General features: G+C 37.9%; 1 protein-coding gene across 4 annotated transcripts; it reads left to right on the top strand.

Moving 5' to 3' along the window:
- Positions 1 to 12925: 12925 nt before the first annotated feature.
- CTSS (cathepsin S) lies at positions 12926 to 63924 on the top strand. Of its 4 annotated transcripts, none has more exons than XM_057500710.1 (9): positions 12926 to 13076; positions 14034 to 14160; positions 24480 to 24524; positions 30265 to 30387; positions 40294 to 40443; positions 41972 to 42199; positions 43228 to 43393; positions 44379 to 44481; positions 63475 to 63924. In XM_057500710.1, exons 1-9 carry the CDS (start codon positions 13051 to 13053, stop codon positions 63572 to 63574), a joined length of 1068 nt encoding a protein of 355 aa, XP_057356693.1. In that variant the 5' UTR covers positions 12926 to 13050; the 3' UTR covers positions 63575 to 63924. The 4 variants fall into 4 exon arrangements, with proteins under 4 accessions (XP_057356693.1, XP_036761131.2, XP_057356692.1 ...); XM_057500709.1 differs by having other exon boundaries at positions 12945 to 13085; XM_036905236.2 differs by lacking the exon at positions 24480 to 24524.
- The last annotated feature ends 43224 nt before the right edge of the window (positions 63925 to 107148 follow it).

Raw genomic sequence — 107148 nt, 5'->3', positions numbered from 1 at the left:
GCTGATGGACCTGCAGAGAAATATGCAAGAGCTAAGGGAGGAAGTCAGAGGGAGATAACACAAATGAAACAATCAATAGATGGACTTAAGAGCAGACTGGATGAGGTGCAAGAGACTTAATGGAATAGAAGTCAGAGAACAGTAATACAGAGAAACTGAGGCAGAGAGAAATAAAAGGATCTCTATGAATGAAAGAATATTAAGAGAACTGTGTGAACAATCCAAAAGGAACAATATTTGCATTATAAGAGTACCAGAAGGAGAAGAATAGAGAAAAAGGGATAAAAGTGTCTTTGAAGAAATCATTGCTGAAAACTTCCCAAAGCTGGGGAAGGAAATAGTCTCTCAGACCATGGAAACACACAGATCTCCCAACACAAGGGACCCAAGGAGGACAACACCAAGACATAGAATATTTAAAATGGCAAAGGTCAAAGATAAGGGCAGGGTATTAAAGGCAGCCAGAGAGAGAAAAAAGGTTACCTACAAAGGAAAACCCATCAGGCTATCATCAGACTTCTCAACAGAAACCTTACAGGTCAGAAGAAAATGGCATGATATATTTAATGCAATGAAAGAGAAAGGCCCTGAACCAAGAATACTGTATCCAGCAAAATTATCATTTAAATTTGAAGGAGGGATTAAGCAATTTCCAGATAAGCAAAATTTGAGGGAATTTGCCTCCCAAAAACCACCTCTACAGGGTATTTTAAAGGGACTGCTCTAGATGGAAGCTCTCCTAAGGCTAAATAGATGTCGCCAGAGAAAATCACAACAAAGAAAGCAGACCAACCAAATAATAACTAAAGGCAAAAAATAAAATCAACTATTCACAAAAGCAAAGGAAACACAAAAGAGTACAGAATAAAACACCTAACATATAAAGAATCATCAGACTGTGTTTATAATAGCATAATAAGAGAGTTAAGTTAGACGGTTAGATAGTAAAGAAGCTACCCTTGAACCTTTGGTAACCACGAATCTAAAGCATGCAATGGCAATAAGTACACATCTTTCAATAATCACCCTAAATATAAATGGACTGAATGCACCAATTAAAAGACACAGAGTAATAGAATGGATAAAAAAGCAAGACCCATCTATATCTGCTTACAAGAGACTCACCTCAAACCCAAAGATATACACGGACTAAAAGTGAAGGGATGGAAAAAGATATTTCAAACAAACAATAGAGAGAAAAAAGCAGGTGTTGCACTACTTGTATCAGACAAAATTGACTTCAAAACAAAGAAAGTAATGAGATAAAGAAGGACATTACATAATGATAAAGGGGTCAGTCCAACAAGAGGATATAACCATTGTAAATATCTATGAACCCAACACAGGAGCACCAACATATGAGAAACAAATACTAATAGAATTAAAGGAGGAAATAGAATGCAATGCATTCATTTTAGGAGACTTCAACACACCACTCACTCTAAAAGGCACATCAACCAGACAGAAAATAAGTAAGGACACAGAGGCACTGAACAACAACTGGAACACATGGACCTGAGAGACATCTACAGAACTCTACACCCAAAAGCAGCAGCACACACATTCTTCTCAAATACACATGGAACATTTTCCAGAATAGACCAGATACTAGGCCACAAAAAGAGCCTCAGTAGATTCAAAAAGATTCAAAGTGTACCAACCAACATCTCAGATCACAAAGGTATAAAACTGGAAATAAATTGTACAAAGAAAACAAAAAGGGTTGAGATGATCTAGAAGATGGTGGCGTGAGTAGTTCAGAGGAAATCTCCCCCCCAAAACATATATATTTATGAAAATACAATAACTACAACTCCTCCTAAAAGAGACACCAGTGGATGCAGTACAAAGGCCAGGATACATCTACATCTGTGAGAACTCAACATCACATGAAGGGGGTAAGATACAAGCCATGGCCAGGTGGGACCTGAACAATCCCCCACCCCAGAACCCGGCAGGAAGAAAGGAGTTGCAATGGGGAGAGAGTGAAAGCCAAGGACTGCTAAACAACCAGCTCTGGAAATCTGAACCCAGAGAAGAAACACAAGGTGCATGGGGTGCTGGATATTAGACAAATGGAAAAGCAAAACCTGTGGGCAGGTCCCTGCAACCGGCGCCCCTGAGACAAAAGAAAAGCGAGTGCTTTCTGCAAGTTTTAAAGAGACAGGGACCCCATAGTTGGACGAAGTCGCCCCGGCACACTTAGCCAGCAGCTGGGAATACTGGGGAACCTTAGGTGCCCTAAACCCCGGGGAGGCAGCTCAGCTCTGAAGCCCCTCATGACACTAAGGAGCCTGCCAGTCATTCCTCCAACTGGCGTGGACTCCGACACACTGGCCCAGTAGTGGGAGAGTGGCAGTACGCGCTGCAGGCGGTGTGCCAGAAGGGACCGGGAGCAGATCACGTGCGCCAACGGTGCCAGGGGGGACAAGGAAAGGCTTGTGCAAGCCCTCAGCAGTGGTGACCGAACAGCCCAGGTGAGGCTCACATGCACCAGTGGCAGTGGAACCAGAGGATGCAGGAGAGGTGCACGTGGGAGAGCCCTGCGCGCACCTGCAGTGGAGGCAGAAGGAGCAGGTGTGCTCCCAGCAGACAGCTGGAATCCCAGCCCAATGCACAGCCACCTGGGCCAGACCCAAAGGCCGCTGCTGGCACACAGCTTCCCAGCAGGGGTGCCGCTATCATGGAGGAGTGCACCTGGCATGCCTGCCACTCCCCACAGGGCTCCGCGCTGCTCTGACGGAGAGCCTGCCCACAGCAGCATAGGGGATTAACCCAGTGGCTGCTCCAGGAGTGCGGCTGACTGACACAGGCAGTGGAGAAAGGCAAGGCATCCAACAAGCAGGAAAGGACTTTCCTCTCCCAGCTGACACACCCACAACCTGCCTACAGCCACCACTATCACCTTGAAAAGGCAAAAAAATTTAGTCCAGTCCAAGATAGTTCAGACAACACCTGAGAGAGGATCTGCAGAGACAGACCTAACCAGTCTCCCTGAAAAAGAATTCAAAATAAAAATCATAAACATGCTGACAGAGCTGCAGAGAAATATGCAAGAGCTAAGGGATGACGTCTGGAGGTAGATTACAGATGTCCAGAGTGAGATTACAGAAGTGAAACAAACTCTGGAAGGATTTTTAAGCAGAATGGATAAGATGCAAGAAGCCATTGATGGAATAGAAACCAGAGAACAGGAACACATAGAAGCTGATGCAGAGAGAGATAAAAGAATCTCCAGAAATGAAAAAATATAAAGAGAACTGTGTAACCAATCCAAAAGGAACAATATCCGCATTATAGGGGTACCAGAAGAAGAAGAGAGAGAAAAAGGGATAGAAAGTGTCTTTGAAGAAATAATTGCTGAGAACTTCCCCAAACTGGGGGAGGAAATAGTTGCTCAGACTACGGAAGCACACAGAACTCCCGAGAGATGGGACCCAAAGAGGACACCACCAAGACACATAATTAAAATGGCAAAGATCAAGGACAAGGACAGAGTTCTAAAGGCAGTTAGAGAGAGGAAAAAGATCACCTACAAAGGAAAACCCATCAGGCTATCATCAGACTTCCCAACAGAAACTCTACAGGCCAGAAGAGAATGGCATGATATATTTAATGCAATGAAACAGAAGGGCCTTGAACCAAGGATACTATATCCAGCACGATTATCATTTATATATGAAGGAGGAATTAAACAATTCCCAGACAAGCAAAAGTTGAGGGAATTTGCCTCCCACAAACCACCTCTACAGGGAATCTTAGAGGGACTGCTTTAGATGGGAGCACCCCTAAAAAGAGCACAGAACAAAACACCCAACATATGAAGAATGGAGGAGGAGGAATAAGAGGGGAGAGAAACAATCATCAGACTGTTTTATAATAGCTCAATAAGCGAGTTAAGTTAGATAGTAGGTAGTAAACAAGCTAACCTTGAACCTTTGGTAACCACAAATCTAAAGCCTGAAATGGCAATAAGTACATATTTTTCAATAATCACCCTAAATGTAAATGGACTAAAATCACCAATCAAAAGACACAGAGTAATAGAATGGATAAAAAAAGCAAGACTCATCTATATGCTGCTTACAAGAGACAGACCTCAAACCCAAAGACATGCATAGATTAAAAGTCAAGGGATGGAAAAAGATATTTAATGCAAACAACAGAGAAAAAACAGCAGGTGTTGGAATACTAGTGTCAGACAAAATAGATTTCAAAATAAAGAAAGTAAGAAGAGATAAAGAAGGACATTACATAATGATAAAGGGCTCACTCCAACAAGAGGATATAACCATTATAAACATATATGCACCCAATACAGGAGCACCAGCATATGTGAAACCAATACTAACAAAATTTATGGAGGAAATAGAATGCAATGCATTCATATTGTGAGAATTCAACACACCACTTACTCAAAGGGCAGATCCATCAGACAGAAAATAAGTAAGGACACAGAGGCACTGAACAACACACTAGCACAGATGGACCTAATAGACATCTGTAGAACTCTACATCCAAAAGCAACAGGATACAAATTCTTCTCAAGTGCACATGGAATATTCTCCAGAATAGACCACATACTAGGCCACAAAAAGACCCTCAGCAAATTCCAAAAGATTGAATCCTACCAACCAATTTTTCAGACCAGAAAAGTATAAAAACTAGAAATAAATTGTACGAAGAAAGCAAAAAGGGTCGCAAACAAATGAAGGCTTAACAACATGCTCCTAAATAATCAATGGATCAACGACCAAATTAAAATGGAGATCCAGCAATATATGGAAACAAATGACAACAACAGCACAAAGTCTCAACTTCTGTGGGACGCAGCAAAACAGTCTTAAGAGGAAAGTATGTAGCAACCCAGGCATATTTAAAGAAGGAAGAACAATCCCAAATGAATAGTCTAATGTCACAATTATAGAAATTGGAAAAAGAAGAACAAATGAGGCCTAAGGTCAGCAGACGGAGGGATATAATAAAGATCAGAGAAGAAACAAATAAAATTGAGAGGAATAAAACAATAGAAAAAATCAGTGAAACCAAGAACTGGTTCTTTGAGAAAAAAAGAAAATAGATAAGCCTCTAGCCATACTTATTAAGAGAAAAAGAGAGTCAATACACATCAACAGAATCAGAAATGAGAAAGGAAAAATCACGATGGACCCCTCAGAAATACAAAGAATTATTAGAGAATACTGTGAAAACCTATATGCTAACAAGCTGGAAAACCTAGGAGAAATGGAAAACTTCCTAGAAAAATACAACCTTCCAAGACTGACCCAGAAAGAAACAGCAAATCTAAACAGACCACTTACCAGCAACGAAATTGAAGCTGTAATAAAAAAACTACCCAAGAACAAAATCCCTGGGCCAGATGGATTGACCTTGGAATTTTATCAGACATACAGAGAAGACATAATTCCCATTCTCCTTAAAGTTTTCCAAAAAATAGAAGAGGAGGGAATACTCCCAAACTCATTCTATGAAGCCAACATCACCCTAATACCAAAACCAGGCAAAGACCCCACCAAAAAAGAAAATTACAGACCAATATCCTTGATGAACGTAGATGCAAAAATACTCAACAAAATATTAGCAAACCGAATTCAAAAATACATCAAGAGGATCATACACCATGACCAAGTGGGATTCATCCCAGGGATGCAAGGATGGTACAACATTCAAAAATCCATCAACATCATCCACCACATCAACAAAAAGAAGGACAAAAACCATATGATTATCTCCATAGATGCTGAAAAAGCTTTCGACAAAATTCAACATCCATGTATAATAAAAACTCTCAACAAAATGGGCATAGAGGGCAAGAACCTCAACATAATAAAGGCCATATATGATAAACCCACAGCTAACATCATACTGAACAGTGAGAGGCTGAAAGCTTTTCAAGACAGGGCTGCCCACCCTCCCCAGTATTATTCAACATAGTACTGGAGTTCCTAGCCATAGCAATTAGACAAAACAAAGAAATACAAGGAATCCAGATTGGTAAAGAAGTCAGAGTGTCACTATTTGCAGATGACATGACATTGTACATAAAAAGCCCTAAATAATCCACTCCAAAACTACTAGGACTAATATTGGAATTCAGCAAAGTTGCAGGATACAAAATTAACACACGGAAATCTGTGGCTTCCCTATACACTAACAAGGAACCAATAGAAAGAGAAATCAGGAACACAATTCCATTCACAATAGCATTAAAAAGAATAAAATACCTAGGAATAAACCAAACCAAGGAAGTGAAAGACCTATACCCTGAAAACTACAAGACAATCTTAAGAGAAATTAAGAGGACACTAACAAATGGAAACTCGTCCCAAGCTCCTGGCTAGGAAGAATTAATATTGTCAAAGTGGCCATCCTTCCCAAAGCAATATACAGATTCATGCAAACCTTATCAAATTACCAACATCATTCTTCAATGGTAATTTGAACTGGAGCAAATAGTTCAAAATTCATATGGAACCACCAAAGATCCTGAATAGCCAAAGCAATCCTGAGAAAGAAGAATAAAGTGGGGGTGATCTCGCTCCCCAACTTCAAGCTCTACTACAAAGTCACAGTAATCAAGACAATTTGGTACTGGCACAAGAACAGAGCCACAGACCAGTGGAACAGAATAGAGATGCCAAACATTAACCCAAACATATATGGTCAATTAATATACGATAAAGGAGCCATTGACATACAATGGGGAAATGACAGTCTCTTCAACAGATGATGCTGACAAAACTGGACAGCTACATGTAAGAGAATGAAACTGGATCGCTGTCTAACCCATACACAAAAGTAAATTCGAAATGTATCAAAGACCTGAATGAAAGTCATAAAACTCTTAGAAAAAAACATAGGCAAAAATCTTATGGACATTAACATGAGTGACTTCTTCATGAACATATCTCCCTGGGCAAGGGAAACAAAGGCAAAAATGAACAGGTGGTGCTATATCAAGCTAAAAAGCTTCTGTACAGCAAAGGACACCATCAATAGAACAAAAAGGTATCCTACAGTATGGGAGAATATATTCATTAATGACAGATTCGATAAAGGGTTGACATCCAAAATATATAAAGAGCTCACACACCTCAACAAATAAAAAGCAAATAATCCAATTAAAGAATGGGCAGAGGAGCCGAATAGACAGTTTTCTAAAGAAGAAATTCAGATGCCCAACAGGCACATGAAAAGATCTCCACATCGCTAATCATCAGAGAAATGCAAATTAAAACCACAATGAGATATCACCTCACACCAGTAAGGATCGCCACCATCCAAAAGACCAACAACAACAAATGTTGGCAGGGTTGTGGAGAAAGGGGAACCCTCCTACACTGTTGGTGGGAATGTAAATTAGTTCAACCATTGTGGAAAGCAGTATGGAGGTTCCTCAAAATGCTTAAAATAAAAATACCGTTTGACCGAGGAATTCCACTTCTAGGAATTTACCCTTAGAATTCAGCACTCCAGTTTGAAATAGACAGATGCACCCCTATGTTTATTGCAGCACTATTTACAATAGCCAAGAAATGGAAGCAACCTAAGTGTCCATCAATAGGTGAATGGATAAAGAAGATGTGGCACATATACACAATGGAATATTATTCAGCCATAAGAAGAAAACAAATCCTACCATTTGCAACAACATGGATGGAGCTAGAGGGTATTATGCTCAGTGAAATAAGCTAGGTGGAAAAAGACAAGTACCAAATGATTCCACTCATATGTAGAGTATAAGAACAAAGTAAAACTGAAGGAACAAAACAGCAGCAGTATCACAGAACCCACGAATGGACTAACAGTTACCAAAGGGAAAGGGACTGGGGAGGATGGGTGGGAATGGACAGATAAGGGCAGGGAAAAAGAAAGGGGGCATTACAATTAACATGTATAATGTGGGGCTTGGGTATTGGGCAGGCTCTGCAACACAGAGAAGACAAGTAGTGATTTTACAGCATCTTACTACGCTGGTGGACAGTGACTGTGAAGGGGTATGTGGGGGGGACTTGGTGAAGGGGGGAACCTAGTAAACATAATGTTCTTTCTGTAATTGTAGATTAATGATACCGAAAAAAAATTTTTTTTAAAGTAAACTCAAAATGGATCAAAGACCTGAATGTAAATCATGAAACCATACAACTCTTTGAAGAAAACATAGGCAAACCTCTGTTGAATATAAACATGAGCAACTTTTTTCTGAACGCATCTCCTCAGGTAAGGAAAACAAAAGCAAAAATGTACAAATGGAACTACATCAAGCTAAGTACCTTCCGAACAGCAAAGGACACCATCATCAGAATAAAAGGCATCCTACAGTATGGGAGAATATATTTGTAAGTGACATATCCAACAAGGGGTTAACATCCAAAATATATAAAGAACTCACATGCCTCAACACCCAAAAAGGAAATAACCCTATTAAAAAGTGGGCAGAGCATTTGAACAGACACTTCTCCAAAGAAGAAATTCAGATGGCCAACAGGCACATGAAAAGATGCTCCACATCACTAATATATCACTTACATATCCGTATTTTGATAGGGATTGCATTGAATCTGTAGATTGCTTCAGGTAGGATGGCCATTTTGGCGATATTAATTCTTCCTATCCATGAGCACATAGTTCACACCAGTTAGGATGGCCAACATAGAAAAGTCTAGGAACAACAAATGCTGGTGAGGATGCTGAGAAAGGGGAACCTTCTACACTGATGGTGGGAATATAAACTAGTTGAGCCATTGTGGAAAGCGATATGGAAGTTCCTCAAAAACTAAAAGTAGAAATACCATTTGACCCAGGAATTCCATTCTTAGGTATTTACCCTAAGAAATCAAGATCTCAGATATAAAAAGACATATGTACCCATATGTTTATCGCAGCACTATTTCCAATAGCCAAGATATGGAAGCAACCTAAGTGTCCATCAGTAGACGAATGGATAAAGAAGAGGTGGTACATATACACAATGGAATATTATTCAGCCATATGAAGAAACAAATCCTACCATTTGCAACAACATGGATGAAGCTAGAGGGTATTATGCTCAGTGAAATAAGTCAGGTAGAGAAAGACAAATACCAAATGATTTCCCTCGTTTGTGGAGTATAACAACAACGCAAAACTGAAGGAACAAAATAGCAGCTGACTCACAGACGCTAAGAAAGGACTAGCAGTTACCAAAGAGGAGGGGTGAGGGAGGACGGGTGGGTAAGGAGGGAGAAGGGAATTGTTGGGTATCATGATTAGTGCACATGATGTGTGTGGGGTCCCGGGGAAGATAGTTTAACACAGAGAAGACAAGTAGGGACTCTGTGGCCTCTTACTACACTGAGGGCAGTGGCTACAATGGGGTATGGGGGTGACTCACTAATAAGGGTGAATGTAATAACCACATTGTTTTTCTTGTGAAACTTGTAAGGTATACTCTATTAAGGTATATCAATGATATCTTAATAAAAAAATAAATATATAAAAGTAAAAAAGGCACCCCCCCCAAATAATAATAAATAAATAAATTAGGAGAGTATATACTATTTTGGAGTTATTTTCAGAATTTAATTGCTAAGTATAGTTTCCAGAAAGTTGAGAACATGAGTCTTGTACAAATCTAAAATGAGCACATGTCAAAGATTTAATTCAACACATTAGTTAATAAGAGATCAGCTAAGATATTAAAACTTGCTCAAATAAGAATTTAAGTGACAACTTAATTCTCTACTCAGAATTATCTACTAGATAAAATTCATTTGCATTGCTATGTACAGGAATCATTTTACATTGTTATTTGTTTTTTTACAACTTAACTTTACCCCTACACAGTTGTAAAATAGCCTAGTCAATAGAAGCTCAATCATAGTTTCACACCCCTTAAAAATCAGATAATCCTACTTACCACATTGTCCACTAGACAATGCACATTTCCTTGAAAGGACATCTGATAATCTCTTTTGCCTATTTATAAGTACTGAAAAATTTTCTTATCACAATGTTAAGTGGGAAAAAAAACAAGATGGAGAATTGTTTTGTTATCTTTCAATTAAGAAAGAAAGGATACTTGTAAATGAATATTTACTTATTTTTAAAAATTGGAAGGTAAACCATGAATTGTTTAAATGGTTACCTGTCATCAGGGAGGAAAAGGAATAGTATAGAGAGGATAGAACTACAGGCCACACTTCTTTGAATATATAAATCATTTTGTTGATTTGGCTTTGGGCCCATATAAACATTTTACATAATTATAAAACAAAATTACATAAATTTTAAAAGCATCCCTAAATATCAGAAGTAAAATGAAACAAATGAGCCTAACTCTGTACACAACTAGTGGCAAAACCATACAGGGAACTATTTCAGGTGACTTTAAAATATAATGATTGACTTACATCCTTATTGGGACATGGACTAAGGGGGGAAAAATCTATCCCCCTTTATAATCTTAAAATCATTCTCAGTAATCATCTTATTGGTGGTAAGGCTTGGCACTGTTTTTCTGGAATATTGTGGGATATATTAAATGAGTACTTGAGTCAGTTTATTCAGCATGACTTTGAGAACTGAAATATTCAGCATGTTTGAAAGAGGTACAGATGTAAGATTGATGAAGTTACGTAAAAACTCCATAGTCTTGAATTTGAAGTATCAGTGTAAGCTTGGGGTTTATTTAATTTATTTATATATGTACATAATAATTATGTATATATATGTATATATATATATATACACATACATCTATACACACACACACACACATACATATATATAAAATTCCCTGGATCTGTCTATTGAAAGGCCTAGAAACAGGTCAATCTGTTATCAGTGACACTCCTGGTGCCTAGATTATGGTATTTAAACAGATCTCCTTGGAGAAATGGCTGATTCCAGGTCTGAGGCAGGAATTGTTCAAGACAAGCCTGCAATGGCTTATATTAGAAAGAAAAGAAGCTATTAAATAGTACAAATATTATGCCGAATATAGGGACTCAGGATTCAGGAGCCAATCTGAGTGAGTTTCCACTGACTAAAGATGGGTTAATATGAGCATCAAAGGATAACATTGCAATGGATTGAAACACATAAAATATGGTGAAATCCATGAATTCATGATAAAAAATAACTCAATGTTTCTCAGTGCATGGGCCTTATTTGGGTCTTAATTCAAATTATTTTTAAAAATATATAACATGGGGAAATGTAAACATTGACATGATGTTTGATGACATTAAGATATTATTTATTTTAGGTGTGATAATGGTATTATGGTTGAGTCTTTATCTTTTAGAGATGTACATTGGAGTGTTTACATATGAAATAATCTGAGGTCTAGGATTTACTTCAAAAATAATCTGGGTAGTGGGAAGTTAAATAAAATATGACTGGTTATACATTGATAACTGTTGAAGCGGGGTAATAGTTTAATGATGGCTCATTTTACTATTATCTCTACTTTTATATACATTTAAAATTTTCCTTAATAAAAATTTCTTAAAAACTATGTGGCCACAAACATGAAAACTGTCAACTACAGATGCAAGGATTCAGCATTGTAATGATATATATATGTAATTACGTATGTAGCAATTCAATTATATACGGTATTTCAGTATAAATATAAATGTATCAATTCAAATAAAAATTCTGACATAATTTTCTAGGAAACTTGATAAGCTGACTTAAAAAACTCACACAGAAAAGTTAATATGTACAAAACGCTAAAACAACTTTGAAAAAAGAGGGACAAACATAGGAGTGGCAGTGGTGTCTTGCCTTACTAGACATCAGCATATATATAAAGCTGTTCTAATTAAAACTGTGTGGTATTGACAATACAATAGATAAAAAGCAGAGATCTATGAGCTCAGAAACTGACCTATGTATATATGGGAATTTTATTTATAACAGGTTTTCCATCAAAAGGGGAAAACAAAATCACGTGATACACAAAACCAAATTCCACATGAAATAAAGACCCAAAGGCAACAATAACTAAAAACAAAAAACAAAAGAAACCCACACATACTCTAAAACTATGAGAATTAAATGAGTGTATCTTTAGTACATTGGGATAAAGAAAACTTAAATAAGACACAAAAAGCATAGGTTATAAGGTTAAAGTTGAATATATTTTTCTACATCAACATTTAAAGTTTTCATATAGAAAAGAGTCATTATAAGCAAGGGTGAAATAAAGATTAAAGCCTGAAAGAAGATACTTTTAGTATATGTAACTGTTAAAGATTAGTAACCAGAATATATTTTTAAAACACCAAAGTCACTAAGAAAAAGCAACAATACAAGAGAAAAATAAACAAAAGATATGAACAGGCATTTCACAGTAAATTTAAATGGTCGATAAATGTGTGAAAAGATGCTTGACTTCTTTAGTAATTAGGAAAATGCAAATTGTAAAAAATAATAGTGCATCTCCCCACCAACCCTGCCATCTCCACCCAGGTAACAATTCTAGCAATTAGATATATAAATGTGTATCTTTTTTCCATGAATATACTAGCATATATTACTATCAATAAAGATATTTTGAATTGATGAATCAAGGAATAGTTGGGTGAGAATCAGATAATAGTACATCATGCATGAGCTGTGTTCAAAGGAATAACATGGGTTTTACTAGGAAAGTATGGAGGAAGCTGGGATTTCCAGAGCTTACTCCTAATATCTTCATAACTAAATCTTTCCAGTTGAGAACTTGTGTTTTTAGGTAAATTATCAAAGTAATGAGGGATTAAAGGTAAGCTTTACTACTCTTATTTTGTTAAGTTTGTTCTGTTGATCAAACTGGGGCTCTTGTTGATGGTTTATTGTACCTGCTTTGTCTCCAAAACCATTGGGAGAGGGAGGTTGCTGATCTGGCTAGATTTTAAATGAAACTGAAATGAAAGTTCACTTCCTCGTTGTGGATACCTCATGTGACAAGTTCCAATTTCTTTTTAAAGTCAATTTAACTGAAGTATCTTTGCTGCCTTTGAAATCTTTGGAGAGAGCCCTCCTTCAAGCATTCTCAGTATGGGAACACCTGCTGGTTCTATCATGTATGTACTGTCTGTTTTTTTCCTTTAGTTTGGTCTTTAAACCCTCCATTTGTGTTTTTAACTTTCTTCATCTGCCAAGTTCTAAATCTTTGGTTTCAGGAAGTAAACTAAAAAATCATGTCGCTCGATTTACCTCTTCTTTTTTTGACTAGAAAGAATCTATTTTTGAAAAGTTAATGTCTGCTTTGGCTTTTAGCCTGAGGCTGAAACAAGGATTTCTTTGGAATATAACTTGGAGATTTACATGGTTAAAAAAAAATCTGTAGTTTGAATTAAAAAGAAATAGCAAAGAAACTACAGTCCAGTTTGAAGGAGCTAGTCACTGAATTTCTGTAAAAGTCTTTTGATATTAAATAGAGAAGTGGTGTTTTTAAAAATGATTCCTTCCTTTGAAATAGATGACACCTTGATTATTGGAAAAAAAGCTAAAAAAATAGAATGACCCTGAATTTGGCAATACAGGAATATATCTTTTAATTATCTGTAAATGTTGTGAATATTTAAATAGACAAGTTAAGAAGAGCTCATCTACTCAAAAATTATGAAGATAAACTGATTTTTCAAACGTTTGCCTTCTTAAGGGTTTTTTTTTTTAAAGGAAAAAGGATTTCTCTTGATTAGATTTGTCAGCAAATCCATAAAGTCCCTGCTTCCCTCCCCACTACACCCCTCCTTGGGTGTTCTATACTACCTTGGATGTAAGTTTGGTATACCAGATTGAGGGAAATTTCTGAAAATCACTTTTTAAAGTGGTACTAGGTATTGGAAATAGTATTACCGACATAAATTTGTAGTTACTCCTTGGACTATATTTCCCAGAAACTTTCCAGTATAATTCTGACTTGTGATATTTTGTCCCTTTGACAGACTGCGTTGGTTCTTTTTTGTTATGAAAAAATATGGTCACAATATATGAGGTCAATAGCTACTCTTTCTGTGTTACCTATCCTTCAACAGAATGCAGTGTCTGGCCTGGGTGCTTCTGCTGTGCTCCTCTGCAATGGCACAGCCACACAGAGATCCCGCTTTGGATCATCACTGGGATCTCTGGAAGAAAACTTACGGCAAACAATATGAGGAAAAAGTAGGTGCGATTGCCACTTGAGCAATTTGCTTGCAATCGATTACCCCATGCTTTCTCCCTCTCAAAATTATATTTTTACACTCAGTTTTTTCAATAAATGTTATGTACTCATTTCTTGCCGGATTCTGTTCTTGGTACTGGAGATACAGCAGGAAACAAAACAAAGTTCCTGTTTTTATGGAGCTTTTATCCTAGTAGTAGAGACAGAAGATAAGTAAATAAATAAGCAGATAGTATGCAAGGCAGTGATAAGTGCAGTGGGGAAAAATAAAGCAAGGCATGGGGAGGGAGGCAGGGGTCAGGGCGACAGCTGTGAGAGGCTGGGAGGGATTACCTAACACATATGGTAGAATGGTCAGGAAAGGCCACCCAGAGAGTGTGACACTTGAACAGAGAATTGATAGAAGCCAGGGAGCAAGCAAAGTAGATAACTGAAGTGGTTTCCAGGCCAAAGGGGACAAAGTACATTATTGAGAAACAAAAAGTCCTTTTTTTCGGTCACTGGCACACAGAAGAACTAACAGATGTTTCTTGACTCTCACTTCCCACTTCGCAATTTTGTTTTTATTTCAAAGCACAGTTATTGATCACTTTTATTTATTTATTTTTGATTTTGGTATCATATACAATTACATAAGCAACATTGTGATTACTAGATCCCCCCTTATCAAGTCCCTCCCACATACCCCATTACAGTCACTGTCCATCAGTGCAGTAAGATACTATGAAGCCACTACTTGTCTTCTCTGTGTTATACTGCCTTCCCCATGCACCACGCTATATTATGTGTCCTAATCGTAATGCCTCTTAGTCCCCTTACCCCTGCCTTCCTGCCAATCCTCCCCAGTTCCTTTCCCTTTGGTAACTCTTAGTCCATTTGTGGGTTCTGTGCATGTGCTGCTGTTTTGTTCCTTCACTCTTTCCTTGTTGTTATACTCCACAGATGAGTGGAATCATTTGGTACTTGTCTTTCTCCACCTGGCTTAATTCACTGAGCATAATACCCTCTAGTTCCATCCATGTTGTGGCAAATGGTAGGATTTGTTCTCCTCTTATGGCTGAATAATATTCCATTGTGTATATGTACCACATCTTCTTAATCCATTCATGCACTGATGGACTTACATTGCTTCCATATCTTGGCTATTGCAAATAATGCTGTGATAAATATAGGGATACATATTTCTTTTTGAAATTGGGCTCCTGCATTCTTAAGGTAAATTCCTGAGAGTGGAATTCCCGGGTAAAATGGTATTTTTATTTTTAGTTTTTTGAGGAAACTCCATATTGCTTTCCACAATGTTTGAACTAATTTACATTCCCACCAGCAGTGTAGGAGGGTTCCCCTTTCTCCACATCCTTGCCAACAGTTGTTATTTCTCTTTCGGATGTTGGCCATCCAAACTGATGTGAGGTGATATCTCATTGTGGTTTTAATTTGCATTTCTCTGATGATTAGCGATGTGGAGCATCTTTTCATATGCCTGGTGCTCATCTGAATTTCTTCTTTGAAGAAGTGTCTATGAAGATCCTCTGCCCATTTTTTAATTTGATTATTTGCTTTTTGTTTGTTGAGGTGTGTGAGTTCCTTATATATTTTGGATGTCAACCCCTTATTGGATATGTCATTTATGAATGTATTTCCCCATACTGTAGGATGCCTTTTTGTTCTATTGATGGTGTCATTTGCTGTACAGAGGCTTTTTAGTTTGATATAGTCCCACTTGTTCATTTTTGCTTTGTTTCCCTTACCCGGGGAGATATGTTCATGAAGAAGTTGCTCATGTTTATATTCAAGGGAGTTTTGCCTATGTTTTCTTCTAATAGTTTTATGGTTTCATGACTTACATTCAGGTCTTTGATCCATTTCGAGTTTACTTTTCAGTATGGAGTTAGACAGTAATCCAGTTTCAGTCTTTTACATGTAGCTGTCCACTTTTACCAACACCAGCTGTTGAAGAAGGTGTCATTTCCCCATTGTATATCCATTGCTCCTTTATCGTATATTAACTGATCATATATGCTTGGGTAAATATGTGGACTCTCTGTTCTGTTCCACTGGTCTATGGGTCTGTTCTTGTGCTGGTACCAAATTCTCTTGATTACTGTGGCTTTGTAGTAGACACTGAAGATAGGAAGCAAGATCCCTCCAGCTTTATTCTTCTTTCTCAGGATTGTTTTGACTACTTGGGATCATTTCTGGTTCCATTTGAATTTTAGGACAATTTGTTCCAGTTCGTTGAAGAAAGCTGTTGGTCAAATCCTCCCATTTTAAACAACATGGATGGAGCTAGAGGGTATTATTCTCAGTGAAATAAGCCAGGTAGAGAAAGACAAGTATCAAATGATTACACTCATATGTGGAGTATAAGAACAAAGAGAAAAACTGAAGTAACAAAATAGCAGCAGACTCATAGACCCCAAGAATGGACTAGCAGTTACCAAAGGGAAAGGGACTGGGGAGGATGGTTGGGAAGGGTGGTATAAGGGGGGAAAAGGGGCATTACAATTAGTGCACAAAATGTAGAGTGGGGGGAACACGGGGAAGGCAGTATAACACAGAGAAGACAAATAGTGACCCTATAACATCTTACTACTCTGATGGACAGTGACTGTAATGGGGAATGTGGTGGGAACTTGATAGTAGGGGGAGTCTAGTATCCCTAATGTAATTGTACATTAATGATACCAAAAAAAATGTGGAGAAAAAAGAAAGAGTTCTGTTGTTATTTTGATAGGGATTACATTGAATCTGTAGATTGCTTTAGGCAGGATGGCCATTTTGACAATATTAATTCTTCCTAGCCAAGAGGATGGGATGAATTTCCATTTGTTAGTATCCTCTTTAATTTCTCTTAGGAGTGTCTTGTACTTTTCAGGGTATAGGTCTTTCACTTCTTTGGTTAGGTTTATTCCTAGGTATTTTATTCTTTTTGAATATTGTGAATGTAATTGTTTTTCTGATTTTTCTTTCTGCTAGTTAATTGTTAGTATATAGGAGTGACACAGATGTCTGTGTATTAATTCTGTATACTGCAACTTTGCTGAATTCATATATTAGTTCTAGCAGTTTTGGAGAGGATCTTTTAGGGTTTTTTTAATGTACATTATCATTTCATCTGCAAACAGTGACAGTTTGGCTACTTCCTTACCAATCTGGATGCCTTTATTTCTTTCTGTTGTCTGATTGCCGTGGCTAGGATGTCCAAAACTATATTGAATAAAAGTGGGGAGAGTGGGCATCCTTGTCTTGTTCCTGATCTGAAAGGAAAAGCTTTCAGCTTCTTGCTTGTTAAGTATGGTGTTGGCTGTGGTTTTGTCATATATGGCCTTTATTATGTTGAGGTGCTTGCCCTCTATACCCATTTTGTTGAGAGTTTTTATCATGAATGGATGTTGAATTTTGTCGAATGTTTTTTCAGCATCAATGGAGATGATCATGTGGTTTCTGCCCTTCTTTTTGTTTATGTGGTGTATGATGTTGACGAATTTTCAAATGTTGTACCATCCTTTCATCCCTGAGATGAATCCCACTTGATCATGGTGTATAATACTATTGATGTATTTTTGAATTTGGTTTGCTAATATTTTGTTGAGTATTTTTGCATCTATGTTCATCTAGGATATTGGACTGTAATTTTCTTTTTTTGTGGTGTCTTTGCCTGGTTTGGTTATTAGAGTGATGCTGGCTTCATAGAATGAGTTTGGAAATATTTCCTCCTCTTCTATTTTTATGGAGAATGGATATTATGTCTTCTCTAAATGTCTGATAAAACTTATGGTGAATCCACCTGTTCCAGGGATTTTGTTCTTGGGTAGTTTTTTGATTACCGATTCAATTTCATTGCTGGTAATTGGTCTGTTTAGATTTTCTGTTTCTTCCTGGGTCAGTCTTGGAAGGTTGTATATTTCTAGAAAGTTGTCCGTTTCTTCTAGGTTATCCAGTTTGTTACCATATAGTTTTTCATAGTATTGTCTAATAATTCTTTGTATTACTGTGGTGTCTATCATGACTTTTCCTTTCACATTTCTGATTCTGTTTATGTGCATAGAGTCTCTTTTTCTCTTAATAAGTCTGGCTAGGAGTTTATCTATTTTGTTTATTTTCTCAAAGAACCAGCTCTTGGTTTCATTGATTTTTCCTATTGCTTTATTCATCTCAATTTTATTCATTCCTTCTCTGATGTTTATTATGTACCTCCTTCTACTGACTTTGGGCCTCATTTGTGCTTCTCTTTCCAGTTTCAATAATTGTGACTTTAGACTATTTATTTGGGATTGTTCTTCCTTCATTAAATTGGCCTGGATTGCTATATACTTCCCTCTTAGAACTGACTTTGCTGTGTCCCACAGAATTTGGGACTTTCTTCTGTTGTTTTCATTCATCTCCATATATTGCTTGATCTTTCTTTTATTTGGTCATTGGTCCATTGGTTATTTAGGAGCATATTGTTAAGTCCCCATGTGTTTGTAGGCCTTTTTGTTTTCTTTTTATTTTTCTTAATTTTTATTAAGATATGATTGATGTACACTCTTATGAAGGTTTCACATGAAAAATCAATGTGGTTACTACATTTACCCATATTATGAAGTCCCCACCCATACCCCAATGCAGTCAGTGTCCATCAGTGTAGTAAGAGGGCACAAATCTACTATGTGCATTCTCTGTGATACACTGTTCTCCCCGTGATCCCCCACACCACGTGTACTAAACATAATACCCCTCAAACCCTTCTCCCTCCCTCCCCACCCACACTCCCACACCCCTCCCCTTTGGTAACCACTAGTTCATTTTTGGAGTCCCTGAGTCTGCTGCTACTTTGTTCCTTCAGTTTTGCTTCATTATACTCCACAAATGAAGGAAATCATTTGGCATTTGTCTTTCTCCACCTGGCTTATTTCACTGAGTATAATGTCCTCCAGCTCCATCCATGGTGTTGCAAATGGTAGAATTTGTTTCTTTCTTTTGGCTGAATAGTATTCCATTGTGCATATATACCACCTCTTTGTTATCCATTCATCTACTGATGGACAATTAGGTTGCTTCCATAGCTTGGCTATTGTAAAAAGTGCAGTGATAAACATACAGGTGCATATGTCTTTTTGAATCTGATAAGTTGTATTCTTTGGGTAAATCTAAAAAGTGGGATTCCCAGGTCAAATGGTATTTCTATTTTTAGTTTTCTGAGGAACCTCCATATTGCTTTCCACAACGGTTGAACTAGGTTACATTCCCACCAGCAGTGTAGGAGGGTTCCCCTTTCTCTGCATCCTCGCCAGCATTTGTTGTTATTAGACTTTTCAATGCTGGCCATCCTAACTGGTGTGAGGTGATATCTCATTGTGGTTTTAATTTGCATTTCTCTGATAACTAGTGATGTGGAGCATCTTTTCATGTGTCTGTTGGCCATCTGAATTTCTTCTTTGGAGAACTGTCTCTTCATGTCTTCTGCCGATATTTTAATTGGGTTATTTGCTTTTTGGGTGTTGAGACATGTAAGTTCTTTATATATTTTGGATTTTAACACCTTGTCGGATATGTCATTTACAAATATATTCTCTCATACTGTAGGTTGCTTTTTGTTCTGTTGATGGTGTTCTTTGCCTTAGAGAAACTTTTTAGTTTGATGTAGTCTCATGAGTTCATTTTTTCTTTTGTTTCCCTTGCTTGAGGAGATGCATTGAGGAAGAAATTACTCATGTTTATATTCAAGAGATGTTTTCCTATGTTGTCTTCTAAGACTTTTGTGGTTTCGTGACTTACATACAAGTCTTTGATCCATTTCACGTTTACTTTTGTGTATGGGCTTAAACAATAATCCGATTTCATTCTCTTGCATGTAGCTGTCTAGTTTTGCCAACACCAGCTGTTGAAGAGGCTGTCATTTCCCCATTGTATATCCATTGCTCCTTTATCATATATTAATTGACCATAAATAGTTGGATTTATATCAGGGCTCTCTAGTCTGTTCCATTGGTCTGTGGGTCTGTTCTTGTGCCAGTACCAAATTGTCTTGATTACTGTAGCTTTGTAGTAGTGCTTGAAGTTGGGGAACGTAATGCCCAGCTTTATTCTTCCTTTTCAGAATTGTTTTGGCTATTCGAGGTCTTTTGTGCTTCCATATGAATTTTAGAACAATTTCCTCTAATTCATTGAAGAATGCTCTTGTTATTTTGATAGGAATTGAATTGAATGTATAGATTGCTTTAGGCAGGATGGCCATTTTGACAATATTAATTCTTCCTATCCAGGAGTATGGGATGTGTTTCCATTTATTGGTATCTCTTTAATTTCTCTTAAGAGTGTCTTGTAGTTTTCAGGGTAGGTATTTCACTTCCTTGGATAGGTTTATTCCTAGGTATTTTATTCTTTTTGATGCAATTGTGAATGGAATTGTTTTCCTGATTTCTCTCTCGGTTATTTCATTGTTAGTGTATGGGAATGCCACAGATTTCTGTGCATTAATTTTGTATCCTGCAACTTTTCTGAATTCAAATATTTGTTTTAGTGGTTTGGGAGTGGATTCCTTAGGGTTTTTTATGTACAATATCATATCATCTGCAAACAGGGACAGTTTAACTTCTTCCTTGCCAATCTGGATGCCTTTTATTTCTTTGTGTTGTCTGACTGCTGTGGCTAGGATCTCCATACTATGTTGAAGAGAAGTGGGGAAAGTGGGCATCCTTGTCTTGTTCCCAATCTTAAAGGAAAAGCTTTCAGCTTCTTGCTGTTAAGTATGATGTTGGCTGTGGGTTTGTCATATATGGCCTTTATTATGTTGAGGTACTTGTCCTCTATTCCCATTTTGTTGAGAGTTTTTATCATGAATGGGTGTTGAATTTGTCAAATGCTTTTTCAGCATCTATGAAGATGATCATGTGGTTTTTGTCCTTTTTGTTGCTGTGCTGGATGATGTTGATGGATTTTCGAATGCTGTACCATCCTTGCATCCCTGGAATAAATCCTACTTGATCATGATGGATGATCTTTTTGATGTATTTTTTAATTCGGTTTGCTAATATTTTGTTGAGTATTTTTGCATCTATGTTCAACAGGGATATTGGCCTGTAATTTTCTTTTTTTGTGGTGTCTTTGCCTGGTTTTGGTGTTAGAGTGATGCTGGCCCCACAGAATGAGTTTGGAGGTATTCCCTCTTCTTCTACTCTTTGGAAAACTTAAAGGAGGATGGGTATTAGGTCTTCCCTAAATGTTTGATAAATTTCAGTGATGAAGCCATCTGGTCCTGGGGTTTTGTTCTTAGGTAATTTTTTTTTTATTACCAGTTCGATTTCATTGCTGGTAATTGGTCTTTTCAGATTTTCTGTTTCTTTCTGGGTCAGCCTTGGAAAGTTGTATCTTTCTAAGAAGTCAATTTCTTCTAGGTTTTCCAGCTTGTTAGCATATAGATTTTCATAGTGTTCTCTAATAATTCTTTGTATTTCTGTGGGGTCTGTCATGATTTTTTCCTTTCTCATTTCTGATTCTATGTATGTGTATAGACTCTCTTTTTTTCTTGAAAAGTCTGTCTAGGGGTTTATCTATTTTGTTAATTTTCTTGAAGAATCAGCTCTTGCTTTCAATGATTCTTTCTACCATTTTATTCTTCTCGATTTTATTTATTTATGCTCTAATCTTTATTATGTCCCCTCCTTCTAATGACTTTGGGCCCCATTTGTTCTTCTTTTTCTAGTTTCATTAATTGTGAATTTAGGCTGCTTATATGGGATTGTTCTTCTTTCCTGAGGTAGACCTATGTTGCAATATACTTCCCTATTAGCACAGCCTTGGCTGCATCCCACAGATTTTGTGGTGTTGAATTATTATTGTCATTTGTCTCCATATATTGCTTGATCTCTGTTTTTATTTGGTCATTGATCCATTGGTTATTTAGGAGCATGTTGTGAAGCCTCCATGTGTTTGTGGGATTTTTTATTTCCTTGTGTAATTTATTTCTAGTTTCAAACCTTTGTGGACTGAGAAACTGGTTGGTACAATATCAATCTTTTTGAATTTCTGAGGCTCTTTTTTGTGTCCTAGTATATGATCTATTCTTGAAAATGTTCCACATGCACTTGAGAAGAATGTGTATTCTGCTGCGTTTGGGCGTAGAGTTCTGTAGATGTCTGTTAGGTCCATCTGTTGTAATGTGTTGTTCAGTGCCTCTGTGTCCTTACTTATTTTCTGTCTGGTTGATCTATACTTCAGAGTGAGTGTAGTGTTGAAGTCTCCTACAATGAGTGCATTGCATTCTATTTTCCCTTTTAATTCAGTTACTGTTTGTTTCACATATGCAGGTGCTCCTGTGTTGGGAGCATAGATATTTTTAATGGTTACATCTTGTTGGATTGACCCCTTTATCCTTATGTAATGTCCTTCTTTGTCTCTTGTGACTTTCTTTGTTTTGAAGTCTATTTTGTCTGATACAAGCACAGCAACTCCTGCTTTTTCTCCCTATTAGTTGCATGAAATATCTTTTTCCATCCCTTCACTTTTAGTCTGCATACGTCTTCGGGTTTAAAGTGAGTCTCTTATGGACAGCATATAGATGGCTCTTTTTTTTTTATCCATTCAGTGACTCTATGTCTTTTAATTGGTTCACTCAGTCAATTTACATTTAGGGTGATTATCGATAGGTATGTACTTATTGCCATCGCAGACTTTAGAGCCATGTTACCAACTGTTCAAGGTTAACATCCTTACTATCTAAGAGTCTAACTTAACTCACTTAATATTCTATTACAAACATTATCTAAAGGTTCTTTTCTTTTTCTCCTCCTTTTTATTCCTCCTCCATTCTTTATATATTAGGTATTATATTCTGTACTCTTTGTCTATCCCTTGATTGACTGTGTGGATAGTTAATTTAATTTTGCATTTGCTTAGTAATTAGCTGTTCTACTTTCTTTACAGTGGTTTTATTTCCTCTCATGAGAGCTATCAAACCTTAAGAACACTTCCATCTATAGAAGTCCCTCCAAAATACTCTGTAAAGATGGTTTGTGGGATGTAAATTCTCTCAGCTTTTGCTTATCTGGAAATTGTTTAATCCCTCCTTCAAATTTAAATGATAATCTTGCCAGATAAAGTAATCTTGGTTCCAGGACCTTCTGCTTCATTGCATTAAATACATCATGCCACTCCCTTCTGGCCTGTAAAGTTTCTGCTGAGAAGTCTGATGTTAGCCTGATGGGCCTTCCTTTGTATGTGATTTTATTTCTCTCTCTGGCTGCTTTTAATAGTCTGTCTTTATCCTTGATCTTTGCCATTTTAATTACTATATGTCTTGATGTTATCTTCCTTGGGTCCCTTGTGTTCAGAGATCTGTGGATCTCCATGGCCTGAGAGACTGTCTCCCTCCCCAGATTGGGGAAGTTTTCAGCAATTACTTCCTCAAAGACATTTTCTATCTTTTCTCTCTCTTCTTCTTCTGGTACCTCTTTAATGTGAATATTGTTCCATTTGGATTGGTCACACAGTTCTCTCAGTATTCTTTCATTCTTAGAGATCCTTTTTTCTCTTTGTGCCTCAGCTTCTTTGTATTCCTCTTCTCTGGTTTCTATTTCACTTATCATCTCCTCCACCGTATCCAACCTGCTTTTAATACCCTCTATTGTGCTCTTCAATGATTGGATCTCTGACCAGAATTCATTCCTGAGTTCTTGAATATTTTTCCGTACCTCCATTAGCATGTTAATGATTTTTATTTTGAACTCTCTTTCAGGAAAAGTCTTGAGGTCCACATCATTTAAATCTTTCTCAGGAGTTGTATTAATAATCTTACTCTGGACCAGGTTCCTTTGGCATTTCATATTTGTATATGGCACCCTCTAGTGTCCAGAAGCTCTACTCTCTGGAGCTTCTCAGTCCCTGAAGCACTGTTGGGGGTCACAGGCAAATGGTATTGGTGCCTGTGGGGAGGAGGAAAGGGCTGTTTCCTGCTTACCGGCTGCTATGCCTGTCTCCACTGCCTGAACCAGTGGACCGAACACACAGGTATAAGCTTTTGTCTCAGAGTAGCCGGATATGGATACCTGCTTTCCACAAGTGGCCAGAATCCAAGGCTCCCCAGGAACACCACCTATCCCAGCTTTCCAACCCTGTAATCACAAGAGTATGATGAAAGCACCATGAAATGTAGGTTTGTGCTCCCAGAACAGATCTCCAGAGCTAGGTATTCAGCAGTCCCAGGCCTCCATTCCCTCCCTGCTAAGTTTCTCTTCCTCCTGCCGGTGAGTTGGGGTGGGGGAAGGGCTTGGGTCCCACCGGGCCACAGCTTTGGTACGTTACCCTGTTCTGTGAGGTCTGCTCTTTTCTCCAGATCTATGCAGTCTGGTGCAGTCCTCTTTCCTGTTGCTTTCTCAGGGTGAGTTATATTAATTATATTTTCGTATTATAAGCAGTTTTAGGAGGAAGCCTCTGTCTCACCTGTCACACTGCCATCTTTAATCTCCAGGCCTTTTTGTTTTCTTAGTAAAATCTATTTCTAGTTTTATACCTTGTATCTGAGATGTTGGTTGGTTATGATTTCAATCTTTTTGCATTTACTGAGGCTCTTTTTGAGGCCTAGTATGTGGTCTTTTCTGGGAAATGGTCCATATGCACTTGAGAGGAATGTGTATCCTGCTGCTTTTGGGTGCAATGTTCTATAGATGTCTGTTAGGTCCATCCATCTGTTCTAATGTGTTGTTCAGTGCCTCTGTGTCCTAACTTACTCTGTGTCCTGTGGAGTGAGTGGTGTGTTGAAGTCTCCTAAAATGAATGCATTGCATTTTATTGTCCCTTTAGTTCTGTTAGTACTTGTTTCCCATATGTAGGTGCACCTGTTTTGGGTGATGAGATACTTATAATGTTTATATCCTCTTGTTGGACTGTCCCCTTTATCATTATGTAATGTTCTTCTTTGTCTCGTGACTTTCTTTGTTTTGAAATCTATTTTGTCTGATACAAGTATTGCAACACCTGATTTTTTCTCCCTTTTGTTTGCATGAAATATCTTTTTCCATCTCTTCACTTTTAGTCTGTGTATGTCTCTGGGTTTGAAGTGAGTCTCTTGTAGGCAGCATATAGATGGGTCTTGCTTCTTTATACATTGTTACTCTGTGTCTTTTGTTTGGTGCATTCATTCCATTTACATTTAGGGTAATTATTGATAGATATGTACTTATTGCCATTGCAGGCTTTAGACTCATGGTTACCAAAGGTTCAAGGGCAACTTCTTTACTTTTTAACCATCTAACTTAACTCACTTATTTTGCTATTATAAATACAGTCTGATGATTCTTTATTTCCCTCCCTTCTTATTCTTCCCCCTCCACTCTTTATATCTTAGGTGTTTTATTCTGTACTCTTTGTGTATCCCTTGAGTCACTTGGTGGATAGCTGGTTTTATTTTGTGTTTAGTTAATACTTAGTTGGTCTACTTCTTTTACTGTGGTTTTATTTTCTCTGGTTACAGCTATTTAGCCTTAGGATTTAGCTTCCATCTTGAGCAGTCCCTTTAAAATACACTGTAGAGATGTTTTGTGGGAGGTAAATTCCCTCAACTTTTGCTTCTCTGGGAATTGCTTAATCCCTCCTTCAAATTTAAATGATAAACTTGCTGAATAGAGTATTCTTGGTTCAAGGCCCTTCTGTTTCATTGCATTGGATGTATCATGCCACTCCCTTCTGGCCTGTAAGGTTTCTGTTGAGAAGTCTGATGATAGCCTAATGGGTTTTCCCTTATAGGTGATCTTTTTTCTCCCTGCTGCCTTTAATACCATGTCCTTGTCTTTGATCTTTGCCATTTTTAATTATTATATGTCTTGGTGTTTCCCTCCTTGGGACCCTTGTGTTGGGAGATCTGTGGACTTCCATAGTCTGAGAGACTATTCCCTTCCCCAGCATGGGGAAGTTTTCAGCAATTTTATTTCTTCAAAGACACTCTATCCCTTTTTCTCTCTCTTCTTCTTCTTCTGATACCCCTATTATGCAAATACTGTTCCATTTGGATTGATCACACAGTTCTCTTAATATCTTTCATTCCTAGAGATCCTTTTTTCTCTCTGTGTCTCAGCTTCTCTGTATTCCTGTTCTCTAATTTCTGTTCCATTAACAGTTTCTTCCACTTCATCCAGTGTGCTCTTAAATCCTTCCATTGTTTGTTTCATTTCTGTTATTTCCCTCCTGAATTCATTCCTTAGCTCTTGAATGTTTCTCTGTAGCTCCATCAGCATGCTTATGACTTTTATTTTGAATTTCTTCTCAGGAGGATTGGTGATTTCAGTCTCACCAAGCCCTCTTTATGGTGTTTGAGTGATTTTGGATTGAACAAGATTCTTCTACCTTTTCATGGTGATGGGAGTGGTCTCTGGCAAGTGGCACATGTGTCAGCTGGGAGAACAAAGTCCCTTCCTGCTTGCCAGTTGCCTTGCCTGTCTCCGCTGTGTGTGCCATTAACAGTGCATAGGGAGCAGCCTCTGGGTTAATCCCCTAGGCTGCCATGGGTGGTGTGGCCCTTGGGATGGCCTCGGGCAATGGCATGGTTCACAGGCCAGCAGCACATCTGTCTGCTGCAAGGACAAGGCCCCTTCGTGCCTCTCGGTCTCTGTGCCTGTCTCCTCTGTCTGTGCAGGTCAACCATGTGCAGGGAGCATCCTCTGGATTAATCTCCTAAGCTACCATGGGCGGGGTGGCCTTCGAGATGGCCTAGGGTAATGGCGGGGTTTGCAGGCCAGTAGCACATCTGCTGCCACAAAAGCAAAGTCCCTTCATGCCTCCCGGTCTCAGCATCCAGCTCCTCTATCTGTGCTAGTCAACTGCTCACAGGGAGCAGCCTCTGGATCTGGGCCAGTTAGCCATGAACAAGGAGAAGCCTCTGTGTTAGGCTGTGTAGTTGCTGTAGGTGGGGCTGCTCTCTGGCTGGTCTGCAGCAATGGCGGGGACAGCCAGTTTGGTTCCAAGTGCCAGTGGGGAAGAAGGAACAGCAGGCTGCTTATTGCCAAGTGGGGCCTTGGAGCTGCATTGCCAACTAGGGGGATAGGGCACCTGAAGTTCCTTAATGTTCCCAGCCTGCTGGGCTGAGTGTGCCAGGACGATTTTGTCCACCTGTTAAGACTTTTAAAGCACCTGCTTTTCTTTTGTCCCAGGGCAGCCAGTGTGGGAGCCTGTTTGCAGTCTTAGTCTCGGAGTTTGCTTTTCCGTTCCTCTTATATCCAAAGCACCATGCAATGTGTGTCTGTGCTCCTAGGGAAGATTACTAGGGCTGGTTATTTAGCAGTCCTGTGCTTCCACTCCCTCCCCACTCTGATTCTTTTCCTCCTGCCAGTTAGCTGGGGTGGGGAGAGTGCTCAGGTCCCACTGGGTCACAGCTTTGTATCTTACCCTTTTCCATGAGATATTCCACAGATATAGCCTGTCTGGTGTACTGTATCTTCTGGTCACTCTTTTAGGAATAGTTGTAATTGCTGTATTTTCAAAATATATATGGTTTTTGGAGGAGATTTCCATCACCCTACTCACGCTGCCATATTTTCCTCCTCTCGTTATTGATCACTTTTAAGACTTACACCCAGTGCTTCAAATAACTAGGTCCTAGAACTATATGATTATTTTTGAGTATGTAAGCAAGCATTATGTCTTTATTTTTTGGATGAATTATTTTTGTATTAAAATGATACATTTTTATAGGATGTGCACTCTGAATTTTCTTAGTGGTGACCAATTTCACCCTCACAGACTCCCCTTTAGAACCAGGCCTCTAGTTTCAACTTTAACTAGAGCTAGATGCATAATTGCACCACCATCAGGTTAAATGAATGCTATTTCTCTTTTTTTTTTTGTAGATAATTATTTTTTATTGAAGGGTAGCTGACACACAGTATTACATTACATTAGTTTCAGGTGTACAACACAGTGATTCAACATTTATATACATGATAATTCTAGGTACCAGCTATCACCCTACCAAGTTGTTACAATATTTTGACTATATTCCTTATGCTATACATTACATCCCGGTTACTTATTTATTTTACAATTGGAAGTGTGTACTTTTTTTTGTTGTTGTGAGGGCATCTCTCATATTTATTGATCAAATGGTTGTTAACAACAATAAAATTCTGTATAGGGGAGTCAATGCTCAATGCACAATCATTACTCCACCCCAAGCCTAATTTTTGTCAGTCTCCAATCTTCTGAAGCATAACAAACAAGTTCTTACATGGAGAACAAATACTTACATAGTGAGTAAGTTACATGGTGAACAGTACAAGGGCAGTCATCACAGAAACTTTCGGTTTTGCTCATGCATTATGAACTATAAACAGTCAGTTCAAATATGAATACTCATTTGATTTTTATACTTGATTTATATGTGGATACCACATTTCTCCCTTTATTATTATTATTTTTAATAAAATGCTGAAGTGGTAGGTAGATACAAGATAAAGGTAGAAAACATAGTTTAGTGTTGTAAGAGAGCAAATGTAGATGATCAGGTGTGTGCCTGTAGACTATGTGTTAATCCAAGCTAGACAAGGGCAATAAAACATCCACATATGCAGAAGATTTCTCTCAGAACAGGGGGGGTGAGGTTCTAAGCCTCACCTCTGTTGATCCCCAATTTCTCACCTGATGACCCCCCTGCGACTGTATTTCTCTTTTTAATAACTCCTGTCCCTCAAGAGGAATGAAAATGACTTTTGATTAGTATCCTACCTTTATAATTTATCTCAAAATTCACTTTTTTCCTTTCATGCATTTCATTAGATTTATTTTTCTCTATTCCATTTTTCCCCTCAAGTGGTGTAGAAGTATATCAGTATACCTCCATTACTAGGGTAGTAGCAAAATCTTGCTCCAAGGGAGAGGGGGCTACATTAAGACTTGCTATCTGGAATCAGGGTCTGGGCCTGGGATCTAGCACTCAATGAAATGAGGCAGGAAAGAGTTTTTGCTGACTTCTCATTGGGCTATAGTTTATTGGAAGCTATGGTCTTGGGATAGGGATAGGGTCAGCAGTTCCAGGAGGCACCATGTACATAGCATCCTATGTACATTGTATTTTATGTAAATGAAGCTCCTGGAGGACAACAGGATCAACAGTCAGTATATGGATTCACTCGGGATACAATTAAAATGATAGAATAAAAGATGATTTTAAAATAAAACTATATATTATGGAGCAACATCCATACAAATGAACAAGATATTGTGAAATAAAGTACAGTTAGAAATCTTGAAGATGAAAAATATAGTCATTGAAATGAGAACTCAGTAAAAGGGATAGATTCCAGACTGGAAAGAGTTGGCTAGAATCCTCAGTCTGGAAAGTAGTACTAAGGCATGCACCTAAAAGGAAGCACATGAAAGGAAAAAGAAAATGTAGGTAAAAGAGATCAAAGAGATTTTGAGACTCCAAAATACATCTGATAGGAGCTTCTGAGGAAGAAAATTAGATGAAATAGTGGGGATGCAATATTTGAAGATAGACTGGTTTAGAATTTTCCAGATATGAGAAGAAAAAAGTCCTGAGTCCTCCAATCAAAAGTACCTAGGAAAGGAAAATAAAGATACCGAGACTCAGACACATGTAATGAAGCTGCAAAATATCCAAGAGGGAGAGGAAATGAAAAGAGTTACTCAAGTTAAAAACAGAGGTACAATGAGACTGACAAACGACCTCTAATCTGCAATAATAGACACCAGAGGACAATGAAGAAATATCTTCAAATAGCTAAAGAAAAATAGCTCGATTTATAATCAGCTAAACTATTTTTCAAGAGTGAGGGGTAGAAAAGACATTTTTTAAAAGGCCTGGAAAATAGTTTACCACCTGCAAAGGTTATACTTCAATAAATAGCAGTTTCTGAAAAAACTTTTAAACATATTGAGGAAATTCATTATATGTATCAAAAAATAACATAAATGATCATCAAAGCAATTAAGAGCAAGAATTAAGATCAATATGCAATTTTTACCAGTTATATTGGATATAGTAATTTATTTGCATACTCTTGGACAGATGCACATTTAGTAGAATGCATCACAATATGTTTATTTTCATTATCGAGCACTTATTTGTTCAGGATTCAGTATAACTTTGTTCTTTTTCTTAATTTTAGAATGAGGAAGTAACACGGCGTCTTATCTGGGAAAAGAATCTGAAATTTGTGACTCTGCACAATCTGGAGCATTCAATGGGGATGCATTCATATGACCTAGGCATGAACCACCTGGGAGACATGGTATGTAAATTGAAAAGAATCCTACTTACAACTCAAGGTAAGCATAACTTCTGTCTCTTCAAAGGTGATTTGAAGGTAAACTACTAAGTATTATCTATATGTGTACAAAGTTAGAAAACAGTAGACTTTAAGGACATGACAATCTCTACAGGTTCCTTAATAAGTCCTACTGTGACCACTTTCCTCAACAAACTCCTTCTTTAGAGAAATATTTTAAACTCACAGACTACTATTTTATTTTTTATTAATTCTAGAAAGCATTGCCTAAAGATTACTCACAATCTTTTAAAGTAAATTACCATACTTGTGTAAGTCTAAATTGATAATTTAATGTGTTCCACCTGCTTTCTTAAATGGAGGAGTATGAGTATTTAATATCACAAATATCACCCATTAGTTTTTTGTTGTTTTTGTTTTTTTTAATTAAGGTATCATTGACATACAATCTTATGAGGCTTTCACATGAGCAACATTGTGGCTACTACATTCACCCATATTATCACGTCCCTCCCAAACTCCTTGCATTCATAGTCCATCGGTGTAGTGAGATGCTATAAACTCACCACTTGTCTTCTCTGTGCTATACTTCCTTCCCTGTGACTCCCCTATATTATGTGTGCTAATCATAATACCCCTTAATCACCTTATCCCTCCTTTCCCACCCACCCTCCCCAACCCCTTTACCTTTGGTAACCGCTAGTCCATTCCTAGGTTCTGTCAGTCGGTTGCTGTTTTGTTCCCTCATTTTTTGCTTTGTTGTTATACACCACAGATAGTGAAATCATTTAGTACTTGTCTTTTCCTGCCTGGCTTATTTCACTGAGCATAATACCCTCTAGCTCCATCCATGTTGTTGCAAATGGTAAGACTTTTTATCTTCTTATGGCTGAATAGTATTCCATTGTGTTTATGTACCACTTCTTTTCTATCCATTCATCTACTGGTGGAATTTAGCTCGCTTCAGTATCTTGGTTATTGTAAACAGGGCTGCGATAAACATACAGGTGCATATGTCTTTTTGAATCTGGGATCTTGTTTTCTTTGCATAAATGCCTAGGAGTGGATTCCAGGATTAACTGGTATTTCTATTTTTAGTTTTTTGAGGAACCTTCATTGCTTTCCACAGTGGTTGAACTATTTTACATTCCCACCAGCAGTGTAGGAGGGTTCCCCTTTCACCACATCCTTGCCAACATTTGTTGTTGTTTGTCCCTTGGATGTTGGCCATCCTAACTGGTGTGAGGTAATATCTCATTGTGGTTTTTAATTTGCATTTCCCTGATAATTAGCGATGTGGAGCATGTTGTCATGTGCCTGTTGGACATCTGAATTTCTTCTTTGGAGAAGTGTCTGTTCAGATCCCATGCCCACTTTTTAATCAGGTTGTTTCCTTTTTGGGAGTTAAGGTGTGTAAGTTCCTTATATATTTTGGATGTTAACCCCTTGTCGGAGATGTCATTTACAAATATATTCTCCCATACTCCCATACTGAAGGACTTTTTGTTCTACTCATGGTCTCCCTTGCTGTACAGAGCTTTTTAGCATGATGTAGTCCCATTTCTTCATTTTGCTTTTGTTTCCCTTGCCTGAGGAGATGTGTTCAGGAAGAAGTTGCTCATGTTTATATTAAAGAGATTTTTGCCTATGTTTTCCTCTATGAGTTTTATGGTTTCATGACTTACATTCAGGACTTTGATCCATTTTGATTTTACTTTTGTTTATGGAGTTAGACAGTAATCCAGTTTCATTCTCTTACATGTAGCTGTCCAGATATGCACATATGCCAACACCAGTTTTTGAAGAGTCTGTCATTTCCCCATTGTATATCCATGGCCCCTTTATCATATTATTAATTGGCCATATATGTGTGGGTTGATATCTGGGCTCTCTATTCTGTTCCATTGATCAATGGGTCTGTTCTTGTTCCAGTACCAAATTGTCTTGATTACTGTGGCTTTGTAGTAGAACTTGAAGTTGGGGAGTATAAACCCCCAGTATTATTCTTCCTTCTCAGGATTGCTTTGGCTATTCAGGGTCTTTTGTGGTTCCACATGAATTTTAGAAGTATTTGTTCTAGTTCGATGAAGAATGCTTTTGGTATTTTGATAGGGATTACACTGAACCTGTGAATTACTTTAGGCAGGATGGCCGTTATGGCAATATTAGTTATTCCTATCCATGAGCACAGGATGTATTTCCATTTATTGGTGTCTTCCGTAAATTCTCTCATGAATGTCTTGTAGTTTCCAGGGTATAGGTCTTTCAGTTCCTTGGTTATGTTTATTCCTCAGTATTTTATTCTTTTTGTTGCAGTTGTAAATGGAATTGTTTTCCTGATTTCTCTCTGCTAGTTCATTGTTACTTTATAGGAATGCAACAGATTTCTGTGTATTAATTTTGTATCCTGCAACTTTGCTGAATTCAGATATTAGATCTAGTAGTTTTGGAGTGGATTCTTTAACTTTAACTTTTTTAATGTACAATATCATGTCATTTGCAAACAGTGACAGCTTAACTATGGTTAGGACCTCCAGTGCTATGTTGAATAAAAGTGGGGAGAGTGGGCATCCTTGCCTTGTTCCCAGTCTTAAAGGAAAAGCTTTCAGGTTTTTGCTGTTAAGTATAATGTTGACTGTGGGTTTGTCATATGTGGCCTTTATTATGTTGTGATACTTGCCCTCTATACCCATTTTGTTAAAAGTATTTATCATGGATGTATGTTGAATTTTGTCAAAAGCCTTTTCAGTATCTGTGGAGATGATCATGTGATTTTTGTCCTTTTTGTTGATGTGGTGTATGATGTTGATGGATATTTTGAATATTGTACCATTCCTGCATCTCTGGAAAAAATCCTACTTGAACATGATGGATGATCTTTCTGATGTATTTTCTAATTTGGTTTAGTAATATTCTGCTGAGTATTTTTTATCTATGTTCATCAGGAATATTGGTCTATAATTTTCTTTTTTTGTGTTTTCTTTGCCTGGTTTTGATATTAGAGTGTTGCTGGCCTCATAGAATGAGTTTGGAAGTATTCCCTCTTCTTCTGCTGTTTGGACAACAATAGTGAGGATGGGTATTAGGTCTCCTTTAAATGTCTGATAAAATTCAGTGGTGAGGCCATCTGGTCAGGTACTTTGTTCTTTTGTATTTTTATATTTTTTATTTATTTTTTATTTTGGTATCATTAACCTACAATCACATGAGCAAAACTATGGTTACTAGACACCACCCATTATCAAGTACCCACCACATACCCCATTACAGTCACTGATCCATCAGCGTAGTAAGATGCTATAGAATCACTACTTGTATTCTGTGTTGTACGTCCTTCCCCATGCCCGTGCCTACATTATGTCTGCTAATCGTAATGCCCCTTTTTCCCCATTGTACCTCCCTTCCCACCCATCCTCCCCAGTCCCTTTCCCTTTGGTAACTGTTAGTCCATTCTTGGGTTCTGTGTTTCTGCTGCTGTTTTGTTCCTTCAGTTTTTTCTTTGTTCTTATACTCCACATATGAGTGAAATCATTTGGTACTTGTCTTTCTCCACCTGGCTTATTTCACTGAGCATAATACCCTCTAGCTCCATCCATGCTGTTGCAAATGGTAGGTTTTATTTTCTGCTTATGGCTGAATAATATTCCATTGTGTACATGTACTACCTCTTCTTTATCCATTCATCTACTAATGGGCACGTAGGTTGCTTCCAGTTCTTGGCTATTGTACATAGTGCTGTGATAACGTAAGGGTGCATATGTCTTTTACAAACTGGGATGCTGCATTCTTAGGGTAAATTCCTAAGAGTGGAATTCCCAGCTCAAATGGTATTTGTATTTTGAGTTCTTTGAGGAACCTCCATATTGCTTTCCACAATGGTTGAACTAATTTACATTCCCACCAGCAGTGTAGGAGGGTTCCCCTTTCTCTACATCCTTGTCAACATTTTCTGTTGCTTGTCTTTTGGATGTTGGCCATCCTAACTGGTGTGAGGTGATATCTCATGGTGGTTTTAATTTGCATTTCTCTGATGATTAGCTATGTGGAACATCTTTTCATATGCCTGTTGGCCATCTGAATTTCTTCTTTGGAGAAGTGTCTGTTCAGCACCTCTGCCCATTTTTTAACTGGATTATTTGTTTTTTGTTTGTTGAGGTATGTGAACTGTTTATATATTTTGAATGTCAATCCTTTATCGGATGTGTCATTTATGAATATATTCTCCCATATTGTAGGATGCCTTATTGTTCTATTGATTGTGTCCTTTTCAGCTTGATATAGTCCCACCTATTCATTTTTATTTTTGTTTCCCTTACCTGGGGAGATATGTTCATGAAGAAGATGTTCATGTTTATGTCCAAGAGATTTTTGCCTATGTTTTTTCTAAGAGTTTTATGGGTTCATGATTTACATTCAGGTGTTTGACCCATTTTGGATTTACTTTTCTGTATGGGGTTAGACAATGATCAAGTTTCATTCTCTTCCATGTAGCTGTCCAGTTGTGCCAGCACTAGCTGTTGAAGAGGCTGTCATTTTCCCATTGTATATCCATGGCACCTTTGTTGCATATTAATTGACTGTATATGTTGGGTTCATATCTGGACCCTCTATTCTGTTCCACTGGTCTGTGGCTCTGTTCTTGTGCCAGAACAAAATTTTCTTGATTACTGTGGCTTTGTAGTAGAGCTTGAAGTTGGGAAGCGAGATCCCCCCTCCTTTATTCATCCTTCTCAGGATTGCTTTGGCTATTCAGGGTCTTTGGAGGTTCCATATGAATTTTATAACTATTTGTTCCAGTTTGTTGAAGAATGCTGTTGGTATTTTGATAGGGATTGCATTGAATCTTTAGATTGCTTTAGGCAGGATAGCCATTTGACAATATTAATTATTCCTAGCCAAGAGCATGGGATAAATTTCCATTTGTTAGGGTCATTAATTTCTCTTAAGAGTGTCCTGTAGTTTTCAGGGTATAGGTCTTTCACTTCCTTAACTAGGTTTATTCCTAGGTATTTTATTCCTTTTGATGCAATTGTGAATGGAATTGTTTTCCTGATTTCTCTTTTTGTTAGCCCATCGTTAGTGTATAGGAAAGCAACAGATTTCTGTGTATTAATTTTGTGTCCTTCAAATTTGATGAATTCAGATATTAGTTCTAGTAGTTTTGGAGTGGAGTATTTATGGGTTTTATGTACAATATCATTTCATCTGCAAACAGTGACAGTTTGGCTTCTTCCTTACCAATATTGATGCCTTTTATTTCTTTCTGTTGTCTGATTGCCGTGGCTAGGATGTCCAAAACTATGTTGAATAAAAGTGGGGAGACTGGGCATCCTTGTCTTGTTCCTGATCTGAAAGGAAAAGCTTTCAGCTTCTTGCTGTTAAGTATGGTGTTGGATGTGGGTTTGTCATATATGGCCTTTATTATGTTGAGATACTTGCCCTCTATACCCATTTTGTTGAGAGTTTTTATCATGAATGGATGTTGAATTTTGTTGACTGCTTCTTCAGCATCAATGGAGATGATTATGTGGTTTTTGTCCTTTTTGTTGATGTGGTGGATGATGTCAATGGATTTTCAAGTGTTGTACCATCCTTTCATCCTTGAGATGAATCCTGCTTGATCATGGTGTATAATACTCTTGATGTATATTTGAACTCGGTTTGGTAATATTTTGTTTAGTATTTTTGCATCTATGTTCATCAGGGATACTGGTATGTAATTTTCTTTTTGGTGGGGTCTTTGCCTGGTTTTGGTTAGAGTGATGCTGGACTCATAGAATGAATTTGAAAGTATTCCCTCCTTTTTTTTTTTGAAAACTTTAAGGAGAATTGGTATTATGTCTTCTCTATATGTCTGATGAAATTCATCAGTGAATCCATCTGGTCTGGGGATTTTGTTCTTGGGTAGTTTTTTGATCACCAATTCAATTTCTTTGCTGGTAATTGGTCTGTTTAGATTTTCTGTTTCTTCTGTGTTCAGTCTTGGAAAGTTGTATTTTTGTAGGTACTTGTCTATTTCTTCCAGGTTTTCCAGCTTGTTAGTATGTACATTTTCATAGTATTCTCTAATAATTATTTGTGTATCTGTGGTGTCCATTGTGATTTTTCATTTCTCATTTCTGTTTCTGTTTATGTGTGTAGATTCTCTTCCTCTCTTAATAAATCTGGCTAGAGGTTTATTTATTTTGTTTCGTTTCTCAAAGTACCAGCTCTTGGTTTCATTGATTTTTTTCTATTGTTTTATTCATCTCAATTTTATTTATTTCTTCTCTGACGTTTATTATGTCCCTCCTTCTACTGACTTTGGGCCTCATATGTTCTTCTTTTTCCAGTTTCAATAATTGTGACTTTAGACTATTCATTTGGGATTGTTCCTCCTTCTTTAAATAGGCCTGGATTGCTATATACTTTCCTCTAAGTACTGCCTTTGCTGCATCCCACAGAAGTTGGGGCTTTGTGCTGTTGGTTTCATTTGTCTCCATATATTGCTTGATCTCTGTTTTAATTTAGTCATAGATCCGTTGATTATTTAGGAGCATGTTGTTAAGCCTCCATGTGTTTGTGAGACTTTTTGTTTTCTTTTACAATTTATTTCTAGTTTTATACCTTTATGATCTGAGAAGTTGGTTGGTACAATTTCAGTCTTTTTGAATTTACTGAGGTTCATTTTGTGACCTAGTATGTGGTCTATTCTGGAAAATGTTCCATGTACATTTGAAAAGAATGTATATCCATCCTGCTGCTTTGTGGTGTAGAGTTCTGTAGATGTCTATCAGGTTCATCTTCTCTAGTGTGTTGTTCAGTGCCTCTGTGTCCTTACTTATTTTCTGTTTGGTAGATCTGTCCTTTGGAGTGAGTGGTTTGTTACAGTATCCTAAAATGTATGCATTGCATTCTATTTCCCCCTTTAATTCTCTTACTACTTGTGTTACAAATCTAGGTGCTCCTATGTTGTGTGCATAGATACTTATAATGGTCATATCCTCCTGTTGGTCTGGCCCCTTTATCATTATGTAATGTCCTTTTCTGTCTCTTGTGACTTTCTTCATTTTGAAGTCTATTTTGTCTGATACAAGTACTGCAACTCCTGCTTTTTTCTCCCTATTGGTTGCATGAAATATCTTTTTCCATCCCTTCACTTTTAGTTTGTATACACTTTGGGTTTTAAATGACTCTCTTACAGGCAGCATATAGATGGGTTTTGTTTTTTTATCCATTCTGTAACCCTCGGTCTTTTGGTTGGTGCATTCAGTCCAATTACATTTAGGGTGATTATCAATAGATATGTAATTATTGCTATTGCAGGCTTTAGGTAAGTGGTTACCAAAGGCTCAAGGGCAGCTTCTTTACCATCTGGCAGTCTAACTTAACTCACTTATTACACTATTTCAAATACAATCTAAAGGTTCTTGTTTCCTCCCTTTGTTTTCTTCCTCCTCCACTCTTTATAGATTAGGTGTCATATTCTGTACTCTTTGTGTATCCCTTGACTAACTTTGTGGGTAGCTGATTCAATTTGTATTTGCTTAGCAATTAATTGGTCTACTTCTTTTACTGTGGTTTTGCTTTCTCTGGTGACGGCTTTTTAGCCTAGGAGCATTTCCGTCTATAGCAGTCCCTCCAAAGTACACTGTAGAGATAGTTTGTGGGAAGTAAATTCCCTAAACTTTTGTTTATTTGGAAATTGTTTAATCTCTCCTTCAAATTTAAATAACAGTCTTGCTGGGTAGAGTATTCTTGGTTCAAGGCCCTTCTGTCTCATTGCCTTAAGTATATCATGCCACTCCCTTCAGGCCTGTAAGATTTCTGTTGAGAAGTCTGATGATAGCCTAATGGGTTTTCCTTTGTATGTGGCCTTTTTTCTCTCTCTGGATTCTTTTAATACTCTGCCCTTTTCCTTGATATTTGCCTTTTTAATTATTACATATCTTGGTGTTGTCTTCTTAGGATCCCTTGTATTGCAAAATCTATGCATTTCCATCGCCTGAGAGACTATCTCCTTCCCCAGATTGGGGAAGTTTTCAACAATTATTTCCTCAAAGAGAGATTCCATCTGTTTTTATCTCTTCTTCTGGTACCCCTATAATGCAAATATTGTTCTGTTTGTATTGGTTGCATGGTTCTCTAATTATTGTTTCATTCATAGACATCCTTTTTTTCTCTCTGTGCCTCAGCTTCTTTGTATTACTATTCTCTAATTTCTATTTCATTTTTGATCTCTTGTACCTCATCTAATCTGCTTTTAAATCCCTCCATTTTGTGTTTCATTTCAGATACTGTATTCAATATTTCTATCTCTTTCTTGAAATCCTCCCTGAGATCCTGAATATTTTTCTGTAGCCCCATGAGCATCTTTATGATTTTTATTTTGAAGTTGTTATCAAGAAGATTGGTTATTTCAGTTTCACTTTGCCCTCTTTATGGTGTTTGAGAGATTTTGGGTTGTACCAGGTTCTTTTGCCATTTCATATTCCTAATGATTGCTATGGCATAATAACTTTGTGTAGGTGATGCCCTCTACTGCCCAGAAGCTCTACTCTCTGGAGCTGCCCAGCACCTGGAGTGATGGTGGGGGTTTGCAGGCATGCAGCACCAGTGCCTGCTGGGAGGAAAGAGCTCTTTCCTGCTTCCTAGCCATGGTGCCTGCCTCCACTGCCATGGCCAGTGGGCTGAGCATGCAGTGAGGAGCCTCTATGCTACTCCCATCTAGCTGCCAGATGAGGGGCCACCCTCCAGCTGGCCTGGCGTGATGGCTGGGTCAACAAGTTTGCAAACTGGTGCTGGCCAGGAGGAAGGAATGGTAGGCTGTGTATTGCAGTGGGGGGCCTTGGCTCTGCATTGCCAGACGAGCATGTGAAGCTCCTGCAAGTTCCCACCCTGCTGTGCTGAGTTTGCTGGAACAATTTTGTCCACCTGTCCTGTCTACTGAGGAGCAAGCTCTGTGTAATCCTTGTCCCTTTGGCCCTCTTGCTGTTGGGAAGTCTTTCAAAGTGACTGCCTTTTTTTCTCCAGGAGTGGACAGCCATGGGTACTTATTCTCCATAAGCTGCTGGAATCTCAGTCTCTCCAACTTTCTGCCTGTCATTGCTTTCTAACCCCACTAACCTCTGGAGCACCATGTAATGTGTGTTTGTGCTCCCACAACAGATCTCCAGGGGTGGATGTGTAGCAGTCCTGGGATTCTACTCCATTTATCCTCCCACTGGTGAGCTGGGGAGGGAGGAGGGCTTGGGTCCCACCTGATCGCAGCTTTGCTACTTTACCCTTTTCTGTAAGGTCTTCTCTTTTCCCCAGATGTAAGCCATCTGTTGCAGTCTTCCTTACCATTGCTCTTTCAGGACTGGTTGTATTTGCTATATTTTTGTGTTATATGAAATTTTGGGAGGAGGTTTCTGTCTCACTTCCCATGCTGCCTTCTTTTTCTGGAACTAACTCTCCCATTAGTTTTTATATTTTATTCCACCCTACAAAACTTTACCACTGTGACCAAAATTAAGAATCATAGTACTGTTTGGAAGGGAACATCCTAGGTAGATTAAATTCATACTTAAATGTAGGCAACTCCTTTATATTTATTTTATCACAAGGAAAACTATTTCAATCCATTTTTTAAACATTCCTTTTATAAAATTATGCCTTGCTTTGAATCTAAAATCTGCCTCCTTGTAACCTCTAATTTTTACTATTTCCTTCTTTGCCTTCCCACAGTCTGACTGGGATGCTAGCGCAAAGTGTAAGATGAAAGAAATCCATATAATTCACCTATCAGATAGTTTATGGTTCCTATGGTGGTCACAACTACCACTAGCTTTTCTCATTTGCTAAATGTATTCACAGTTAGAGTTATTGGGGTGTTGGAAAGAAGGATATAAGTGAAAAGATATATATATATATTTTTTTTCCTTGTAGACAAGTGAAGAAGTAATGTCTTTGATGAGTTGCTTGACAGTTCCCAGCCAATGGCAGAGAAATGTCACTTACAAATCAAACCCTAATCAGAAATTGCCCAATTTTCTGGACTGGAGAGAGAAGGGGTGTGTTACTGAAGTGAAATACCAGGTGAGTGTTGTCATCTTAGGCCTCTGTACCCCAGGTAGAAATCTCTGTTCCTTAATCATTTAGTCTAGCTACATAATTTGGCAGTGAATCTCCCTTACATTACTTTCTAATGATTTTTGTTATTCTCTTCCCAACTAAATAGTAAGTTCCTTGAGGGCAAGGACCACATATCACACTTCATTTGTATTCCCCAGCAGTGCTTAGAACAGCAATAGTTAAAGCCACATTCGACCCAAACTGTGAGCTAAACAAATAGGTCTTTAGGACAAACTTTTAGTGCTCATGCTACCCACAGACTGCACTGGACCCTCCACCATACCAAGACAATTGCTTGGGATAAAGTATTGTGTGTAGGAGAGATTATTGATCAGGAAATTTCTCCCTCCATCTCACTTATGAATTTCAGGGGTTGAAGGAGAGGAAAGAACTAGAGCTAAGAGTGACCTATAGATTATACCAGTCAAGTTAATTCCTGACTGGACTTGCAATGTTAGAATAAGAAATATGGGCTTTATAAATGTGTTCCTTTGTTTTTGTATTTCCTTTAATTTGCTTGTAAAACAAAAATTTTGTATTTCCTTTAATTTTGCTTGGCTACAAAAATCTTAAATTACTAGGGATAACAAAGGCTAAAACACATGTATCACCTTAGAGGTCAGGGGAAGTGAGAAGAAGCAGTGTTCTCAGAAGCTGTCCCAGCTTGTGACCAGTGAAGAATGTAAAAATTAAGAAGTGAATGGTACTGCTGATCTCTTATTCTTTTCCACCTAGATACTTTTCTTTCAATTAGTTTTGGGTTTTTTACTGGAGCTTCTCTAAAATGAATGTTTGGGAAGATCCAATAAACTACATACTTAAGTGTTAGCTATAAAAAATTTAATGAGCTCCTTTCCCTGGGTTCTTACATTTTGATGAGTGATTTTATTTTAACCAAAATCAAATTCAACTTGTTTCCTTTGGGTGGAAAGCAAGGTGAGATGAAGGGGAAAGTGTGAGGGAGCAAGTATGATAGGATTCTGGACCCTCTGCACCTTTTGGAATTAAACCAATTTTGTATGATTCCCTGTAGAAGATCTTTTGAGCAAAAAATTCTGAAGCTAAAAATATGTGAAAAATTTTAACCTTATGTTTCAGGCATCATTTGGCAGGAAGAAAGGTATGTTAGGTCAAGCGAATCATCCCAGATCCTCTCAAAGTCGTGGTACTGTAGGCATCTACCTACTTATGCGTAAAGATAGATGGGATTTGGTACATGCTCAGTGAGTACCGTTTCTTAATATATTTGAATATTTGAATAGCAATTACGCTCTGAGCTCAACCATTTGCAAATTTTTATCAAGGTTGGACCTCTTCCAGAGAACAATCACGTATTTGTTCTTCATTTCCATTGTCTAATAGATGAGGAAATTGTAATGGGAGAACTCTTTAGAACTACTGGCTGGTATGTTGGAAGTTGCCCACTTTGTATTACAGAAGTCATCCTTATTGACTTTCTATGACGGCCGTTGTGACTTTATATCTGTTTTAGGGTGCCTGTGGTGCTTGTTGGGCTTTCAGTGCTGTGGGAGCCCTGGAAGCACAGCTGAAGTTGAAAACAGGAAAGCTGGTGTCTCTGAGTGCACAGAACCTGGTGGATTGCGCAACTGAAAAATATGGAAATAAAGGATGCAATGGTGGCTTCATGACACAGGCTTTCCAATATATCATTGATAACAACGGCATTGATTCAGAAGCTTTCTATCCCTACAAAGCCATGGTGTGTCATAAACAACTTTTTGTGCTGCCTATGACCTTAGCTAACTGTTCTAAACTCACCATCAAGCCAATTGCTTGAGAAGCAACGTCATGTGTGAGAACTCCAATCAAGAATCCTTAAATGCTCAAGAGTTCCCATTCTTCTGCAGCTTTATCAGCCTTCTTAATTTAACAGTGGCACAATGGTTTTGAGCAAACAAGTAGAATTCATGCTTAAAAATGAATTTTCCAGCAAACCTTCCTTAAAACTCTTTCCGTGTATCTGTCTGCTATTTACACTTTCTTGTCCTACAGCCTCCTATGCTCAATCTTATTCTTAGCTCATCAACCACATCATTTGTCTACCTACTAAAAAGCTAAATAGTGCCCTCCTCTTCCTCCTCACAAGTTCATTATATATTTTGTTAAATGATATAAGTAATATATTCATATTACAGAAAATTTAGAAAAGATTAAAAATATCACTCAGAAATCTCCTGCCTTAAACACTATAATTCTGGTTTATTTCTGTCAAGATTTTTTCCTATTAAGCATTTAAAGAACATAGTTGTATACACAGCAAACATGACCTCCCCCTTTCCTCTTAATATACACTCTAAATGTTTTCCATATTATATAGTATTTAAAAACCATAATTTAAACTGCAGATTTTCTTGCATACATTATATCAACAAAAAAAATTTGAAGCTGCAGTACAGAGTTTATGATCTTTATGTAGTGTGCCCCTACAATTCAACTCAGAATCTGAAGAACATTATCCTGGCAACTTTTGCATGTATGAAGATGTTCACAATTAAAACAATAGAATAGTTCTGGATTTCCACTGCTGTTTGTGAAACATGGAATTGATAAGGTTTGGAAGCCTAGGGTGTGAGCTTTCTTTCTTTAAAAGGAGGAAGGATTCTTAGAGTAAATCACCTTGAAAAGAATAAATGAGGAAAGAAAACATATTTGAAATCCAGACTTATATTGGTAATTTTTAAAAGAAGTTGACATATACTTTTGATCTGATTTATACTATTTTTGCAGGATGAAAAGTGCAAGTATGACTCAAAAAATCGAGCTGCCACATGTTCTAAGTATACTGAACTCCCCTTTGGCAGTGAACATGCCTTGAAAGAAGCTGTGGCCAATAAAGGACCTGTGTCTGTTGCTATAGATGCGAGCCATTCTTCTTTCTTCCTCTACAGAAGTGGTAAAAACTCAGATATATTAGCCTCTTGTTATAGGAGAAAGAAATTATCCTTCCCCATCTCTCCACACCTGAATGTTTAGAGTAGGTTAAACAGAATCTTCTGTTTCATTCATTTATTTTATACCCAGTTCTAATTTGTAAAGTAATACTTACCAAAGTGTACTAACACTACACAGGTACATGTCAAGTACTATGATAAATTCTTTCTGTGCATTATCTCATTTAATCCTCTCAATAACCCTATTTTATAGTTGAAAAAACTATGTCTTTGCTGGTTGATTTGCCTAGTCACAACGTCAGAAAGTGGTTAACTGGGATTAGAAACCATGCTACTTGACTCCAGAACCTGTGCTTTTAACCACTATAGCCACTGTATACTGCAGGTGTAGCCAAGCAGTGTTCAAGACAGCACCCACCCTTAACTGGCTTTGTAAACCCCACACCATCCCCTTTCCAGGAGGCCTGGCTTCTCTTTCCGTGGGCTTCCCTGATTACAAGCTATCACTAATAAACTGCCTGCTTTCTTTAAAAAAAAGAGAGAGAGAGAGAGCACCCCCTAATGGTACAGTATTGTATTGGACAAAGTATAAGGCTATGATCTTTTTTTTAACTTTACCTAAGGGTCATTTAATCTAACAATGGATGAAAATGTATGGAACAAATAATTTAGGAATATACACAAAGAAATATAACTGACTATAAGCTAAAAATAATTAGAAAAAGGTGACACTTTATCAAAAAATTCTGAGGGAACTATAATTGAATTGATGCCAAACTTGGCAAGAAAACTGACAAACATAGTATCGATAGCAAAGAATTATGAACTCCAAATAGTTTAAACATTAGAGTGTAATGCATGGTCCTAAACTTTTAATTAACCTTGCCATACATCCACAACAATCTAATAAAAGTAATAGCATTTTCAAATGTCCTTCATTGTCACATACCATTCATTCTTTTTTTCCACCCATATTTTGTTTCTCAGGTGTCTACTATGATCCATCCTGTACTCAGACTGTGAATCATGGTGTACTAGTGGTTGGCTATGGTAACCTTAATGGGAAAGACTATTGGCTTGTGAAAAACAGGTACTGCATTGGACATTTTAATATATACTTAATTAAAATAAGAAATTTGATAGAGCATTAACAAATGCTTTCTTGTGATTATGTTGATCATGATATTGACAAAGATAAACATTTTTTTTCAAATTATTTTTAGTTATTTACATTTTGAGTATTTACATGGTTTCAAAATTTCAAAAAGTTTAAGAGGACATAATTTTTGTACTGAAGTACTGTTGATATAGAATTTTATATTGGTTTAAAATATAAAACAGAGTAGTTCAACAATTACAAATATTATTAAATCCTCACCCCCTCTAGCACAGTTACTATCTGTCAGCCTACGAAGATGTTACAGAAGCATTGGCTATATTCTTCATGCTGTACTACTGTCCCTATGACCAACTTATAATATGATTGAGAATTTTTGTGCCCCTTTATCACCCTCCCCCTCCCCATCCTTCCACCCAAATCCCTCCCCCATGTAACCAAGAGTCACTTCTCAGTGTCTATGAGTCCGCTATTGTTTTGTTCATTCTGTTTTGCTTTGTTTTTATATTCCACAAATAAGTGAAATCACATGGTACTTGTCTTTCTGCTCATGGTTTATTTTGCTTAGCATAATACCCTCTAGATGCATCCATGTTGTAACTGGTAGGATTTCTTTTTTTTATAAAGGCTGAATAATATTCCATTGTGTATATGTACCACATCTCCTTTATCCATTCATCTGTTGATGGACACTTAGGTGGCTTCCATATCTTGGCTATTGTAAATATTGCAAATAATGCAAATAATGTAAATAAACATAGGGGTGCATATATCTTTTTGAATCGGGGATTTTGTTTTCTTCAGGTAAATTCCTAGAAGTAGAATTACTGGGTCAAATGGTATTTGTATTTTTACGTTTTTGGGGAACCTCCATACTGCTTTCCACAGCAGCTGCACTAATTTACATAACCATCAACAGTGAAGGAGGGTTCCCATTTCTCCACATCCTCACCAACATTTGTTATTTCTTGTCTTTTAAATAGTGGCAATTCTAACTGGTGTGAGGTAATATCTCATTGTGGTTTTGGAGCATCTTTTCATGTGCCTGTTGACCATCTATATTCCTTCTTTGGAAAATGTCTGTTTGAGTCCTCTGCCCATTTTTTAATCAGTTTATTTTTTGGGGGGGTGTTGAAGCATATGAGTTCTTTATGTATTTCAGATGTTAACTCCTTATCAGATGAGTCATTTACAAATATATTCTCCCATACTACAGGTTGTCTTTTTGTTCTGCTGATGGTGTCCTTTGCTGTTCAGAAGCTTTTTAGTTTGATATAGTACCACTTGTTCATTTTTAATTTTGTTTCCCTGGCATGAGGAGATGTGTCCAGGAAAAAAAAATTACCCATACTTATGTTCGACAGTTTTGTACCTATGATTTTCTCCTATGTTTTATGGTTTCGTGGCTTACATTCAGGTCTTTATCCATTTCAAGTTTACTTTTGTGTATAAAATTAGGCACCAATCCAGTTTCATTCTCCTACATGTATTCTGCCTGGTTTTCCCAACATCAATTGTTGAAGAGGCTTTTTCCAATTGTATATTCCTGGCTCCTTTTTCATATATATATATGTATGTATTATTAATGTACAATTAGGTGAACATTATGGTTACTAGACTCCCCCTATTATCATGTCCCCACCACATTCCCCATTACAGTCACTGTCATCAGCATAGTAAGATGCTATAGAAACAATACTTGTCTTCTCTGTGTTATACTGCATTCCCCATGTCCCTCAAACCACTACATTGTGTGTGTTAATCATAATACCCATTTTTCTCCATTATCCCTCCCTTTCTACTCATTTTCCGAAGCCCCTTTCCCTTTGGTAACTGTTGGTCCATTCATGGGTTCTCTGAGTCTGCTGCTGTTTTGTTTCTTCAGTTTTTTCTTTGTCCTTATACTCCACAGATGAGTGAAATCATTTGGTACTTGTCTTTCTCTGCCTTACTTATTTCATTGAACATAATACCCTCTAGGTCCAGCCATGTTGTGGCAAATGGTACGATTTGCTTTCTTCTTATGGCTGAATAATATTCCATTCTGTATGTGTACCACATCTTCTTTATCCATTCATCTACTGATGGACACTTAGGTTGCTTCCATTTCTTGGCTACTGTAAATAGTGCTGAGATAAACATAGGGGTGCATATGTCTTTTTCAAACTGGGATGCTGCATTCTTAGGGTAAATTCCTAGGAGTGGAATTCCTGGGTCAAATGGTGTTTCTATTTTGAGTTTTTTGAGGAACCTCCATACTGCTTTCCACAATGGTTGAGCTTATTTACATTCCCACCAGGAGTGTAGGAGGGTTCCCCTTTCTCCACATCCTTGCCAACATTTGCTGTTGTTTGTCTTTTGGATGGTGGCCAACCTAACTGGTGTGAGGTGATGTTTCATTGTGGCTTTAATTTGCATTTCTCTGATGACTAGCGATGTGGAGCATCTTTTATGTGCCTGTTGGCTATTCGAATTTCTACTTTGGAGAAGTGTCTGTTCAGCTCCTCTGCCCATTTTTTTTAACATGTCTATTTTTTTTTGGTATCATTAATGCACAATTACATGAGGAACATTATGTTTACTAGACTCCCCCCATCAGCAAGTTCCCTCCACATGCCCCTTATCAGTCATTGTCTATCAGAGTAATGAGATGCTGTAGAATCACTCCTTGTCTTCTCTGTATAGTACAGCCCTCCCCGTGCCCACCACGCACATTATACATGCTAATCTTAATGCCCCCTTTCTTCCCCCCCTTATCCCTGCCTTCCCACCCATCCTCCCCAGTCCCTTTCCCTTTGTTAACTGTTAGGCCATTTGTGAGTTCTGTGAGTCTGCTGCTGTTTTGCTCCTTCAGGTTTTTCTTTGTTCTTATACTCCACAGATGAGTGAAATCATTTGATATTTGTCTTTCTCCACCTGGCTTGTTTCACTGAGCATAATACCCTTTGGCTCCATCCATCTTATTGCAAATGGTAGGATTTGTTTTCTTCTTATGGCTGAATAATATTCCATTGTGTATATGTACCACCTCTTCTTTATCTATTCATCTACTGATGGACACTTAGATTGCTTCCATTTCTTGGCTTTGTAAATATTAAAATATTTACAATAGTGCTGCAATAAACATAGGGGTACATATGTCTTTTTCAAACTGGGCTACTGTGTTCTTAGGGTAAATTCCTAGGAGTGGAATGCCTGGGTCAAATGCTACTTCTATTTTGAGTTTTCTGAGGAACCTCCATACTGCTTTCCACAATGGTTGAAATAATTTATGTTCCCACCAGCAGTGTAGGAGGGTTCCCCTTTCTCCACATCCTCGCCAACATTTGTTGTTGTTTGTCTTTTGGATGGCAGCAATTCTTACTGGTGTGAGGTGGTCCATCTCACTGTGGTTTAATTTGCATTTCCCTGATGACTAGCGATGTGAAGCATCTTTTCAGGTGTCTACTGGCCATCTGAATTTGTTCTTTGGAGAAGTTTCTGTTCAGATCATCTGCCCATTTTTTAATTGGATTATTTGCTTTTTATTTGTTGAGGTGTGTGAACTCTTTATATATTTTGGATGTCAAGCCTTTAACGGATCTGTCATTTATGAATATATTCTCCCATACTGTAGGATGCCTTATTGATCTATTTATGGTGTCCTTTGCTATACAGAAGATTTTCAGCTTGATATAGTCCCACTTATTCATTCTCACTTTTGTTTCCCTTGCCCGGGGAGATATGTTCATGAAGAAGTTGCTCTTGTTTATGTCTAAGAGAATTTTTGCCTATGTTTTTATCTAAGAGTTTTATAGTTTCATGACTTACATTCAGATATTTGATCCATTTTAAGTTTGCTTTTGTGTATGGGGTTAGAAAATGACCCAATTTCATTCTTTTACATGTAAGTGTCCAGTTTTGCCAACACCAGCTGTTGAAGAGGCTGTCATTTCCCCATTGTATGTCAATGGCTCCTTTATTGTATATTAATTGACCACATATGTTTGGGTTAAGATCTGGACTCTTTATTCTGTTCCACTGGTCTGTGGGTCTGTTCTTGTGCCAGTACCATATTGTCTTAATTACTGTGGCTTTGGAGTAGAGCTTGAAGTTGGGAAGTGAGATACCCACTGCTTTATTCCTCCTGCTCAGAATTGCTTTGGCTATTCATAGTCTTTTGTGGTTCCATATAAATTTTAGAACTATTTGTTCCAGTTCATTGAAGAATGCCGTTGGTATTTTGATAGGGATTGCATTGAATCTTTAGATTGCTTTAGGCAGGATGGCCACTTTGACAATATTGATTCTTCCTTGCCAAGAGCATGGGATGAATTTCCATTTATTTGTGTCCTCTTTAATTTCTCTTAAGAGTGTCTCATAGTTTTCAGGCTATAGGTCTTTCACTTCCTTGGTTAAGTTTATTCCTAGCTATTTTATTCTTTCTGATGCAATTCTGAATGGAATAGTTTTCCTAATTTCTCTTTCTGCTAGTTCATTGGTAGTGTAAAGGAGTGCAACATATTTCTGTGTATTTATTTTATATCCTGCAACTTTGCTGAATTTAGATATTAGTTCTAGTAGTTTTGGAGTGGAGTCTTTAGGGTTTTTTATGTACAATATCATGTCATCTGCAAATAGTGACACTTTGACTTCTTCTTTACCAGTCTGGATTCCTTATATTTCTTTGTTTTGTCTAATTGCCATGGCTAGGGCCTCCAGTACTATGTTGAATAACAGTGGGGAGAGTGGGCATCCCTGTCTTGTTCCCTATCTCAGAGGAAAAGCTTTCATATTTTTGCTGCTCAGTATGATGTTGGCTGTGGGTTTATCATATATGGCCTTTATTATGTTGAAGTACTTACCCTCTATAGCCATTTTGTAGAGAGTTTTTATCATGAATGGATGTTGAATTTTGTCTAATGATTTTCCAGCATCCATGGAGATGATCATGTGGGTTTTGTTCTTCTTTTTTTGATGTGGTGGATGATGTTGATGGATTTTCAAATATTGTACCATCCTTGCATATCTGAGATGAATCCCACTTGATCATGGTGTATGATCCTCTTGATGTATTTTTGAATTCAGTTTGCTAATATTTTGTTGGGTATTTTTGCATCTATGTTCATCAGGGATATTGGTCTGTAGTTTTCTTATTTGGTGGTGTCTTTCTCTGGTTTTGTTATTAGAGTGATGCTGGCTTCATAGAATGAGTTTGAAAGTATTCCCTCCTCTTCCGTTTCTTGGAAAACTTTAAGGAGAATGGGTATTATGTCTTCTCTATATGTCTGATAAAATTCAGTGGTGAATCAATCTGGTATAGGGGTTTTGTTCTTGGGTAGTTTTTTAAAATTACTGATTCAATTTCATTGCTGATAATTGGTCTGTTTAGATTTTCTGTCTCTTCCTTGGTCAGTCTTGGAAGGTTGTATTTTTCTAGGAAGTTGTCCATTTTGTCTAGGTTTTCCAGCTTGGTAGCATATAGATTTTCATAGTATTCTCTAATAATTCTTTGTATTTCTGTGGGATCTGTCATGATTTTTCCTTTCTCATTTCTCCTTCTGTTCATGTATGTAGATTCTCTTTTTCTCTTAATAAGTCTGGCTAGGGGCTTATCTATTTTCTCAAAGAAACTGCTCTTGGTTTCATTGATTTTTTCTATTGTTTTATTCATCTCAATTTTATTTATTTCTTCTCTGATCTTTATTATGTCTCTCCTTCTGCTGACTTTGGGGCTCCTTTGTTCTTCTTTTTCCAGTTTCAATAATTGTGACTTTAGACTATTCATTAGGGATTGTTCTTCCTTCTTTAAATAGGCCTGGAGTGCTATATACTTTTCTCTTAGAACTGCCTTCACTGCATCCCTCAGAAAGTGGGGCTTTGTGCTGTTGTCATTTGTCTCCATATATTGCTTGATCTCTATTTTAATTTGGTCATTAATCCATTGATTATTTAGGAGCAAGTTGTTAAGCCTCCATGTGTTTGTGAGCCTTTTTGGTTTCTTTGTACAATTTATTTCTAGTTTTATACCTTTGTGGTCTGAAAAGTTGGTTGGTAAAATATAAATCTTTTTAAATTTACTGAGGCTCTTTTTGTGGCCTAGTATGTGGTCTATTCTGGAAAATGTTCCATGTGCACTTGAGGAGGATGTGTATCCTTCTGCTTTTGGGTGTAGAGTTCTGTAGATGTCTGTCAGGTCCCTCTGTTCTAGTGTGCTGTTCAGTGCCTCTGTGTCCTTACTTATTTTCTGTCTGGTTGATCTGTCCTTTGGAGTGAGTGGTGTTTTGAATTCTCCTAAAATTAATGCATTGCATTCTATTTCCTCCTTTAATTCTGTTAGTATTTGTTTCACATATGTTGGTGCTCCTGTGTTGGGTGCATATATATTTATAATGGTTATATCCTCTTGTTGGCTGCCCCCTTTATCATTATGTAATTTCCTTCTTTATCTCTTGTTACTTTCTTTGTTTTGAAGTCTATTTTGTCTGATACTAGTACTGCAACACCTTATTTCTCCCTATTGTTTGAATGAAATGTCTTTTTCCATCCCTTGACTTTTAGTCTGTGTAAGTCTTTGGGTTTGAGGTGTGTTTCTTATAAGCAGCACATAGATGTGTCTTGTTTTTTTATCCATTCTTTTACTCTGTGTCTTTTGATTGGTGCATTCAGTCCATTTACATTTATGCTGATTATTGAAAGATATGTATATATTGCCATTGCAGGCTTTAGATTCATGGTTACCAAAGGTTCAAGGGCAGCTTCTTCACTATCTAACCATGTAACTTAACTCTCTTATTGAGCTATTATAAACACAATCTGATGATTCTTTATTTCTCTCCCTTCTTATTTCTCCTCCTCCATTCCTTATATGTTAGGTGTTTTAGTCTGTACTCTTTGTGTTTCCTTTGACTGTGAGTAGTTGATTTTATTTTTTGCGTTTAGTTAGTATTTGGTTGGTCTGCTTTCTTTGCTGTGATTTTATTTTCTCTGGTGACATCTATTTCACCTTAGGAGTGCTGCCATCTAGAGCAGTCCCTTTAAAATATCCTATAGAGGTGGTTTGTGGGAGGCAAATTCCCTAAACTTTTGCTTCTCTGGGAATTGTTTAATCCCTCCTTCTTATTTAAATGAAAGCCATGCTGAATACAGTATCCTTGGTTCTGTTTCATTGCATTAAATATATCATGCCATTCTCTTCTGGCCTTTAGGGTTTCTGTTGAGAAGTCTGATGATAGCCTGATGGGTTTTCCTTTGTAGGTGACCTTTTTTCTCTCTCTGGCTGCCTTTAATACTCTGTCCTTGTCCATGATCTTGGCCATTTTAATTATTATGTGTCTTGGTGTTGTCCTCCTTGGGTCCCTTGTTTTGGGAGTTCTGTGGGTTTCTATGGTCTGAGAGACTATTCCCTCCCCCAGTTTAGGGAAGTTTTCAGCAATTATTTCTTCAAAAACACTTTCTATTCCTTTTTTGTCTCTTCTTCTGATACCCCTATAATGTGAATATTGTTCCATTTGGATTGGTCACAGAGTTCTCTTAATATTCTTTCATTCCTAGAGATCCTTTTATCTCTCTCGGACTCATTTTCCCTGTATTCCTGTTCTCTGATTTCTACTCAATTAACAGTCTATTGCACCTCATCTGGTCTGCTCTTAAATCCTTCCAGAGATTGTTTTCTTTCTGTATTCTCCCTCCTGACTCGATCCCTTAGTTCCTGCATACTTCTCTGCAGGTCCATCAGCATGGTTATGACCTTTATTTTGAATTGTTTTTCAGGAAGAGTCGTTAAATCTATCCCATTAGGCCCTCTCTCTGGGGTTGTCTGGGTGATCTTTGACTGGACTAGATTCTTCTGCCTTCTCATGGAGATAGAAGAGGTTGCAGGCAGGTGGCACATGTATCAGCTGGGAGAACAAAGTTCCTTCCTGCTTGTTGTTCACCGTGACCTTCTCTGCTGCCTGTGCCAGTTACTTGCATACCTGGAGGTGGTCGCTGGTATCCCCTGAGCTTCCCTGGGCGGGGCTGCCTTCAGGCTAGCCTAGAGCCCTGAGTGGGGTCACAGCCACACCAGGCATGTTCTCCCATGAGAATAGCACCCCTTCATGCCTCCTGAGCCTTGCTCTGGCTTCCACTGCCTGCACCAGTTACCTGCGCACCAGGAGGCAGTGTCTGGGATCCCCTGAGCTCCTCTGGGCGGGGCCGCCTTCATCCTAGCCTAGAGCACTGTGTGAAGTCGCAGTCGTGCCAGGAGTGTTTTCCTGCAAGAACGGCGCCCCTTCATGGCTCCCAGGCCTTGCACCAGCTTCCGCTGCCCATCCTGGCTAGCTGTGTGCTGGGAGGAGACTCTGTATGGTTGCTGTGGGTGGGCTGTTCCTGTCTGCAGCACTGGCTGGGGGGACCAAATGGCAGGCTGATTTTCACCATAAGGGGTTTCAGGGCTGCTTTCCCCATCAAGGGGTTAGGGGGCCCAAAGTTTCTCAAAAATTCCCAGCCTGCTGGGCTGAGTGTGCTGGGACAGTTTTGTTCAGCTGTTGAGCCTTTGTCCCTTCAAGAATTTTAAAAAATCGCCCGCTTTTCTTTTGTCACAGGAAAGCCAGCTGTGGGGACCCACTTGCAGTCTCTCCATCTCGGATTTTACTTTTCTGTTTCTCTAATATCTAGCACACCATGGAATGTGTGTCTGTGCTCCTGGTGCAGATTACTAGAGCTGATTGATTAGCAGTCCTGTGCTTCCACTCCCTCCCTGCTCCGACTCCTCTCCTCCAGTTGGTGACCTGGGGTAGTGGGAGTGCTCGGGTCCTGCTGAGCTATGGCTCTGTATCTTACCCCCTTTGTGAGATGCTGAGTTCTCGCAGATGTGGATGTAGCCTAGATGTTGTACTGTATCTTCTGGTCTCTCTTTTAGGAATAGTTGTATTTGTTGTATTTTCAAGAGTACATACGGTTTTGGGAGGAGATTTCCACAACCCTGCTCATGCCACCATCCTGAACCCATCCTCTGCCCATTTTTTAATTGGCTTATTTGCTTACTGTTTGTTGAGGTGCATGAGCTCCTTCCAGAATTTGGATGTCAAGCCCTTATCAGATCTACATCATTAATGAATATATTCTTCCATAGTGTAGGATGTCTTTTTGTTCTACTGACAGTGTCCTTTCCTGTAGAGAAGTTTTTAGTTTGATATAGTCCCACTTGTTCATTTTTGCTTTTGTTTCCCTTACCCTGGGAGATATGTTCATGAAGAAGTTGTTCATGTTTATGTCCAAGAGATTTTTGCCTATGCTTTTTTCTAAGAGTTTTATGGTTTCATGACTTACATTCAGGTCTTTGACCCATTTTGAATTTACTTTTCTGTATGGGGTTAGACAATGATCAAGTTTCATTCTCTTACATGTAGCTGTCCAGTTGTGCCAACCTAGCTGTTGAAGAGGCTGTCATTTCCCCATTGTATATCCATGGCTCCTTCATAGTATATTAATTGACCTTATATGCTTGGGTTTATATCTGGGCTTTCTAGTCTGTTCCATTGGTCTATGGGCTGTTCTTGTGCCAGTACCAAATTGTCTTGATTCCTGTGGCTTTGTAGTAGAGCTTGAAGTCAGGGAGCATAATTCCCCCTGCTTTATTCTTCCTTCTCAGGATTGCTTTTGTTATTCAGGGTCTTTTGTGGTTCCATATGAATTATACAACTATTTGCTCTAGTTCATTGAAGAATGCTGTTGGTATGTTGATAGGGATTGCACTGAATCTGTAGATTGCTTTAGGCAGGATGGTCATTTTGACAATATTAATTCTTCCTATCCATGATCATGGGATAGGTTTCCATTTATTGCTTTCTTCTTTAAATTCTCTCATGAGTGTCTTGTAGTATTTAGAGTATAAGTCTTTCACTTCCTTGGTTAGGTTTATTCCTAGGTATTTTATTCTTGTTGATGCAATTGTGAATGCAGTTGTTTTCCTGGTTTCTCTTTCCTCTAGTTCATCATTAGTGTATACGAATGCAACAGGTTTCTGGGCATTAATTTTGTATCCCACAACTTTTACTAAATTCAGATATTATATATAGTAGTTTGGGACTGGATTCTTTAGGGGATTTTATGTAAAATATCATGTCATCTCAAAAAGGGAGAGTTAACCTTTTCCTTACCAATCTGGATGCCTTTTTTTTATGTTGTCTGATTGCTGTGGCTAGGACCTCCAGTACTATGTTGAATAACAGTGGGGAGAGTGGGCATCCCTGTCTTGTTCCAGATCTTAAAGGAAAAGCTTTCAGCTTCTCGATGTTAAGTATAATGGTTTGTCATATATGGCCTTTATTATGTTGAGGTACTTGCCCTCTATACCAATTTTGTTGAGAGTTTTTATCATGATGGATGTTGAAGATTGTTGAATGCTTTCTCAGCATCTATGGAGATGATCATATGGTTTTTGTTTCTCTTTTTATTGATGTAGTGGATGACGTTGATGGTTTTTTGAATGTTGTACCATCCTTGCATCCCTGGGATGAATCCAACTTCTTCATGATGGATGCTATTTTTGATGTGTTTTTGAATTCAGTTTGCTAATATTTTGTTGAGTATTTTTGCATCTATGTTCATCAGGGATTTTGGTCTGTAATTTTATTTTTTTGTGATGTCTTTGGTTTTGGTATTAGAGTGATGCTGACCTCGTAGAATGAGTTTGGGAGTATTCCCTCTTCTTCTACTCTTTGGAAAACTTTAAGGAGGATGGGTATTAAGTCTTCACTAAATGTTTGATAAAATTTAGCAGTGATGCCATCTGGTCCAAGGATTTTGTTCTTATGTAGTTTTTTAAATTACCAATTCAATTTCTTTGCTGGTAATTGTTCTATTCATATTTTCTGTTTCTTCCTGGCACAGCCTTGGAATGTTGTCTTTTTCTAGAAAGTTGTCCATTTCTTCTAGGTTATCCAGTTTGTTACCATATACTTTTTCATAGTATTCCTTCATAGTTGGTGTCTGTAGTGATTTTTCTTTCTCATCTCTGATTCTGTTATGTGTGTAGACTCTCATTCTTCTTGATAAGCCTGGCTAGGGGTTTACCACTTCTATTTATATTCCTGAAGAACCAGCTCCTTCTTTCATTGATTCTTTCTATTGCTTTATTTTTCTCAATTTTATTAATTTCAGCTTTAATCTTTATTATGTTCCTCCTTCTACTGACTTTGGGCCTCATTTCTTCTTCCTTTTCTACTTTCATTAATTGTGAGTTTAGACTGTTCATTTGGGATTGTTATTCTTTCCTGAGGTAGGCCTCTATTGCAATATATTTCCCTCTTAGCACAGCCTTTGCTGCATCCTACAATTTTGCAGTGCTGAATTATTGTTGTCATCTGTCTCCATATATTCCTTGATCTCTGTTTTTATTTGGTCATTGATCCATTGATTATTTAGGAGCATGTTATTAAACCTTCATGTGTTTGAGGGCTTTTTCATTTGCTTTGTGTAATTTATTTGTAGTTTCATACCTTTGTGATCTGAGAAGCTGGTTGGTACAATTTTAATCCTTTTTACTTTACTGAGGTTCTTTTTGTGGCCTAGTATATGATCTATTCTTGAAAATGTTCCATGTGCACTTGAGAAGAACGTGCATCCTGTTGCTTTTGGATGGAGTGTTTAGGTCCATCTGTTCTAATACATTGTTCAGTGCTTCTGTCTCTTTATTTTCTGTCTGGTGTGTTGAAGTCTCCCTCTTGTTGTTATACCCTCTTGTTGGATTGACCCCTTTATCATTATGTAATGTCCTTCTTTGTCTCTTGTTACTTTCTTTGTTTTGAAGTCTATTTTGTCTGATACAAGTACTCCAACTCCTGCTTTTTCTCCCTATTAGTTGCATGAAATATCTTTTTCCATCTCTTTACTTTCAGTCTGTGTATGTCTTTGGGTTTGAAGTGAGTCTCTTCTAGGCTGCATATAGATGGGTATTGTTTTTTTATCCATTCAGTGACTGTGTCTTTTGATTGGTGCATTCAGACCATTTACATTTAGGGTGTTTATCGGTAGGTATATACTTGTTGCCATTGCAGGCTTTAGATTGGTGGTTCCCAAAGGTTCAAGGGTAATTCCCTTACTATCTAACAGTCTAATTTAACTCACATTGTATGCTATTACAAACACAACCAGAATATTCTTTTTTTTCCTCCTTTTTCTTCCTCCTCCATTCTTTGTATGTTGTGAATCATATTCTGATCTCTTTATCTATCCCTTGGGTGACATCTATTTAGCCTTAGGAATACTTCCATCTTTAAGAGTCCCTCCAAAATGCACCGTAGAGGTGGTTTGTGGGATGTAAATTCTCTTAGCTTTTGCTTCCCTGAAAATTGTTTAATCCCTCCTTCAAATTTAAATGATAACCTTGCTGTGTAGAGTATTCTTGGTTCAAGGCTGTTCTGCTTCATTGCATTAAACATATCATGCCTCTCCCTGCTGGACTATAAAATTTCTGTTAAGAAATCTGATGATACCCTGTTGGGTTTTCCTTTGTATGTGATCTTTTTTCTTTCTAGCTGCTTTTGAAAGTCTGTCTTTATCCTTGACCTTTGTCATTTAATTATTATATGTCTTGATGTTGTCTTCCTTGGGTCCCTTGTTTTGGGAGATCTGTGCACCTCTATGGCTTGAGAGACTATCTCCTTCCCCAGATTGGGGAATTTTTCAGCAATTACCTCCTCAATGACACTTTCTATCCTTTTTTATCTCTTTTTCTTCTCATACTCCTATTATCTAAATATTGTTCCGTTTGGATTGGTCACACTGTCCTCTCAATATTCTTTCATTCTTAGAGATCCTTTTTTCTCTCTGTGCCTCAGCTTCTTTGTATTCCTCTTCTCTAATTTCTATTCCATTAACCATCTCTTCTACTACATCTAATCTGCTTTTAAACCCCTCAATTTTATTTTTTATTTCATATATGGAATTTCTTAATGATTGAAGCTCTGACTTAAATTTGTTCCTGATTTCTTGAGTATTTTTCTATACTTCCATAAGCATGTTTATGATATTTATTTTGAACTCTCTTTCAGGATGATTAGTGAGTTCAGTTTCATTTGGCCCTTTTTCCAGGGTTTGTGAGGTTTCAGTCTGGACCATGCTCTTTTGACATTTCATATTTCTGTATGGTGTCCTCTAGTTCCCAGAATCTCCAGTCTCTGGAGCTGCTCAGCCCCTAGAGTGAGGTTTGGGGATGTAGAAGAGTGGAGCTGGTGCCTGGAAGAAGGAAAGACCTGTTTCCTGATTCATGTTTGCGGTGCCTGTCTCCAATGTCAGAGCCAGTGGGCCAAGCACACAGGTGGAAGCCTCTGTGCTTTGTGGCTCTAGCTGTTCTAGGTGGGGCCTCCCTCTGGCTGGCCTGATGCCAACACAGTGACTGCCAGTTTATGAGCCAGTGCCTGCAGGCTAGGAGGAAGGCACAGCAGACTGAGTGTCACAGTTGGGGGGGAGCAGCCTAGGAGATGAGTAGGCAGTCAAGGGGATGGAGCACCTGAAGTTCCTCAAAGTTCCCAACCAGCTGGGCAGAGCACTCCCAGAGAACCTTGTCCACCTCTCCCTTCTCCCATGCAACAAGTTCCATGCAAACCCTGCCCCTTCAGCAGCCCTCTCGCTGCTAGGAAGACTCGCAGACTGCCTTCCCTCTGACACAGAGTGGTCAGATGTGGATCCCCTCCTCCACAAATGGCTGGAATCTCAGTCTCCCAAGCACTCGCCTGTCCGAACTCCCCAGCGTCCAGAGCACCACACAATATAGGTTTCTGCTCGCAAAGCAGACCTCCAGGGCTGGTGTTCAGCAGTCTCAGGCTTCCACCCCCTCCCTGCTCCGTTTCTCTTCCTCCCGCTGGTAATCTTGGGTGGGGGAATGGCCTGGGTCCCTCTGGATTAAGGCTTTTGTAGGTTACCCTGTTTCATGAGGTCTGCTCTGTTCGTGAGGTCTGTATGCAGTCTGTTTCAGTCTTCTTTCTTTTTGCTGTTTTAGGGTTAGTTGTATTAATTAACTATATTTTCATACTATTTGTGGTTTTGGGAGGAGTTCTCTGTCTCACCTTTCATGCCTGCATCTTGAATCCCCTCCCGCCAGGATGATCTTTTAAAGCACAAAGCAGATTATGTTACTCTCCTTACTTCAAACTTTACTTCAAACCTCATTAGAGGAGATTTTCCTTCACACTTGAAATAAAAGCCATGACTTATAAAAGCATGACATAATCTGACCTCAGCCTGTCTCTCCAACCACCTCTCTAACTACTTTCCCCTCTCTAACTCAGGTGTAGGTACACCAGCCTTTTCTCAGTACATTTTCTCAAGGTACACTTGCTATTTCTCAGACACATTAGCTGTTTTCTCAGATTTTTGCATCACTTGTGCCTTTGCAATATCAATTTTGGTCTTTGCTCAGATATTCCCTCAGAGCAGTGTTCCCTGACTATTTCATCTAAAATGTAGCCCTGACTCCCAACATTCTGTATCCCCTTACCCTGCCCTATTTTTCTTTATAATATTTATATCATATTATTTATTTGTGTATTGCATGTTTCCCATATATAGTTGACCCTTGAACAACATGGGTTTGAACTGCATGGGTCCACTTATATATGGATTTTTAAAATAAATATAATGGAAAATTGGGAGATTTGCAACAATTAAAATTTTTTTTCTTTTCTCTAGCTTACTTTATTGTAAGAATACCTCATATAATACATATCACACACAAAATATGTGTTAATTGACTGTTTATGGTACTAATAAGCCTTCCAGTCAACAGCAGACTATTAATAGTTTTGGGGGAGTCAAAATTTATTCATGGATTTTTGACTGCATGGGGGTCAATGCCCTGAACACCACATTGTTCTAGGATCAACTTTAAGGAATGTAGGCTTTAAAAAGACTTTGTCTATCTTGTTTAACTCCATAATTCTAGGATACTATAAGCACAGCCTAAAAATCTCAGGAATGCAATTTGTTACAAAGGAAATTGGCACTCATTTTATGGAAGAAATGTCTGAATTATGTGCAGAGAAAGAAGGGTGACCAACCAACTCACTATGTCAAAGACTAAAAGTTTTCCCGGGCCACAGAACTTTATTTTTAAAATCAGGACAGACCCAGGCAAACTGTTGTTCACCCTAGAAAAAGGCTATAGTTTAAAAAAAAAATGGATGGACTCTACTTGAGTTCAATCAGATGGACTTATACTTGGATAATAACAACAATAGCTATCTCTCCTCACTGAGCATTCACTGCATATGCACTATTGTGCAAGTACTTTAAATTCATTGATTTTTTTAAGGAGACCTATGAGACAGGCATTTTATCCCTATAATACAGAATAGGAAACCCCTGATACTGAGTTAAGAAACTCACATAAATTTGCAGTTTGAGTGAAAGGGACATAGAGTTAATAAAAATAACTTGATAAGGCTGAAAAAAATATTTGTAGCTGACCTTGTACAGTTCTGAAGGAAAGAATATTTAGCTTGAGATTTTAAATCAGTTGTACTCTTTAAGGGAGGGTTAGTAGTTAGTCAAAAATAGGTCTGGGATCTTCTAAAAAATTTGGGATAGTTGACCTTGGTCTACAAAGCTGGGAAAAGTAAATTGTCCAGATGTTGAATGGGATCTGGAACTCCTAGATTTCACTGAATTAATTCACACTATTACTCCAAGAGCCTCAATTCAATTCCCATTACCAGAACTAAGGTCCAAACTCAGTTTACCTAAATTTTTTTACCTACTTTTTAAGGCAGTGAAATAACTAAGTAGTAAGATACTATATAAGATCCTGGATGCTCTGGTCTGATTTTCATTTGTCATACTATCACACTTAAGGAATAATTTAAGGATAGGGATAGTATAAAAATTAAAGCAAGCTGTGGAATAAAACAATTGCAGATTTGAACCCTGGCTTCACAATTAACTATCTGTGTGACTTTGAGCAAGCCACTTTACCACACTGCCCATTTTCTCTTTAGTAAAAAGATGATAACACATATAAAGAGGCTGATGGCTAAATGAGACATATATGTTAAACTGTTTACTAAAGATTAAGTACTCAGTAAATCATGCCTATTAAAAAAATAATAATTTAGCCAGAATTTCTTATTACTGTTTTTGCTTATTGAACTAGATACTAAAGAAGCACTGCATCCACTGATAAGAGGTGACAGTGGACTTTGGGTTTTATCTAAAGGTAGTGAGGAGGCATTAAAGGATTTAAGCAGGGGAGGGGCAGGTAATGAAAGTAATAAAAAAAAAGGAGTCATTGAATTTAAGGAGTGACCAGAGAGAAGAATCAGGACACAGTAGTATCTGGGAGAAGTGTGGTGAGGGTAAACAACCCTGCTAAATGGTACAAGAGAGATAAAAATAAGATCTGAAAAGTGTCCAATTAATTGCTGATACAAAGAACATTAAGAACTATTAAAGCACAGCCATTTTAAATTATGGCTCTTGGCTTCTTGTAATAAATCAACACTTCTTAGCTTCTCCACTGCAGTCAAAAACACAATCTTCCTTTGATTCCTGAGCAAAAATTTGCAACTACTTCCCTTTGCCAGTGGAATTAAACTGTAAGTTCCACATCCTGTTATTCTAAGGTCTTCACAACATGGCCCTATGGGGTAAATGGCAGAATTTCTAGAATCTCCCTTCTAGCCTTAGTCCATTTACATGCCAATGGATGTTTCAGAGCCTCCTGTAGATCCAGGGCAAGGAGGAAGGAAAGGAAAGGATCATTCCCTCCTCCCCTCGGTTTCTGCTACATAGTTGGTCTTGCACTTGCCAGTCACCAAGGTCCCATGAAGTTCCTCCCAGAAGCAGTGGAAGGGAAGGAAAGCAAGCACTGTGGCCAGAGGGGATGGATGGTGGGGAGCCTGGCTAGGGATTCCAAGCAAGCTGTAAGAAATAAAAGCCTTTCTCCCAACATGCCCTTTCCCTTGACTTACTTCAGTTTTATTACATTCACTGGGGACTCACTTGGCCTGGGAAACTCCTTCTCCCCAGAGCTACAGGCCCCAAATCAACTTTATTACTGCTGTCCAAATATAAACACAGTAAGCATTTTCTCAATTTATGCTTTTATTTGTATCCTGGCTATAGCACTTAATGAACTCTGCCTCATATTATAATTATTTATGTACTTACAGTCTGTAAGTCTGAGGAAAGGATATCCCAGGGCAAAATACCTCTAAAAACCAAAATCAGTCAAAGGGAGATATAAAGTTTAAATCCTGTTTATTGCTTACAAACTGCAGTCAGGGCCGGCTCTCTCCCTTGCTCCAGAAGGAAGCAAGCCAGCCCCTCCTTTAAACTCTCAGGTTCAGAAACACCCTCCATAGCCCAGATAATTACCCACTGATATGGAGATGAACTCCTCTCCTCCCCTGAGGATACGCAAATGCACTAAAGCCATACTTCTCTCCACCCTTGAGCACCTGTTGATATGCAGATGTACTAAAGCCAAGCAAGATATTCTGGAAATATTACAATTTTACCCACACAGTGAAAATCTCAGAATCTTAAAGAACTTCAGAAATCATTTCTCTTACAAGGATTTTGTCTGTTTTTTTCACCAGTCTGATATAGTGAGAAAAAAAAAGTTTTAGTGAATCTTTCATAGATCTAAATTTTTTGGCTCAAAGGAGATTTTGATTTGATTTCCTCTTAACTTTTGTTTTTGGTGTTAAAATATCCTTCCTTTTAAAACATCATGATGATAATAAAGAGTATGGCTTTTAAAAATATCTTTATGTGTTAATTTAAAAATTGGTAATGTTATGTCGGTCTACAAATTTTTTTGAAATTCTCAAAGTCCATGAAATCAAAAAGTGAGAGAAACACTGATCTTCTCTAACCCTTATCTAACCCATGAAATCCCTCTGCAATATTCCTAATAAGTTATGTAAGCTGTTGAGCACATCTCCTCCCAAGGCAATATATACCATTTTTTTGACGGCTTTAACTATGAGAAAATCTTATTTCAGCTCCACTTTTAGATCAAAAATCTGTTTGGGAGCTTTCCATTTTATTGTTTACTTTAGAATTCCCTGTCCTATGCTTTATTCATAGTAATTTTTCAAAATATTTCTTAATTGACATACTCTAAAGGAATTTAAGTTTAATAGAGAATCATCATCTATGCTCCTATCCAAAAACATTTAGGGATGGACCTATGGAAAGGATAATAGCACTCTATCCCTGAGGACACATTTACAAAGAGGATTAAGGTTTGGGATAGAACTTATATTGTTTTCCTTAGCTATTAAGTCTGTTCATCAACATAGCACTAAAGCTTTCCAAATTGTTCCTTGAAAATTGCTTAATTTTATTACACTGATGGACAGTAACAGCAATGGGGTATGGGGGGGGACTTGATAATATGGGTGAATGTAGTAACCACATTGTTTTTTCATGTGAAATCTTCATAAGAGTGTATATCAATAATACCATAATAAAAAATTTTAAATAAATAATTGCCTAAAATCCCTGGGGAAGTTTTGCAACAACATGGCTGGAACTAGAGGGTACTATGCTCAGTGAAATAAACCAGGAGGAGAAAGACAAGTATCAAATGATTTCACTCATCTGTGGAGTATAAGAACAAAGAAAAAACTGAAGGAACAAAACAGCAGCAGACTCACAGAACCCAAGAATGGACTAACAGTTACCAAAGGGAAAGGAACTTGGGAGGATGTGTGGGAAGGGAGGGTTAAGGGGGAAATGGGGCATTACGATTAGCACACATACTGTAGCAGGGGGGTGACATGGGAAAGGCAATATATACAGAGAGGACAAGTAATGATTCTATAGCATCTTACTACACTGATGGGCAGTGACTATAATGGGGTATGTGGGGGGGGGACTTAATAATAGGGGGAGTCTAGTAACCATAATGTTGTTCAAGTACATTAACAATATAAAAAAAGTTGATAATGTGATTTGATTATATTCATTTGTAATTTTGTGTTACTTCTTTTTCTAAAGCTGGGGCCTTAACTTTGGTGACCAAGGATATATTCGGATGGCAAGAAATAGTGGAAATCATTGTGGGATTGCTAGTTATCCCTCTTACCCAGAAATCTAAAGGATCTCTTCATTTTATAACAAGTCAAAAAAAATGAAACACTTTCTCTTAACTTAATTTTACCTGCTGTGTCCAGTAGAAATAAGTGTGTTATGATCAATGCATATTTACTGTACTAACTGAATGTATAGTTTAATTGTTCCTCTTTTTAAATTTACCACATCTTGGAAACAAATTTGCTGAGTAAATTACTAATGTACTATAGATACTGTATGAGAATTGGTCAACTTGAGACATTCTGTCATGTTTGTCATTGTCTTGTTTTCCACTTTCTCTTTTTAAATCCCCTGATATCCTTTTGTAACTTGATGGCATATAAGTGCTTAATAAATATCTGTCTTTCAACTTTGTCATTACCACTTTTTTATTTTTAGATAACCATTATAATCTATCATGAGAATATAAATTGTGGCATGCTGGTGATGAGCTAGGGCAACTTTAATGGAAGAAATTTTTAGGTTATTAATGTCCTGAGGACTCAGATTGTATTTTTGTACATAAAAGGATTCAGTAAATTTTTTAATGAATGATGTTAAAGTAGACAAATGCTTAAGAGACAATCTGTTTTCAAGCACCATGGAATAATTTTTTAATAATCAATAATTAATATACAAATTCAAGTTATTTTACCTAGTCATTAGCAATTTGACCAGGACCTTTTTTGGGGCAAATTATTAAGTTCACCTAAATAAAATGATCAAACTGCACTTCTTTAAATATATTCTTTTACTCATATTTTTACCTAATTCAGATTAATCTTCCTCAAAACTGACTTAGATTAGTAGATGGGTTCTAAAGAGACAGCAGGAATTTTAATTTGATAAGTTCATCCTATGAAATAAAAATTTTGTGAGGTGATGTTACTAAGTATATCTGAAGCTGAACTTAAGCTAATCTCATTATTTCTGGTTCTATCTCCATAAAATACATTTTAGAGAACAAGAAATTACTAACTATAAAAACATGGTCATAATATATTACTATCACCAAAAGTGTAGAGAAACATTATAAATAAAAAGCATTTAGCTAATTACTCTTTAATTTTTATTTTCCCACAATTTTTCAAGCACTGTTAAATGGAACAAAAAACCTTGGCTTCTTAACCTTTGTCAGTCTAATGGAGCCTATGGACAACTTCTCAGAATGATGTTTTTAAATACATAAAATAAAATACATAGGGTAACAAAGGAAGATGATTACATAATACAATTATTAAAATATTAAAATATAAATTTGTACTATAGTAATAAACATGCTTCTTTATAAATGTATTAACAATAGTTAATAAGTATCTTAAATCTGAAGTAGTGATGAGTATAAATATTTGAAGCTATCTGCAAAAATTATAACTTGACATGGAAATACCTGAATTTTCTGTTGGTGATAAAGGTATGAATATTGCTAATATTACTGTTTTATGGGCTGTGTTCAGAACTGAAGGAAATGTGCTAACCTTCAATTAGAGGGTACTGAAAATAAATGTTATTTTTTCCCACACACTCACAAATTCTCTAAATTCTGTCCATGGATCCTTTAGGAATCTGCATGCCAACTTAAAAACTCCAGACTCCAATAAGTAGAGCAATGAAACATTATTGTATATCCTACATAAGGGGAAATTTTAGCAATAAATAACTTCAATCTTATAGAAATAAAAATAATAATAAAAAGTTCAAAAAAAAAATTTAAGAAAAATCTTATTCTGGAACGTGTATATAGGATGATTTGAAGAAAATTAAAAGAATACTACTAGCTAGAAGATATTATAATAAATATATATATGTGAGGTGATTAAACTGGAAAATTCAGCAGCTGTGAAAAATAAAAAATAATTTAAAAAACCAAATAAAGAGGAAATCTGGGAGTCTTCATAAGGTTAAAGTTGACAAAAACTTTTAACTGGATAATAAAGGTAAAGAAACGAGAATTTAAGAATTCTTGAACTAGTTCACTGGGCAATGCCACCGAAAACATATAAAAAATATGAAAACAGACACTATTTCTTAAGATAAAATTATTCTTGTCTTACTCTTCTCTAGGTGAGAATCTTGATGGTGTTTCAAATATACATACTCTCAAGTTACCAGAGAGTCTACCTTAAAAAAACAAAAATAAAAGTAACTCTGACCATCAATAGATGAATGGATAAAGAAGACGTAGTATAATTACATAATGAAATATTATTCAGCCATAAAGAAAAAAGAAATCCTGCCATTTGTGACAGCATGGATCGACCTAGAGGGTATTATGCTAAGTGAAGTAAGCCAGGTGGTCAAAGACAAATACCATATGATTTCACTTATATGTGGAATCTAAACACAAAACAAAATGAACAAAACAGTACTAGACTCATAGACACTGAGAAGTGACAGGTGGTTACCAGGGTGGAGAAGTTGGGGTGGGTGGGTGAGGTGGGTGAGGGGGATGAACGGGCATGAAATCTCAATCATATATAAGTTGGTCATGGGGATGGAAGTGCATCATGGAGAATATAGTCAGTGGTTCTATAATATCCTTCTATGTTGACAGATAGTAACTGCACCAGAAGCGGTGAGGATTTAATAATATGTGTAACTGTTGAATCACTGTGTCTTATACTTGAAAACAATACAATACTGTATATCAACTACACTTCAATAAAAAAAATAAAAGCAACCCTTAAAGGACATAACTACTGAAGAGGAATCAATGTATCTTTGCTGATGCATGCCCCTGCAACCTTCAACTCATTCTCCAATCAACACCCAGAATGATCATGTAAAAAGACAAATTAGATAATATCTTTCCCAATTGTAACCATTCAATATCTCCCATTACACCTGAAATAAAATACAAACTCCTTAACATTGGCTATTAAGTTCTTCATATTCTGGCTTTCCTATCTAACCTGGAGCCAGTTTTCAACATTTGCTATGCTCTAGCCATACTGGTCTTCCTTTAGTTTTTGAAGCACTTTTTACAGCCTTTGCAAACTGTTCTCTCTGCCAAGAACACTTTTTCCACATTGTCTTTTTTTTTTTTTTGGTTTTGTTAAAGTACAATTACTTGAACAACATTATGGTTACTAGACTTCCCCTATTATCAAGTCCCCACCACATACACCATTATAGTCACTGTCCATCAGCATAGTAAGATGATTAGAGAATCACTACTTGTATTCTCTGTGTATACTGCCTTTCCCATGTCCCACCCTTGCAACATTATGTGTGCTAATCATAATGCCCCTTTTCCCCCTTATCCCTCCCTTCCCACCCACACCCCCAGTCCATTTCCCTTTGGGAACTGTTAGACCATTCTTGGGTTCTGTGAGTCTGCTGCTGTTATGTACGTTCAGTATTTTTCTTTGTTCCTTTACTCCACAGATGAGTGAAATCATTTGATACTTGTTTATCTCTGCCTGGCTTATTTCACTGAGCATAATACCCTCTAGTTCCAGCCATGTTGTTGCAAAAGGTAGGATTTGTTTTCTTCTTATGGCTGAATAATATTCCAATGTGTATATGTACCACATCTTCTTTATCCATTCATCTACTGATGGACACTTAGGTTGCTTCCATTTCTTGGCTATTGTAAATAGTGCTGCAGTAAACATAGAGGTGCATATGTCCTTTTCAAACCGGCCTGCTGCATTCTCAGGGTAAATTCCTAGGAGTGGAATTCTTGGGTCAAATGGTATTTCTATTTTGAGTTTTTTGAGGAACCTTCACACTGCTTTCCACAAAGAATGAATTAATTTACATTCCCATCAGGAGTGTAGGATGCTTCCCCTTTCTCCACATCCTCACCAACATTTGTTGTAGTTTGCTTTTGGATGGTGGCCATCCTAACTGGTGTGAGGTGATATCTCATTGTGGTTTTAATTTGCATTTCTCTGATGATTAGTGATGTGGAACATCTTTTCATGTGTCTGTTGGCCAACTGAATTTCTTCTTTGGGTAAGTGTCCATGTAGCTACTCTGCCCATTTTTTAATTGGCTTATTTGCTTTTTGTTTGTTGATGTGCATGAGCTCTTTACATGATTTGAATGTCAACGCCTTATTGGGTATGTCATTTGTGAATATATTCTCCCATACTGTAGGATGTCTTTTTTTTATAGTCACATTTTATTCAACTTTGGATCCCTTGTAGGTAACATGGGGCTTAGTAGATTCTCTTACTAGAAAATAAGTAAATACTTTGCAGACATGCAGTAGGAAATAAAATTATTTTGGTTGTTCTTTGTGGGATCATTACTCTACAATTACATGAGGAATATTATGTTTACTAGACTCCCCCAATCACCAAGTTCCCCCCACATTCCCCATTGCAGTCATTGTCCATCAGCATAGGAAGATGTTGTAGATCACTACTTGTCTTCTCTGTGTTGTACAGGCCTCTCCATGCCCCCACACACATTATAAATGCTAATCATAATCCCTCCTTTCTTTCCCCCCTTACCCCTCCCTTCCCACCCATCCTCCCCAGTCCTTTTCCCTTTGGTAACTGTTAGTCCATTCTTGGGTTCTGTGAGTCTGCTGCTGTTTTGTTCCTTCAGGTTTTCTTTGTTCTTATACTCCACATATGAGTGAAATCATTTGGTACTTGTCTTTCTCTGCCTGGCTTATTTCACTGAGCATAATACCCTCCATCTCCATCCATGTTGCTGCAAATGGTAGGATTTGTTTTCTTCTTGTGGCTTAAGACTATTCCATTGTTTATATGTACCACATCTTCTTTATCCATTCATCTGCTGATGGACACTTAGATTGCTTCCATTTCTTGGCTATTGTGAACAGTGCTGCGATAAACATATGAGTGCAGTTGTCTTTTACAAATTGGGCTGCTGCATTCTTAGGGTACATTCCTAGGAGTGGAATTCCTGGGTCAAATAGTATTTCTATTTTGAGGTTTTTGAGGAACCTCCATACTGCTTTCCACAATGGTTGAACTAGTTTACATTCACACCAGCAGTGTAGGAGGGTTCCCCTTTCTCTACATCCTTGCCAACATTTGTTGTTGTTTGTCTTTTGGATGGTGGCGATCCTTATTGGTGTTAGGTGATATCTCATTGTGGTTTTAATTTGGATTTCTCTGATGACTATGATGTGCAGCATCTTTTCATGTGTCTGTTGGCCATCTGAATTTCTTCTTTGGAGAACTGTCTGTTCAGCTCCACTGACCATTTCTTAATTGGATTATTTGCTTTTTGTTTGTTAAGGTGTATGAGCTCTTTATATATTTTGGATATCAACCCTTTATCAGATCTGTTATTTATGAATATATTCTCCCATACTGTAGGATACCTTTTTGTTCTATTGGTGATGTCCTTTGCTGTACAGAAGCTTTTCAATTTGATATAGTCCCACTTGTTCATTTTTGCTTTTGTTTCCCATGCCCAGGGAGATATGTTCATGAAGAAGCCACTCATGTTTATGTCCAATATATTTTTGCCTATGTTTTTCTAAGAGTTTTATGGTTTCATGATTCATATTCAGGTCTTTGATCCATTTCGAACTTACTTTTGTGTATGGGCTTAGACAATGATCCAGTTTCATTCTCTTACATGTAGCTGTCCAGTTTTGCCAACACCAGCTGCTGAAGAGGCTGTCATTTCCTCATTGTATGTCCATGGCTCCTTTATCATATATTAATTAGCCATATATCTTTGGGTTAATATCTGGACTCTCTATTCTGTTCCACTGGCCTGTGGGTCTGTTCTTGTGCCAGTACCAAATTGTCTTGATTACTGTGGCTTTGTAGTAGAGCTTAAATTTGGGAAGTGAGATCCACCCCCCTGCTTTATTCTTCCTTCTCAGGATCGCTTTGGCTACTCAGGGTCTTTGGTGGTTCCATATGAATTTTTGAACTATTTGTTCCAGTTCGTTGAAGAATGCTGTTGGTGTTTTGATAGGCATTGCATTGAATCTGCAGATTGCTTTAGGCAGGATGACCATTTTGACAATATTAATTCTTCCCAGTGAAGAGCATGGAATGAGTTTCTATTTGTTAGTGTCCTCTTTAATTTCTCTTAGGGTTGTCTTGTAGTTTTCAGGGTATAGGTCTCTCACTTCCTTGGTTAGGTTTATTCCTAGGTATTTTATTCTTTTTGATGCAATTGTGAATGGAACGGTTTACCTGATTTCTCTTTCTGCTAGTTCATCAGTAGTGTATAGGAAAGCAACAGATTTCTCTGTATTAATTTTGTATCCTGCAACTTTGCTGAATTCAGTTATTAGTTCTAGTAGTTTTGGAGTGGCATCTTCAGGGATTTTTTTTATGTACAATGTCATGTCATCTGCAAATAGTGACAGTTTGACTTCTTCTTTACCAATCTGGATGCCTTGTATTTCTTAATTTTGTCTGATAGCCATGGCTAGGACCTCCAGTACTATGTTGAATAACAGTGGGGAGAGTGGGCATCCCTGTCTTGTTCCTGATCTTAGAGGAGAAGCTTTCAGCTTCTCACTGTTAAGTATGATGTTGGCTGTGGGTTTGTCATATATGGTCTTTATTATGTTGAGGTACTTGCCCTCTATACCCATTTTGTTGAGAGTTTTTATCATGAATGGATGTTGAATTTTGTCTAATGCTTTTCAGTATCTATGGAGATGATCATGTGGTTTTTGTTCTTCTTTTTGTTGATGTGGTAGATGATGTTGATGGATTTTCGAATGTTGAACCATCCTTGCATCCCTGAGATAAATCCCACTTGATCATGGTGTATGATCCTCTTGATGTATTTTTGAATTCAGTTTGCTAATATTTTGTTGAGTATTTTGCATCTATGGTCTGTAATTTTCTTTTTTTATGGGGTCTTTGCCTGGTTTTGATATTAGAGTGATGCTGGCTTCAAAGAATGAGTTTGGAAGTATTCCCTCTTCTTCTATTTTTTGGAAAACTTTTATGGAGAATGGGTATTATGTCTTCTATATATATGTCATGAAATTCAGCCGTGAATCCATCTGGCATGGGGGTTTTGTTCTTGGGTAGTTTTTTGATTACCAATTGGATTTGTTTATTTGTAATTGGTCTGCTTAGATTTTCTGTTTCTTCCTTGGTCTGTCTTGGAAGGTTGTATTTTTCTAGGAAGTTGTCCATTTCTTCTAAGTTTACCAGCTTGTTAGCATATAGATTTTCATACTATTTTCTAATAATTTTTTGTATTTCTGTGGGGTCTGTCATGATTGTTCTTTTCTCATTAATGATTCTCTCAATGTGTGTAGATTCTCTTTTTCTCTTAATAAGTCTGGCTAGGGGCTTATCTATTTTGTTTATTTTCTCAAAGAACCAGCTCTTAGTTTCATTGATTTTTTTTCTATTGTTTTATTCTTCTCAATTTTATTTATTTCTTCTCTGATCTTTATTATGTCCCTCCTTCTACTGACTTTTGGCCTCATTTCTTCTTCTTTTCCCAGTTTCAATAATTGTGAACTTAGACCATTCACTTGGGATTGTTCTTCCTTCTTTAAATAGGCCTGGATTGATATATACTTTCCTCTTAGAACTGCCTTTTCTGCATCCCACAGAGGTTGGGGCTTTGTACTGTTGTTGTCATTTGTCTCCATACATCAATTGATCTTTTTTAATTTGGTCATTGATTCATTGATTATTTAGGAGCATGTTGTTAAGCCTCCATGTGTTTGTGAGCCTTTTTGTTTTCTTTGTGCAATTTATTTCTAGTTTTACACCTTTGTGGTCGGAGAAGTTGGGTTGATAGAATTTCCATCTTTTTAAATTTACTGAGGTTCTTTTTGTGGCCTAGTATGTGGTCTATTCTGGAAAATTCCATGTGCTCTTGAGAAGAATATGTATCATACTGCTTTTGGGTATAGAGTTCTGTACATGCCTATTAAGTCCATCTGTTCTAGTGTGTTGTTCAATGTGTCTGTGTCCTTACCATTTTCTGTCTGGTGGATCTGTCCTTTGGAGTGAGTGGTGTGTTGAAGTCTCCTAGAATGAATGTATTGCATTCTATTTCCTCCTTTAATTCTGTTAGTATTTGTTTCAAATTTGTTAGTGCTCCTGTATTGGGTGCATATATGTTTGTAATGCTTATATCCTCTTTTTGGACTTACCCCTTTATCATTATGTAATGTCCTTCTTTATCTCTTGTTAATTTCTTTGTTTTGAAGTCTATTTTTTCTGATACTAGTACTGCAGCACCTGTTTTTTTCTCCCTATTGTTTGTATGAGATATCTTTTCCATTCCTTGACTTTTAGTCTGTGTATGTCTTTGGGTTTGAGGTGAGTCTCTTGTAAGCAGCATATAGATGAGTCTTGCTTTTTTATCCATTCTATTACTCTGTGTCTTTTGATTGGTGCATTCAGTCCATTTACATTTAGGGTGATTGTTGAAAGAAATGTACTTATTGCCTTTGCAGGCTTTAGATTTGTGGTTACCAATGGTTCAAGTGCAGCTTTTTTACTATCTAACAGTCTATATTAACTCACTTATTAAGCTATTATACACATTATTAAGCTATTATAAACACAGTCTGATGATTCTTTATTTCTCCCCCTTCTTATTCCTCCTCCTCCATTCTTTATATGTTAGGTGTTTTATTCTATACTCTTTTGTGTTTCCTTTGACTGCTTTTGTGAATAGTTGATTTTATTTTTTGCCTTTAGTTAGTATTTGGTTGGTCTGCTTTCTTTGTTGTGATTTTATTTTCTTTGTTGACATCTATTTAGCCTTAGGAGTGCTTCCATGCAGAAGTCCCTTTAAAACATCCTGTAGAGGTGGTTTGTGGGTGACAAATTCCCTCAACTTTTGCTTGTCTGGGAATCATTTAATCCCTTCTTCATATTTTAATGATAGTCATGCTGGATACAGAAACAATTGCTGAAAACTTCCCCAAACTGGGGGAGAAAATAGTCTCTCAGACCAGAGAAGTCCACAAAACTCCCAACACAAGGGACCCAAGGAGGACAACACCAAGACATACTATAATTAAAATAACAAAGATCAAAGACAAGGACAGAGTGTTAAAGGCAGCCAGAGAGAGAAAAGGGTCACCTACAAAGGAAAACCCATCAGGCTATCATCAGACTTCTCAACAGAAACCTTACAGGCAGAAGAGAATGGCATGATATATTTAATGCAATGAAACAGAAGGGCCTTGAACCAAGAAGTTCTCCGGGATTCCCAGCTGCTGGGCTGAGTGTGCAGGGATGCTTCCATCCAGCTGCGAGGCCCCTGTCCCTTTAAGACTTCAAAAAGCACTTGTTTTTCTTTTGTCCCAGGGCAGCTGGGTGTGGGCACCAGCTCTCAAATTTTACTTCTCTCTTTCTCTACTATCCAGCACACCATGCAATGTGTGTCTGTGCTCCAGTGCAGATTGCTAGAGCTGGTTATTTAGCAGTCCTGCACTTCCACTCCCTCGCCACTTCAACTCCTTTCCTCCTTCTGGGTAGCTGGGTTGGGGGAGTGCTCAGGTCCTGCCAGGCTAGGGCTTATATCTTACCCCCTTCGTGAGATGCTGAGTTCTCACAGATGTAGATGTAGCCTGACTGTTGTACTGTATCCTCTGGTCTCTCTTTTAGGAATAGTTGTACATGTTGTATTTTCAAAAATATATATGGTTTTGGGAGGAGATTTCCACTGCTCTACTTATGCTTCCATCTTGTGTCCTCCTCTGTACTATGTCTTTTTGTTCTACTGATGCTCTTCTTTGCTGTACAGAAGCTTTCTAGTTTGATAAAGTAACAGTTGTTCATTTTTTATTTTGTTTCCCTTGCCCAGGGAGATATGTTCATGAAGAAGTTGTTCATGTTTATGTACAAGAGATTTTTCCCTATATGTTTTTCTAAGAGTTTTATGGTTTCATGACTAATATTCAGGTCTTTGATCCATTTTGACTTTACTTTTGTGCATGGGGTTAGACAATGATGCAGTTTCATTCTCTAACATGTAGCTGTCTATTTTTGCCAACACCAATTGTTGAAGAGACTGTCATTTCCTCATTGTATATCCATGGCTCCTTTATCATACATTAATTGACCATATATGTTTGGGTTTATATCTGGGCTCTCTACTCTGTTCCACTGGCATATGGGTCTGTTCTTGGACCAGTATCGAATTGTCTTGATTACTGTGGCTTTGTAATAGAGCTTGAAGTCGGGGAGTGTAATTACCCCTGCTTTATTCTTCCTTCTCAAGATTGCATTGGCTATTCGGAGTCTTTTGCTGTTACATGTGAATTTTACAACTATTTGCTCTAGTTCATTGAAGAAAGCTGCAGTATTTTGATAGGGATTATATTGACTCTGTAGCTTGCTTTAAGCAGGATGGCCATTTTGACAATATTAATTCTTCCTAGCCAAGTGCATGGGATGAATTTCCATTTATTAGTGTACTCCTTAATTTCTCTTAAGAGGGTCTTGTGATTTTCAGGGTATAGGTCTTTCACTTCCTTGGTTAAGTTTATTCCTAGGTATTTTATTCTTTTTGATGCAATTGTGAATGGAATTGTTTTCCTGATTTCTCTTTCTGCTAGTTCGTCATTAGTGTATAGGAATGCAACAGATGTCTGTGTATTAATTTTGTATCCCACAACTTTGCTGAATTCAGATATTAGGTCTAGCAGCATTGGAGTGGATTTTTTAGGGTTTTTTATGTACAATATCATGTCATCTGTAAACAGCGACAGTTTGACTTCTTCCTTTAAAATATGGATGCCTTTTACTTCTTTGTGTTGTCTGATTGCTGAGGCTAGGACCTCCAGAACTATGTTGAATAAAAGTGGGGAGAGTGGAAATCCTTGTCTTCTTCCCAGTCTTAAAGGAAAAGTTTTCAGCTTCTCGCTGTTAACTATAATGTTGGCTGTGGGTTTGTCTGTATGGTCATTATTATGTTGAGGTACTTGCCCTCTATACCCATTTTATTGAGAGTTTTTATCATGAATGGATGTTGAATTTTGTCAATGCTTTTTCTGCATCTATGGAGATGATCATGTGTTTTTTCTCCTTTTTTTGATATAGTGGATGATGTTGATGGATTTTCTAATGTTATAACATTGTTGCATCCCTGGGATGAATCGCACTTGATCATGATGGATGATCTTTTTGATGTGTTTTTAAATTCGGTTTGCTAATATTTTGTTGAGCATTTTTGCATCTATGTTCATCAGGGATATTGGTCTGTAATTTTCTTTTTTTTGTCGTGTCTTTGCCTTGTTTTGGTAATAGAGTGATGTTGGCCTGTAGGATGAGTTTGGGAGTATTCCCTCCTCTTCTACTTTTTGGAAAACTTTAAGGAGGATGGGTATTAGGTCTTCATTACATGTTTGATAAAATTCAACAGTAAAACCATATGGTTCAGGGATTTTGATCCTAGGTAGTTTTTTGATTAGCAATTCAATTGCTTTGCTGGTAATTTGTCTTTTCAGATTTTCTGTTTTTTCCTCTGTCAGCCTTTGGAAAGTTGTATTTTTCTAGAAATTTGTCCATTTCTTCTAGGTTATCCAGTTTGTTACCATATAATTTTTCATAGTATTCCCTCATAATTGTTCATATTTCTGTGGTCTCCATAGAGATATTTTCCTCCTCATTTGTGATTCTGTTTATGTGTGTAGACTCTCTTTCTTCTTGATTAGTCTGGCTAGGGGTTAATCTACTTTGTTTATTTTCTCAAAGAAACAGCTCCTACATCACTGATTCTTTCTGTTGTGTTATTTTTCTCAATTTTATTAATTTCTTCTCTGATCTGTATTATATCCCTCCTTCTACTGACTTTCAGCCTTATTTGTTCTTCCTTTTCTAGTTCCATTAATTGTGAGTTTAGTCTGTTCTTTTGGGATTGTTCTTCTTTCGTGAGGTAGTCCTGTATTGCAGTATATTTCCCTCTTAGTCCCTTTACTGTGACCCACAGGTTTTGTGGTGTTGAATTAATGTTGTCATAGGTTTCCATATATTGCTTAATCACTGTTTTTATATGGTCATTGATCCATTGATTATTTAGGAACATGTTATTAAGCCTCCGTGTGTTTGTAGACTTTTTCATTTTCTTTGTGTAATTTGTTTCCAGTTTCACACCTTTGTGATATGAGAAGCTGGTTGGTACAATTTCAATCTTGTTGAATTCACTGAGATTCTTTTTGTGGCCTAGTATATTATGTATTCTTGAAAATGTTCCATGTGCACTTGAGAAGAATATGTATCCTGTTGGTTTAGGATGGAGTGTTCTGTAGATATCCATTAGGTCCATCTGTTCTAATATGTTGTTCAGTGCCTCTGTCTCTTTACTTATTTTCTGTCTGGTTGACCTGTCCTTTGGAGTAAGTGGTGTATTGAAGTATCCTAAGATGAATGCATTGCATTCTATTTTTCCCTTCAATTCTGTTAGTATTTATTTCACGTATGTAGGTGGTCCTGTGTTGGGTGCATAGATATTTATAATAGTTATATCTTATTGTTGGACTGAGCCTTTTATCATTATGTATGTCCTTTGTCTCTTGTTACTTTGTTTTGAAGACTATTTTGTCTGATACAAGTACTGCAACTCCTGCCTTTTTCTCCTTATTAGTTGTATGAAATATCTTTTTCCAATCCTTTACTTTAAGTCTTTGGGTTTGAAGTGCGTCTCTTGTAGGCAGCATATAGATGGGTCTTGTTTTTTTATCCACTCAGTGACTCTATGTCTTTTGATTGGTGCATTTAGACCATTTACATTTAGGGTGATTATCAATAGGTGTGTACTAATTGCCTTTGCAGGTTTTGGCCCCACCTACAACAGCTAGAGATGCAAAGCACAGAGTCTTAAACCTGTGTACTTGGCCCGCAGGCTCTGATACTGGAGACAGGCTCTTCAGACAGGAATCAGGAAACAAATCTATCCCCCCCCCCAGGCCCAGGCTCTACTCCCCTATGACCCCCAACCACACTCTAGGGCTGAGTAGCTCCAGAGACTGAAGCTCCTGGGCACTAGGGGCACCTTATAGAAATATGAAACATCAGAAGAACTTGGTTCAGACCAAAATCTCACAGACCCCAGAAAAATGACCAAATTAATCTGAACTCACCAATCTTCCTGAAAGAGAGTACAAAATAAAAATCATAAACATGGTTATGGGGGTACAGAAAAATATTCAAGAACTCAGGAATGAATTTAAGTCAGAGATTCAATCATTAAGAAATTCCATATCTGAAATGAAAGATACAATGGAGGGATTTAAAAGAGTTTCCACATAGTAGAAGAGACAGTAATGAAATAGAAATTAGAGAAGAGGAATACAAAGAGGCTGAGGCACAGAAAGAAAAATAATCTCTATGAATTAAGGAATATTGATAGAACTGTGTGACCAGTCTGAACAGAACAATACTCACATTATAGGGGTACCAGAAGAAGAAGAAAGAGAAAAAGGGATAAAAAGTGTCATTAAGGAGCTAATTGTTGAAAGCTTCCCCAATCTGGGGAATGAGATAGTCCCTGAAGCCATGGAAGTACACAGATCTCCCAAAACAAGGGACCCAAGGAAGACAACATGAAGACATATAATAATTAAAATGGCAGAGATCAAGGATAAAGAAAAACTTTTAAAAGCATCTAGAGAGAGAAAAAAGATCACATACAAAGGAAAACTCATCAGGCTGTCATATGACTTCTCAAGAGAAATCTTACAGGCCAGAAGGGAGTGGCATGATATATTAAATGCAGTGAAGCAGAAGGTCCTTGAACCAAGAATACTCTACCCAGCAAGGTTATGATTTAAATTTGAAGGAGGGATTAAACAATTTTCAGATAAGCAAAAGCTGAGAGAATTTACATCCCACAAACCACCTCTACAGTGTACTTTGGAGGGACTCCTATAGATGGAAGTATTCCTAAGGCTAAATAGATGTCACCCAAGGGATAGACAAAGAGTACAGAATATGATTCATAACATACAAAGAATGGAGGAGGAAGAAAAAGGAGGAAAAAAAGAAAAGAACCTTTAGGTTGTGTTTGTAATAGCATATAAAGTGAGTTAAATTAGACTGTTAGATAGAAAAGGAATTACCCTTCAACCTTTGGTAACCACGAATCCAAAGCCTGCAATGGCATTAAGTACATACCTATTGATAATCACCCTAAATGTAAATGGTCTGAATGCACCAATCAAAAGACATAGAGTCACTGAGTGGATAAAAAAACAATACCCATCTATATGCTGCCTACAAGAGATGCACTTCAAACCCAAAGACATACACAGACTGAAAGTAAAGGGATGGAAAAAGATATTTCATGCAACTAATAGGGAGAAAAAAGCAGGAGTTGCAGTACTTGTATCAGACAAAATAGACTTCAAAACAAAGAAAATAACAAGAGACAAAGATCGACATTGCATAATGATAAAAGGGTCAGTCCATTAAGAGGACATAACCATTATTAATACCTATGCACCCAATGCAGGATCACCTACATATGTGAAATAAATACTAACAGATTTCAAGGGAGAAATAGCATGCAATGCATTCATTTTGGGAGACTTCAACACTCCACTCACTGCAAAGGACAGATCAACCAGACAGAAAATGAGGAAAGACACAGAGGCACTGAATCATGTATTAGAACAGATGGACTTAATGGATATCTACAGAACACTCCATCCAACAGCAACAAGATACACATTCTTCTCAAGTGCACTTGGAACATTTTCAAGAATAGAGCATATATAAGCCACAAAAAGAACCTCAGTAAATTCAAAAAGATTGAAATTGTGCCAACCAGCTTCTCATATCACAAAGGCAAGAAACTAGAAAGAAGTTAGACAAAGAAAATGAAAAAACCCACAAACACATGGAGGCTTAATAACATGTTCTTAAATAATCAATGGATCAATGACCCAATAAAAACAGAGATCAAGCAATATATGGAGACAAATGACAACAATAATTCAACACCACAAATCTGTGGGATGCAGCGAAGGCTGTGCTAAGAGGGAAATATATTGCAATACAGGCCTACCGCAGGAAAGAAGAACAATCCCGAATGAACAGTCTAAACTGACAGTTAATAAAACTACAAAGGAAGAAGAAAGGAGGACCAAAGTCAGTAGAAGGAGGGACATAATAAAGACTAAAGCAGAAATAAATAAAATTGCAAAGAATAAAACAATAGAATCAATGAAAGCAGGAGCAGGTTCCTTGAGAAAATAAACAAAATAGATAAACCCCTAGCCAGTCCAATCAAGAAAAATGAGAGTCCACACACATAAACAGGATCAGAAATGAGAAGGGAAAAAATCACTATTGACACCACAGAAATACAAACAATTATGAGAGAATACTATGAAAAATTATATGATAACAAACTGGATAACCTAGTGGAAATGGACAAATTTCTAGAAAAATACAACCTTTTCAAGGCTGACCAAGGAAGAAACAGAAAATCTGAATAGACCAATTATCAGCAAAGAAATTGAATTGGTAATCAAAAAACTACCTAGGAGCAAAATTCCTGGATCAGATGGTTATACTGCTGAATTTCATCAAATATTTAGTGAAGAACTAATACCCATCCTCCTTAAAGTTTTCCAAAAAGTAGAAGAGGAGGCAAGGCCAGCATCACTCTAATACCAAAACCAGGCAAAGACACCACAGAAAAAGAAAACTACTGACCAATATCCCTGATGAATATTGATGCAAAAATACTCAATAAAACAATAGCTAACTGAATATAAAAATACATCAAAATGATCATCCATCATGATCAAGTGGGATTCATCCAAGGGATGCAAGGATGGTACAACACTCGAAAATCCATCAACATCATCCACTACATAAACAAAAATGACAAAAACCACATTACCATCTCCATAGGTGCTGAAAAAGCATTCAACAAAATTCAACATCCATTCATTGTTGGGAGCGAGCCTATGGACTTTAAGCAATGCCAGTTATGTAAGTTAAGACAACAGCAATCATTTCTGCAGTATCCTAGAAAAAGCAAAGCTGCTCTCCTAGCCAAATCAATATAGATCTTGCAGTCAGATTGCTAAGCAACATTTCCTCCTCTGTTCTTTCCACTGGCCTTCTAACCCTGCCAACACCCTGCTTCTCAGGAACATCCTCTGCCCCAGGGGAAGGCCCCACCCTTAAAACCTCCCTCCTAAGGGCCCCCGCCCACAAGATGGCGAACTCCCCGCTTCTCTTCCGGGTCCTCTGCTCCCGCCGGTGCCAGCCAAGGCCCAATCACCCCTCTACACCTTCCCGCCGGCGCCACCTAAGGTCCAATTATCTTCTGACCCACCCCTTCCTTGCTAACCTGTATAAATTGAGCCTGCAAACAATAAACTGTGCCAGCTTGATCAGACATCCTGTCTTGCTGGTCGTGCTTTGTGTCCCTTGCTTGTTTCATTTCTGCAGGTTTCTCGTTTTGGCCCTCGTTGATAGTCCCGCGGGATGGGACAATTCATGATAAAAACTCTCAACAAAATGGGTACAGAGGGCAAGTACATCAACATAATAAAGGCCATATATGATAAACCCACAGCCAACATCATACTGAACAGCAAGTAGCTGAAAGCTTTTCCTCTAAGATCGGGAACAAGACAGGGATGCCCACTCTCCCCACTGTTATTCAACATAGTACTTGGAGGTCCTAGTCACGGCAATCAGACAAAATAAAGAAATACAAGCAATCCATATTGGTAAAGAAGAAGTCAAACTGTCACTATTTGCAGATGACATGATATTGTACATAAAAAACCCTAAATACTCCACTCCAAAACCACAAGAACTAATATCTGAATTCAGCAAAGTTGCCAGATACAAAATTAATACACAGAAATCTGTTGCTTTCCTATACACTAACAATGAACTAGCAGAAAGAGAGATCAGGAAAACAATTCCATTCACAATTGCATCAAAAAGAATAAAATACCTAGAAATACACCTAACCAAGGAAGTAAAAGACCTATACCCTGAAAACTACAAGACACTCTTAAAAGAAATTAAAGAGGACACTAACAAATGAAAACTCATCCCATGCTCTTGGCTAGGAAGAATTAATATTGTCAAAATGGCCAACCTGCCTAAAGCAATCTATACCTTCAATGCAATCCCTATCAAAATACCAACATCATTCCTCAACGAACTGGAACAAATATTCAAAAATTCATATGGAACCACCAAAGACCCCGAATAGCCAAAGCAATCCTGAGAAGGAAGAATAAAGCAGGGGAGATTACGTTCCCCAACTTCTAGCTCTTCTACAAAGCCACACTAATCAAGACAATTTGGTACTGGCACAAGAACAGAGCCAAAGACAAGTGGAACAGACTAGAGAGCTCAGATATTAACCCAAACATCTATGGTCAATTAATATATGATAAAGAAGCCATGGACATACAATGGGGAAAAGACAGCCTCTTCAACAGCTGTTTTTGGCAAAACTGGATAGGTACATGTAAGAGAATGAGACTGGATCATTGTCTAACCCCATACACAAAAGCAAATTCGAAATGGATCAAAGACCTGAATGTAAGTCATGCAACCATAAAACTCTTAGAAAAAAACATAAGCAAAAATCTCTTGGACAGAAACATGAGTGACTTCTTCATGAACATATCTCCCCAGGCAAGGGAAACAGAAGCAAAAATGAACTCATGGAACTATGTCAAACCAAAAAGCTTCTGTACAGCAAAGGACACCATCAGTAGAACAAAAAGACATCCTACTGTATGGAAGACTATATTCATAAATGACATATCCGATAAGGGGTTGACATCCAGATTATATAAAGAGATCACGCACCTCATCAAACAAAAAGCAAATGAGCCAATTAAGAAATGGGCAGACGAGCTGAACAGACACTTCTCCAAAGAAGAAATTCAGATGGACAACAGGCACATGAAAAGATCTCCACATCGCTAATCATCAGAGAAATGCAAATTAAAGTCACAATGAAATTTCACCTTACACCAGTTTGGATGGCCACCATCCAAAAGACAAACAGCAACAAATGTTGGCAAGGATGTGGAGAAAAGGGAACCCTCCTACACTGCTGGTAGGAATGTAAATTAGTTCAACCATTGTGGAAAGCAGTATAGAGGTTCCTCAAAAAACTCAAAATACAAATATCATTTGACCCAGGAATTCCACTCCTAGGAATTTACCCTAAGAATGCAGCAGCCCAGTTTGAAAAAGACATATGCACCTCTATGTTTATCTCAGCACTATTTACAGTAGCCAAGAAATGGAAGCAACCTAAGTGTCAATCAGTAGATGAATGGGTAAAGAAGTTGTGGTACCTATACACAATGGAATATTATTCAGCCATAAGAAGAAAACAAATCCTACCATTTGCAATAACATGGATGGAGCTAGGGGGTATTATGCTCAATGAAATAAGCCAGGTGGAGAAAGACAAGTATCAAATAATTTCACTCATCTGTGGGGTATAATAACAAAGAAAAAACTGAAGGAACAAAACAGCAGCAGACTCACAGAACCCAATAATTGAGTAACAGTTGCCAAAGGAAAGGGACTGGGGAGGATGGATGGGAAGGGAGGGATAAGAAAAGGGGGCATTACGATTAGCAAACATAATGTAGTGGTGGGGGGGTCATGGGAAAGACAGTATAACACAGAGAAGAAAAGTAATGATTCTATAGCATCTTACTATGCTGATGGACAGTGACTGTAATGGGGTATGTGGTGGGGACTTGATAATAGTGGAGTCTAGTAACCATAATGTTGTTCTTGTAATTGTACATTAACGATACCAAAATTAAAAAATAGAAATAAGCAAAAAATAAGAATATAAGAATACAATTTTTTAAATTCCCCCTCCCCTGGCACCACAACCACTCCCCCTTGGTACCCACTGGTCACTTCTCAGTATCTATGAATCTACTGCTGTTTTCTTCCTTCTTTTTTGCTTTGTTTTTATATTATAAAAAAATAAGTGAACTCATATGGTATTTGTCTTTCTCCACCTGGGTTATTTCACTAAGCATAATACCCTCTAGAGCTATCCATATTGTTGCAAATGGCAGGATCTCTTACTGTACATGTACCACATCTTCTCATCCATTCATCTATTGATTGACACTTAGGTTGATTCCATATCTCGGCAATCGCAAATAGTGCAGGAATAAACATAGGGGTGCACATATCTTTTTGAATCAGAGATTTTGTTTTCTTTGGGTAAATTCCTAGAAGTGAAAGTACTGGATTGAATAGTATTTGTACTTTTAGCTTTCTGAGGAACCTCCATACTGTTTTCCACAGTGGCTGCACCAATTTACATCCTCACCAGCAGTGCTGGAGACCTGCCATTCTCCACATCCTTGCCAGCATTTGCTATTTCTTGTCTTTGGATGGTGGCCATTCTAACTCATGTGAGGTGATAGCTCATTGTGGTTTTAATTTACATTTCCCCAGTGATTAGTGATGTGGAGCATCTGTTCATTTGCCTGTTCATCATCTGTATTTCTTCTTTGGAGAAATGTCTGTTCAGGTCTCTTTGCAAAATCCCAATATTTCCAGAATCTCCCACCTGGCCTTAGCGCATCTCCATATCAGTAGGTGTTTCCAGGAGGTGGAGAGAAGTATTCCATCTCCATGTCATAGGTGATTACAAGGGGGAGCAAGGGCATATCTGGATGGGTGAGGTTGGTTGGGGTCCCTTTTCGCAGCAGGGTCACTAGAGACACAGGTGAGCAGAAGTGTATGACTTCTTGTAAGCAATAAATGGGTTTCTCCCACTTTATTTCTCCCTGTCACTGATTTTGGCTTCAAAGGTAATTTTCTCCTGGCTGGGAACATATGTTCCCCTGGAAGTACAAGGTCCTCTGTCCATTTTTTAAAGTGGTTTATTTGCTTTTTTGGTTTTGAGGTATATGAGTTCTTCATATATTTTGGATGTTAACACTTTATCGGGTGAGTTGTTTACAAGTATATTCTCCCATACTGTAGGTTGCCTTTTTGTTCTGCTGATGGTTTCCTTTGCTTTTGCTGTGTAGAAGCATTGTAATTTGATATAGTCCCACTTGTTCATTTTTTGTTTTGTTTCCCTTGCCTGAGGTTATGTGTCCAAGAAAAAAATTGCCCCTACTTGTGTTCAGAAATTTTTGCCTGTCTTCATATAAGATTTTATGGTTTCATGATGAAAATTCAGGTCTTTGATCCACTTCAAGTTTATTTTTGTGTATGGAGGTAAACAATAATCCAGTTTCATTCTCTTACATGTAGAGTCCAATTTTCCCAGACCAGTTGTTGAAGAGGCTGTCTTTTCCCCATTGGTTTATTCATAGCTCCTTTATCGTATATTAATTGACCATATATGCATTGGTTTATATCTGGGCTCTATCTATTCTGTTCCATTGATCTATGGATCTGTACTTATGCCAGTATCAAACTGTTTTGATTACTGTAGCTTTGTAGTAGAGCTTGAAGTCAGGGAGCATAATCACCCCAGCTTTGTTCTTTCTCAGGATTGCTTTGGCTATTTTGGTTATTTGTGGTCCCATATGAATTTTAGAACTATTTGTTCTACTTCATTGAAAAGTGTTTCTGGTATTTGATAGGGTTAGCATGAAATACATTGTTTATGTACATTGCTTTGGGCAGGATGGCTGTTTTGACTATATTAATTCTTCCTATCCATGAGCATGGGGTAGATTTCCACTTACTGATATCTTCTTTAATTTCCTCATGAGTATTTTACAGTTTTCAGAGTACAGCTCTTCCACCTCCTTGGTTAGGTTTCTTCATAGGTATTTTATTCTTTTTGATGCAGTTGCAAATGGAGTTATTTTCCTGATTTCTCTTTTTGCTAGTTTTTTATTAGTATACAGAAATGCAACAGATTTCTCTGTATTAGTTTTGTATCTGGCAACTTTGGTGAATGCAGTTATTAGTTCTAATAGCTTTTTCGGTAGAGTACTTAGGGTTTTCTACATATAATATTATGTCATCTGCAAACAGCAACAGTTTAATTTCTTCCTTACCAACTTGGATGCCTTTTATCTCTTTGGGTTGTCTGATTACCATGGCTAGGACCTCCGGTACCAAGTTGAATAAAAGTGATGGAACCACTCTTTTATTTTTATCTTTTTCTTGTTCCTGATCTTAGAGGAAAAGCTTTCAGTGTTTTGTTATGAAGTATGATGTTGGCTGTGGGTTTGTCATATATATCCTTTATTATTTTTATATACATACCCTCTAAACACATTTTGTTCCGAGCTTTTATCTATGAATGGATGTTGAATTTTTTTAAATGACTTCTCAGCATCTATTGAGATAATCATGTGGTTTTTATCCTTCATTTTGTTAATGTGGTGTATGATATTAATTGATTTATGAATATTTATTTATGAATCCTTGCATCCCTGGAATAAATCCCACTTGTCATGATGCATGATCCTTTTGATATATTTTTAAATTCATTTTGCTTATATTTTGTTGAGGATTTTTACATCTGTGTTCATCAGAGATATTGGTCTATAATTTTCTTTTTTGTATGTGTTGCCTTTGATTTTGGTATTAAAGTGATGCTGCCCTCATAGAACAATTTTGGCAGTATTTCCTCCTCTTCTACCTTTTGGAATACTTGAAGGATGGGTATTAGCTTTTCTTTAAACATTTGGTAGAATTTAGCTGTGAAGACATCTGGTCGTGGAATTTTGTTTTTTGGATTTTTTTTTTATTACCAATTCAATTTAATTGCTGGTGATTGGTCTATTCATATTTACTGTTTCTGCCTGAGTCAATCTTGGAAGGTTGTATTTTTATAGGAATTTGTTCATTTCTTCTAGGTTATTCAATTTATTGCCACATAATTTTTCATAGTATTCTCTAAAGATTCTTTGGATCTCCGTGGTATCATTGTGATTATTCTTTCTTCATATCTGATTTTATGTGTATACTTTTTCTTTTTTTTCTTGATAAGTCTGACTTACATATTTTGTTCATTTTCTCAAAGAACCAGCTCCTGGTTTCACTGATTTTTTTCTATTGTTTTATTCATCTCCATTTTATTTATTTATTTCTGCTCTTATCTTTATTATGTCCCTTCTCCTCCTAACTTTGTGTTTCATTTGTTCTTCTTCTAATTTCTCTAATTGTGAGTTTAGACTATTTATTTGGGATTGTTCTTGTTTCCTGAGGTAGGCTTGTATTGCTATGTACTGTCCTCTTGGAACTGTGATCACCACATACCACAGATTTTGGGCTGTTGGGTTTTTCTTTTCATTTGTCTCCATGTATTTTTTGACTTGTGTTTTAATTTGGTCATTGATGTATTGATTATTTAGAAGAATGTTATTTGGCCTCCATGTGTTTGTAGGCTTTTTGTTTTCTTTGTGTTATTTGTTTCTAGTATCATACCATTGTGGTCAGAGAAGCTGCTTGATACAATTTCAATCTTTTTAAATTTATTGAGGCCCTTTTTGTGGCCCAGTATCTTATCTATTCCAGAGAATGTTCCATGTACACTTGAGAAAAATATGTATCCTGCTGTCTTTGGGTGGAATGTTCTGTAGATATCTGTTAAGTCCATCTGATTTAATGCACTGTTCAACAACTCTGTTCCTTATTTATTTTCTGTCTGGTTGATCTGGCTATTGAGGTGTGTTAAAGTCTCCTAAAATGAGCATGTTATAATCTATTTCCCCATTTCATTCTTATTTGTTTTACACATTCAGGTGTTCCTATGTTGGGCACATGGATATTTACAATGGTTATATCGTCTTGTCTGACTGACCCTTTTTTATTATGTAATATCCTTGTCTCTTGTTACTTTCTTTGTTTTGAAATCTATTTTGTCTAAGTACTGCTACTACTGCATTTTTCTCCCTATTATTTTCATGAAATATCTTTTTTCCATCCCTTCACATTTAGTCTGTATGTCTTTAGGTCTGAAATGATTCTCCTGTAGGGGGCATAAAATGGGTGCTGTTTCTTAACCCATTCTGTCACTGTATGTCTTTTGATTGGGCCATTTATTCTATTTACATTTAAAGTGATTATTGATAGGAGTGTACTTATTGCCATTTTGTTGTTTTCTGTTTTTTTTCTAGCTCTTCTGTTTCTTTCTTCCTTTCTTATATTCTTGTTATTGATGATTTGCTTTAGCATTGTGTTTGGATTTTTCTTTATTTTTTTTGTATCTATTGTAGGCTTTAGGTTTGTTGTTACCAAAGACTCAAGTGCAGCTTCCTGACTATAAAACAATCTTAATTAAGTTGCTGATCGCTCTAATTCAAACACAATCCAAAGGTACCTTTTTCTTCTTCCTCCTCCACACTTTATGTATTAGTGTGCATGTTTTGTGTGTCCCTTGACTGGTTTTTGCTAATTTTATTTTGTTTTAATTTCATACTCTCTTGGAGAGTAATTGGTCGACTACCTTTACTGTGGGTTTATTTTTACTGGTGGAAGCTATTTAGCCTTAGGAACATTTCCATCTATAGCAGTCCTTTTAACATATCCTGTAATGCTGGCTTAGTTGTTACAAATTTCTTGAGCCTTTGTTTATCTGGAAATTGTTTAATCCCTGCTTCAAATCTGAATGATAATCTTGTTGGGTAGAGGATCCTTGGTTGAAGGACCTTCTGTTTCAGTACACTGAATATTTCATGCCACTCCCTTCTGGCCTGTAAAGTTTCTGTTGAGAAGTCTGCTGTAGCCTGATGGGTTTTCCCTTATAATCTTTTTTCTCTCTCTGGATGCTTTCAGTACTCTCTCCTTACCCTTAATCTTTGTCATTTTAATTATTATGTGTCTTGGTGTTGGCTTCCTGGGGTTCCTTTTGTTAGGGGCTTTCTGTGCTTCTGTGAACCATGTGTCTATTTCCTTCCCCAGATTGGGGAACTTTTGAACAGTTATTTTCTCAAAGAGACTTTCTATCCCTTTTTCTCTCTCTTCTCTTTCTGATACTCCTATTACAGAAATATTGTTTCACTTGAATTGATCACACAGCTCTCATTATTCTTTCATTCCTAGAGATCCTTTCTTTCTCTGTTCCTCAGCTTCATTGTGTTCCTGTTCTCTAATTTCCATCTCATTTACTGTCTCTCCTACTTGCAGTAATGTATTATTAATTTCCTCCATTGTAAGTTTCATTTCAGTTACTGAATTATTCAGCTCTGAAAGGCTCTTTTTCAGGTTTTCTATCTAGCACCTGAAGAGCTAGAAAGATTATCTCTGAGATCTTGAATACTTTTCTGTAAATCATTGAGCATATTTATAACTTTGTCTCACCTCAGGATTTCAGTCCCAGGCAAGTTCATTATGGATTCGGTGAGGCTGAAAAATGACAATGAAATGTTGGGGGTAAAAAGGGTTTATACCAAGCTTTGTTCTCACAGCAGTAGGTCAAGCACTCTGAATCTGCTTCTGGTTTAGCCTCTGCCCAGGCTCTGTCTCCACTCCAGGCTCTGCCCTTGCCTCCAGCCTTTGCTCTCCTCTTTCCTTCTTTCTTGTTTTTTTCTCTAAGCTCTGCTCTTAGCACTGGGTGGAACTCTTTGTATAGCAAAACAGGCAATAATGGCTTATCGTCAAGGGGTATACACGCATGCACCAATGCAGTAAGCTAAGTATTACAACATCACATGTACACGTGGGTAGATTAGGATCAGGTGAGGATCCTGGCTATGTAATTTCCATTTTCCCTAGACTTTTACTTCTAAATCTTTATCAAGAACATTGGTGATCTCCGTTTCATCTAGCCCTCATTCTGGTGTCTTGTCCTTGAACATATTCCTCTGCCTCATTTTGTCAAGGTTTCTGTGTTTCTTCCATTATATTAGATGAATCTGCTATGCTTTCTGGCCTGTAAAGTAACAGCTTTATGATGGAGAAATCTTATGATTTCCAGAATTTCAAGACTCTTTACTCTCCAATGCCTGGTCCTACTTGTGGTAGCCCCAGTTGCTGTTGGTGTGCAATGGGTAGGGCCACCTTTCTGTCTGTCTACCAGTACTCATCTAAGTCTGCAGCAATGGAAGATTCCCTTAGCCACTTTTGTGATTAGAGACCTCTGCTGGGTTCACTGTGGATGGAGCCACTTGATGCCTGCCCTGCAACAATGGTGGGGGTGCAGGTTAGTGGGGTGTGCAGGGAAGGATTCACAGCACTGGGCTTGGAAACCCAGGGGGTGGAAGAGCTCTTGGGGCTCACTCCTGTAGGAACCTCCCCAGTTGGGCTGAAACAGCCAAGAAAGCTAGGAGTCCACCTCTGTCTGAAAGGCAGCAAAGTCTGACACTGTTGCTGGGCTGAGTGGGTTGGCTTTATGGCAGTGCACACAGAGGGTGCCTCAGGGATGAGTTTCCAGCAAGAGAAATGGAACATCTGGGGCTTCCAAGATTCCCCGACTTGTTGGGCCTAGGGAGGGCTGGGGAGGTAACATCCACCTGCCTTTTCTCCTGCAGAGATAGCTACATCAAATGCTTGACCCTCTGGATCCCCTCTGCTGCTGTCAAGTCTTTCAAATTGCTGCCTCTTCTTTGGATCTCAAGACCAGTGGAGCATGGCTGTCCTCCACAAGTGCCTGGAGTCTCAACCTTCCAGAGTGTTCCAACTGTCCCTGGTGTCCAGCAGCTCCACTAGCACCATGATCTGAGGTAATATGGACAAATGCTTCTGGAGCAGATCTCCAGGGCCAGGAATGCAGAGTTCCTGGGCTCCTATCATCCCACCACTCTGTTCTTCCTCCTCCTGCCAAGGGCTTGGGTCGCACTTGATCACAGTTCTTCCACTTTACCTTTTTCTGTGGTCTTCTCTTCTTCTCCAGGTGTAGGTGGTCTGTTCTGCAGTCTTCAGGTCATTTTCAGGTTTAGTTGTATTTGCTGTATTTTCTTCTTTTATGTGGTTTTGGGAGGAGGTTTCCACCTTGCCTTCTTACCCTGCCATCTTTTTCTCCCAACAAGGACGTTAAACTTTTATAATATTCAGGTAGCTTTCAGTTTCTGAGGTTAATTTTTTATTGCTTAATTTTTAGTAGCGCTAATACATTCCCATGGCTCAAAACTAAAAAAGTATTGTAGGGAAGGGGAAAAGTATATTTTTCCTATTACCCTTCTAAGTTCTCTAACTGGAGTCCTGTAAATTGCTCTAACAGAAGAAATATTAACAATAAAAAAGCATTCAAATTTATTTTACAGATGTTTTACATGAAACAGGAGACTTCATGAGGAAATGAAGACTGGAAAAAATAGCTTAACTTGAGCATTTTTATATTAGGTTTGATTAGTGGGGGAAAGTCCTGGGAAAATGTGATAGAACATAATTTATGCACTAAGGGTAGTAATAGGGGAGACCTTAGCAAGGCTATTCATTTGGATTCCTCTTAGCATCCCTATGTCTTTGGAGATAAGAATTCTCCTTTCCTTCAGCTATAGAGAGGAACCCTTCATGAGGGTATTATGACCTACTTCAGAAGATAAGGGGGAAGTCACAGAGTCCTTACAGTCCCTGTTGTTTCTATGAATGCTTCATGGGAAAAGAGGCAAGTAAGAGAACCTTTCCTGTACCTGTCATTTCTCATATTCCTTAAATTAAAATATTCAATATTCCAAGTTGCAATATTTTAGAGTAGCATGTTATGAAACCTGTCAGTTTATAACAGTCAATTCTCACTATTTTCAATAGTTATGTGCAAATAATATTGTGAACACTGAATTACTGATTAATGAACCATTGCTTCTAAGGTAAATACAGGGTTAGGTTCCTGTCAAGTCTGGTCACAACATTTACATCAATTGATTAAGACATAACTTTGCTTTATGTATGGTTCTACTTAAAGACACCTTATTCAATGTATTTTGTTGATTCACTAACATTGAACTCTCAGCCAACAGCACTGTAGCACATGCCTGAACACAGCTTACCTAAGGCACATCACACATTTCTTATGTTTAGGAAAACTAGATAGCACTATCCATTTTAAAAAATAAAATCACCAAAAAAAACACAAAAATATTTAATTAGGTTCTAAATCCACAAAAGGACACTTATTTACAAAATGAGAGCTGAAACAAGAAGGCAAAGTATCATCTTGTTCAACTTCAGGAACATGCATTAGAGAGACTCAAATTTTGTGTCACTTTGCACATTTCTGCAGATGATTGCAAAGTGCTGTATTGAATGGATTATTAATTTGGAGATTACAAATAAATTAACTAGGTGAATTCACATATGTAAAGTCTTTGAATAATGAGGATTGACTGAATACATATATATATATATATATATATATATATATATATATATATATATATATGTAAACATACACATAGATACATGGAACAGTGAAAAATCTCTATCTCATTATTTTTCCTTATAGGCTCAGATCTATTAACCACTTAGAAGTAACCACTATTATTAGTTTTGTGTGTATCTTTCCAGAATTTAATATGCAAATATAGGCAACTTAAACATACTTTTTATTATTAATTTTAAGGGGTCCAGAATACATGCAACAGTGCCATAAAAGTTATCTTGAGCTGAATACATTTGAAAATCAACTGCTAGAGGAAGAGGCTTTTTCTCAGCTTCCCTTATTTTGCCAAAAACAAGGCCTCCCAAACGAACTTTGCAGTCATGAATCCCCTCCCAAGGAGTTTCACAAGAGAAAATAACTCTTATCACCGAAGATGAGGAGTCAGCACAAGTCAGCACTTGGATAAGAAATCACCTAAACAGACATCATAAAACTATCGTGTATGTGGTCTATTCTCCTAAGGGCCCACTTATTTTTCCCAAAAGTCATTTGTTCTCAAGAGGAATTAAATATGGCAGTGTGAGAGGTGAGACAGAAACCTCCTCCCAAAACCACATATAATATGAAAATATAACAAATACATCAAATCCTGAAAGAGCAACAGGAAAGAAGGCTGCGGCAGACTGTCTACACCTGGGGAAACCAGCAGACCTCAAAGAAAAGGTTAACATACCAAAGTCGTGATATGGAGGTACCCAAGCCCTTCCCCAAACCTAGCTCACCAGAGAGAAGAAGAGAAATGGAGAGGGGAACGGGTGGAGGACTAGAACTTCTGAACACCCAGCCCTGGAGATCTGCTCTGGGAGCACGAACCTACTTACATAGTGCTCTGGAGATTAGGGGGGTTGGAAAGCTAAGACAAGTGGAATAATTGGAGAGACTGACATTCCAGCCACTTGTGGAAAACGGATCCACATCCAACCACTCTGGGACAAAAGAAAGGTCGGCAGTCTGAGAGACTGACTAACAGCAAGAGGCCTGCTAAAGGGGCAAGAACTGCACAGAGCTTGCTGCACAGAAGAAAGGACAGGTGGACAAAATTATTCAAGCACACTCTGCTCAGCAGGTTGGGAACATTCAGGAGCTTCAGGGGCTCCATCCCCCTGGTTGGCTATGCAGCTCCGAGGCCCCCCACTGTGATACATAGCCTGTCACGCCTTCCTTCCAGCTGGCACAAGCTCACAAACTGGCTGCCCCTGCCATTGTGCCCTGGTCAGCCAGAGGTCAGCCCCACCTACGGGAGCCACAAATGCAAGGCATACAGGCTTCTTACTGTGTGCTTGGCCCACTGATCCTGGCATTGCAGCTGGGAAGCAGGCAAGACCTCCTTCCTCCCAACAGGCACCAGAGCTGCTCTGCTGTGACCCCCACCATAGCTCCAGGAGCTGAAGAGCTCCAGAGAGTAGAGTTTCTGGGCACTAGAGGGTGGCACCTACAAATATGAAATGTCAAAGAAACCTGTTTCAAACCAAATCCCACAAACACTGGAAAGAGGGCCAAGTGAAACTGAACTTATCAATCTTCCTGAAAGAGATTTCAAAATAAAAATCATAAACATGCTCATGGAGGGACAGAAAAAGATTCAAGAACTCAGGGAGGAATTTAGGAATGAGATACAAATGTTCAAGAATACAGTATCTGGGAGAGGGCACAAGATGGCAGTGTGAGTAGGGCAGTGGAAATCTCCTCCCAAAACCATATATATATTTGAAAATACAACAAAGACAACTATTCCTAAAAGAGAGACCAGAAGATACAGTAAAACAGCCAGCCTAAAACTACATCTACAAGAACTCATCAGTTCACGAAAAGGGTAAGATATAAAGCTGTGACCCAGTAGGATCTGATCACTCCCCCACCCCAGCTCACTGGGCGGAAGAGAATCAGAGTGGGGAGGGAGTAGAAGAACAGGACTGCTAAATAACCAGCCCTAGTAATCTGTACTGGGAGCACAGACACACATTCCATGGTGTGCTGGATATTAGAGAAATGGAAAAGTAAAGTCCGAGACAGAGACTGCGAGCAGGTCCCCACAGCTGGCTCCCCTGGGACAAAAGAAAAGGAGGTGCTTTTTAAAAGTCTTAAAGGGACAAAGACTTAACAGCTGGACAAAAATCATCCTGGCACACTCAGCCCAGCAGGCTGGGAATCTTAAGGAACTTCAGGCCCCCTAACCCCCTGGGGGGTAATGCAGCCCAGAAACCCCTCACAACAATAAGAAGCCTACCATTCATTCCCCCCAGCTGGTGATGCAAGTAAACGGGCCGACCTGCCACAGCTGCAGAGCACCTGGAGAACAGCCCTGCCCACAGCAAACACAGAGTCTTCTCCCAGCACGCAGCTAAACAGGACAGACCCAGAGGCTGCCACTGGTGTGCAGCTGCCCGACACAGACATAGGAAGCTGGAGAAAGGTCCGGAAGGCACGAAGTGGTGCTGTTCTCACAGGAGAACACACCCAGCACATATGCGATGCCCAAGGTGCCCTAGGCTATCCAGAGGGCCTCCCCACACAAGGCAGCTCAGGAGATTATCCCAGAGACTGCTCCCTGTGTGCAGGTAACCAACAGAGGCAGTGGAGAAGGGCAAGGGGACCAGCAAGCAGGAAGGGACTTTGTTATCCCAGCTGACACACGTGCCACCTGCCTGGGACCGATTCTATAGCCATGAAAAGGCAGAAGAATGTGGTCCAGTCAAAAATCACTTAGACAACCCCAGAGAGAGGGCCTGGTGAGATAGATATAACCAATTTTCATGAAAAATAATTCAAAATAAAAGTCATAGCCATGCTGATGGACCTGCAGATAAATATGCAAGAGCTAAAGGATGAAGTCCAAAGGGAGATAACAGAAATGAAACAATCAATAGAAGGTCTTAAGAGCAGACTGGACAAAGAGCAAGAGACTGTTAATGGGATAGAAATCAGAGAACAAGAATACAGGGAAGCAGAGGCAGAGAGAGATAAAAGGATCTTTAGGAATGAAAGAATATTAAGAGATAGGCAGAGCCAAGATGGCGGCATGAGTAGGACAGTGGGAATCTCCTCCCAAAAACATATATATTTTTGAAAATACAACAAATACAACTATTCCTAAAAGAGAAACCAGAAGACACAGGACAACAACTAGACTACATCTACACCTGCGAGAACCCAGCGCCTTGTGAAGGGGATAAGATACAAGCCGTGGCCTGGTGGGACACAAGCGCCCCACACCCCAGCTCCCGGTGGGAGGAGAGGAGTTGGAGCAGGGAGGGAGAGGGAGCCCAGGACTGCTAAACACCCAGCCCCAGTCATCTGCACCAGAGCACAGAAACACAGTGCATGCATGGGGTGCTGGAAACTAGGGAAACAGGACAGTAAGAACTGTGAGCAGGTCCCCGCAGCTGGTGCCCCTGGGATAAAGAAAACTGAGTGCTCTTTGAAAGTCTTAAAGGGACAGGAGCCTCACAGCCAGACTGAAGCATCCCGGGACACATAGCCCAGCAGCTGGGAATCCCGGGGAACTTTGGGCGCACTAACCCCCTGGGCAGCAGCACAGCTCAGCTCTGACACCCCTCATGGCGATAAACAACCTCCCACCCATTACCCCTCTGGCATGGCCCCATCAAAGCAGAGTAGCAGCCTGAGGCTGGCCACACCCACAGTAAGGGAGCTTCCTCCATAGTGGCCAGGCAAGAAACAGAGATCCAGTCTATGCACACCTACCCAACACAAGTCGCTAGGGGTCGCCATTGCCCCTGTAAAGAAAGGCCAGGAGCAAGTAGTAAGAGTCTTGGGTCTCCTAGCTGACAGACAAGACAACAGCATACCACTACATCTATCAACATGAAAAGTCAGAAAAATTTGATCCAGACCAGACTAAACAGACATCCTCCACATCTGTCCCTGAGAAGGAATCTGGGGAGATAGATTTAACCAAACTTCCTGAAAAAGAATTCAAAAATAAAAGTCATAACCATGCTGATGGACTTGCAGAGAAATATGCAAGAACTAAGGAGGGAAAATACAGAAATAAAACAATCTCTGGAAGGACTTCAAAGCAGAATGGATGAGATGCAAGAGACCATTAGTGGACTAGAAATCAGGAAACAGAAACGCAGAGAAACTGATTCAGAGAGAGATAAAAGGATCTCCAGGAATGAAAAATATTAAGAGAACCGTGTGACCAATTGAAATGGAACAATATTCACATTATAGGAGTACCAGAAGAAGAAGAGAGAGAGAAATGGACAGAAAGTGTCTTTGAAGAAATAATTGCTGAAAACTTCCCCAAACTGGGGGAGGAAATGGCCTGTCAGACCACAGAAGCACACAGAACTTCCATGACAAGGGACCCAAGGAGGGAAACACCAAGACACATAATAATTAAAATGGCAAAGATCAAAGACAAGGACAGAGTGTTAAAAAAAAAAAAGGTCACCTAACAAAGGAAAACCCATCAGGCTATCATCAGACTTCTCAACATAAACCTTACAGGCCAGAAGAGAATGGCATGATATATTTAACAAAATGAAACAGAAGGGCCTTGAACCAAGAATACTGTATCAAGCACGATTATCATTTAAATATGAAGGAGGGATTAAACAATTCCCAGACAAGCAAAAGTTGAGGAAATTTGTCTCCCACAAACCACCACACACCACACGGTGTATCTTAGAGGGAATGCTCTAGATGGGAGCATTCCTAAAAAGAGCACCGAACAAAACACTCAACATATGAAGAATGGAAGAGGAGGAATAAGAAGGGAGAAAACTAAAGAATTATCAGACAGTATTTAAAATAGCTCAATAAGCGAGATAAGTTAGACAGTAAGATAGTAAAGAAGCTAACCTTGAAACTTTGGTAACCACAGACTTAAAGCCTGCAATGGCAATAAATTCATACCTTTCAATAATCACCCTAAATGTAAATGGACTGAATGCACCAATCAAAAGACACAGAGTAATAGAATGGATAAAAAAGAAAGATCCATCCATATGCTGCTTACAAGAGACTCACCTCAAACACAAAGACATGCACAGACTTAAAGTCAAGGGATGGAAAAAGATATTTCATGCAAAAAACAAAGAGAAGAAAGCAGGTGTTGCAATTCTGGTATCAGACAAAACAGACTTCAAAATAAAGAAAGTAACAAAAGACAAAGAAGGACATTACATAATGATAAAGGGCTCAGTCCATCAAGAGGATATAACCATTATAAATATTTATGCACCCAATACAGGAGCACCAACATACGTGAAACAAATACTAACAGAACTAAAGGAGGAAATAGAATGCAATGCATTCATTCTAGGAGACTTCAACACACCACTCACGCCAAAGGACAGATCCACCAGACAGAAAATAAGTAAGGACACAGAGGCACTGAACAACACACCAGAACAGATGGACCTAATAGACATCTATAGAACTCCACATCCAAAATCAACAGCATACACATTCCTCTCAAGTGCACATGGAACATTCTCCAGAATAGACCACATACTAGGCCACAAAAAGAGCCTCAGTAAATTCAAAAACATTGAAATCCTACCAACCAACTTTTCAGACAACAAAGGTATAAAACTAGAAATAAATTGTACAAAGAAAGCAAAAAGGCTCACAAACACATGGAGACTTAACAACATGCTACTAAATAATCAATGGACCAATGACCAAATTAAAATGGAGATCCAGCAATATATGGAAACAAATGACAACAACACAAAGCTCCAACTTCTGTGTGACACAGCAAAAGCAGTCTTAAGAGGAAACTATATAGCAATCCAGGCATATTTAAAGAAGGAAGAACAATCCCAAATTAATAGTCTAATGTCACAATTATAGAAATTTGAAAAAGAAGAACAAATGAGGCCTAAGGTCAGCAGACGGAGGGACATATTAAAGATCAGAGAATAAATAAATAAAATTGAGAAGAATGAAACAATAGAAAAAATCAATGAAACCAAGAGCAGGTTCTTTGAGAGAATAAACAAAATAGATAAGCCTCTAGACGGACTTATTAAGAGAAAAAGAGAATCAACACACATCAACTGATTCAGAAACGAGAATGGAAAAATCACAACGCACCCCACAGAAATACAAAGAATTATTAGAGAATACTATGAAAACCTATATGCTAACAAGCTGAAAAACCTAGGAGAAATGGACAACTTCCTAGAAAAATACAACCTTCCAAGACTGACCCAGAAAGAAACAGAAAATCAAAACAAACCATTTACCAGCAATGAAATTGAAGCGGTAATCAAAACACTACCCCGGGCAAGATGGATTTACCTAGGAATTTTTTCAGACATACAGAGAAGATTTAATACCCATTCTCCTCAAAGTTTTCCAAAAAATAGAAGAGGAGGGAATACTCCCAAACTCATTCTATGAAGCCAACATCACCCGAATACCAAAACCAGGCAAAAACCCCATCAAAAAAGGAAGCTACAGACCAATATCCCTGATGAACATAAATGCAAAAATACTCAAAAAAATATCAGCAAACCGAATTCAAAAATACATCAAGAGGATCATACACCATGACCAAGTGGGATTCAACCCAGGGATGCAAGGATGGTACAACATTCGAAAGTCCATCAACATCATCAATCACATCAACAAAAAGAAGGAAAAAAGCAACATGATCATCTCCATAGATGCCGAAAAAGCATTCGAAAAATTCAACATCCATTCATGATAAAAACTCTCAAGAAAATGAGTATAGAGGGCAAGTACCTCAACATAATAAAGGCCATATATGATAAACCCACAGCCAACATCATACTCAACAGAGAGAAGCTGAAAGCTTTTCCTCTGAGATCAGGAACAAGACAGGGATGCCCACTCTCCCCACTGTTATTCAACATAGTACTGGGGGTCCTAGCCATGGCAATTAGACAAAACAAAGAAATACAAGGCATCCAGATTGGTAAAGAAGAAGTTAAACCTGTCACTGTTTGCAGATGACATGACATTGTACATAAAATCCCTAAGGAATCCACCCCAAAACTACTATAAATAATATTGGAATTTAGCAAAGTTGCAGGATACAAAATTAACACACGGAAGTCTGTGGCTTTCCTATATACTAAGAATGAACCAATAGAAAGAGAAATCAGGAAAACAACTCCAATCACAATTGCATCAAAAAGAATAAAATACCTAGGAATAAACCTAACCAAGGAAGTGAAAGACCTATACCCTAAAAACTATAAGACATTCTTAAGACAAATTAAAGAGGGCACTAGCAAATAGAAACTCATCCCATGCTCCTGGCTAGGAAGAATTAATATTGTCAAAATGGCCATCATGCCCAAAACAATATACATATTTGATGCAATCCCTATCAAATTACCAACAGCATTCTTCAATGAACTGGAACAAAGAGTTCAAAAATTCAAATGGAAACACCAAAGACCCCAATAGCTAAAGCAATCCTGAGAAGGAAGAATAAACTGTGGGGGATCTCACTCCCCAACTTCAAGCTCTACTACAAAGCCACAGTAATTAAGACAATTTGGTACTGGCACAAGAACAGAACCACGGACCAATGAAACAGAATAGAAACTCCAAACATTAACCCAAACATATATGGCCAATTAATATTCAATAAAGGAGGCATGGACATACAATGGGGAAATGACAGTCTCTTCAACAGATGGTGCTGGCAAAACTGGACAGCTACATGGAAGAGAATGAAACTGGATCATTGTCTAATCCCATACACAAAAGTAAATTCAAAATCGATCAAAGACTTGAATGTAAGTCATGAAACCATAAACTCTTGGAAAAAAACATAGGCAAAAATCTCTTAGACATAAACATGAGTGACCTCTTCTTGAATGTATCTCCCTGGGCAAGTGAAAAAAAGAGCAAAAATGAACAAGTGAGACTATATCAAGCTGAAAATCTGTACAGCAAAGAACACCATCAACAGAACAAAAAGTCATCCTACAGTATGGGAGAATATATTTGTAAATGACATATCTGACAAGGGGTTAACATCCAAAATATATAAATAGCTCACACACCTCAACAAACAAAAAGCAAACAATCCAATTAAAAAATGGGCAGAGGAGCTGAATAGACAGTTCTCAAAAGAAGAAATTCAGATGGCCAACAGACACATGAAAAGATGCTCCACGTCACTTGTCATCAGAGAAATGCAAATTAGAACCACAATGAGATATCACCTCACACCAGTAAGGATAGTTATCATCCAAAGGACAAACCACAACAAATATTGGCGAGGTTGTGGAGAAAGGGGAACCCGCCTACGCTGCTGGTGGGAATGTAAATTAGTTCAACCATTGTGGAAAGCAGTATGAAGGTTCCTCAAAAAGCTCAAAATAGAAATACCATTTGACCCAGGAAGTCCACTTATAGGAATTTACTCTAAGAATGCAGCACTCCAGTTTGAAAAAGACAGATGCACCCCTATGTTTATCACAGCACTATTTACAATAACCAAGAAATGGAAGCAACCTAAGTGTCATCAGTACATGGATAAAGAAGATGTGGTACATATACATGATGGAATATTATTCAGCCATAAGAAGAAAACAAATCCTACCATTTACAACAACATGGATGGAGGTAGAGGGTATTATGCTCAGTGAAATAAGCCAGGCAGAGAAAGACAAGTACCAAATGATTTCACTCATATGTGGAGTATAAGAACAAAGAAAAATAAAAGAAACAAAACAGCAGCAGAATCACAGAACCCAAGAATGGACTAACAGTAACCAAAGGGAAAGGGACTGGGGATGATGGGTGGGAAGGGATGGATAAGGGTGGGGTAAAAGAAAGGGGGCATTAAGAAAAGCATGTATAGTGTTGTAGGGTGCTGCGAGGAGGGCTATACAACACAAAGACAGGTGGTGATTATACAGCATCTTGGTATGCTGATGGACAGTGACTATAGTGTCGGGGGGGGGGGCTTGGTGAAGGGGGAAGCCTGGTAAACATAGTATTCTTCATATAATTGTAGATTAATGATAGCAAACTTTAAAAAAAGAAGAAAAAAATAGAATATTAAGAGAACTCTGCAACCAATCCAAACAGAACAATATTTGCATTACATGGGTACCAGAAGAAGAAGAGACAAAAAAAGAGATAGAAACTGTTTTTGAAGAAATAATGGCTGAAAACTTCCTCAATCTGGTGGAGGCAAAAGTCTCTCAGACCATGGAAGCCCACAGATCTCCCAAAATAAGGGACTCAAGGGGGACAACTCCAAGACACATAATAATTAAAATGGCAAAGATCAAGGACAAGGACAGAATATTAAGGGCAACCAGAGAGAGAAAAAAGGTCACCTACAAAGGAAAACCCATCAGGCTATCATCAGACTTCTCAACAGAAACCTTACAGGCCAGAAGAGAATGGCATGATATATTTAATGCAATGAAACAGAAGGGACTTGAACAAAGGATACTGTATCCAGCACGATTATCATTTAAATATGAAGGAGGGGTTAAACAATTCCCAGACAAGCAAAAGTTAAGGGAATTTGCTCCCACAAACTACCTCTACAGGGTATTTTAGAGGGACTGCTCTAGATGGAAGCACTCCTTAGGCCAAATAGAAGTCATCAGAGAAAATAAAATCACAGCAAAGAATGGAGAACAACAAATGCTAAATAAAGGCAAAAAATAAAATCAACTATTCACAAAAGCAGTTCAAAGAAACACAAAAGACTACAGAATAAAATACCTAATATATAAAGAATGGAGGAGGAAGAATGAGAAGGGAGAGAAATAAAGAATCATCAGACTGTGTTTATAAAAGCGTAAGAAGAGAGTTAAGTTTGACAGTTAGAAAGTAAAAATCTACCCTTGAACCTCTGGTAACCATGAATCCAAAGCCTACAATGGCAGTAAGTACATGTCTATCGATAATCACCCAAAATGTAAATAGACTGAATGCACCAATCAAAAGACACAGAGGAATAGAATGGATAAAAGAGCAAGACCCATCTATATGCTCCTTACAAGAGACTGACCTCAAATCGAAAGAAATACAGAGACTAAAATTGAAGGAATGGAAAAAGATATTTCATGCAAAAAATAGGGAGAAAAAATCAGGTGTTGCAGTGCTTATATCAGGAAAAACAGACTTCAAAACAAAGAAAGTATCAAGAGATAAAAAAGGACATTACATAAGGATAAAGGGGACAGTCTAACAAGATGATATAACCATTATAAATATCTATGCACCTAACACAGGATCACCTACATATGTGAAACAAGTACTAACAGAAGTAAAGGAGGAAATAGAATGCAATGCATTCATTTTAGGAGACTTCAACACACCACTCACACCAAACACATCAACCAGAGAGAAAATAAGTAAGGATGCAGAGGCACTGAACAACACACTAGAACAGACAGACCTGATAGACATATACAGAAGACTACACCCAAAAGCAGCAGTATACACATTCTTCTCAAGTGCACATGCAACATTTTTCAGAATAGACCACATACTAGGCCACAAAAAGAACCTCAGTAAATTCAAAGACATTGAAATTGTACCAACCCACTTCTCAGACCACAAAGGTATAAAACTAGAAATAAATAGTACAAATTAAACAAAAAGGCCCGCAAACACATGGAGGCTTAACAACTTGCTCCCAAATAATTAATGGATCAATGACCAAATTAAAATAGCCATCAAGCAATATATGGAGACAAATTACAGCAACAGCACAATAACCCAACTTCTGTGGTACACAGCGAAGGCAGTTCTAAGAGGAAAGTATATAGCAATCCAGGCATATTTAAAGAAGGAAGAACAATCCCAAATGAATAGTCTAAAGTCACAATTATAGAAACTGGTAAAAGAACATATGAGGCCCCAAGTGAGCAGAAGTATAGACATAATAAAGATCATAGAATAAATTAATAAAATTGAGAAGAAAAAACAATAGAAAAAAATCAATGAAACCAAGAGTGGGTTTCTTGAGAACGTAAACAAAATATATAAACCCAGCCAGACTTGTTAAGAGAAAGAGAATCAACACACATAAACAGAATCAGAAATGAGAGGAAAAATCATGACGGACACCACAGAAATACAAAGAATTATTAGAGAATACTATGAAAATCTGTATGCTCATAAGACAGATAACCCAGAAGAAATGGAGAACATCCTAGAAAAATACAACCTTCCAAGACTGAGCAAGGAAGAAAAAGCAAATCTGAACAGACCAATTACCGGCAACAAGGTTGTATCAGTAATCAAAAAACTAACCAAGAACAAAACCCCTGGGCCAGATGGATTCACCACTGAATTTTATCAGACATAGTACACATTCTCCTTGAAATTTTCCAAAAAATAGAAGAGGAACGAATACTTCCAAACTCTTTCTATGAAGCCAGCATCACTCTAATAACAAAAACAGGCAAAGACCGCATCAAAAAAGAAAACTGCAGACCAATATCTCTGATGAACATAGTTGCAAAAATACTCAACAAAATATTAGCAAACCGAATTCAAAAATTCAGTTTTCAATCAAGTGGGAATCCCACCATGATCAAGTGGGATTCATCTCAGGGATGCAAAGATGATGGTACAATATTCAAAAATCCATCAACATCATCTGCCACATCAACAAAAAGGACAAAAACTACATGGTCATCTCCACAGATGCTGAAAAAACATTTGACAAAATTCAACATCCATTCATGATAAAAACTCTCAACAAAATTGGTATAGAGGGCAAGTACCTCAACACAATAAAGGCCATATATGACAAACGCACATCCAACACCATACTTTACAGCGAGAAGCTGAAAGCTTGTCCTTTCAGATCAGGAACAAGACGAGGATGCCCACTCTCCCATTTTTATTCAACATAGTTTCAGACGTTCTAGCCACGGCAATCAGGTAACAGAAAGAAATAAAAGGCATCAAGATTGGTAAGGAAGAAGCCAAACTGTTTGCAGATGACATGATATTGTATGTAAAGAACCCTAAAGACTCCACTACAAAACTACTAGAACTAATATCTGAATTCAGCAAGTTGCAGGATACAAAATTAATATACAGAAATCTGTTGCATTCTTCTTTTTTTCAGATAATTATTTTTTATTGAAGGGTAGTTGACACACAGTATTACATTACATTAGTTTCAGGTGTACAACACAGTGATTCAACATTTATATACATGATAATTCTAGGTACCAGCTATCACCATACCAAGTTGTTACAATATTTTGACTATATTCCTTATGCTATACATTACATCCTGGTTATTATTTATTTTACAATTGGAAGTGTGTATTTTTTTTGTGTGTGTGTGAGGGCATCTCTCATATTTATTGATCAAATGGTTGTTAACAACCATAAAATTCTGTATAGGGGAGTCAATGCTCAATGCACAATCATTACTCCACCCCAAGCCTAATTTTTGTCAGTCTCCAATCTTCTGAAGCATAACAAACAAGTTCTTACATGGAGAACAAATACTTACATAGTGAATAAGTTACATGGTGAACAGTACAAGGGCAGTCATCACAGAAACTTTTGGTTTTGCTCATGCATTATGAACTATAAACAGTCAGTTCAAATATGAATACTCATTTGATTTTTATACTTGATTTATATGTGGATACCACATTTCTCTCTTTATTATTATTATTTTTAATAAAATGCTGAAGTGGTAGGTAGATACAAGATAAAGGTAGAAAACATAGTTTAGTGTTGTAAGAAAGCAAATGTAGATGATCAGGTGTGTGCCTGTAGACTATGTGTTAATCCAAGCTAGACAAGGGCAATAAAACATCCACGTATGCAGAAGATTTCTGTCAGAACAGGGGGGGTGAGGTTCTAAGCCTCACCTCTGTTGATCCCCAATTTCTCACCTGATGACCCCCCTGCGACTGTGCCTGTCTTAGGTTGTTCCTCCCTTGAGGAATCTTACCTGTCTCTGGCTAACCAGTCATCTTCTGGGGCCGTACAGGGAAATGTAAAGTTGGTAAGTGAGAGAGAAGCCTTATTGTTTGAAATGATTAGCTTTTTACTTCTTTGCATGTTTATGCCCTGTGGCTTCTATGCCCAGCATTTGTCTTGAGGTATCTTTACCACTTGGAAGAATTATGATACTTGGTAAATTTGATATGAGGCACGAATTCTATTTAAGGGTTGTAATTAGGAAGGAAGAAGAAAAGTTATAGAAGTAGCAGGTGGAAGAAAACATGGGAAGATTGATTTATTTGACATATCTTCTTGTAGAGTAACTTTAGCATGTATAGGTTTTAAACTACTTCTTAAATTGCGCACACACATTAACATAATAGGAGTATAGTTACATAACCAAAGCATACCTGTAATTACCAGCCATCTCCAGTGAAACCAAGAAAACCAGTTAGGCACCTTAGACATTTGTGAAAACTTATCTATGATATGGTGGATGTTGTCCAACTGAACTTGAACAGTCTGAGAGAAATCAGACAAATTAAAACAACCCATTCCTGGGGACTGTTCACATCCCATATGTTCTTTTAACAGTAAATAGTCTGTAGTTGTAAGATTTTGGAGCACTACAATTTGCACTTCTCCTAATTCTTGGTTGAGTTCCAACAGTATAGATCCAGTCAAATTTGTTGTTTTACTGTATGCACAGGCCAGCTTAGATATCTCCTTCTTCATTCCCACGGCAAGTCCAGGAGCTGGTGGGATGAGTGCATCTACAGCTGTAGCAGTGCGTGGATCTTTGTTGGGGTTTTTTGATGATCATCTTCTGGCATGAGTCTTCCAGAGAGTGCTGATGTTGGAAGTTCTTTTTCATATCGTATCTTAGGTCATTTTCGGGGTAGCCCAATTATGCTTTGATCCTCTGTATAAACACAAACAGACCCTTTGCCTACACTTTTATATGCCCTTTATACCCTTGTGTAGAACTCATTGGAGGTTACCACACAGGAACAGCCTTTTTTTTTTTTGGTATCACTAATCTACACTTACATGATGAATATTATGTTTACTAGGCTCTCCCCTATACCAGGTCCCCCCTATCAACCCCTTTACAGTCACTGTCCATCAGCATAGCAAAATGTTGTAGAATCCCTACTTGCCTTCTCTGTGTTGTACAGCCCTCCCTTTTCTCCTACACCCCCATGCATGCTAATCTTAATACCCCCCTACTTCTCCCCCCCTTATCCCTCCATACCCACCCATCCTCCCCAGTCCCTTTCCCTTTGGTACCTGTTAGTCCATTCTTGAGTTCTGTGATTCTGCTGCTGTTTTGTTCCTTCAGTTTTTCCTTTGTTCTTATATTCCACAGATGAGTGAAATCATTTGGTATTTCTCTTTCTCTGCTTGGCTTGTTTCACTGAGCATAATACCATCCAGCTCCATCCATGTTGCTGCAAATGGTTGGATTTGCCCTTTTCTTATGGCTGAGTAGTATTCCATTGTGTATATGTACCACATCTTCTTTATCCATTCATCTATCGATGGACATTTAGGTTGCTTCCAATTCTTGGCTATTGTAAATAGTGCTGCGAGAAACATAGGGGTGCACTGATCTTTCTCATACTTGATTGCTGCATTCTTAGGGTAAATTCCTAGGAGTACAATTCCTGGGTCAAATGGTAAGTCTGTTTTGAGCATTTTGATGTACCTCCATACTGCTTTCCACAATGGTTGAACTAACTTACATTCCCACCAGCAGTGTACGAGGGTTCCCCTTTCTCCACAGCCTCGCCAACATTTGTTGTTGTTTGTCTTTTGGATGGCAGCCATCCTTACTGGTGTGAGGTGATACCTCATTGTAGTCTTAATTTGCATTTCTCTGATAATTAGCGATGTGGAGCATCTTTTCATGTGTCTGCTGGCCATCGGTATTTCTTTTATGGAGAACTGTCTGTTCAGTTCGTCTGCCCATTTTTAAATTGGGTTATCTGTTATTTGTTTGTTGAGGCGTGTGAGCTCTTTATATATTCTGGCCGTCAAGCCTTTATCGGATGTGTCATTTTCAAATATATTCTCCCATACTGTAGGGTTCCTTTTTGTTCTATTGATGGTGTCTTTTGCTGTACAAAAGCTTTTCAGCTTAATATAGTCCCACTTATTCATTTTTGCTGTTGTTTTCCTTGCCCAGGGAGATATGTTCAAGAAGAGGTCACTCATGTTTATGTCTAAGAGGTTTTTGCCTATGTTTTCTTCCAATAGTTTAATGGTTTCATGACTTACATTCAGGTCTTTGATCCATTTTGAGTTTACTTTTGTATATGGGGTTAGACAATAGTCCAGTTTCATTCTCCTATATGTAGCTGTCCAGTTCTGCCAGCACCATCTGCTGAAGAGACTGTCATTTCGCCATTGTGTGTCCATGGCTCCTTTGTCAAATATTAATTGACCATATATGTCTGGGTTAATGTCTGGATTCTCTAGTCTGTTCCATTGGTCTGTGGCTCTGTTCTTGTGCAGTACCAAATTGTCTTGATTACTATGGCTTTATAGTAGAGCTTGAAGTTGGGGAGTGAGATCCCCGCTACTTTATTCTTCTTTCTCAGGATTGCTTTGGCTATTCGGGGTCTTTGGTGTTTCCATATAAATTTTTGAATTATTTGTTCCAGTTCACTGAAGAATGTTGCTGGTAGTTTCATAGGGATTGCATCAAATCTGTATATTGCTTTGGGCAGAATGGCCATTTTGACGATATTAATTCTTCCTAGCCACGAGCATGGGATGAGTTTCCATCTGTTAGTGTCCCCTTTAATTTCTCTTAAGAGTGACTTGTAGTTTTCAGAGTATAGGTCTTTCGCTTCTTTGGTTAGGTTTATACATAGGTATTTTTTTTTATGCAATTGTGAATGCAGTTGTTTTCCTGATTTCTCTTTCTGTTGGTTCATTGTTAGTATATAGGAAAGCCACAGATTTCTGTGTATTGATTTTGTATCCTGCAACTTTGCTGTATTCCGATATCAGTTCTAGTAGTTTTGTGGTGGAATCTTTAGGGTTTTTTATGTACAGTATCATGTCATCTGCAAATAGTGACAGTTTAACTTCTTCTTTACCGATCTGGATTCCTTGTATTTCTTTGTTTTGTCTGATTGCCATAGCTAGGACCTCCAGTACTATGTTAAATAACAGTGGGGAGAGTGGGCATCCCTGTCTTGTTCCCGATCTCAGAGGAAAAGCTTTCAGCTTCTCGCTGTTGAGTATGATGTTGGCTGTGGGTTTATCATATATGGCCTTTATTATGTTGAGGTACTTGCCCTGTATACCCATTTTGCTGAGAGTTTTTATCATGAATGGATGTTGAACTTTGTCAAATGCTTTTTCAGCATCTATGGAGATGATCATGTGGTTTTTGTCCTTCTTTTTGTTGATGTGGTGGATGACGTTGATGGATTTTCGAATGTTGTACCATCCTTGCATCCCTGGAATGAA

This window comes from Manis pentadactyla, chromosome 4 (genome assembly GCF_030020395.1).
Source record: "Manis pentadactyla isolate mManPen7 chromosome 4, mManPen7.hap1, whole genome shotgun sequence".
Classification (NCBI taxonomy): Eukaryota; Metazoa; Chordata; class Mammalia; order Pholidota; family Manidae; genus Manis; species Manis pentadactyla.
Note: the sequence above shows the minus strand (reverse complement) of the source record. Positions and strands in the feature narration are given on the sequence as shown.

Bases quoted from the DNA above. Each gene is read 5' to 3' on its own strand.
- CTSS (XM_057500709.1), top strand. From the start codon at position 13,051: ATGGGAACACCTGCTGGTTCTATCATGTATGTACT. The intron at 24,525-30,264 runs GTGAGTTATATT...TCTTAATTTTAG, and splicing joins TTTCCTGTTGCTTTCTCAGG to AATGAGGAAGTAACACGGCG. The intron at 44,482-63,474 runs GTACTGCATTGG...CTTTTTCTAAAG, and splicing joins TATTGGCTTGTGAAAAACAG to CTGGGGCCTTAACTTTGGTG.